Source organism: Diadema setosum, chromosome 17 (genome assembly GCF_964275005.1).
Source record: "Diadema setosum chromosome 17, eeDiaSeto1, whole genome shotgun sequence".
Lineage (NCBI taxonomy): Eukaryota > Metazoa > Echinodermata > Echinoidea > Diadematoida > Diadematidae > Diadema > Diadema setosum.
Window position 1 is genome coordinate 29429217 of NC_092701.1, and position 114112 is coordinate 29543328.

The 114112-nt window shown below is 39.2% G+C and overlaps 2 protein-coding genes across 2 annotated transcripts; one reads left to right on the forward strand and one right to left on the reverse strand.

The window, feature by feature from the left end:
* Nucleotides 1-16929: 16929 nt before the first annotated feature.
* Nucleotides 16930-79229, reverse strand: LOC140240580 (large proline-rich protein BAG6-like). Its single transcript, XM_072320340.1, has 25 exons — nucleotides 79089-79229; nucleotides 75324-75456; nucleotides 73859-73900; nucleotides 73088-73336; nucleotides 72555-72626; nucleotides 71481-71621; nucleotides 70537-70961; nucleotides 69577-69697; nucleotides 68383-68556; nucleotides 67753-67903; nucleotides 66741-67046; nucleotides 66044-66111; nucleotides 65905-65959; nucleotides 65138-65523; nucleotides 64695-64761; nucleotides 63763-64023; nucleotides 63048-63217; nucleotides 61433-61486; nucleotides 60312-60411; nucleotides 59626-59750; nucleotides 56778-56940; nucleotides 55607-55770; nucleotides 49796-50020; nucleotides 45710-45817; nucleotides 16930-17841 (listed from the first exon to the last, which is right to left on the reverse strand). The coding sequence occupies exons 2-25, from the start codon at nucleotides 75384-75386 to the stop codon at nucleotides 17581-17583; spliced, it is 3951 nt and encodes a 1316-aa protein (XP_072176441.1). The 5' UTR covers nucleotides 75387-75456; nucleotides 79089-79229; the 3' UTR covers nucleotides 16930-17580.
* Nucleotides 79230-79539: 310 nt separating this feature from the next.
* On the forward strand, nucleotides 79540-105163 carry LOC140240436 (actin-related protein 5-like). Its single transcript, XM_072320203.1, has 16 exons — nucleotides 79540-79554; nucleotides 80412-80525; nucleotides 82031-82336; nucleotides 83462-83560; nucleotides 84168-84361; nucleotides 84965-85081; nucleotides 86155-86247; nucleotides 94671-94748; nucleotides 95309-95431; nucleotides 96329-96580; nucleotides 98072-98171; nucleotides 98807-98868; nucleotides 100228-100322; nucleotides 100999-101200; nucleotides 101694-101805; nucleotides 103091-105163. Exons 1-16 carry the CDS (start codon nucleotides 79545-79547, stop codon nucleotides 103267-103269), a joined length of 2136 nt encoding a protein of 711 aa, XP_072176304.1. The 5' UTR covers nucleotides 79540-79544; the 3' UTR covers nucleotides 103270-105163.
* The last annotated feature ends 8949 nt before the right edge of the window (nucleotides 105164-114112 follow it).

Here is a 114112-nt window from a genome sequence, read left to right on the forward strand (position 1 = left end):
ATCTTGTTAGTGCACATGTTTATCTTAAAAAATAAAATCGTTTGCTTCGTCACATCTTTCAAAACTAAATGCTTGCAGCCTACTAGAAATCTTATATACTATGATGGTAAAGATTAAACACTGGCACACACAAACGCAGATGACATCAAAGGAAATAAACCCTGCATTGCAAATATATCTTGTTAGTGCACATGTTTATCTTAAAAAATAAAAGCGTTTGCTTCGTCACATCTTTCAAAACTAAATGCTTGCCGCTCACGTTGTTTTCCATCCAAGTTCATCTACAGTTTCAAGTTTTCAGATTGGTGGCTATAGCAACAGTCATTACATTCAAGGGGCTTCTTCTTCTTCTTCTTCTTCTCTCTCTCTCTCTTATATATATATATATATATATATATATATATATATATATATATATATGAGTTATTCTTCTGTTCAGAACATTCATTTTGGAAAAGAAATATGTTGTAAAATTGCATTACATAGGTTGCATGAAATACTAGTAGATTTGGCTCTGTACTGTAAAGACGAGAACGTGTGTGTGTGTGTGTGTGTGTGTGTGTGTGTGCATGTCTGCATGTCTGTCTCTCTTTTTAAGATACATTACTTATGTATGTATTTTCGTGTGTATTATTTACAATCAAGTGAGACAGTCAGGATACATTCGTAATCAGAGGCACAGTAGTAATGCCTGTTTAAACAAATACCCACTTAGTTTTGATTTTAATACCATGTCATGGACACGACAATATCCAGGGTTCCGTTTCCATCTTCCTCCTCCACCCCCCTCCCTCCCCCTCCCCCCCCCCCCCCCCCCGCTCCCGCTTACTTCATGCGTCTAAAATAGATCACTCGGTCTACTGTGCCACAGCCACATAATGACTGTACAGCTTTCCATAATTATCATCGCAACCCGAATGGGTGCTTCACCGCGAGCGTCAGTTTACATGATAGTAAATTACCGAGGACTTTAGTCGAAGATTTAAAATTTTGTTTCGATCGGGGAAATGATGGGCTATGTAATGGTATCATTCAGATCCATGCGTTGCAGAGTCTACAAATTGGCTCCTAATTAGTCACGTAAACGCTTTTCGCACACTCACGTGTCGATTGAGCTATGATTAGATTATTACAGAGCGGCTTGTCAGCCGCACTTTCATGATAATTTATGAATTATGCTTTATTCCTACCAGATAGGGTGGGAAAAGGAAACGAAACAAGCATCCGGCTTCATGATTGCTCACTTACAAGCATTCGTTGCTTCCTTAGCTGCCACAAAAAAAGAACAATAAATAAAAATAAAGAAAATCAAGATTCAAGATTTCGGCATCTGCATGCAGTTGCAGATAGGAATTCCCTAGCCTGCAACCAGTTCGTAATAAAACAATGAATGGTAAAAGCAAAAACAACAAAGATGTAGGTCTACTGCATAGATACCTATACGGCTGGGATTTGTTTTAATTATTATTATTATTTATTTATTTATTTTTTTAGAGAGAGACAAGACATTTCAACTCGAACCACTAAGACCAAACCGGCTGAGTGATGTCTGTAAGCAAGAATTTTCAGGATTGAACTTGAAAGAGGTAGATTGGCATGAAGAAGAAGAAGAAGAAGAAGGAGAAGAAGAAGAAGAAGAAGAAGAAGAAGAAGAAGAAGAAGAAGAAGGAGAAGAAGAAGAAGAAAAAGACCACTACGTCTTCACGCGCACCCTTACCACTTACCGACTTCTCGAAAGTCTTTCAAAAGCCAATCTCACTGAAGTATACTCGAATATCTAAGCGTCTGGGCACTCGGCCATTAAAGAACAACTTGATGATGGAGATGGGCAGATGATTAGCGTTGTAATGACTATTATGAGTTTTTAGCAGGTTGGAGACCAAAACACTGAAACTTTTGAGTGTGTGTTAAGTTTGACCAGACATTCATATACTGAAATATTTAGCTATAGTTTTGTGAGTAGTATATCGAAAATTAACCATCGGAATCTGAGGGCACAGCCGCAAGAACATAAGATTTTGACTATCGGCCATAAGTATGTCAGGTGCTAGTATGAAGTGCCCAGAAATGCGTTCTGCATGTGCCGTTGAATTGCTTTGTTTGTGTATTGCTGAGTGATTTTTTTTAAATTCTATATGACAACCTTCTTCTCTTCTCTTCCCTCTACTTTTCCTATTTGGTACCCCCTCATTCTATTTCTCGTTTCTGTCCTGTTACATCCACCTTGGGCGTGTGTTGTCCTCTTCGGTCCTATGATATTGAAAATATTTGAAAATATTTGAAAATTTCACGATTTTCATTCTGTGTGTGTGTTCTGTTCCTTCAGTTAAAAGAGAGAGAGTATTGTTACAAGTCAAAATGTCTAGAGCTCGTTGTCCAAGTCAAGCGTTTGCTTATCGATAAGAGGTCTCCTCCACCTGTATGTATGATTGAATAATATATACCATCTGGAATGAGATATAATGTACATGTTATTCACATAATTATGTATTTGTAATGATAACTCTTGCTTATATTTTCATGACTTGTGAATATTTTTGATTTTGTTATACTGATTTTTTGTTATACATGTTGAGAAATAAAACTGAAACAACCAAGAGTAAACAAGCAGTTTCTAATCGACGGACCTGAGAAGGATTCACATACAAAGTTGGCTCAAGGTATAGGATTTGATAGACAGAAAGATCCGTCTGTCCGGAGGAGTCTTATATATATATATATATATATATATATATATATATATATATATATATATATATATATATATATATATCTTTCTTTTTTTTTTTTACGTTATCGCTCTCCTCCGTAGACAGACGCAGTCTCCGCGGAACATATCCTCGACAACCAGATACAGCCAGATCTTTCGGTCAAAGGATTGGAGAGCTTAGCGGATTAGCAGCTAAAATTTAAACATCAATAACTGAAATATAACGCGATGGAAAGTTTTCTTGTCCAGAAATGGATTCTGAATTTTGTTGAGTTGAAATTTAATACTCGGTTTGCGTGGTGTTGGGTGAATGTTCTCAATAATCATAGGCATATGATAATGACAACCGAAACCAAATGCACTCCTATGTAGTATAAATACTGTATAGCAGGATGATTCACAAACATATACCTTATACAAAAGGCATAAAGGATCAGAGAGCATTTACTGATTAAGATTTATAAACAAAAAAACTGACATATAAAGGAGATGAAGTTTGCTGATTATGATATGTATGTATAGAGAAAGAAATACTTAAGCATGCTTCAATCATCGGTACTCAACAACGGTTATGATTATATCTTTTAGAAAACTCTTAAGAAACTTAATTAACATAAAGGCATGTATCCGCTGGGTAGCTTTCATGCATGCATGTGCACACTATAAAGGAAGAAACTTCTCAACCTTAAGAAGTAGAAAAAAAAATGATGGTGATGATAGAATGGAGAAGAAAAACAAGTGAAGGAAGGAAAAGAGAAAAAAAGAACCACGATGAAAAGAGTATGTTAATAAGAAAAAACGGGATGAACAAGAAGAAGGAGAAGAAGAACTAATGTCTTGACAGTGGTAGAAGCGGTGATATAATACAAGTAGCGGTGGTATTAAACTAGAAGAGGTGTGGATAGAAGAAGTGGTGGTGGTAGTTAGTAACATAATCAGTGACCAGTTATCCAAGCCGCACATCAGTCCAAAATATACCACTGGCATATTCATGGAAATGTAGACCGTTACACTCACCATTCTGAGCTGTAGATTCGTCTCCGTGTTCCGTGAACTCCGAAGTTTTCTCGGAGTGCGTCTTGATAGTCCGTGGTAGGGTTCCGCTAGGACAGCGAAATATCCTGGAAGTTGCTGATCGAAAAGACAACAACCTGCTCTCCTGGAATCAAAAGCGAGTTGTGGATTAATATATCTAACACCTGACCATCGAATAACAACCTCTCACAGGCAAATCGGGACGCAATATGAGCTCATCAGATATATTACATACGTTTATATGAAACTGCTGGACGAGATCTATGTGTTTTTTGTTTTGTTTTTTCACCGGGCGTTCCAATGCTGATTGGTAGGGCGGAAACAATGTGGGATGTGGGACGAGCGATGCTGAAATGTGAACTTTTTATTCATTGGATGGGAGGAGCAACCGTAGCGGGTTGACAAAACATGCAGCTTCCGGTCCAATGCAGCGTGCATGAGCTTCTCGGATTGATCGAATCCATGTGGCTCTACGTCACAGCAGGGAAATAACTGCTGATCTACAGAGAGTGATTTGGAGGGGGGGGGGGGGTAATTGAGAGAGAGAGAGAGCGAGAAGAAGAGAGAGATATGATTGGAAGACGAAAGTGAACAAGAAATACTTTCGTATCTGCTTCTCTTTATATGTACAGTGGTTTAATGTGACACTTAAAGGAGAGGTCCTATTGATATTACCTTTTCGCAGTCACCCATCATGTGACTACGCCCAAACTTTACGTGATTTCTTTTTCTGTGTTTAGCATCGTGTTTGTTTGTTGTTGTTGTTGTTTTTGTGTCAAGTATATCATACGGTTGGAGTGAATATAAACATTACCCTTACGCTGTTAGCCGTATTACAAGCGAAGAAAAAAAATCAAAAGCTATCCTCCTCTTCAGCACACTTTGTAAACTCAATCTTAATTGAAGAGTGGAAGGAAATTAACTATGACAATGATTTCATATGCAGGTCACTCTTGTTCAAGTTGTAGATTCAGTAAATAAAGTAAAATACATAACATAAGATAATGGTCAAAGTGTCAATGAAATAGGATAAAGATTGTAAGAAAGTACGGTTTCAATAATCGTTGATGTCTAATAATGTAACTGAAGATTTATACAAGAAAATTATGTTCTTTCCCGGCTCCTAGACTACCATTGATACGTAATCTTCAGGAAGAAATTCTCTCTTTTGTTTGTTTTTTTTTTTTCTTAAAGAGGAAATCCATACTTGGAAAGAAAGAGAAACGTATTCCCTACAAAACGATACAAAGATGACAAAAATTTGATGAGAAAGTTATGAAAGAAAGATATGACATTTTGAAATTCATTTTTCCCCGGAAAACATTCATATTAACCAGTCCTTATGAATATTCATATCAGCAAGTTGACGATGTCATGCTCTCACAATACCTTCTTCATTTCACATACAGAAAATGACAAAATCTCATATTTCAGCTGTAACTTGTCTTAAAACCACCCAAAATAATAATAAAAAAACCCGAATGAATGTTAGCTATGATATATCTTGGTATGGGGAACATGCTCTTAGCCCACTTATACTAGGCGTTACAAAAAATATTTCCCACTTTTGATGCTTAATAGTTCAAAAACTATATTTATATCAGATAAAACTGTCATTGCTTTGAGTACTAGCTGAAAAGTGTACAATTTAGTTGGAGGTGATTTGAATATGAAAACCTATATCAGTTTCATGAAATCCATGATTAATTTCAAAGTTAGGTTCCAGATTTTGGTCAAATTTTAACCCTCTGTACAAAACCTGAACTTTACACAGGAACTTATGATGTGTATGTGAGTGTGTACTTACAATGACCCTGAACAATGGACATGGATACCACCTGTTCAGAGCTCTGCTCCAAGGCACATGAATGCTTTATTAGTTATTCATGATGAATTGCCCTGGGCACTGCTAGTCTGAATTCATGGCAAAGGGTGAAATGCATGCACATGTAAAAAAGTAAGCACATGTTTCCATGTATTTGCGTACACCACATTTCAGAATGAAAAATGACTATCTGTGAAAGTGGAATTGCTCATGAATAAATAATGAACACTGCAATCCTGGCCATTGTTCAGGACCATTGTCTGGGTGTCAACTACACACTCTCATACACACCAATTGACTTCTATGCAAAGTTAAAGTTTTGTACAGAGGGTTGAAAATAGAGCAAAATCCGAAACCTAACTGAAAAAATTAATGTTTAATTTAATGAAACTGAATTATGCTGTCATTGTAAAATTGCCTCCAACAAAATTGTACACTATTCAGCTATTGCTCATATCAATGTCAGTGTTATCTGATATATAGTTTTTGAACTATTAAGGATCAAAAGTGGGAAATGTTTTTTTTTTGTAACACCTAGTATTAGCTAAAAATAACAAATTTTCACAATTTTATTTATAACATAGGCCTACATGAAAAATTGTGAGGGTACGACATCATCAATTCGCTAATTTGAATATTCCTAAGGACTGCACGGTCAAGAAATGTTTTTTTAAAAATATGAAATTTGAAAATGTCATATCTTCCTTATTTCTTACCCAATTTTTGTCATTTTTGTATCATTATGTAGGGAATATTATCTCTTTCTTTTGAAGTGTATCTATTTTGGGGTGGATTTCTTCTTTAAGTTGACATGAAATGAAATTTTAATCAATCTAAATTTAATTTCATTCACATTAAATGAAATTGAAAAAAGCAGTCTTTCTCATCAGAGAGTCATTCTATTGTAATATCCATAATATTATTATGAATAATGAAAAATTCAGAGAGAAGGGAGTGTTCATCAATCAAGAAAAAAAAAAAACCACTCATTATAACTATATCAGACAGGGTTCGATATCAACCTTCTTTCTCTGGTGGCCTGTCGAGGCTACTATAGGGCCACTAAAATCTTTAAGTCTGAAATTTTAGTGGCCCGAAGAAGAAATATTGTAAACCCCCCCCCCCCCCCCCAAAAAAAAAAAAAAAAAAAAAAAAATCATAAACATCCATTTTAAATCTTAGTTGCCGACCGGGCCACAAAAAGATAAATTTGGTGGCCCAACATCAATTTTAGTGGCCCCCTAGCCACGGGGTCACCGCAGAGGTCGATCGAGCCGTGTATAAAATTAAAGTGCAAACCGACTTGAGTGTTGTGCGGTGACGACATCATTAACTTTTAAGTAAGTATAAATACCACGTGTCTGCATGTGACCAACAGCACCGTTAGTTCCATGAAAGCACATAAAATATTTTTAACTTCCGTGTCATGATCAATAGATAATATGGTGTTTTAATATTAGGTTTTCCCGGCCAATTTTATTGTTTTGTCATTTAATGTCATATCGGAAGCATTCATTTTCGTCCAGTTTGCTCAGCCATCAAAATACGGTCATTCAAAATCGATTTTCTTCCTCCAACGTTCAAATTGACTGATTTGGCAAACGATTTCGCATCTGCGCATTCTAATTCACCGAATGCGCATACATTTTCGGCAATGGTTATTCAACTTCTTCTCCATCTGTCGCCAGCTCTTTCCGAGAATTCAAATTCGGATATGTGCAAATAAGTTCATTAAAGGAGCATTTGAATTAAACCTGCATAATGTCAGTTGAAAAAGTACATTAATCATGTTAATTGTATTACTGCGTTTTAAACTGAATTTTAAAAACGTCTACATTTGGATCACACAATAGCATGAGGATGCAAATAAGTATGAGATAAAAATCAGAGAGCTGTACGACGATCAAAGATGTCAAATGAAGATTGTAAACACAGTATTGGCCCGAATTCACGAAGGTGGTACAAACGAAACCATGGTTTAAACCATGGACAAAAACTGTGGAGTGCCAAGTGTCGCACGGAATATTTCGTTACGAAATTGGTCATTTCGTCGACAAAATGACCGTTTCGTTAACGAAATTATCATTTCGTGGACGAAGTGTTCATTTAGTTACCAAACGTTGTCATTTCGTTACAAAATAATCATTTCATTGACGAAATGACTGATTTCGTAACGAAATATTCCATGCGACACTTGGCGCTCCATAGATTTTGTCCATGGTGTAAACCATGGTTTCCTTTGTACCACCTTCATGAATTCGGGCCAATATGATGATCTTAATGAAAATAAAAAGTAAATTGGAGATAAACACAGCCATGAGATGCAGACATGGCGAAATGAGGATTTTATATTGAAGTTTACATAACAGTTTTGCAAAAGAAACAATCTGGATGTTAAAAAAAAAACCATAACAAAGAAATGCTGATCATGCTGATGAAATGTAAGATAAAAAGCATAAGTCACATTCGATGACCAGCTGGACATAATCACTCTTGCCTATTCATAAGTATACGTGCATTACGAAATTGAATGCTCAATTGTGAAAATCGCTTTCTTGAAAAAGAAATTGAAAATGCTTTTCAGTGCTTACCGAGCCCATCGCACGAATTTGAATGCGCAAACTTAGAAATCCATGCTCAAACACGAAATTGAATGCTCACATCGGAATTTGAACTAATGTGACCACTAATCTGGGAGCCTAAAAACGAATTCAGAACAATGTGATGATAATGTCCCGACAAGAGCCGGGCGGGGTGGGGTTCTTTCGTTATTTTGCATGCTTCGCGGCTTCTTTTCTTTTTCTACTGTTTTACAGATCGGCATATCATGGCCAGCAATACGTGCATGTCTGGGAAGTTGCTCATGTATTCTCCTGTTGCAAGTCAATGTTGCTTTTATATATATATATATTATATATATATATATATATATATATATATACATTTATGCAATTTTACAATGTTTTACGATGAAATGTGATATTACTATCGGTCGGCAAGGACGCAGTGAATCATTGTATTCACTTTTAAGAAAAATAAAGCATGAGAAATGTGCACCAAAAGATAATATCAGAAGTAAGAGAAATATGAAATGTATATATTTCAAAATAGAGATTAAATGATCTCTGTTTGTGAATGAGTGTAATTTATGCCTATTTATACTGCTTTACCCAACGTCCAAGCCACTGATGTGCACGCTCAGGTTATAAAATGGACGCCTTTGAGATAATGTAATCTACTAGTATATTCAAACTATATATCTATACAGAGTTGTTTATTCAAAGCACACACACAGACAAAATGAAACATTGAATAAAAACGCAGTTTTAATTAACGGGTTAATAAATCGTCTCTTTTTTTTAACGCAAAGACATAAAGCCGCATTCACATGTACAAAATAGCGGGATGACGATCGCACTCCAAATCGCGAGACTTTTCGCAAGCGTTCACACGGTCAGAAATAGTGGGATGGGATGACGAACGCGCTTGAAACCTCGAAATTTTGATTTGCAAGCGTTCACACGGACGGAAATAGTAAGCTAATTGCCGATCGAGCGCAGCTTCCAGGAGACGATGAGGAAAGAATAATGAGGAGCAGTGCGGGACATTAATCTCCCAGTCGTGTCAGGAAACACGCTGAACAATTCTGATAAATATTCGAACCTGGCATTGTTGCTGTCATCCTGTTCTGTCAAAATTCAGCTGATGAAGCATTCTTAATTGCTGTCGTTCAATGCCACTGGATTTCCCTCCTTACGCTCTATTTAAGGATTACACACACACACACACACACACACACACACACACATATATATATATATATATATATATATATATATATATATATATATATAAAACATAGATATATACATAATCATATTTGACTCTTTCTCCAATATCCATTACGTATGTACACGTATATGTATACATACCCTAATGTATTATATCTATGCATCCCGCCATATTTTGAATAAACTTTTTTTTTTATTCATTCATTCGTGCACTTATGCTTCCACTATATAAAAAAGATGAAATGTCACTCCTCCAACATTTTGTAAAATGTTCAGCTTAAAGGCATAATTTGCCATTTTGAAGATGAAACAAAAACCCAGCATTAGTGCTTTAAAATACTTCTAAAATGTGAGTTGGGGATAGAAACAAGCACTGTAAAAATTTGAATCCGTATAATCGATGTTAAGTAATGTTAAATACACAAAATGTGAACACTTTAATAAAAATGTTTCCAGACTAAACCGTCTACAATTACGGTTTATCGGAAAAAACACTGATAATATCTCCTTATATTTTAGGTTTTATTACGGAAATTTTATGTGGTAGGACCGTTTTGTGATACAACAGACCTACACACTGCTCCCAAAGGTAAACAGGAACTTTAACATTCAGAATGTTGGATTTACACTTTCTGAAATGGCAATCCAACATCACGAGTTTCACGACTGTTATTTTTTTTTTTCAATGGGTGTTAATGTTAACATTTAACAAAAGGTTGGAGGATTGACATCTAAAATGCTGATTTACCACTTCATTTTTAGAGTGTCGGATATAAAAGGTATAGCTCTACTAATCTATGTAATTCTTCATTTCTTACAGAAATTGACTGCTATGCAACTGAACGGCTGAAAAACAGGAAAACATAGTCATTTATTGACTTTAATTTCGCTATTATCAAAATGCCATCAGGACCAGGAGAGGTCATGAAGGACGCCTATGGGTTAATGTTGCGCTCGTTGCTCAGACAAAGGAAATGAACCAAAATCAGCCGCTATTTTCATTTCCCTTTCTCATAAGTGAGTTATGGTCAAGTGCCAGCATTAATTTGACAATATGATAAACCGTAATACAATGTACTCGAGAAAATCCAGAAAATTCGAGAGCCCTATTTAAAAAAAGAAAAAGGAAAAAATGAATAAATAAATGAATGAATAAATAAACAAAAATAGACACCACAACACAAAACAAAACAAAAAGAAACACCCCCAAGAAAATCGAAACACAAACAAACAAACAAACAAATACACGAACAACATACTACTACATGCTACAAAGTGAAGATTCTAGAACTATTGTCACGACCAAACGCAGTCAACAGCACTTCCGATAAATTCTTCGTGAATTTAAGATTTGAACTAGATTTAGCATCTGAATCTTATTTAATATTTCTGTGATGAAGAATGTGGAATAGCCCGTTTCACAATTTTTCTAAACACTGACAGTCATTTTCTGTACATGACTTACGACAAGGGTGAAAATTTGTGAAGCATTTGTATTTAACAATGCAAGGGTATTATTCTTCATCAATGCTGAATCTACATTTTGCTCAGACTCTGGCGTATACTGGTTGCGTTCACATTGTACTGCTGTGCGTATGAATCAGTTACTATCTTATACATGGACGGGGAAACTTGTGCCTTGAAATTAATGATTTTAAAAAAAAAACATGTATGGAAGCCACTTTATCCATTGCACATAAAAGTTCGAACGCATACAAACGGTAAACATGCAATAAAACTCAGGCGTGAAAAACAGCAAGCTGATACCGACAAAAATTGAATATGAACAAATTTATTCTGCATTGAAAGAATAATAGAGTTATTATCTGCTTCGGTTGTGTGTACAGCAATCGACAAATCAAACTTAATGCCACTACACTGAAAATTACATCAAGCTCCTCCTCCTTCGATTTCCTTCAAGATTTGGAGCAAAGACTCACGAGAAGAAATCTCAAATATAATGATAGCGGAATAAAGTCTCAAGTAATGAGTTAATATCGACATTGATTGTTGGTATCGGAAACGACAGTCGGCCTGATGCCAGTGACTAGATAAAGAACATTACTCATACCTGCATGCCACCTGCTGCGTATTAACAATGCATTTCATACACTCTATATCATTTTTCTCTTTCACGCTATTCCTGCTCGCTGCAAAACATCGAGTCAAGCCAATCATTTCCTTCTTTAAATTCTTCAAGGCCTGTTTACAATGAAATGTAGTCCAGATCTGAAGCTGATACAGGAAGTATGTACTGCATTTTGTTTTTCCACACAAGCACCACCCTCATCAATTTATATTGAATCGATAAACACTGGACCACTTGAGTACGCCGAAGTCATTGCCCGCGTCAAGGAAACAGAAAAAACAAAAAATTGTTTGGTTGTCTTTATCAACACATGCGCAGCTCTTCCTACAGACATCTTGCAGTGCAACGCATCCAAACAATCGCCTGATCACGAAGAACTGGTGGGCAGAGTTTCTTTTCGCCTACATCTGCAGTGAAACCAAGCTGTAATTGTTGTGCTGTTGATACAGTCCTAACTATTAAATCGCTGGTTTGAAAAATAAGTCTTTAATTACGGGGGAAAATAATGCAAATCTCTCATAGTCCGAGAGAGATCATACGCAATAACGTTCTTCAAGAGCTCACACAGATACATGACGCGCGCGTACAAGAGAATGCATTTAACACATGGTCACCAGGGAATGGCCAGAATACAACATATTACAACACAATCATACTGACCTGCTCATTTTCAAAGCTGCGCTCAAGCACAGTTCCCACTTCAGAGCCTGTCTCTAAAGCACACGTACAATAATGATCTTGTGTACTGGGGTAAACCAGTAGGTCTATGCAGACATGAAGCCCAGGTCCCTTTTTCTAAATCTACAAGTCATGATCTCTGCCATCCCAATGAATTCTTTGTGTATAGGTGTAAACGATGTACAACAAACTGCATACTCTCTCCATGGAAAAGATCATAATTATAACTGTGAAAAGTACTGAATGTATTCATCCTTCTCTTGCCAGTCACATAGAAACTGAAATCCCCTCCAGAAAAAAAGCAACAACAATGCTTCGAAAGTGTTCTCTCCGGATCCACTGGCATGTTATCAAGTGAATTGGGCACATAACAGCTCGACTGGGTGTGGTGTGGTGGGGCACAAAACAGTTTCACTTCTTGTTTAAAACCCTTGCATCGTGTGCAACATGGATTTTGCATAGAGAATGAGGGCTGTTTAATAAAGGGTTCCATTTCATACATCAATAGCCTACTACTGTATCAGAGCATGATAAATATTCATAGTCATTTGAAATCTTAAGGAGAGAATCCACACGTGCACTAGGTTGTCCCACACATACCAGTGGTGGATTGGGGGGGGGGGGGGGGGGAGGGAGGGCATGCCAGGCGCACCCCCTTTATTTTTTGTTATAACAAAAGAAATTCAAAAAAATGGAGGGGAGCATGCACGTCCCCCTCCCCCCTTTATGGAATATCTGGATCCGCCCCTGCATACACATCCATGCTGGGGGGAAAAAAAAAAAAGCTACAGAGTACAGGCTCACTTACCAGTCCTTGTAGGTTTGCTTACCAGTTACAGGTGCATCTAAATCACATGACATACACATTGGCATCACATTTATGGATGGCAAATGCATAGAAGTTTTTCCCTATAATTTGACATTGTTGTGCCTTTCTGCATTGCAATTTCATCTTCTTGTTCTTTCCCCACCCTGCTCATTTACATAAAACATGTTGGTCCAGCTCTCAACCAATACCATTTCATTCAACAGAGTTTGATACAAAAGAGTGCAAAGACTGAGCCATGTGCATACCGGTAGTTAATTGAACGCATCACGTGGGAAACTTTAATTAATCTGAAAGTTTGCGGTAAACATCTGTGTATTGAAGAATTAAGAAAACAAAAAAGATGATGAAAACTTGCTCAGAGAATACTTTCAGTATTTAGCACTTTTACTTTTGAAATATGTTAAGTCCGTCATAGATGCATTCAAGTGAACTTAAGATCCTCTGTCACGATATTACTCTCTCTCATTGATCTGCAAATTATGTCTGGAAATTGAGGTCACATTCTGAAAGCATCACACCCACACACAGATGGTGTATCCAGTATCTATACCTCTATGGCTCAAAATAAAGGAGTGACCAACCCCCTGCAGAGTGGTCAATTGCATATTAATCATGTGACAAGCATAATCAGGTTTGAATGCATGCTATTCAAAGGGTGACTGCTGAGGCTCAAGTACCAAAAAAACATGGAAGATTTTTGGGTGTAGATAAGTTTGTGCTTTTCATGCTGCATGGAACTGGTACAAAGTGAAATAAATGAAATCATAATATCCATATTCTTTGCTCCCTTTTGTACAAGTGAAGTGTGCTAAGGCATTAACTAACATGTGAACTGATTTAAGCGTTGAAAACGAATCACTCAGAATGCAAAAATAAAATTTTAACAATGATTTTTTTTTTCCTTTTTTTTTTTCTTTTTACCAGACCATTGAGATGTCGATGTTATTCTCTGGGACCTGCTCATGGGCAGGTGGGATGGAAAATGTAGGATACTATCTACAATGTACCTCAAACACAAACCTGCTTGTTCAACAATTATTAGCAATTGTCCAGATCCTCATGTGAGACTAAGAGGCCAGAAACAACTGGATAAGAATGATGAACATGTAAAAAAAGAGAGTAGAAAAAGACTCTCTATGTTACACCACTCTAGCTTTATCTCACTGCATCCCATGATTAGAAATATGAGTAGATACCAGTATTATTCAGCATGCAGTATATCTTAATTAAGATATTCTCAGGATTCTGAGGTTTAGTACACTGAAGTCATCAGTTCTGTAGTTGCTCCGTAATATGTGCAATGTTAATATTCAGAGGGGCCTGCTCTTATGAAAGGAACACACTTTTAATGTCGTGCTCCCATCTTACTCCTAGATTTCTTCTTTTCCCTTGAGTGACCAAACACTACCTTTGAAATGACCATTTGTATCACTGTGCAGATCCTTTAACAAACTGTACTGTACTTACACAAATGTATCTTCATCTGAGGAGTATGGAAACGAAATAAAATGTTATAGAATGGGTAGCGAGAATCCTGTGATCTCATTGGTCCAGGGCTATGTGTTGATTTGTACTGGCCGCACGCGGAGTCACAGCGGTAAACATGTTATCACGCACTTGTAGCAAGAGTACGCGCACTTGTAACAAAGGTTCGCGCACTAAGCAAGCGTTCCTGCACTCAGTACGAGACGCCTATTGGCTACAACAATCATGCATCAGTTTTTACTGGATGCATGGTTCTGAAGAAAAACTAAGTGTCCAGTAAAAACTGATGCATGGTTTTCGGGCTCTCGTCTATGGCAAGCCAAAAGGAAATGCATCCAGTAAATTTGTCATCGGGTAACACGATAGAAAAATTGGGTTTTGGCAAGAAAATTACACATTCTATAAAACAGATGACGCACATGTCTTTTCGTGTGTCAGGCGGAATATAGTGTGCATGCGGTAACTATGGTATTTATCCTAAACCCACTGGGCTTCACCTCGTGGGCATATGGAAAGGTTTTTGGCCAAAAGTCTACTAAAATCATTCTACAGCTGAGCGTGCACGCTGCCCGCACACACAGAACGTCAAGGTGCACGCTTTGAATTATTCATGAGCCTACACGGTCTGCCACACACGTCGTGCACACAGCAGTGATACGGACTGGTCCATTGTCGAATATGGGTAAAATGCTGCAGAAACAACATAGGGGCAGCCATAAACATAGCATTATATGGGTTAAACCTACATTGACAACATGAATTACATGCTTTTCATGAAATTGTTTACATTATCTGCTTTTTAACTGACCACACACTCACACACACACACACATATACGCACACACTCACTGAGGTATCAATCATATATTGCTGACAGTCGCTTTCTGGTCATAATATTATGCAGCAACTTCAGTAAATTAATAGCAAAACCCAAGTACACTCTAAAAGATGCACAAATAGAAACTGAAAGCTGATGTATAGTGTAGATTCACAATCATGTTGGAATGTTGACCACTGCAAGTTCCACCGGCACTGCACTGCGCTTCATGCTCCACTCGCGGTTACCTGGGAACGTTCACCCCCACTACACAATGGTGCACTCTGCGTATATGTGCTTGCCGAGAAAGATATGATCATCGAACATCATCGAAGAAGAAAATTCCCGTTTTCTATATCTTCTCAGCAACATATAAAGTCATAACTGGTACAGTAGGTGGTCAGTTAATATAAGGGTTCACCGCTGACTTCAGGAAACTTAGAAATGAGAAATACATATCCAATTTACGTTATAACTCACGGTATATGAAATCATAACTCGTCCAAATGCAGCCACGAATAAACAATGACATCATGCTTCATATGATAATGAGCTTCTCTGTGTCGCTGATTGTGATTGGATTGAGGACGGAACCTTCTCAGTTTTTTGCCAATTCCGACAAGACCTACAATCCAATCACAATGAGTTTGACATATATGATAGAGATTTTTTTGGCGCGTAATATGGTAGAAGCCACAGCTTCATGTGCCATTCGGTTGCGGAGATACAGCCTTTCAAATAGGGAGGTATCACTGCATCACACGGCGAATACTTTAGGAAGTGTGTACAATCCTATGGGGCAGTTATTCTGAAGTGAACTCACAAAGCTGTTTTTGAGCAGCCAGTCCGACGTTATTAGAAGTCCATTTATCTTCTAATTTTAGTATTCTACAGACAAATGTCCTAAGACTAGAAAACCGCTAGCCACAAGTCCACGGACATTACTTACTTTATGATATTTTTCCATTAATGACAGTAAGTCGGGTTTTGCTTGTGCGTCTCCATAGGTTATAACACAGGGTGCGCGCGCGCGTGTTCTGTGTGTATTAAAAGAGACAACCTTTCCATATGTAAGCATTCCATAGTTACCTTATGCACACAATTCCGACTGACGCGCTCAGACCTGTGTGTCATTAGTATACTGTAGTGTACCACATAGCAACAGAAGCATATTTTTCATTTCCCACCATACTTCCTCAACCAGCAGGCTACCGTTTATTTATGTTTGTTTGTTTGTTTGTTAAGCTTCTTTATTCAACATAATTCAGAACCCAATCGGAGTATGCAGGTGATAATGGATTGCAAATGTGCATTCTTGTGAGTCTGTTTCCCACCAGAGTGCAAGTGTGAAACTGAAGGGGTTTTTCACTCATCGAGCAACTACAGGCCTCACTAATGTAGATAAAGTAAAAAAGCCCAAGCCCCATAACATTAAACCAAACTACATGTATACTGACAGATACATTCAGAAAACACAGGAAATTTTGGAGGGGTGAAGCCACTGTCTTTTTTTTCAGACCTTTGAGTGCAGTTTGAGTTAAAAGTCATTGAGCGAATTGTAGAATGGAAATGAAACAAATTGCTTTACACAGAAAGATCTATATCACACATGACAGACATATTGAATCCTTCATACATTTGACAGAATTTTTCAATTTCATGTTGTTGTTTTTTATCATGTGTCCCCATGGAGAATTATTGAACAGGTGTGACGCCAATATTGTGACTCAACTCTCTTTACTGGACACTCACTCTTGACTGCCATTCTTAACAACAACCACTAAGCATTGCACCTCGTTGGTGTCCTTTGCCTTTTAGACCATCAAAATGGTTATTTCATGTTGACCGTTTTGGCCATGGTCAAGTTTCTCCGCTTTGGGCCAATTTTGAGACCATTTGCTTGCTTGCGTTTGCGCTTGTTTGTGTCTTGGTGTGACGGAGAGGTGTATCTTCCATACAGGAGTCTCGGTAACGAGGAAAAAACTGATGAAAGTGATCACAAGAACATCCAATATCCCGAGGTAACTCTCATTTTCTTTTCTTGCTTTCAAATAAAACATTTAAAATCCGGGGGTAATTACTGTAGTGGTAACGTACATGTAGCTTGGTAGACTCCAGTCAACAGGGATAGCTATGGCTATGCAGCCACACAACAGGTGATTTCAAGTGTCCAAAGATTAATAACTTAGTAAATACATCTTATGATTTTTTGTCCCATTGTAAATATTTTACACCTCAAGCTACATACTGGCTCAATGAGGTCACAGATAATATCTGTTTATATGTTCAAAGTACTCCCATGTTGCATGGCCAGGGCACACTCATTGTTTCTGGAAGTACTTCTCCGTGTTGGGGAACTTCTGGGCGTCGTAGTCCGGATCATGGCGTAGCCGCTGCTTGATGGCGCTCTTCACCTGTTTGTCGCAGGCGTCGCCCAGCTCGCGGCTCGCCCGCACGTCGTTCATCAGCCGCTCCTCGCTGGTGACCGGCTGCGCCCTGGCGGACCGTATGGCCCGTTGGAGGAGGTTGGAGACGAAGGGGCGCGTGTCGGCACCGATGGCAGGCTTCCTATCCTGAGAGAGCTGAACGGATGAACAGAAAAAGACAGATTTTAGACAAAAGAAAATGAAGCTCACGTACTAACAGTCATCAAGTCATTGGTGGCTGTGTACTGCTACACAAGGAGATCAGGGGATAGAGTCCTGATTTGTGCATTCATCCCAGGACAAGATGTTCTCCCCATGATATCCCCCTCAACCAAACTGCCAAGAGAGGAGTACCTGGCCATGGTGAGATAATAATCATGTTGTACTAAGGCCGGGGAATGCTCCCAGAGTGTACCGTACCATATCATACCAAGACAGATATGATGTGCACCATTTCCCGATGTGCTCCAAAATTGTACCATCTCAAACCAGGTAGAAAGTTGGCATGGGTGAGAAGAATGTGTGTAACACGAACTACGTCATAATACAAAGAGTTGATTCTCATTGTTTGAGACACCTGAATGTAGCGCAGGCGTGCCAAGTGCATGATCCTGTTGCTACAAAAATGTGTAACCTCTCTGACTTGAGTCCAGAAAAAAGCTCATGATGTATGCTTTCTCCAGAGCACTTGCATACTCCCAATCTGGCATGGTATGGTATGGTATACATTAGTTTGCTTTGCTTTGCTTTGCTTCTGAGAAATTGAATGTAGCCAAAGTCAACTGTGTATCCTTCACCATTGATCACAGGGTTTTCTTACCAAAAAAAAAAGAAAAAAAAATCACAGAAAAAAAAAAACTCAAAAGGGTTAATAATCTCCTATCCCTACATCATTATATTAAAAAAAAAAAGGTTTTAACCAAACTGATATGTTGAAGGAAAAGACACTGCAATATGAAAAAAGTCCTAAGGAATCCAACTACACTGCAAATTAGATACAATCACATCAGCTGGTACATGTAGAGAATAAAGTTTACATCATTGCACCAAATGATGGATATCTGTAATGGATGTCGCGTGAGGATTAAACGAGTTATGACATCACAAATATTGTCACATTATGTGATGGATGTCGCCTGAAGACTAACCACATTCTGACATCACAGTCATCAGCCTGGTGCACTGAAACTACTAAATGTCCATCATTGCCTCCTCAACACTAGTCTTGCTTTCAGTCCTCGGGCTATCTTTTCCGCAGAAAAGACATTAGAGCATCACGGGTGAATTACGAACGAGCGTGTCCATATGAAACAAAGCCGGATTCCCCCCCACCACGTGTGCGCAAGGGTGTTCATATGGTTTCATTTTCAGCATGTGATCTTGAATGAGAGGATACCATAATGTGTAACATGCTCTAATGCAGGATCAAAGGGGAAGCCCAGACTATTTTTATAATTTCACATCATCTAGTTCATAAATCAACAGATCTGTGTTTTGATTTGTGTTGTTAATTGTGGTCATTAGCAGATAAACCAATACTCTGCAAAACGCAAAACAAATTACGCTGAACAAGGATGATCGATGACATAAGAGGCTCACATAACATGTTTTGGAAATGTAGCGATGTAACTCCATTACAATACTGATTGTGCAGAATTTATGCATGCTTTCTTCTTTAGTTCTGCTTCCTTGAGCTCTCCCACTCATGCATTGTTAAGATGAAGCTACCATGTCATCATCCTTGTTTATTGTAATTTGGAATAAATATCAAAAGAAAATCTTTTTCCTCATCCAAATCACTATAAATTCTGAAACTCTGTACCTATCAAAACCAATCTGTAATTGCTAAAATTCAAAAGTCTGATAATCATTAGGTCTCCTTTAATGACAGCGCTACACATGGTAGAGGCTAAATTGAGAAATTACCAAAACATTGCTGACTGAGAATTTACTCCATTCTTGTTGATTTGAGATATTTGCAATTAAAGCTGCTAAAAAGATTACAAAAATGATAAGAAAATGTGGGATACTTTCATCAAATACCTTCAAGAGTATTCCCTGCTACTTACATGTGAGGTACCACTGGAAAGGTTTTATTTGGCTCTGTCTGATGATGGACTTATTTTTGAATGTTTAACGATGGTGCTTACCCTGCTGTGAATTTTCAAATGCATAAAAAACCCACTCCAGCAGACAAAGGTCTTGAGAATTGTGTTGTCGCTAACAAGAGATCTTCGAACAAATATGTAGGCCTACTATCACGCTTAAATACCATTATACCCAAATGACCTTTTTCTATTACATGACTCTATCTTTGTGAAATACTTAGAATGGTGTAATCTGACCACTCACAGGCCTTCAATCTTTTGAAACATTATTTTCTTCCCTAATTATTTTCATTGCTTAAAAATCACCAAATTATCAGAGACTCCAGTAGCACACTGGACCACACAGCTCAGATTTTTCAAACTTGAAAAAAAGAAACACACAATAAAAACCAATGATCAAACTGTGCCTTTAAGCGTGGCTCATCATTAGTGCACAAGGAGAAATGACACATTTCTTAAGTCATTAAGAGCAAAGCCTTGTAGGCCCAATGACGATTTATTCCTCTTTACTGCTGCTCCCTTCATGCCTCACCACAAACAAAAATATGACATAAAATGCATTGTACAGGCTGGGTTCAATACCGCACATTACTCAAGTACAGGGTATCACATTTTTCTTTTCTGACACAAGCTGTCCCTGATAGTCTGGCACCCTTTCCCCCAAGACCTTGTATCTCAAATTTTTGGTGAAAATGACTTTTTTGGATTTAAACGGCCAGATAATCAGTTAAGTGATGTCCTGTCCAAATCCTATAGCTGCCTTACTCCAAAAATGAAGCCACCATGGCATGTCAGAGGAAATGCTCTCCCATTTGATGCAGTGCTTTGGCTGCCTTGTTTTTTGTTTGTTTTGTTTTTGCTCTCCTGAACATTTGATATTTTGTAGATACGAGGTCTTGTCGCCCAGTGACCATATGTTTTTTTTTTCTATACATATTCTCTGTTTTAGTGTTACTAGAAAACACGCCATTCAACAAGTAGATTGTTGTACAAGAGTTCTCCTTCATCCTCCAGCACAATCCCAGGTCACTTGTTCAGGAAATGATCCCAGAGAATACGTTTCCCCAGGGCACTATTTTTCTTTCATTTTCTACCATCCACTAGTAACGATCATCTGAATAAATAACATCGCTCTCCTTTGTTTTGTTCTTTTTTTGCTTTTTTCCTCTTCTCTCTGTCCTCCCAGTGTTTCTCCTTCTTGCCTTTCAAATGATTACACCGACTTTTATGTCTTGAATATCACCTTGACCCCAAAGAACACTAAAATGGTATGTTCCATCTGGTTGCCTAGTAGGACTTCTGTCATCCCTTTGGAGTGATGGCAGAGTGATGGGGGGGGGGGGGAACTATTCATGAAACGAGAGAGAATACCTGAGCCACTCACTGTCCTTCATCACCATTTTTTCCCTGTTATTTCTATCATTATTACCATAAAAAACGCTGGGGTTTTTGTAATTTTCTTTTTCCAGCGATTACAGGCAGGTTGGATTTTCAGCTATCACATGCACTTACTCCAGGGACAAGTTGTATTTTTATAACGGTGGGACATTCCATTCTACTCTTGACTCTCTGATATATTCTCTTCATTTGGCCAATACATGAGGAGAAAGAGTGTCATAAATTCTGATTATGGTTTAAATACGAACAGGTGGCCAGTCAAACAGGGCAGATTTCAGTTGCGAGTGTGGCCCATGGTAACACAGAGGGGCTTTCACACTTGCACAGAACTCGTCGGAAAAAACATGTCTACAGTTTATACCGAGTATTCGCGCATCGAAACTAGTCTCCTCATCGTCTGCTAAAGCCTCTCTTACAACCCGTCGTGCGTGTCTAGAGATTGTGCGGACTCGGAGTTCCTGTCAGGCGTGGAGTTGTCGCAGGGTGAAAATTAAATCGGAGGGGAAGTATGTAGTATGTACTTAATGAGTGGGTGTGTCTTGCTCAAAAAGTGAGGCCCGCAAGTGGTCTGTACGCCTTTTTGGAAGTAGGAAGAAGAAAGGAGCACGTAAGATCTCTACTTCTGTCGCACACAATGAGTGGGATAATTGTACGTGAATTGCAAGTGAAGCGTATGTTTCCAGAAATCGTACTTACGAAGTAAGAGAAACGTAAGGAGCACGGAAGCGTTAAGCAAGACAATCGTGCATCAAATTGGAAGAACGCACGGATAATCAAAATGATATAAAAGGGTGCACTGAGTCTCTCCATCATTCACTCTAAAAAATCAAAAGTTCCGTCATGTACAAGGAGAATATCCCCTTTTAATCAACCCTTTCCTCTCTCGGTTTCATTTTTTCTTTTGATACTTTCCCAAATATTCCATCAAATATTTGTATATGAGATATCTCAATTTCAACTTTAAAAAGGCAAAAGCTCCCTTGTACGGGATCGCTTTCAATTTCAAAAACTCAAAAGCTCCATCGAGTGGGAGGGGGCATCCCCCTCCCACACCTTCCACCTCTACCTCATTAGACTTTGTATACACACAGGTGATGCACATTTGGAATAAGAGCTAAATGCCGTGATTTTGCTTTTAACACTTCCCTGAAAAAAGCCATAATTATTTCAATTATTTATTTATTCTTTTTTTTTTTTGGGGGGGGGGAGAAAAAAATCCAAGTATTGCATCAAAAGTTTGCACCAGATCGCTGAATTTCATGCAGGTCTGAAAATGTAGAATCAGATAAGATCACATGTACACCCTCGTGTGCATGCCTTTTCTGTTTGATTGCTTTATAACAGACAGCGTTCATGAAATTCATTGTAATAATAAAATACAAGATGTTTATTCAAATGCTACCACTTTATAGGCAAGTTGTTCAATAATAATCCACATCAAAATATCCTGCTACCTTAAAGAAGTGGGGCCGTTTCAAGTCCATAAAACACGTAAAAACATGCATCAAATTGCGCCATTTACAACATCAAAATGCAAAAAGTTCTCACCCTAGGAGGGTGACACGTCCCCCTCCCAGGGTGAGCGAAGCGACCGAGCTCGGGCTCGGTCGCTTTGCTCTTGCATGGTTAAGTACGCCTTCATGGGAGAATTGTTGCATGTTTTGCCTGCGTTACACGCACGCCTATCGAACTTACTCAGTACTTTTGCCTTGCGTACTCCGAGCGTGCCCCACACGTGCTATTTGTCGCAGCCAGGTCGTAGCGAAAAACTGGCCGGCCAGTTTTCAGGCTGCGTGCTATGCGTTGTGTTTGCGACCACCAAAAAAAGTACTTTCCACTTGCGTGCATCTCACTACTTGGCTCATTTTCGGCACGCAAAACACTCGTAGTAGCACGCACGACTGGTTGTAAGAGAGCCTTAACTTCTTGCGTACGACAGATCATACAACACCATGATCTGCCAATTGTATATGCAACAATTGATACTCTTTCCTCCAAGAGTGAACAATATCGTGGCAGCGGCGAATGCAAAGCCAAGTTTAGCTCCGTCTCCTGAACCAGTGCTTTAGACTAGATGATAAATCTCTCAGACTGCAAATACCCACCAAAAACCTTGCAAAGGGTGAGTTAAAAACACCTCTGGAGCATGAGAGCCCACTTGTGATTTTGTGAGAGGTGTTCAGGGAGGAGCCTGCTTAAAATTTCCTTTTTCAGACTGTCAGATTAAAAAAAAAAAAATCAAATAATACTTCATAGCATGAAACATGTTCTAAACATGTTTACTAACAAGCTTCCTGCCAGTTTGAAAGAGTTTTACAGTCACTTGGAATCAGTGCCATCCTAAATCATTCATGTCATGCTATTAACCTGAGAACCTACTTAATAATATACTGGTTATCATGGCACACAAGACTTATATTGCATTTCATATTTTATCAAAGCCTCATTTTTTGCACCATTTTGACTGATGCTTTCTACTGTTCTTCTTGGAACTTAGAGCCTTCAAGCCGAGAAACACTTGGTTAGGCCACCATAAACATCCTGTTGATTTTTGCCGATCTGCTACATTCTCGCTAACCCGTCCTCATCGCACTGCATCAAGTTTGTATTTCTAGGGCCATTTATGCTCCCCGTGAAACATCATATCTCTATGAGAATTGCAACATCTAGCTCTAACGTGGCAAGGGCAACTGTTACAGATACTTTCTGAAATATCACCAAGAAAAAAAAAATGTGAAGACTGTCATACGAATGCTCTGAACTCTGCATGTGGGTTTGCTGAATTGTTTTGTTCATGAGAATGCTTTCATACAAAAAGAAAAATAATGATATTAAAGGACAAGTTCACCTTCATAAACATAAGGATTGAGAGAATGCAGCAATATTAGTAGAACAAATTAGTGAAAGTTTGAGGAAAATTGGACAATCGATGCAAAAGTTATGAATTTTTAAAATTTTTGAGTTAGAACCGCTGGATAAGGAGACTACTAAGGCTCGTGATGTCATATGAGTACAACAGTATAAAGAAAATGTAAAGAAAATTCAACATATTTTCACTTTTTTTTTTTGCATAATAAAAGAGCACTTGACTTGCCTCTTTCTAAAGGCAATGGGATTAATATTACCCATAACATATGTCAGTAACGAGTCAAGGGAATGTGTACTTTTTTTCAAAAGATGAAATTTTGTGAAATTCTCTTTATATTTTCCTTATATTGTTGTACGCATGTGACATCATACACTGCAGTAGTCTTCTCATCCAGCGGTGACTGCACAAAAACTTCAAAAATTCATAACTTTTGAACGGACTGCCCGATTTTCCTAAAACTCTGAACGATGTGTTCTACTAATATTGCTGCATCCACTCAACCCACATGTCTATGAAGGTGAACTTGTCCTTTAATAACAAAATTGCTATATTCTTCACATGACTCCTACTCAATGTTTGGATTCCTTCCCGTGGCAACATGCACAAACACAATAATGTGCCCAGCTAGCTGCTCAGGCTACTCGCAAACTAAAAGTGGTCATCCAATTCCAGTGGACTATCAAGCCGAGTAGATAATTGCATTACATCCGCAAAACCCTACAGATATTTTTAAACTTCCTGATCTGCTTTAATTGTGGTGTGCATGTAAAGCACAAATATGAGGCTATTCTTTATCTTTTGTTGGTGATATTTTGCAGTGAGAATACGCCACCTGACATAGTATATTCATACTATTCAATATACAATTTCTTATGCAGAGTGGGAAATTAAGTTTAACTGCATTGAATACAGTGCAGATAAAATAAATTTGATGCTATGATTGCAAAATTGAGTACATGTGCATTAATTTTATTGCGATACTTTCTTCTGATAGTGTGGGACCATTCTTCTTTAAAAAAAAAAAAAAATTGAATTAAATCAATCAAATCTCTATCGCCTCACACTGTAATTTGTCCATGTGACCTTATACATGGAAATAAGCATACAACAATATAATGTAAACTGATATCTGCAGGCCAATACAAAGAAGGGCTAGGGGTGCAAGTCCAAACTGTAATTCTGGCATTGATAAAGCATCTTGAAAGATCTAACATGCAAAAACTTACAAAGCAGAGGACATTATTTCCAGTGCAACCATTAATGCACACTGTAAAATCCTATTTTCATATGGGCAAGATATCAGTAGAACAAAACTCCAGAGGCTCTCCTTCAGCTCTTCCTCATCTAAGGACAAATAGCTAGAAACGATGTCATTTAGAGGCTACCTATAAGGATGTGAGCTACATGTGTGGGGGTATTTTTAGAAAGCATTGCTTCACTTCAAAGAAAAACTTCTAGCCACTTGAAGATGAATACCTGAATATGTAATCTTTGTCCACCATTGAATTCAATCTTTGTGTAACCCAATGCCAACTGGAGAAGATGTTTGCGAAGTAATCTGAAACGGCAATGATCTTTTTCCTGCCGCTGAAATAATCATCAAAACTTGGCAATGCATTTTGTTTATCACAACCACCGACGATGGTAAGGCAGGCAAAAAGAAATGCCTGTAATAGTTAATGACAGCATTATCATACATGTCCGAGGCATGAGGTCATAAACTAACATTTGTTCTGAGCAAGATGAGTGAGACTGGTAAAATTGTAAATCAAACACCACTTCTAATGCCTATTATCGGTAAAGGAAAGTGTTTAAAGGGAAACAACACTCCATATTCAAGTTGAGTTATTAAATGAAAAATACTAGAATCAAGCAAACAATATTATTGAAGTTTTATTAATCAGTCAGGAAAGAACAAGAGAGTTAAGGGATTCTATTGTTGGGAAAGTTTCTCATATTCATCATGAAACAGCGACATTCTTTGTAAGCACAAATGTGACATCATCATCTCATTGAATATGCATGAATCATTTGCATATTCAATAATTATATTCAATGGTGATGTCACAGTCTTATAAGTCTCCCATTGACTTACAGACAAATCTTGGCAAGATTTCCTTCCTTTTTTTTTTCAAATTAAAAATGGAGATATTTAGAGTATACAATATGTACCTTGTAAGGATAGTTTCGCATGTTTTAAATTCCGTGGAATCAAGACATCACGCACAGGAACATATGACAAGCAAAAATATTCACGTGCTTTTATTTTCGTGCTAGTTTTTGGTTGCGCGAAATGCGCGAAAGTTTCAACACCACAAAAATTTCCACTTTTAAAGTAATCACTGCACTTTTGGAAGAACCTTGCCATGATCAAGGGGGCACAGTTGGAGTTGCTGAAAGTAATGACCCCAAAATAGATTTCCACGTTTGTTTTCTCTGTACATGCCTTTGGGAGTATTGGACTGTGATCACTTTGTTTTTTCTACATCTGACTACTTGCATATCTCTGGTTGTGACTAACAATATTTCCTTTATTCTTTGTGAAAACATGCAAAACTTTTAATCCCATAGTGGCTATATTTACACACAGTATTTAGTTATCCCTTTTGCATTGCTATCAAGTGAAAACTATCATTTTTTTTTCTTTGCCACTGTTCGCACATACCCCCCCCCCAAAAAAAAAAAAAGAATAACTCGGCTACAAATGAAGCACTTTGAATCTCCAGACTGTGCATGCTTAAACAACGACCAGTACATTACTTTAAGGACTGGGCGTGCGAGACCTTACTTATGTAGTGTGGCGAGTGGCATAATGGCATTTAACAAATCTATGGTTTCTTTGTGTACCGTTTACAAATGCCACAAAGGGCAAATTATTGTGCAAATTAAAACAACAACAAACTGGGTCCTGTTGCATAAAAGCTGAAATTAAATAGGCCTATAAGTCAGAAAATCAGTTTGCAAACTGGCCAAACAATGCTTGACCACTGCCGACTCTCTGCAGAATGTTTGCTGCGGACTCCCCAAACAGAAACCTCTCAAAGGAGATGTTGATTTTTACAATGGATAGTGGTCTCATATAAGAGCATTATAGGCCTACATGTATGCATGGTATGTTCACTATCACAAACATCCGACCCTTTTGAAAGTAATTTCACCCTCTTGATAGTGAACTTACAACTTGACTGAAACACTTTGTCTCAAATTTCATTTTGGTCTTTAGCCAAAGCCAGAGACAATGGCCATGTGGACACAGTTACTTTGTCGATCGATCGTACGATGTTGCTCTGTAACTGTGAGCGTGTTCACGTGGTGCTCATCAGCAATGAGAAGTCTTGAAGTTTTTTTTTATCAATAGGCACCACTCCATGATAGAATCTGGCAGTGTAGTGAAAATTTTGAAGTGGAGGAGGGGGTTGGGTTAACTGTTATTGTCAAATATCACTGAGTTTACCTCAAGAAATCTTGTCACATGGAGTGTGGATGATAATTCAAAGTTGGTTACCTATGAGACCATTCATGCAGTCCCCACTTTGGGGTTGAACTCTGATTTGACTTTGGTATCATTGAAGATAGCTAACTTCAAGTTGAAGCCAGGTCAGCTCAGTTTAAGAACTATAATGATTCTACTTTCAGACATGATTCAAAATTCTTCGAAGTTGAAATTCTTTCTCAGTCACTTTCTCTCTCTTTTCTTGCCCTTTCTCCTTGCCACCAGCTGTCAAAAGTCTGTTTGGATGATTTTATGGGGCAAATGGCATGTCAAGCATAAAACAAAGTGTCTAGAGAATTTCAGATGTTGCATTGCACAGTAACCTGCATTGCACAGTAACCCAGGTACCAGTAACAGAGATCTCTATAAACAGACATGTAAATAAGTAAGAGTACGAAGGCAAAATATATCTCTATATCATATCGTAACCAATCTCAGTTGGGCTGCAGCGATCTTATTACACAGGTGGCATAAAGCCTACTGTCTGAATGACTAACGCAGCAAGAAGAATATGGGCCAAAGCCCCAAAGAAGACTTTTTGTTTGTCCTTAAAATGGGAATTCCCCCCAAAGGCACATTGGTGAATTCAGTGTTTGCAAAAATGATAGAGCACATCCTTGGTGAATTCGAGGAAAATTAGACAATCTGTTCAAAAGTTTATAAGTTATGACAAGGTTATGACTTGTCAGAAGTTTTGATTAAATCCATGTCATGTGCCACCGTACAATGCAACTTGATAAGAAAGCTTCACAATTCGTTACTAGGTCACTGCAGTAGTACCACGTAAATTAAAATATAAGGAGGATTCCATAAAACTTAATCTCTACACATTCCCTTGACCTATTTACCTGATTTTATAAGCCTACATTGAATGTTCAGGATAATACTATTCCCACTGCCTTCTAAAAGAGGCAAGTCATGTATTCTTCCATTATGCTAGGAAAATGAAAATCATTACTGCATGGGAAGGCAAGGACAATTTGAGATGTCCCAGCAGGAGTGATAAAAAGAAAATAACAAAGTATTCCTAACACATTTTTGTTTTACTACTGTAGCATAATGAAAAGGCACTTGACTTTGGTCTCTTTAGGTTTGTTATACAGCATTTCATCAGAAGTCAGGGGAAATAATATTACCACATGTCAGTCACAAGTCAAGGAAATGTTAACTTTTCATTCGATTAGCAAATTTTTATGACTTCTCTTTACATGTAAATGTTACATACTGCATCTTTACATCATTCTACCATGGACCAGGTCCATGGTTCCACTAACGACACATCACACATTACAGTGGCCTGCTTATCCAGGGATGAAATGATTCATAACCTAAAACTGCAAAACTTTTATAACGTCTGTACGGATTGTCCACTTTTTCCTCACACTTCACACTGATGTGTTCTACACTAACATTGTCTGCATTCACAGTATCCACCTGATGTGCTTGAAGTAAGTTTCCCTTTAACCCTACACAGTGTGTACCACTCTGGAACCTCTGGAGGAGGAATAGAAAAAAAAAAGACAACAACAACAAAAGGGTAAAACCCCCTTTCTGGGGACCAAGCCTGTCCACCTGTTCCTCTCCTCCAAGGCTTCTCCACATCACAACAGGGAGGAGAGAATTCACAGAGCATTCCTCCTGTCACCTCCAAACTCTCCACTTATCCCAATCCTCAACAGAAGAGACACACAGGCCTAGCCTGGCTTTCCGCCCACTAATATCCTATTTAAAGGTATTGTTTACCATTGGGAAGAGTTATTTAGAAATGTTCGAGTTATCACATTTCATGCATGTGTGTAGGTCAGTTGTATCACAAAACATCCTACCATATAAAATTTTTGCAATAAGGCCTAAAATATAAAGGAGATATCCCTATTTTTCTCAGTAGATCATAACTATAGACAAATTATTCAAGAAACAATTTTACTACTATAATTGTTCACATTTTGTATATTCAACAATACTTAACATTGATTATACCGATAAGCATTTTTTCATTTGTTGTTTCTATCAGTGACTCACATTTTAGAACTATTTTGAAACACTACTAAAAGCTGGGTTTTTGTTTCATCTGCAGATGGTAAATAATACCTCTAACCTGCAGGCAGGTTTCAGAGCCTCTTCAAGAAGGCAACTACCAGCTATTCTGGAAGTTGATAACTGCTGATACACAGTCAGTCAAGTAATAATTATAAAGACTGAGCATGTGTTTATATAAAGAGTAGAACAGCTCAGAAGAAGAAAGGGGTGAGGGTGGGGTGGAGAATGAAGAGGTAGAGACAGAATTGATGTTAACATAAAGAGTACAGAAAATGACAACTCAAGAGTTCAATGAAAGTAACTTGAAATGTTCTGAGAAGTCTGTTCTGAAAAGATGTTCTGAGCAGGCATAATCATGAACTATTCAGGTACAAATATAATGAAATTTTACTGATGAAAACAAAGAAATTAACTTTATCATTTATCTAGATTTCTTTCAAGAAAACTTTTCAATTCATGGTTCATGCTTTAAAACAGAAATACATGGTAGAAATATCTCAGCACTGAGACAGTGACACTGATCATTCACTCAAAAAAAGAGAGAATAAACAAAAGATAGGTATTCATCTACCCTTTGTCTTGTATTTTCTCTATCATGGAACAAAACTGTCTGAAAAAGACCCACAGAGTTTTGACAGACTAAATTTGGCCATTAGCCGCATTTACACCTATTAAAATCGCGATTTTTAAAATCGCGATATTTTGGTTCCACCGTTTACACTTGCGCAAAAGCATGCGAAGTTTGAGCTTCACGAAACATCGCGATTTTTGGGTCGGTAGTATGCATGTGTAATTGACCTCTTTTCAACACGGTAGCTGAGTGGAAGCGCGTGCGTTTTCACTGCAGTGCAGTATATTTTGTTCACAGCTAGCTGGTTGGAATGTTGAGCCAGGGCTTTTTATCACTACAATGCACACATAAATTTGTGTTTACTTACGGTTTACTTACGGTAAAACACATACGTATCACATACGTAGTAGGCGTGTAAAACTTCATCTAAGTATGGAAAAGTTGATAAAAGCAGTATTCAGGAGGATCAAGAAATTTCGCCGATATGACGAAAGTGAGAAGTATACTATAGGACTTGAAAGTTAGGACTGGTATTTTATCAGGCGACAGCAAGAACTCGCCATTGTTTAACCGACACTTGTTACGTACTCCTGTATTCACAAACAACGTATACTGAGAGCAGTATGGGTACTCCCACAATCAGCGCATTTCTGGGAGAACATTATTTTGTAAGTCGTCATGGGGTGATGATACGTGGTTGGAAAACTTCAGGTTTGCTACTAGTTTTCACATACTAGTTTCATCAGGGAGAGGGAGGTGAGAGTATGAGCCGATCGAGGATCGGCCGTTTAGTGTACACTGTAGCGAGTACTATATAGTACTCTGGCCAGTGACTGACGTACTCTCTACACGTTCCAAATAGGGATCGGGAGCGCGCGTAAACTCCCGGTGCAATCCGATACCGAAAGTCATGTGATGAAAAATCATGATATTTCTGCAGCTTGGGTTTACACTCGCTAACTTCGCCTCAAACATCGCGATGTTTCAAAAAAATCGCACTCCGGCTGGTGATTTTTCTGGCGATGTTTCGAGGGCGTTTGGGTGTAGTTGCTTAGCAACTTGCACCCAAATGTCGCAATTTTAAAAAAAATCACGATTTTACCAAGCAAGTGCAAATGGGCCTTTTTTGGGAGAAGTGAAAATAGCCTTGGATGATTACTACGAGGCACCAGAGAGAAATTCCTTCACATTGCACTGTGGGTGTCTGGCTGAGAAATATGTAATGACGTCACAACATGGAGGTTATTATTCTTTATGACTCCCTGGAAAGCTTCATTGGTACAAAGCACAACAAGTTTTGTGAACTGATAACCTTTTTGCCTACCCCGGAAGAGAAGAGACAAACAAAAATTAGAATGAAATGGAAATCATGAAATCCGAGAGAGTAGAATCCATAGGGCTGTGTAGATATCCACACCTGTTAATAATATAAGCGAAAATGCTGTATTTCTGCGAGCACCACCCGAGCGTGATATGACAATGCTCACAAGAGGAAATCAAAAACAAAAACAAAGCAAGCAGTGCCCTCCTCAGTGGATAAGTTTTGCCTGTACCCAAATATTTGAGGAAAAGTGTAACTACACGTATGCCTACAGTTAAGTGAAATTATTGTGTCTAAAACAAATGGAAAAGTGCTTAACACCTGTATGTAGATAAACTGACAGTTGCCTATTTCTCCAACTCTCTGCACTGTTACAATTCGTTACTTTTAAACGTGTCTAACTTTTTTCTTCAAAATTTTCACTGATTTACTTTTCAGACTTTTATGTTTTTCATACAAAGCAGCAGCATATCAGGATGCAATTCTCCTTGATGATATCATAAGAACACACTTTTATTTGTGAGCTGTGCACATTTTCTACAGAATGTCTAAATTGGCACTGATTTTCAAATTAATTATCCATGACTATGTCAATTCTTTTTTTTTTTTTAGCTACAATCATCCACAGAGTACCCAAGTAACTATTAAGAAATGCCAACATTTCATTCACTGAATTAATAAGATAAATCAGTCGTCTCACAAAGTGAGGTGTGAAATGAAAATGACAAAAAAGTTTGTTATTTTGTAGGTTTGTTTTACCTCACTTCATGTGACAAATGATTCATCTAATTCCTTCACCATCTGCCAGGATGATGAACATTTGTCCTATTATTCATTACATTCATTGGAAGTGTTTATTTTCATACAAAGTCCTGCCATATTGACAAGAGTGTTGCCGTGAAATTGAACTCCCATTATGAAGAGACTACTCTATCAAACACACATCCCTGGTTAAAAATTATTTACATCAATCTTTTAATAGAATGTTTATAAGTTTAGAGACAACTGTATCACAAATGGTCGAGAGCTGTGCAAATCTACATTTAGCTGGTGCATACTTTTATCATGATTTCAACACACACATCGAGCAGGTGCACCTGTGGGAATATCTTGAAACACTGCACTTGGGCATATTGACATTTTCTTTTTTAATATCGGAGATTCTGCAGACTTCTTTTTTCACTTTGTTTTTTTTTTGGGGGGGGGGGGGTGAGAATTGGTTCATAAGACTGCAACACTAAGAACTGGGTGACTTGCTTGAGTTTTCATGTTGATTAAAAGTAAGAGTTCACAGTCCTGCTACACCATGCTAAAGATGGCGCTTCTAACTTAATGAAAAGTACAATTTGTGATGTGTTTCCGCAAAACATGGCTTCATGTCCTCTTGAAGGGCAAAGGAAAACAATGTGCGAAGCATGAGAACAAACAACTGTGGTAAGCGATTGTTTGTCAGAGCCAAGAGGTACTCGAGATTCCTCTTCTCATTTCCGATTCCAACATCACCCCACAACGATCTCCCCACACAGAGACTGGTGTCCGATTAGTTCTTTACCCCTGACTTGGTTGAAGACTTTTGAGTCTGGGACCCCCTACACGCCGTGTATGTCAACAGCAATACATCAACATTCACCACACAGAAAACAGCTGGGGATTTTTCAGATGGTGTTTGAAGGATTCAACTCCTCAGGCAAATCAAATCTTTTTTAACTTTGAAAAGTTCATGCTGTGTGCTCTGATGGGGACGCACATGTATGTGAATTTGAAATTATCAGGGGCAGATTGAATTTTTTTTTTTTTTCAACATTTTTTTTTTCTTTCAATTCTAGGGTAAGAAGAGAGGCACATTCATTTTGAAACAACTACTCAGTGCTGTTATTCCCAAACTCTTTTTTTTTTCAGGTGTGTGTATACTAATCTTTTAACAGTATTTCCAGGGCTGCAAACATTTACAACATCAAGATGACGCCGATTCCAAATTGGCAATCAAGGAGACACATGTGCATTATGTGCATCTCGATACCTGAAATGTTTCCAATATCCAGGAGTATTCTTTAAGTAAACGTTATTTGCATGTCCTGACATGAAAAGATGTCAAAGTGTTCAGATAGCCTCTCCAAAATTCAGGGAGACTGGGTATAGTGGCCCCTTTATATTTTTCCTTCTGTTTGCCTGATACATGACTTATAAAGGTGATCTTACATTAACAACTTGAAATGCCTATACAATTCTTAATATTGATAATACTACTTCTCGTAGAATTCCTATGGATTCCATCGCTCCTCTCCCTTTCTCCTTCTTACTTCATTCTTATTCATTCTTTAAGTCATTCATTCATTTATCCTGCCATCATGCATTTATCCATCATTTCTTCATTCCTTTATTCATAATAAGGTCTTACATATCCAGGGTAGCCTCTTCAGTGTTGCCACTGCTCTACCAGAGGACCCTGCCATTATTATTACCCTAGCGTTGCCAGGAACCCATTTGTACGCCTGGGTGGAGAGGGACATGGTGGGGAAAAACATCTTGTCCGAAGACGCAGGCACTGGGTGGAAATCGAGTTTGGGTCCTCCGACTGGGAGTCAGGAGTTTTATCCACTATGCCACAGTGCCCCCACCGATTTATTTATTTTGCAAATGTTCAATATTATAGCAGTGATATAATGGTTGTCAAGCTTGACAATTATTATTATTTATTTTTATTTTATTATTATTATTTATTTTTTTTTGGTGCGAGTGTCTTTTTTTTTAGATTTGATTAGCTTTCAGTGGCAGATTTTGGTAAACTTTGGTTAAGCAGGCAAATATGGTTGTGGGGGCTTTCTATCATGATTTCAACTATTTCAACAAGTTACACCACAGGAATATATTAAGGACTGCAGCGCAGTCCTTCCAATGACAATACATGGCAATTAAAAGTACGATTTTCAACATTAAACAGCATTGATAGAAATTCAGTTATTCTAAAAGAGAGAGAGAGTGACAGAATGCCATGCAAGCTATAGACCCTTCATGGAACAAGGGTTCACTGGGACAAGTACATAGGGCCTATTAGTAGCTATGCATCGCAGCTTGCCACATGTTATGGAGGATGCTACGCAGCGTGGGGCGATCGATCCTCACATCGCACACGCAACTCTCACCGACTGAACTTTCCAATTACTGGGACTGCGGAGCTAAGATATTGGCCCCCTGGGTGGGTTCGGTCGCCCCCTGTATACCGGTACACATGCCCCTCTGGACGATTACATCAGCCCCCTAAAGCTATATGACGCGAGCAAAAGTATGAACTGTGGTCCCAAAAAAGTGGGACACCAAAGCCCTGAAAACATCGAGCCTTGCTTGAGTTCCCATCACAGGTCCATCCAGCACTGCTGAATTAAAGGGATGGTATAGTTTGGGTCGAGATGGGGGATTCAGATTTAAACTTTGCGAGACAATTAGAAACCACTTGTTGAATATTAAAGAGGATGCAATTCCAAGAGGACTTCCAAGTTTGTTTGATGAAAATTGATTTTGAAATGGCTAAAGATATCGAAAACAAAATATCAAAAACAAAGTGGTCCTACTAAAAGGTGGGTCAAACCGTTAATTAAAACCTCTTAATAGTTTTTAGATACTCTAAAACATATTCTAGTGGCATGAAATTTTTGCGAATTGCAGCAACAGCCTTTTGACAGTATGACATTTTCGTGAAGTGCCTCTGGAATTCAATGCACATAGTGTAGACAGCAGCCTTCGCGTGCATTTTAATTTCACGCATCTTGGCTCTCGCAAACTTCGTGAAATTAAAATGCACACAGACATTCGTTTCACAGTATCTCAGCCATTTCAAAACCAATTTTCATCAACTAAACTTGGAATTCCTCTTTTCATAGAATTGTATGCTCTTTCATATTTCATAAGAGGTTTCTCATTATTTCACACACAAAAAGGTTGGAAACCTGAAGCCCCATATCAACCAAAACTATACCATCCCTTTAAAACTGTGATTTTCTCTAGGCCCTGCCATAAGGCAATATCAAAAATACTGAAATTAAGTAAGAAAAAAAAAATCATGAGAAAATGAGATATAGCAGCCAGATACAAACCCAATATGTTGAGTGAATTTCTCTGAAAACCTCATCCCTCGCGTGCGGGTTGGATACACAGTGTAGTTTCTCTTCAAATGAGTGGAGGCTATATTTGTTCTGGCATAGCTTCACACACCATTTGCGGAGGCATGGGAGGAAAAATTTCGTCTTTCAGCCAAGTTTTCTGCAAAGCTCCTTGATAGGTGAACTATTAATAGAATTGACTACTATTCCAATACATGACATCTTACATTAAAAATCAATACGTGTATGTACAAGTGGCTGCAAAAGAATGATGACTTCGTCTTCTTTGAGGCCTGGCTGTATGCCATTTATTTATTTATTTATTTATTTATTTATTTATTTATTTATTAATGGACAGATTAAAGGGGGGTGGTTGTGAGAGAGAACTGAAAGTCTACTTGTGAATCTACATCATCAGCTCTGGATTGCATAATAGTGGATTTGTAGAACAGGAATAGTCCTTACTCAAGTCTGATTGCAATTAGGCGAGATACTTCTATCATTTATTAATAGGTATGTTGTTGTTGTTGTTTTGAGGCACGTCATTCACATTTGAATACGCGCACCTTCATCTGCGCAATATCAATACTTTGCATAAAATTAATTTCTCAGAAAATAAACAAAATGCTTCACAATTATATTTTGTATGCGCGGGGACCTGTCTGCTGCCATACAGATAGGGCAGATAGGTCCTGGTGCATACTGATGACTTCAGAGGAAATAGCCTTCACTCAAGCCTGGTAAGCTCATTTTCTTTTTATGCAGGTTCAAAAGGGACCTCGCTGCCAAAGGTGTGAACACCTAGTCTCTTTCACCTTCAAGAGCATTTTTTTTGTGACACCTTCGGGAGTAATGGGGGCAATGCACTGTCTTTAATGGCAGGTCAAATCTTTCCGCTGGCTTCAGCCAACCAACAGCTGCAGATCAGAGGTCCTAAACTTTGGTTCTCACCAGGATTTTATCAGCAGCAGTACGCATTCCTGGCTGTACATACCTTCTTCGACCACCCTACTGTTTGGGAGTCAACCAACACTACCACCATCCATGCATTAACATCACATTTGACACTATCACCACCTTTTATACTACTGAAAATGATCGCAGTATTAGTAATGATATTGATAACAATGGTAAGACAATAAACATAATCAAAATATTGATGTGGATTAGAACACTAAAAAGCCTAAACAAACAGAAAACAAATGAAAAACATATGAACACAAAATATAGGAGTCAACAACTTAAAAGACATGTAAGTTTGTGACAACTCTAAATGGGAATGAGTATTGAAATCAGAACAATGTACAAGAAAATTTTGAAATCCTCTCAATTTGAGCACAGACATGTTGATTATTACTATGACTTTGCTATGGCTAGTGAAGAGCTTTACCACAATTACTACCGATTGACACAAGATCATAGGGAGAAACAGTAAGCTCATTCCAGATGTGTTAGTTCTTTCTCTTTCAGTAATGGTAGCAGAGCTAGAATGTGTGTGTGTGTGTTTGTGTGGGTGTTTACACCATCGAGTCCTTCATGAGGAGAACATAAAATCATATTTTCCTCGCATAAAGATGTGGAAATACATAGGGGGGGGGCAGGGAAATCAGCCTCAATACCATACTGTTGGTCCTGAGGCATGTACATCGCACCACTACATAGGTGTCTACAAAACATTTACATGTATATCACATTTTGTTAAAAGTAATGCTATTGTCACTTACACACTTTTGTCTTTCAATCTGATTAAATTCTTCTGTCGAGTTGTTTTTATTGCAACTTTCACTAACAATTACACAAATTACATTTGTCTTTGGTAGTAATTGTAAAGTGGCTCATCCAGCATACATGTAGGCCCTACCGTTAATCTCTGTGCATAACATTTTAATGTCTTCATTAATTGCTTTGCATTCAATGGATGTGAGTATGACAAATCTAAATCTGAATTGTACAACTATAGGCCTAAACTACTTCAAATTGGATCATAACTGGGTTTTAGAAAATCCCAGCTATGACTCTAATATTGTCACTTTGATTAAACTCAAAGTTACCATGCACTTTCAGGTCATGCGATCCATGGCCTCGATTCGCTTTGTTCTTTTGTTTTGTGTACTTTTTTCTCCCTCAGACTCGTTAAAAAGTGACAACTTTTTCTGTTTGTCTTTCTCTTTGCCACATGCTGGAAAACAGTTGAATCTGCACTCTTTGTTTCCGATTGAGTCCCGGGCTTAGGAGAGCTGAACAAGCAAATCCACCTTGTAAAACATCCCTCACCTCGATTCTCTATCATGCCTAACCCAAACCCTAAACAGAGACCCACTCCCCATACACACACACACAAACACTCACCACTTTTTATTTCACATACACTGTACACCCACAATGCTATTTATATAGTATTGCTACCTTTGTATCAAAATGCTAATTGATAATGATTTGATTTCCTTGAAAGCATCCTTGTCCATATAACCTGTCTAGACCGGCTGCTGTTGGAAGTTAAAGGAAAAACATAGTTCTCATATGCCTGTAGAACAGTCAATTTTTGCTCTAAAATGTAAACTTATGCATAAGAAATGTGTGAAAGAATGCCATAATATCACAATTTCATTGTATTTGTACAGACTACAGAGGGAAACAAAAATTGAAGAAAACTCAAGCCCCATATCTTCACCCCTCTGCTTAATAATCTCTTGCTTTCAACACATGAAAATGTAAAATATTCAACAAAAAGGTTTCAAGGAAAAACTATATAGGCCTACAGTCTCAGAGCATACCTGATTGTGGTTGCTACATAATTTTTTTTTTTTTATGGTCAGTTGTGGATAAAGGACAAATTGGGCCACAGCAGTATCTATCTGTCTTTCATGCTACAGTGAATCCCATACAGCTTGTGGGAAAATATGATTGATAGGGCATGATCAATCATCACGTACACATTCTACCTAGCCACTACTGAATGGGGAGGGTGCTTCAGGAATAAAAGTTGAATGTACACGAGCAAATTTATTTCACACTTACGATCTCAAAATACTAAAAAACGGCTCTTTACCCACACAAATCGCACCAGCCAGACAAGTGTCTTGGTAGACCCTTTCGATTTATGAATTCCAAATGGTGAAAGATGAATTTTTAGCCCTTCTGAAAAAAATATGTTTTGGTTTTAAACAAGATGAAACAGAATGCATGACACCAAATCTACAGGTGCTAGTGTAAGAGCTGAGAATGCTTCCCCAGCCCCCTCCCCCCCCCCCCCAATTCTATGGCAGACTTTAGCAAATATATCAGCCACAGTCTAATTATGATTTTGTGTCAATGCCACGGCGATATTAGCCTTTTGTCAAGGCCCTCTTGCTGTATGGTGAAGAGAGCCCAGCTGAGTGAGGTAGCGCGAGGGCATTTTGAGATCTGCTTTGCATCCTTTTGTTAGCCCTTTGAATTACCGACTTTTCCTCCCCGATTTTGGGAGCAAAAGTCGACCAGTCAGCGTGTCTGTCTGCCCGAGCCCGATTTGCATACGGCAAATGCTTGCCGCAGACCTCCATGGATGGTCAGTGATGCATGCAAACAGGCATGACACTGGTCGACCGGAACCCATTAATATGAATATTCAGTAGGGTTCATGTGTCACGAATATCAATGTGTGAAGCAGATCTCAAAAGGCCCTCGAGCTGTCGCGCTCAGCTGGTTACATCGAGAGGGCCTTGACAAAAGGCTACAGTGATATTTGTCTCCCTTTTCACCATCTAGCTTTAACCCTAACTAGGCCGGGGGGGGGGGGGGGGGGGCCTCCGAGGCCCCCCCCTCAACGTTCCGCGCGATGTATCGCTAACGCGAAAAGCTATCGCCACGACGTTTCATGACTTTTTTCTTTCAAGTCTCCCGCATCTTTTGACACCAAATTTGCGATGCCCGGGCGCGCGGTTTCGAAGTTGCGCATAAATATGTATGTGCATGTCAGACCAAAAATTGCTCAAAAACGTGAATTTGTGTACAATTTCAAGGCAAACTGTGCTTACAGGCAAATTTCACAAAAGCATGATTATTTGGGGGTTTTATTGATTAAAATCAATTATTAATATATTTTCTTGTTCGGAACAATGTCGCAAACAAGTTTCATCGAAAAAACAATGAAAAACATAAAGTCGAAAAAACAAAGAAATACATAAGAAATTCAAAAAACAATAAAATACTTAAGAAATATTTTCTGATGGCACAATTTTTTTCTCTTATATTTGCTCAGGACACTAAAAAGAATATTTACACAAAAAATGTGCCCATTTTGAGCTTTATTTAGTGATTTATACCAAATTGTCTGATTTCATGCATCATCACGCATAAATTAGCATAATTTAGCATAAATGATTATTTTTTTTTTAATTTAACTTCATGGTACTTTAGATTACATCATAGGCAATGTGTGTGCCAATTTTCGTCGCGATCGCGCGGTCGACGGCCGAGATCTGGAGGGGGGGCCTGGGAGGCCCCCCCCCCCCCCGGCTCTATGATCTTCCTAAATAGCCCGGCCTAGTTAGGGTTAATAATGGGAAGCTTGGAGGAGAGGAGAACTGGGGTAAGGCTAAGTTATATGATGCACTGGGGAGCCATGGAAGACTCACCACAATCCCTACCTTGTAAGGATGCTGTAAATCCAGTGTTCACCACAACAGGTGTCTTAACTGGATAACTAGTGACAGATACGGTCACTGCATCCCTGAGGTGTGCGGGGGAAAACTGAAGAAAGTTGTTCCCCTAGTAACCTCTATCAAAGGCATCTTTGTTGGGACAGGGTTGTTGTTTTTTTCCACTTTGTTCGAAGATTGACAGGGTGTTCAGACACACACACACTAAATTTATACTACAACGGTATTGCTATACCAAAACGGTATAGCTATACGATGAATTTATACGTCTGAACGCTAACGAAATGACGTATAACGAAACGACGTATAGTGGAACGACGGTCAGAGCATCGCTTCGAACTAGAACTCGATAATGAATCAGCATTCCATCATGTCCATTATGCGTCTGAATGTATGGCGACCATAGAACGATGTAACTGGGCGGAGCTCAATGGGAGTGCGCACGAAAGGTGACCCCATAGCTGTCACTCATGACCAGAACAGCATGCACAGTGAGAAACTGCACATCTATATGACGTTTTACAGAACGGTCGAGATTAGCGTCTGAATGGTGTGTCGGCTATACGATAATTCTTTATACGTTGTTTCTTTATCAAGTTCTGGTATAAACTGGCTTATGTCTGAACAGTTGGTAGCCACAGTATTCTCCTATGACAACATATGTCTGGTGTTTTGTATGAGTAAGTCTAATTTTCATTTCACTGTCACTCTGGTTGTGGAGGTGTCGTGGCTGAGTGGATAAGAGCACTTGTCTCTGAATGACATGAGCGTGGTATAGTTCATGGTTCAAGTCCATGCCAAGCCCCAACACGTTTGGCCTTCAGCAATGCATTTTGTCCACATTGCTGCTCTCCCCACAGGAGTATAAATGGGTACCTGGTAGGATGAAGAATGTTTATGTTGGTCGATCAGCACGTGCGCGCCTGTAAAATGGCTGTGACAGGCTTGAATTCTCCCTACGGAGTGGAGAGTGAGCACTGTCAGTGTTGGTTGTGTCATTTCTTATCGCCGTTTTGTGTCTACGTGTCGTAGAACACGTGTACTTGTTGCTGTGGTTATTGGCGGGTTTGATTAAGTGTGCATGGTTTAGTGTAATGCCCACATGCTGGGCTTCATGTTGTGTGCTTTGCACAGGCCAATATCAGCCACTGCTTAAGCGGAAGCACCGCTTTAACAGGAGAAAAACCTGTCCCCCGACCCCTCCCGATTAAGTGGTGAGCACTGTATTTACATGTAACAAGTGTGAAATGTGATATGAAAAACTAGTTAGTGTTTATCATTATGCATTGTTTTTCTGCTTCATGGCTGTTTTCTATTCTCCATTCCTCCCCCCTGTGCTGCATGTCTGTAATGTCGCTCATCTTTCCTGTTATTGTTCTATATAAAGTCCCTGTCAATGTCATGTCCTGTTGTACATCTCCGTCCTCATCTCCGTCTCCGTCTCTGTCCCTTTCTTTGTTCCTGTCTCTTCATCTCTCATAACTATGAATATTAAAGAATGTTATATTCACTGATGCCAAGGGCACACTCCCAAAGGCCCGAATTCACGAAGGTGGTACAAATGAAACCATAGTTTAAACCATGGACAAAAACCATGGAGCGCCAAGTGTCGCATGGAATATATTTCATTACGAAATTGGTCATTTCGTCGATGAAATGATTATTTTGTAACGAAATGACACCATTCTGTAACTAAATGAACATTTCGTCCACGAAATGATAATTTCGTTCACGAAACGGTCATTTTGTTGACGAAATGACCAATTTCGTAACGAAATATTCCGTGCGACACTTGGCGTTCCATGGTTTTTGTCCATGGTTTAAACCATGGTTTCTTTTGTACCACCTTCGTGAATTTGGGCCAATAAGTTTGTTTGTTTGCTTGTTTTTGTTTTTCTCTACATTTACAGATGTGTCCCCCAACGTGTTCAAAACTATTGCATTGTTATGCTTACAGATGTTAATTGTTTGCTGGAAACACATGTCATTGAACCTGAACCCGCACGAAAAGTGACTAAGCGTATAGACCACAGACCTCCACACATTCTGATTGAGGAATGGATCTCAGTCACTGTGAATACACCACCACGCATTTCGCAAACTGGGACTTGAGAGACAAATTTGTCGTCGCGAGAACCGCAATGATAGGGGAATGACAAAAGATATAATTATGGCTTTTCAGAAGACACTGAACGATTTTCCTGTTTGGAGACAACATACAGTGCATTTGTGTCATATGAGGTGATATTTCTGGTAGTCGATGATTCAATTCAATTCAATTCAATCCAATTCAATTCAATTCCTTCAATTCAATTCAATTCAATTCAATTACATGACTTATCAGTTGACTGGCAAAATTCATGTAAACAAACACAAAATATGTTCCTACTCCTCCTCTCCCCCCCCCCAAAAAAAAAACCAAACAAACAAGGAAAAGTAGAAATTACGTGGTGCGTAATATATGTCCCCGCCAGAAGTAGCATTTTGTTGCAAAATGTACAATATAGGTCAAAAATCAAGGTCAAAGGTCAAAGAAGTCAAAGGTCAAAATTCTGTGTAGAAGTTTTGAAGCCCTCACCTAGTACCATCACATAAAGCAAACGGAATTGAAATCGGGTTAGAAATGGCGATGGAGTAGCATTTTGTAGCAAAATGTACAATATAGGTCAAAGGTCAAGGTCAAAAGTCACAACTGAAATTCTGTGTAGAAGTTTCAAAGCTCCCATGTAGTGCTATCATATAAAGCAAACAGAATCAAAATTGGCTCATAAATGACAGAGAAGTAGCAAATTGAACATTTTGATCACACACGGACACACACACATCCACACATACACATGGACACACACACGGACACACACAGTTACGGAGCCCGTTTCATAGTCCCCTGCTCGAAGTTGTTCGGCGGGGACAAAAACAGAGGAAAAGGTGTCTTCTCAAAAACTGAACATTTCTTATATTTCTCTAATACAACTTGATAGCAGAACTGCATACAGCAGGACGGAAAACATAATCCCTCTTTTTGGGGGTGAGGACTTGAAGTAATACTTGAACACTTTTCCCCTTCTGAGGCAAATATATCAACCACAGTCATTCCACACTTAAAACAGAAGGAATCCAACACACAACAAAACACCCCATCTATGGTGGTTGTGAAGTCAACAAATCACTGACATGCACAGGTGCATTTCATATTGTGGATACACCATCAACGGTAGCTCATGTTAACAAACCAAACCACCAAATATACCACATACACAGAAATCTCTTAAGGACAAATGTCTCTACTATTTATATTCCCCTTCAATCAAATCACATCCCCCCCCCCCCTACTCATGTCTCCCCCACCCCTCTGATACCCCCTCCTTCAAATTCCACACCTCCCCCCCCCCAAAAAAAAAAAAAAAAGTAATAATAATATGCGTACTACACTGAGCAAAGCCCACGCACAGATTGCAACAATGTCATTTGAAATCATACATTGTCTATTGATGTTTCTGTGAAATCAATTCCAGGAATATTCAACACATTTTGGTAATAATGTAAGATCTGTCATGTGCCATTAACAGATGTTCTGGTAATTTCTGGTGCATTTCCTTAAAAACAAACACACACAAAGAAAAAAAAAAGGGCAACTTATGCTAACTAAGTTTCCCATCACAATGTTACCTCAGTACTTCTCTCAGTGGATCACTTTGTTCTTTTTAAAGGCATAATTTACCATTTGCAGATGAAACAAAAACCTAGCATTAGTGCTTTAAAATAGTTCTAAAATATGAGTTAGGGATAGAAACAACCACTGCAAAAATTTGAATCCCTATGATCGATGTTAAGTTTGTTAAATACACATAATGTGAACAATAGTTATAATAAGAATGTTTCCAGACTAAACCGTCTACAGTTACAGTTTATTGAGAAAAACACTGATATCTCCTTATATTTTAGGCTTTATTGCGAAAATTTCATATGGTAGGATGCTTTGTGACGCAACAGACCTACACATATGCATCAAATGTGATATCTTATACATTTTTTAAATCGCTGCTCCCAAAGGTAAACTGGACCTTTAAGCCAGAGCATTACAAGACAACATGTAACCCTTGATTCATTTTAATCTTGTATCATGCAGCTCATTACAGTTCACTGCAAGTTTGATTAAAGGTCGACTGAGTTCAGTTACGTCATCACTGATATTTTGAGATAAATATCTCACACACAAAGTGCAAACCCACTTGCAAACTGATAGAAGTCTGATATGAACAAACAGATAAACAGATTGGACGTACATCAATGGTCAGAATGGACCCAAATGGTAACAGAGATAAGCAATGCTGCTGTTTTAGTGTTGTTTTTTTTTTAACATCATGTTTGAACATAGGAGTCAATGACTTCAACACAAACATGTACATAAGCACATACATAAACATTAACACATACACACATACAAAAATACACAAGCATGCAAATACATGCACAAACACATACACACACAAACCCAAATATCCTTTTGATGCTGCACTGTCGACTAAGATACAGTACATGGCTATTCACCCAAGATAACCTTGCTAGTGGAAGTACAGTTCACTCAGAGGGTGCTATCAGTAATACTACCTTATACATTTCACAGATACCCAGCAATACAATACAAAGTTGTACACCTTGATCAAGGGGGATCATGTGAGGATTAATACATTGTTTGAGAAGGATGTATGCTTCAGGCAGGACTTGAACCCCAGGCCCCTAGTTTAGGAGTCAAGAGCCATATCCACGATGCCCCACAGTTCTCCATGCATACGAACTCTGTCACAAGAGGGTGACAATTTTCTCTGCAGTTTTAACTACTGGTATCAAGATATAGGTTTCCATGGCAGAGCAACTACAAAATGAGACAATTTTCGGGTAAAGCAGAACTTCCAAATGCCTGCAGAAACTGTTAAGTTTTGCATGTGTGAAATAACCTTGTGAAGAAATTATTTCAGTTGGGTAATGATGAAACTGCAAAATATTTAAGAGTCAAGAAGGTATGCCAACAATATCGCAGTATGAAAACACATCAGCTCATGGTTGTTATGTAATGTTTTATGATCAATTACCAATAACATACACATCGGGCCACGGCAATATTCATTGATCTTCTACACAAGAGTGAATTGCAGGCAGCTTGTTGGGAAATATTGCTGCTAGGGCATGATCGATCATTGCAAAATAGGGAGGGCACTTCAGGAATAAAGGCAGAGTACTACGATTTAAATCTTTTTACACTTTTGATTTCTTAAACAACTCTCTATTTTGTCAAATTACTTCAGCTGGACCTGTTTTGTTGTTGTTGCTGTTGTTTTTCAAATGGTGGAAGATGAATTTTGAGCCATTCTGAGAATTATGTTTTACCTTTAAAACAAATAATCAATTTCCCCCCCCCCCCCAAAAAAAAAAAAAAGGAAATGAAAAAAAAAAAGAAGAATGAAACATGCGAAGGACAGGTCTTACCTTGAGTCTCTTGGGAGGCATGCCAGTAAGGTAGGCATCGCTGAGGGCTCCCTGGGACGTCTGGTGTCTCTGGCGGGCGATGTCCTGGGTGATCACAGGAATCCAGTCCTACAGCAGACAGGGTAACCAACAAACATCAATTCCTCTACCTTGTTTAACCCATCCACGTCTCATCCCACAAAAAACGTGGGAAGCATTATTTATGACCAAAAGAGGGCATCCTCAGACCTCAGGCTTGGCCAGGAGCTGTAGAATAATTTTAGCCAATCACAGAGATCCTTACTGGGACTCAGAAAAATAATTTATGCAAAGAAACCTATTTTAGAATGTCTCTTATTGGCCAAAACACCTGCCAGGGGTTCGAGCCTGCTGAGAAACTAATCAATATTCATGTTTACAGCGCGCATGCATCTTTGTTGCCCCAGCAACTGCAGTGATTCCTTACGCGCGGTATCGTGATATCGATCTCCTCATAGAGTGCTTGACGATATCTGATTACACGAGCTCTTGATCCTTGTGTGTACGGTGTGTACGTACGTGTGTGTGTGTGTTGAATTCCATTTACGTTAGTGAGTGTGGGTAACTTCTCAAGGTTTCCCATCCATTTCTCTCTCTTTTCTCTCTTTTGCTTTCGTATCATTCTATATCTTTTATTCTCAGAGTACAATCGTACTTCTGAGAGTGTTTTGTTCATTTTTCTCAGTGACTATCTCGTTTGCAACAATTTAGAGGTGAGTTTTTGTCCTAGTGTTTGTTGAGTTTTTGGATTGAACACGATGTAGCTTATCTACGTGTGTGAGAGAACATCGTAGTTTGTGTGGTACCCACTCGTTTGTTTCCGTGTAAGCATTTTTACCGTAAAGTGTCTTCATCGTTCGTCTTCCAAGCATCGTGTTTTCACCCTAGTTTTCCTCATCGTAGTTTTTTACCTCGATTTTTTTTGCGGTGCAAGATGTTCTGTGTATTTTTTCTACGGTAAAATGCCATCGTTGATGATCTTCGTGTATTCATTACTAGTTTTTCACCTCCGTTTCATTTTTATGTCTAACGTAGCGTAGTTACAACTATGTTTAGAGCTAGTTAGCTAGGTCTGCGATGTCTGTATCGTTTGCTGATGTGTTTTGTGAGCTGAGAGTGACTATGATGGGAGTGATATTCACGGTTTTGCTGTGGTGGAGGTGATGGAAAGATGCAATTTACTTCGTGTAACCATGCATGACGTTGATGATGGCGAGTAAAACTACGACACGAGTAGCCTAGCCTAGGCCAATGACGAGAGCGACACTGAAGTCAAGAAACGGGGTTGATGCTCGCTCGTGCACGGGAGTGGTCTAGAGACCTGCATTATTTATAATTTTTTTTTTCTTATTCACTCGGGTATCTAGTGTTACAAACCCAAAATTCGTGTCTCTGAAGAAACTCAACCAAAAGCTTGACAACAAGTTTGCATCAGGTCTATTCTGTAGTAAATATTAGATCTAGATTCTAGGCCTAAATGGCAATGCTAATTTAGTTTCCATTTAGAACTCGACGAAATCCATTTTCTTTGCTCATTTTTCAACTGATAAATTATTTAGAACTGTACTAAAATTCTGATGTACTGCATTCACCATTGTAATAAAGAACCTGCTGATCAGGTGTTTTATTCTATCCTTTTCATTTCCTCCCTATCCTTTTGGTTTCCTTCCTGTCACTTTCTTCATTGACCCTGGATGGAAAAAAAAAAATCCCATCTTGCCATGTAAAGACAGAACACATACCATCATGAAATATCATGACATTGAAATAATAATGAAAAATATATAAGTGACCAAAATACTTGTTTGTGAAAATAAATAACAAATAAAAGGTGATTTCTTATGGAGTAGTTCTTTCAAATGTCAAACAGCTTCGATAATGAAGCAAGTGGAATCTGAAAACTATCCTGGCAACAAGTTGATATTGATAGGGAATTCTAACGAAAATTGTCACACCATTTGATGTTTGAATTTGTCTTTTTTATTGGATGAGGTTATAAAACTATAAATGCCACCGATAAAATAACAATCCTCTCAACTTGAACAAGAGCAGTAGGGTGGTACACTGGTACGACTCCGTAAACAACTGATTATATATGCATCGTATCCATGGGCAACTGCGGGATAACTGCAAGAAGGCGCAGGAAATTAGACTTGAGTCAAGAACGATTATTTATTATTATTTTTTTATTCAAACTATTAATTTTTTTTCTTGGACTGGAAAAAAGCCAAAATATTTCATATTACGCTTCTAAAATATATATGAATATCTGAAGTCTTTTTATCGTGATTTTATGAAGAATTAGAATTATTTTTAAAAATATAAATACTAGACGGGCTGAACAAGGAAGTCTAATTTCACCCCAAGAATTTGCAGCACACCGCATCTAGCTCGGGTGCATTCCTAGCGTTCTTGCCGCACTCTCACCTAAGCTGCCATGTGCGAGCCAGTCACAGTGCATGTTCACCTCGCACAGTACACACGTTGTAGCCAGTTCATCGATCTCATTCCTGATCTCGTGCGTGTAGAAAATTCTCCCAAAACTAAGCCAGACATGATTTTGGAACATATATTACAGTGTCAAGACCTTTTCAGTGGACTTTGAATTCGCTATTTGTCTGTTTTAGCTCTTGAATGTACGACTTCGAACGTCCGATTTGTTTTTTATCATACCACGTGGAGCTAGCTGCGTGTTTTTTCAGCCCCATGCTTCTCCACACACACACGTCATCACATATACACACAAGCCATCGCGATCGAAGTTTGAGCGATAGCGATAACATGTGCGGAGCAGACATGCGGATTTCAGCACAGGGTAAATGAGTAGTTGAACGTATCACGATTGTAAAACAAATCTTTTTCTATGTCTCTGCAAATTTGAATTAGGTTATCTCAGCATAGATAGATTATGATACATTACAAAATAGATTAGCCATAGCAAGAACTTGCGTACATGAGCGTTATTAAATAACGTTGCAAAATAAAAACCCCATCATTGAATGGAATGTTCCAGAGCTATCTCTGGGGGCTCGAGGACACTATGGACACGTCTATTCGCAAGTGGGTAAGATGTGATTACAGATGGCTTGAAATGAAGAGGATTTATGAATGAAATACAAAGAAACAATTTTTTTTTTTCATAATTCCTGCACAGTTTATTATTTCTTTTCATAAAATCCACATAAACTAGTGCTGCATTGAGTCAAGTAAGTGCATATTAGCACGAGTGTACACGCATCATCCCTCCTGCCTAGTGGGAATGACACAGGCAGTTTTTCAATGACGTATGAATACTCTTCGCGTGTAGATCGCGCCGTAGGGAAGATCGCGCCCAAGTTCATGGCCAACTTACTAGGCAGGCACGATTTTACAGATTACACAGAGGCCCGTACGTGGATGGGTTAACCCTTTCTGCACCACCAGCTCAAAAAGCTCATAACTTTATGCACAATGATGCTGTCATCAGTAGCGCTAGGGTTTGTGAGGATTCAAATCAAGACAATATTAATTTGATATCACTTACCCTTGAGGAACATCTTCATCATCAGTATTGTCAATGATCTGCTAGAGGGAGTTCTGCACTGATCACTAAGCCAACATTGCCCAGTAATTTTTGCATTCACTTCATTGTTTTATCTTTATATCCACTTTCACATGCTTGCACAAAAATATGCACATGCCTTTGTAATAAATTTGCATTCTTTGGATATAGAAAATAAATGAAATGGTAATGAAATGAAAACTGCCCAGTACTCACTACTACACAACAGTGAAGGTGGACATTGTATGTAGACATTGTTTCCATATGTCCAAATATGTATAAAATGGGCAGAAGCACATATCTTTCAATCTCCTATTCCACGGATCAGAGCTTTTAATATTTACTGTACCGTGCTGTTTGTATCAACTCCCAACTCTTTTGATTTGGGTTTGGTATGTGAGAAAGTGCAAATCTGTGACTATGTGGCTCACATACCTTTGCAGAAAAAATGAAGATATCACAGAAAACATTCAAAGATGGTAAAAAAGAATGCTTAAAAGAAGAAAAAGGAACAAGAAAAGGCTCACTGGTTCTACAGCTCTCTGCCAGTCATCGGTATCCATGGCGATGGCCCCAGCGGGGCTCCCTCGCCTGGTGGCCAGTCTTGGCTCATCGCGGCCTGCAGGTTTGGCAGTAGCCCCATGCATAGGGATTCCTGTTAGGATGGGCAGATCCTGTACCGCACGTCTGGACCCCACCGCTGGAGCTGGATCGGGTTCCTGGATGTCGACTGCATCTTCAAATACCATTGTCTATTGTCGTTCCAAAGAAGGGGGAAACAAGATGATACAGGGTTAAAGTTTTGGAGACTAAAGTAGCAGACACCCACAAACATTATAATTCACAAGACATATTTCAATGGTTCAGAGCCCACAGAAAAGTCGTAAGGAGAATTATCATAGAAGATACTGTAGTTGTTAAGTGGTGGCATCTTTTGTGATTCTGTAACATTGAAACCTGTACTACAGGAATGTACAGTGTATATTTCCACTTGAATGTGTGCCAAATAAATGGTTTAAAAAAACATGAGACTATAAATCTTCCTGTATATCATACAGCACTACAGTGAAACCCCGTTATAACGAGTTCGGCTATAATGAGGAACCGCTTATAACGAGGCGATCGCGTCGGTCCCGTTTTCCTTTGCGTGTAAACCTATGGCAGAACGAATCGGTTATAACGAGCTCGGTTATAACGAGATTCCGGTTATAACGAGGACATTTTCGGTGCATCATAATAAAGAAAAACATAAGCAATTTGATCGGATACAACGAGGTTCCATTTCTTGACCTGACGCTTTCAAACACGCGACAAACGAAACATTGAAAAGCGAATTCATGCTATCCTCATTTTACAGAGTCTGTGCTGAATGCAGTAACACACTCACAAGTGCCTGTCCCGTCTCGATCTCTATATGTACTACCGCGGTAGCTGAAGCGGGAAGACTCGGAAACAAACATGTTTCAGTCCCGCCGTTATCCTTCTTCATCGCCCACTATCAGTGACGAATAACCGAGTACTGTTCCTTCCATATTTCTTCTAAACCACATAACATAATCATAATCATTCCATTTTCTTTTTCGTTCCGTTTCTTGACTTGCCGCTTTCAAATACGCGACAAATGAAACATTGAAAACCGAATTCACGCTATCCATGTCTCTTTCCCGTTTTGCGTAGTTGGGTCAATCCACGTCAAATCATCCAATTTTCAGAAAAGTTGTCACCCGACCCCCTCCGATTTTCTTTAAAATCGCACCAAATGTTCCCCAAAGTGTCTGACGGAAAATCCCAAAATATTTTGCCCCAAGGTCAATTGGTTGCTAAGATACAGCCTCACATAGCAACCGGTGCGCATTCCAAAATATTAGTTAAAAGAAAATTAGGCATTTTTGATTGACTGTTTTAGCATGGATATTAATGCAAAAATGTTCATTATCTGGAAATTGAGAGAACTTTATAGTCTTTGCAAGAAAAACTTACTGTGACGCGAAATTGACTTTTCGTTAACGTGCACGAGGTCACCGAAAATGGTGTTAAATGTTAATTTTGAAAATTTTAATGCATATTTAGAGGCTAATATCTTCCACATTTCATCACCTTAGGTTCTAAAATATTATGCTGTTGAAGGCTTTGATTTGCTCAGTAATTTTGAAAAAAATCAGCGCATTCATGCGCACCGTTTTTACGGAGAGCGCCCTCAAAGTTGACAAAAATGAAAAATGTGCCAAATTCAAGGTCACGGATCACCCTTCGTCCCACCTAGGAATGGCATCAATTTCTGTGTATTGATAGACATTTACCTATATTATCTTGGGTTACCAAAGAAATTTTGCTACCGAAATGTTCAATGGCAAATTTACCCCACCGAAAATGGTCGTAAACGGCCAAATTTCCATGTAATATCACATATTGGGTTTAGAGGACATTTCAAATGTCCACACTTTCAAGATGAAAAGCACAAACCCTGTGATATTTGCAGTAGACATAGTCTGTTATACATATTTCAGTAATATATACCACAAAACACTTGTATAACTTAGTAATGACCTTGAAATTTAATCCAAAATTTGATAAAAACAATAAATTGCTCCATTTTCGTCATTGCACTGCATATAAATATGTGTTTTGAAAGACATTTCACAGAGTAATATTTCAAGAATTATGAAAGCTGAAAGCCTACCTTATTAAGGTTCTAAAATATTTGTGCTCTTCTTTCAGATTTAGTGTCAATTTGATCATGAATGTTTTACCCTTGACCTTGAAGCCCTTCTAAAAATAGCTGTAAATTTGTTAACTACAAATTACACACACGACAGGTGTATTATGGCATGATATACTTGTGATTCTTTCACAAACACAAAAGCTTTTTATGGTATAAATGTATATACTGGAATTAATCTACACTCATGCTTGCAAGATATGTTACAATTAATAACTTTGTTCTGACAATGACCCTCAATTTCAATCAAAAAAGGGGACAGTAACATTTTGTGATTTTGTGTGCATTTCCTATGGAAAACAGTGCTTTGTTTGGAAACTCATAAAAACTTGACCATTTTTACTATCTATCACTTTGATTGATTAATTTTATTCTGGTTATGGTAGAAAAGTGGCCCGTGACAATTTCCAATAAAAGAAAACACAGTTATGCTTTAGAAAATGAAAAACAAAGAAATACATAAGAAATTCCAAAAACAAGAAAATACATAAGAATTGAAATGATTTTGGAAGTTTCCATAAGGTACAGAACAAATCCCCCGAAAAAAAAGACTCTCATTCCTTTTAATGTGCGTTTCACAGGCTAGAATAAGAATCTATATTATGTTGGGCGCAACGTCAATATTATCAACTATTATTCAGTACATAATACAGGTCTTTATGGAGAGGAATAGGCATTTCTCATGATTTTGAAGGTCATAAATTGAGGGTCATTGTCAGAACAAAGTTATTAATTGTAACATATCTTGCAAGCATGAGTGTAGATTAATTCCAGCATATACATTTATACCATAAAAAGCTTTTGTGTTTGTGAAAGAATCACAAGTATATCATGCCATAATACACCTGTCGTGTGTGTAATTTGTAGTTAACAAATTTACAGCTATTTTTAGAAGGGCTTCAAGGTCAAGGGTAAAACATTCATGATCAAATTGACACTAAATCTGAAAGAAGAGCACAAATACTTTAGAACCTTAATAAGGTAGGCTTTCAGCTTTCATAATTCTTGAAATATTACTCTGTGAAATGTCTTTCAAAACACGTATTTATATGCAGTGCAATGAGGAAAATGGAGCAATTTATTGTTTTTATCAAATTTTGGATTAAATTTCAAGGTCATTACTAAGTAATACAAGTGTTTTGTGGTATATATTACTGAAATATGTATAACAGACTATGTCTACTGCAAATATCACAGGGCTAGTGCTTTTCATCTTGAAAGTGTGGACATTTGAAATGTCCTCCAAACCCAATATGTGATATTACATGGAAATTTGGCCGTTTACGACCATTTTCGGTGGGGTAAATTTGCCATTGAACATTTCGGTAGCAAAATTTCTTTGGTAACCCAAGATAATATAGGTAAATGTCTATCAATACACAAAAATTGATGCCATTCCTAGGTGGGACGAAGGGTGATCTGTGACCTTGAATTTGGCACATTTTTCATTTTTGTCAACTTTGAGGGCGCTCTCCGTAAAAACGGTGCGTATGAATGCGCTGATTTTTTTCAAAATTACTGAGCAAGTCAAAGCCTTCAACAGCATAATATTTTAGAACCTAAGGTGATGAAATGTGGAAGATATTAGCCTCTAAATATGCATTAAAATTTTCAAAATTAACATTTAACACCATTTTCGGTGACCTCGTGCACGTTAACGAAAAGTCAATTTCTCGTCACAGTAAGTTTTTCTTGCAAAGACTATAAAGTTCTCTCAATTTCCAGATAATGAACATTTTTGCATTAATATCCATGCTAAAACAGTCAATCAAAAATGCCTAATTTTCTTTTAACTAATATTTTGGAATGCGCACCGGTTGCTATGTGAGGCTGTATCTTAGCAACCAATTGACCTTGGGGCAAAATATTTTGGGATTTTCCGTCAGACACTCTGGGGAACATTTGGTGCGATTTTTAAGAAAATCGGAGGGGGTCGGGTGACAAGCACTGGATGATTTGACATGGATTGACCCAGTTCATGTTTTCTTCTAAACCACGCAATAAGACACAGAAATACTTTCCGATGTTACTACTACTGTAAGTTATTGAATAAAATCATTCGATTTTCTTTTTCGCGAAATACGCGTGCGTGATATTAGGTCATACCACACCGCAACGAGAGAAAGAGAAAAATAAAACGCATTCAAAAAATTTTCCTGTATATAGCGACACTCGTGGCCAAAATGGACAATAATATTGGAATGCGTGTGCAACTCATCATTATCTCCTTTCTATTTTTACTTCCGACTTCCAGTTGTTTTGCTGGTTAGTGAATATGAGTGTATATGATTAAATCGAAATAATTAATGAAATCCGGGTGACAGTAGCGTAAAAATAGTTGAATAACGCATGTTAATCTATCTAATTGAGTTGGTGTTCAGAAAAAGAAACAAACACATTTAACAATTTGAATAGATCTAGAATTGTTCATTATCATGTAACAAGTGATAAATAAATGAGTGTGTATGATTAAAGTCAAAATAATTCATGAAATCATCGCGATCCCACCGGGTGACAGTAGCGTAAAAATAGTTGAATAGCGCATGTTAATCTATCTAATTGAGTTGGTGCAGAAAAAGAAATAAATGCATTTTAACAGTTTGAATAGATCTAGGTTTGTTCATTATCATTTAACACTGCAATGAAGATTTTTCTTTCTTTCAGAATGGTCTATGAGGTACAGATTTGCGTAAAAAGGGTCACAACCTTCCAAATTCCACCCTGTCGCATATTTTTCAAGAACGGGTGTACAAAACGCGAAGAGATTTTCAGAAGAAAATAAAGAACGCATTTTTTTAATCCCTTCGGGCGCAACGATCATAATACATTCAATTTGTATAGGATTACAGCCACAATGATTCATGAAATCATCGCATTCCCGCTGGACACCAACAGCGTAACATACCTCGCAAGTTACGATAAACAACGCATGTATTCTACTCTATTTGCGCTGGTGTTTAGAAAAACTTAACAAATGCATTTTATACAATCTGATTTTGTTCATTGTCATGAATCACAAATATGATCCTGCCAAGTAGGCCTTCTTCTCAAGAACATAGTGTTCAACTATTATGCGAAGAGATTTTTGGAAGAAAAATAAAGAAATAACGCAATTCAACCCCTATTTTTTTCCATCTTTTGTATCAATTCACAAATAATTTTCCTTTATTGTCTCAATAATAACGATCAATAATTGTGTAATAACAACGCAAAGGATGTTCTTAAGTTTGATTGATGGGTGTATGACGTCGTGCTTATGTTTTTCTTTGTTTTGATGCGTACGGTTATAACGAGGTACCGGTTATAACGAGGTAATATCACCGGTCCCACAGACCTCGTTATAACGGGATTTCACTGTATTCATTTTAATTGTATGGAGCTACTACTGATTGCACTTACTGAAAAGAAAAAAATAAAGGAAGAAATGGAAATACTGCCAGTGCTTGTGGCAACAAAAAGTCAATAAAGTGGCAAAAATTGGACCATTGATAAAGCGAAAATTCCTCTGAACCTGACAGAACAAAACGATTATTGTCAATGTATCACATTTAAAAAAACAAACAAACTATCAAGTAAGCGAACACGAAAAACAACAAAATTCAGACAATGCGTGACCAACCTCATCACTACTTTCTGATTTCTGGTCCTCCTCAACAAGCTGTTTTGCAGCTGGTCCTTTACTCCCATCCACCTGGGGTCTGGCTACGGGTGGCTCCGTGGACCCAGCTGGGGATGAGGTCGCTGCTTTAGGCTTGGCCTCCTCGGGCTTAGCTGGTTGAGGTTCTGCACGAGGTGAAAATTGGGGACGATTCAATGACCTTTGGATTTGATCAAAATTTGTGTCACAGGACGCACAATTATCATGAGTTGTTGCTAAATATCATTAAATCATGAAAAAGATTGCTAGAAATAAAAATGGTGTGAAATACACCGCATGTACAGTATTTTAGTACATTTTAGACAGGTACACGCATCTTCACACTATCCAAGAAGCACACTCACATCACCCCTATTTTGAGATCACTTCATTGGTTACCAGTCAAAGATCACATTATTTTTAAGATTTTACTTTTGACTTTTCATTGCATTCAGGGCGCTGCTCCTCAGTATAACATTGACTTACTCCATAATTGCATCCCTGCTAGATCTTTACGCTCATCCAACTCCGGTTCTCTGATAATTCCAAGATTCACTACAATATGGGGCACACGTGCCTTTGGCCATGCTGCTCCCACCTTATGGAATAACTTACCTCCAGCCGTAAGAAATTGTTCTTCATCAGACTCCTTTAAAAGCAGTCTAAAAACTCACTTGTTTAAAGCCTCAATTTGACTACTTATTACATGTACTTGATATTTGTATGTCCTTTATCTCCTTCACTTTCTCTTCCTTCCGCGCCTAGAGCACTCTGCAGAGTGGATTTGGCGCTATATAAATCATATCAATTATTATTATTACAAATTGGGAGTTGCCATAACCGCACTATCAGGCTAAGTGCATGGATTTAACTGCTTTTGTTTCACTGATTCAGAGTTATAACTTTTTTGGGGGGTTTTCATGGAACATACCAATAGGCATCTTTACGGAATATTACAGCATTATTATTGATATCTTTATCAGGTTTATCATTATTATCATTATTACCTACTATTATCACCACATTTGTTATGTAGATTGTTTATCGCTCTAACATCAATGTCACTTCACACGCAGCAAGACAAAAATGAATAAACGCGGATGTATGTCAATCATGAATGAAGGCCTGCGTGAGCTAAGGCTTGTCAACTCACCAGTGGTTGCCGTAGCAGCAGGCTGTGCGGTGTGTCTGACGATGTACGGCATCACGTCCTGCTCGGTCAGCGTCCGTGTGCTCATGAAGTTCTGGACGTTGGTCAAGATCATCGGCATCCCCAAGGCGGTGAGCTCAGGGCTGTCCTGCGACAGGAACGTCGTCTGCAGAAGTGCAGCAGACACAGCAGAAATGTCTCATTCTGTGCCAACTTTTTGCTCGCAAACAAATACAATAACTGGACGTCCCAGTCAAGCTTTTCATAGCTTATGACGATCCACACAAAATGTAAAATAACATGTTTCATGTACAAACTATGTGCATATTTGTGACTAATGTATGTATATGCATTTTGTGAATGAATTAAATCAAATCAAACACCGCTTTACCCCAACAATGCTACTCATCTACAATTGTTAGTCAGAGACAGAATGTTTATACCCCCCTTCATGCATGCAATCACATTCATCACTCTTAACACAATATCAAACCAAACTCTCGATTTTCATTGCGCAACTTTCAGAGTTGACCCTATATTTGGTGGGCCCTTTCTATCATTTCACGGCCCTGCTTTATGAAGAGTTAAAACTAACTATAAAGTTGATTTCTATGATAAGTCTATGTTAAGGAAATTCAAAACTGATTTTATCTTTAGATAAAACCAGGCCCAGAGCTCAATTTCATAAAATTGTGCTATGTTAGCAACGCATGCTACAATGGCAAGCGTCATGGTGATGACAAGAATACTGCATTCTGATTGGCTGTTGCTGCAGGAAATTGCCATTCCAGCAAGAATTGCTATCTCCAAATATCTTATACGATGAGATCCTCCTGTGGATGACCTGTCACGTGGTCACAAGGTGAGAGCTTTCACAAATAAGAAGAGTTGAAGATAGGCAAGCCTAGTCCATCCCTACCATCTTGTCAAAAATGAAGAATAATGCACCAGTCGCATATAAACACAGATGCTCAAGAATCTACATGGTGATCCGGGGAGATCCGGGGAGATCCGGTATAGTTTTGACCTCGATGGAGTGTCGACAAGCGTTGGTATGACTGTACGCACAGTATCAACATGGCAGGTACACGTGTAAGGCCAGAAGAGCGCGGCGTCTACACGGACAAACACAGCATCTACTTGGACTCAGTTACACAGTAGCCACACGAACCACCCCGGATTGCTCTGCCAACATGGCAATCCCCGGATGACGCCGAATGGTCTTTACCTCCAAAAGTTGCCGTGTTGGCCTCCCGGATGTCCCCGGATTTACATGGATATCCAAGGATGTCCAAGGCGTCAACACAGATCTCTCCCCGGATCATCCCGGATCCTGTCCGGGATGTCCATGTGACTGGGGCATAAGATATCAGGTTATTACATAACGCCTGAAGAGATCCTTGTCATTTGATTGGTCGTTTGACATTGATCATTCGGCCCATTTTACTATGACGTCATCATCCGTGCAATTGTGGCTCCATTTACCGTGCAATTTTGGATCCATACGATTTGCTCCACTGCACGCTCACTGAGAGCCCAGCACACTACGCGTATACGCTTGCGTTTTGCAGTGTATGTATGCGACAGCGCGCTACCTAGCATAAAGCGCTCAGTGAGCACTCTCGCGATCTCAGATTCTCTCTTGTTTCTAAATTAGGCCAAAAAAAAAAAATTGTTGCATTGGCGTAACCCGCCCGACCCTAAAAATTCCGCCGACCCCATGTTTTTTTATTATTTATTTTTTGGTATCGATATCAAATATCTTGTTGATTGCGATCGCGATCGCACAAACGCGGAAGTGGAAACGGCTCTGGGGATATCGGATGTACGAGGGAGAGATCTAGCGCCTCGCATAAGCCTTCCTTGATCAGTACGTCATCTGTTTCCAACACGGACACGTACTCTAACAAGATTTATTCAGTGTATACGTATAGCATTCAGACTGCGATGTATTGTGCACAGTTTTGCCATAGGTTTCTTGTGTGGAGAACTTACACGAATCTGTATATGTGGGACTGTAATAGAGATCGCCGTGTGCGATGAAAAGATTGTATATATGGGTCAATTTGCATCTATCTTATCTAAGTCAAAATAGTAAAATATGAAGTGAAAACATTCAGGATAGGGATTTCAACATCTTTAAATTCTGTGAAGGGGTATAATTCCAGTAATATCGGCCTCATAAAAGATTTGTAGAATAGATGAACACAGCACATTCGGTGCAGCAGTTGTAACTGTTTACTGAGCTGAGCACGAGTTTTACACGTAAAATGCAGGTAGCAAGAAAAAAAAAAAAAAAAAAATCCGCCCGACCGACCCTATTTGAAAATCTCATGTTACGCCAATGCAACAATTTTTTTTTTTTGGCCTTAATAAAGGACAAGGATCTCTTATAGGCGTTATATAAAACAAATAATAAATGTTTTTCATTTGTGCAGTGGACAGAATATTTCATTCGGTGTAATATAAAATGTGTGATCCATTCAACCTCGGCTGCGCGCCGTTGAATGGATCATTTCATCTTTCACCTCATGAAATATTCTGTCCATTGCACTCATAAACATTCATCATTTGTATACTATTCTACCTGATGAAAGAAGAGACCGTTCTTCTTATATTCAAACACAAACACACACACACACAAACAAAAGCTTTGGGACTTTTGTAAATAAAGTAACAAACTAAGGTATGGTGCACGGGACATTGAAATGGTTGCAGCTTTCACATTATGGACCCAACATCTCTACCAACTTTTTCACATGATCTGTTGCTTCCAGAAAATGATGCCATCACCCTAGGCCAGCTGGATCTCAGGGTCAACTATTCACTGAAAGACCTTCTTTCCACTCACCATTCTCTGCTGGAAGTAGTCTATCGCTGCCTGTACACTGCCGCGAATGTAGACCAGAGCCGCCGCCATGCGCTGTGTGGAGGTGCTTACGATTTGCCTGACCTCGTTGGGATAGTCCACCATGGCTGCAGGACAAGAACAAAGAGATATGACCTGCAACATGATTTTTGAGCCAGTCTCACTTTAAAGCTCCTTTTCTTTTTGTTTGTTTTTTTCTCTATTTTTTTTTTGGGGGGGGGGGGGAGGGGGGAATCATTTCCTTTATCCATGATGAGCATCAACTTCTCCCAATAACCGCAATAAGAAACAAAGGCCTATGTAAGTTACGCCACCCTCAGCAATACCTTACTAACTTTTGTATTGGTTGGCAAATTGCACTGAAGAATGCATTCACATCCCCATACTGGAAAAGTAGACATTTACGCAAAAGATTTGTGGCTCTTCAGAAATGACATGCTAGAGCGAATACAGCTTGGAATACAAAAGAGAGAGAGAGAGACAAAGACAGACAGAAAGACAGAAATACAGACAGACAGACAGACAGACAAGCAGACAGACAGACAGACATACAGGCAGACAGACAAACAGACAGACAGACAGACAGACAAGCAGACAGACAGACAGATATACAGACAGACAGACATACAGACAGGCAGAGAGACAGACAGACAGACAGAGATGCATACTGTTATCCAGAGCTGCAGAGATGAAATTCTTCCCCATCTCAGAGATAATCGCCACGAACGTTGCCACGATGTCCACATCTCGCTCAGTGGGCGTGTCTCTCTGAAAAACAGAAGTGTCATAACATTGTTGTTAGAAAAAAAAAAAAATTCAGCCAAGATGTGGCGAAATGAAAGACAATTTATAGTAACAGCTGTTATTTTAATGTATTGATATTTTTTTTGCGAATGACGAGGTCATAATCAGTTTTGCATGATGTTGCTTTTGCGATTTGACATACGTAGAGGCTATCGTAAGTGCGCTAATGACTGTCCATTGCGATATTTTTACACATTTTTCAAGTAGTGGTCCAACAGTGGTTTGCAAAATTCATGAAGATTAAACCCTCACGAAAATATCGGCTTTTACAGTATCTTTCATACAAACCATACAAAGGGTGCATGTGTATGCATGCTCTACGTTGGATCACTCATGGCAAATGTACAGGGGCTAGTTATGCATTTACAGTGCAAGAAGTCGAAAACAGTCAACATGTACTCCACAGCGTGCACTGCTTGTAATAGTACACAAAGCATATTTATCAAATTAATCCCCTCTAACCGAATCATGGTTATCATGGACAGTCATGCAGAGCTATATGCACAAATTACACAAAACAACAAATGGAGTGTGATGCCAACTTAACTCTTTCAACGGGTCAAAATTCTGCTTTAGAAATGCATCATACTAACTGTACCAGTATCACACTAGTTACTTAATTTCTAATTCATACTCTTCAGAATTAAACTTTTGGCTTTGGAAAGAAAGAATGATAACACAACAACAAGCAATTACTTCAAGCCACATACTATATAATGAGTTAAATGGATTCCTTTTTTACTTTCTTGTTGGCTATGCTGGGAATCAAAGTCACGTAAAAAGTGTATCTTTCACAAACAATCCATTCTCTTTGCTACTCTGACAATGCATGCTCGGAGCGGAAGTTATAAAAATCCCTCCAAATCATATGATGATCACCACAAACATGAATGGTAACTCATATCACACACTTATATCAAACCATCACTCCAGAAAACATTTGAAGTTAGTCTTTCACCCGTAAACCGGTCAATTCCAAACTCACCGTGAATTCCTCCAGCACTGGCTGTATTTCAGATATCATCCTTTCCACTGCAGCCTAAAATTGAAATATGTGAGCATAAAAGTATCATTATGAGAACTGGTAAAGTGAGGGAAGGGAGATATAAAGAAGTACAGTTGAACCTCTATTATCCGGCCTCCCTTTATCCGGATCTCTCTATTATACGGACGCAATCTCGCCGTGATTTTTTTTTTTTTTTTTTATTGATTACGGGAGGAAAGGGGGATTCCCAACTCCTTGAGAACTCCTACACAAACACACATGAATTACATATTACTTCCAACATTAACATACACCTCTATTTTGGGGTCTGTTACTGAGTGTAACAATGAAAAGGTCGCAGTATACACATTACAACATGTGGTACTACAATGGGCTACATCAGTACATGTGTATGTATATGTACATGTATAAAGCATCGAGTCTCCCATATCCGGCCGAATCCCTTATCCGGATGAGCCCCGGTGCTGACTTCTCCGGATACGAGAGGTTCAACTGTACTGCAAAAGCGGAAACATGGGAATTTTTTGCACTCGCCAGGTAAGGTGAATTTCATATGCTTTTAATTCTGTGGAGTCAAACTATGAACTAGTATCACATATAGGAAGCAAAATTTTTTGTGTGCTTTCATTTTCATGCTATTTGCAAGTCTTGCAAAATGCGGATAAATTTTCCCCACTGTGAAATTTCCACTTTTACAGTTGGTGTAGTAGTAGTTGTGGTTCAGTAGTAGTTGTAATGATAATAATGATAATTATTATTATAATAATCATCATCATCATCATAACAACAAAAGTTGTACTAGATTTAGTAATAGTTCTAGTAGCGGTAGTAATGGTAGAAGCAGTAATAGTAATAATAACAGATGCACTGTTGCCACTACCAAAAGTAATGATTTCATGCTCTTATTGCCATTATGTCAAGAGAGACAATGCACGGTAAGCTGCTGATCCCTAATTCACATTTCTATTTCCACATCGCGTGTCACTCTACCACACAACTCTGGGACATCCACTGAATTCTAATCTGAGGTTCGCCAGGGACACACTTTGAGTGAGAAGTATGAACAGAGGAGCCATCGTGACTCGGTGGACAGACTCACTGACTCTTAAATGTAAGGTCCCTGGTTCAAGTCCCCCTAGCACCAGTAGTTGTACCACCTAGACAAGGCATTTTATCCTCATTGCCTAATCCTTTGCAGGGGAATTAAAGTCAATGATACAGTGGTAGCTTGCCCCTGAGCATTTTAGTCCTTCTTTAGTGGCCACATCAAAAACTTTTAAACACAAATTTGAACACATTAACATGAAATCTGGTCATTCAGTACTCCATTTCGGCCAAACCTCAAATAGACAAATGGAATGACTGTTTCTAATGGCCATTTCAATGTGCTATTTTGTTTTATTTTGTTTTTGTTTGGTTCACTAAAAAATATGCTTGATTTTGAAATATGCTTGATTTTCTGCACATCCCAGAAAGAGTCAAACCTCAACCTAGTACCTGACTTCACTTAAACAAGAGGTATCAATTGAAAATCAAAACTGCCAAGCCGGACCACGTAAGAATGACCCTCCCCCCCACCCCTTGATGCACTCACCCTGATGTTGTCAGGTGTTGGCGCTTGACCGTCGAGGGTGCGCGTGCGGATGTGCTCAGCCAGCTGCGGCCGGATGCGTCCCATGGGCGACATGTTTCCCATGAAGAGGAGGACCATGTCGGACATGGTCAGGCTGCGCTGCAGGACGTTGAACAGGTTGCCCACCATTCCTAGGGCGTGGTCGAAAGAAGGAGAAAGAAGAAGATGAAAAAGCTGGGTGTGGCAGGAAGGACAGGCAGATATCTTTTCTCATTCCTTGCAGACACTGTTCAACACTGTTTTGTTGACATTTACAAGTTGTCATTCTCAAGTGAGCAGTACACTGTATCTATTACAAGTACCATGGATGTCTGTTTCAGTCATATGATCTAAGAATTAGTTCAGGACTACATTGTAGTGCTGGTAATTCGAAACGCTTTTTTCCTAAGTTTATAGCATTCTTGTTTTCAATGCGAGCTGGTTAATTTTGTTTTCTGATAATAACTGAATGCAATGCTGCACACTGGCACTGATCTGACGATCCCTGACCAGTAAAATCACTGTCAGACCAGGAACTTTTTCAGGAATGGACCAGTAAAAGATAGAAAAACTGGGTACCTACTGGTCCGACAGACATGTCAGACCAGTAGAACAAATAGATTCGCTAAATATATGGCACATGCAGCATGTTACACACAACAGTCTCCAATGAGGTCAAAGGCAACAAGCGACTCACCATCCCCAAAAGAGTGTTCCAGGGACAAATTGGTCAGAAACTGCTCCACGGTGGGGCTACTGGTCCCGGGCATGACGCTGGCCTGGGTGGCCATCATGATGGCCGAGTAGAGCTGCTGGGCTGAAAGGTTGACCCCGCCACCGCCACCACCGGCCCTAGGTACCTGTCTGGCCACTTGGGGCCCCGTGCGTGGCTGACCCCCTGCCTGGCCGCTTCCGACATTGACGACCTCAGGACCTCGCACGTGGGCTTGGACCAGCACTGAAAAGGGAAGTGATAAGGTGGTACATCACAGTTTATATAACACCTAAAAAGTATTTATCCGACTGGTCGATTGCTCATCGCGTGACATGCTGTCAAAAGTTGCACGATGTTGCTGTATGTCAACGATGCAATTTTGTTTGAGCAAAAATGGATATCACACAGCTGACATCACCAATTTCCATAGCCTCCCGTGTTATATTCAAAGAAAGAGAAAAGGAAAGAACAAGGGAAAGAGAAATGGAGATAGACGGTGGCAGGGACACAGAAAGAGTAACTGGGAGAGGAAACAAGAGAACATTGTGGAATGGCACTCAACTGAGTATGGAAAATTCACTTTCCATGTATTCTTCCAGACTACTACCTACAAACATAGCAAACAGCTCACTTGAGCCTTTGGCTCAGGTGAGCTAAAAAAGCAAAAGGACAGAAGGTAAAGAGAGAGAGCCACAGAAGGAGTACTCCAGCTGGAGTTAAAGGGTTAAGAGTTACAAACCCAAATAAAGCATATGTGAGTATCCTTCTCAATGGGATTTACCCTTTGAAGAAGTTGTACGGAGGCAAAATTTGGAGTGCGAGAACTCTGATAGACACATCGCTAATCAAAACAATACGAAAGAGCCGGGGAAAAGAAATCCATTCCTGGGTGCAGGAGCCTTTTCTTCTCTTACCTGGTGCATTAGGTTGGCTGCTGAGAGCACTCACAAGACCACCTACAATGTCATGGAAGGCCTGTTCCTGAAAATGAACGAAATTAGAAAAGAAAGAAACATGAAATGATTATTTCATTCTTATTGAATTATCAAAAACAAAATGGAGGAATTGCAAATGTACATAATACTAATGCTGGCAATGTATCATGCAAGACCTGCAATGAGTAACATGAGACGTAACCTTTGCACGAAAGCAACAATGATATGGAGGAGTTTCTCAGTGCGTTTCTTTTTTTGTGTATTTGGTTTGTTTTTTTGTGCATTTGGTGTTTTTTTTTTCTGTGCATCAAAGACGCACAGGTGGCCTTTATCATACTAAAGTGAAATATGAATGTATGAGTTAGGATAATTCAGTAAAAGATAAGACAACAACCAGAGCTGGTTTCACAGGGAGCACACACCTCCATGGCATCATCTGGGTGGACATCGGGAGCAGTTGAGGGTTGCTCTTGCGCCCCGTCCTGCGCTCCTGTCCCTGCCCGTGGCTGCTGCTCCTGACGCTGCTGTGATTGTTGCTGCTGTGGCGTCTGCTGCTGGGGATGCTGCTGGCCCTGCCGCCGTTGGTTACCGGCAGTCATCAGGGGCGTGCCTCGGTGCCGGGAGTTGCAGGGGAGGTGCGGGTCCCACTGCAGCAACGTCCAAGGGTTGAAGGTGTGGAAGGGCTGCCCGGCGTTGCCCCCAGGGGGTGTTGTTGAGGTGTGGACTCCCCCTGTAGACCGCTCACTGGTTGGAGCTGAGGCTGAAGAAGAGGTTGACGTTGTGTTTGTTGTAGCACTGCCAGATGGAACTAAAGAAAAAAAATAAGAATAGATGGTTGGTAAAATCTTAGTCAGAAACACTACAGGCACTACAATCTAGGCCAATATTACTCAGTCATAAAATGATCAGCAATACATTGCTTGATGATGATGATGATGATGATGATGATGATGATGATTATGATAATGATAATGCAATTATAATAATGTTGATAAAAACAATAATGATTAAATAAACAATATCACTAATAATAACAATGATGACGTAAAACAACATAATGGTAATGACAACTGTCTACGTATCAGCAGTAACTACATTGCCCCTATATGATTCTGTACACTTGGACAATGTTTCTGCTAACTTGGAAGATCTGCAGTGGCATCAAATCTCTGACTGTTTGAGTAGGTACCTGGTTGTGATGGTGATCTCATAGACTGCTGGGGTTGAGATCTTGGCTGCTGTTGCTGTTGCTGTTGCGGCTGCTGCTGCTGTTGCTGTTGTTGTTGCTGTTGTTGCTGTTGTTGCTGCTGCTGCCGCGCTCCATTCACGGCCGCCTGAATCTGCTGGCTGATGATCTGGGCAAAGCCCTGCATCACGTTCGAAGGCAGGCCACCAGCTGCAGTGGAAAAAGAAACGTGGGTCAAAATCATGATCAAGAGACACATTTCCTCCTCTTGTGAAAGAGTGATTTATACAAACACTGCTTGGACAAGTCTGTCACCTTGGCAGATAGAGATTTTAAAAGCACCACATACAACATATATGTGAATGGGAGGGCAATGTGTAACCAGTGTACTAAGTATCACATGTGAGATGGCTCAGCCACTTTCTGTCATCAACAGACTATAATTTCATAGCAACCCAGCTTTCAAACAAAGGAAGCAAAAAATTTTTAGTGTAAAGAGTAACAACATCTGGGATTACCTCTTTGACATACTCATGATGTCGCATGAAAGAGAAACAATATTATAATCAGATCACATTGTAATATATCATACCCAGCAGACGTAATTAGCAGCACAACCCAGTGCACAAAATCTCTCAAAATCTTGTGCTGCATGGACAACTAGCTTTTAGACACAGTTAAGAAAATACGATCAAATTCAGCTATGCACTGTTTCAATGTACACTATGTACCCCAACTTTCGGCTTCGGTTCTGCTTTTTATAGGGGTATGGTTAAGTAAATGTGGCACACACAGAGTGTTATTATAGAATTTTTCATCTTTTGCATGGTGACACCCACCCGTGGTGGTTCTGGTCTGCTGTATGGTGATACCGGAAGGCAGGGGCATGCCGGGAGCCAGGCCTGGTATCAGACCAGGGGGAAACATACTGGCTGGGAAGGGGGCAAATCCAGGCCTGGGGGGCCCCTGTTGTGGCGGTGGCGGCGTCGGGCCAGACTGGCCGGATCCTGGGGCCGAAGAGGGCGTGGAGGACGTCGACTGGGAGGTGGATGTGGAGGAGGTGGTCGTCGATGACGAGGAGGAAGGAGTGGTAGAGGTGTTGGACCGTGCTTCCCCTTGATTGTTGTTATTGCCTCCATTGGAACCTACACCAGAAAGTAAACGCACACTTGAATCATCAATGTCAAGCGTCAGTACCATGACAGTGTTAGTGTTAGTGTCAGTACTATGACAGTGTGAGAATCGGTACCATAAAAGTGTCAGAGTCAGAATCAGGACAGAATTGGTGTCAGTAAAACAACAGTGTTAGTGTCAGTACAATGACAGTGTAGTTTCAGTACCATGATAGGTGTACTTACAGGCAAGTTGGTTTTTAAATTCACAGAGATAAGCATCTGTGATAAAAAGACTATTCATGTAATCCTTATGACTGGCGTTTGCCAGCACATCCACTTGATAGCAACAAAGTGTTCATTAAAGCCTAGTATTTGGCAATATTAACAGAAAAAAGTTTGTAAATGCATTTAATGCAAAACAATGAAATGGATGCTTTCTCAAGTGTTCAATAATGTGCTATTCTGGCTACCTGGTCTATGCCCATATTTTCTTTGGTTGAGCATGAATTCAACAAATTGTTACATTAGGCAAGCTTAGGCAGCATCATGTCACTGCAAAGTGCCTCACCAACTGGGGGAAAGAAATAAAGGCTATTTGTACAAATGTGCACAACCTAATTAAATATTGGCTTATACTTTTTTTCATACAGGCACATAACACGAACATGCATACAGAACTAGCCAACAACATAAAAATGAGGACATCCCAAATGGAGGATACCTCATGGCTTCTCACCAGAAGTGACAGTGACAAAAGCCTGGGTGCCCCCTTGTGTCTGCGCCCCTCCCGACGTGGAGAAGGGTGGAGGAGGAGGAGGGGGAGGAGCAGCCGACGCTCTGTTGCCTGGGAGACCAACCGTCACCTGATTGGGATTGACCCCACCAATCTACGTGTACCATCAGAAAATTTGAAGAGCGACACAGTGTGGGAAAAAATTGACGTGATAAATGTCCATCAAGATGGATTCAAAGTACAAAAATTAAACAGATGAATGCACTTCAAGAAGAATATTGGGGGTTTCATATTTCTCATTATTGTTCAAAAACAATGAAAATTTCGACATGCACAATTATTCTTGACATTTGTCCTTCAAGCTACTTACATACACACAAAATACTGGTAGTTTGTATATCATTTCTGTTTTAAATTGCATAATAAATACAAAGGGAGAAATTGAACAGCCCTTTTTTGACACTTCTGTTGTGCGTCTGTTGTATTTATGACAATGCTGGAGTATTCACAATAACAGCAGGGCCATCCAGGAGAACATTGCTTACACTAAACAGGCTACCCTGGGTAAGTGAAACCATATCATCACTTTTATCTATGTTACCATGATTTCTAATATTGGAAGTGCTTGCTTACACGGAGTGGAATGCGTGGGACTGTGGATGGAGGGGCCGGTGCACGGATGGTGCGGGGTGGCTGTGCAGACAGGTCCACCATGAACTCTGAGAAGGCGTGGTTCATGTGGCCCAGTGTGTGTAGGACCTGGTTGCACAGGTTGACGGTGCTCTGGGCGTCCCGGCGGTCTTGCGCCTAGGAAGGGTTGATTTAGACAGGGTAAAAAATGGTAAACAAATAATGCTCTTGTCAAATGTGACATCATGTACAAGGACGCAACAGTATTCTTGTCACACTTCAATAAAGTTGGTGTGGTATACCTGTACAAGAACACAACAATATTCTTGTCACATTTCAATAAAGTTGGTGTGATATATTGTAGTTCTGATGCAGGGCAACCCTTAAAAAAATCCCATTACTCCTTGCATATTGAACAGAACAGCTTTCCAATTCATTTAAGACAAGCACTACAAAAGGGCAATGCTTAACTATTAATATTTCCACTTTGAAAAGCCTTAACTGCATAGTCCTACAAACTCAGAGTCTTTGTCACTGTGTATATCATAAGAAACTGCTTAATTAAAAAAGGTAAAAATTTGTGAGCAACAGAATTACCATATTTATGTCCCACAGAAAGTAGCATTTGAATTAACCGTCCAGTAAAATGTTTTCTGGCATGGTGATATTTCTTCATAGCTCTCTTGATAGTGTCAGCATAATTCTCAAAAGTTTGGCAGGCTGGACTGTTTTTCTCTACTTTTGAACATCACCACACAGCTCAGTGAGCAAAGTTTGACAATCCACCACCACAAGTTCGAATGGTGCCTTTTACTTACTAGTTGAGATAACGCATTACACATAAGGAATGGAATCCACAAAGGAAGTTTAAATCTCTTTCACGCAAATTTCAATCGCGTAGTTGTGCATGACACATCACATATGCCAACAGTCTTCCAAAAATTAATACATAGCAATACGCACCTACGCAAGTTACGGCTATTTCACACATGTTTTGGTCCATGGTGAACTCAATCTAGACCATGGATGTACTTTCAAAAACCACCTTTGTGAATTTGGGCAAAGGTGTTTCCAACCTCCAGTGCTTTCTTGCCAACATAACACGCACGCCTAAACTTCCACCCTGCTGGTATAAAGTGTTCACACAGTGCTTTCACACCATCACCCCACCTAAGTCCATCAGGTTTTGAGACTCACTGCAGAGAAGGTGGGGTCTGTCCTGAGGATCTCCTGGTAGCGTTGGAGGTGCGGATTGAATCGCCGCCACAGGCGCTGCAGCTCTTCCAGGCCACCCACCAACGTTGTCACTCTGGGGTACCTAGGTGGCAACGATCAAATCTGATTGTAGGTACAGTATCAGAGTCTTGTGGTGTGTTCGAGCTCTCAAAAGCAAACCGAACCAAAGCGAACCATACCGTGCTGCGCTACATTTGGAGTGTTCAAGCGCTCCGTTGAGAAAGCGTACCTAGTGAGTTGTTTTTAGAGGAGGTCACGCATTTTGTAGCGACAGGGCCATTCACCTCGCGCACTTAAGCTACTTACAGATGTCCTGAATAAAGAGAATGAACTCTTTACATTATGACGTATGTGCATGTTATGTGCATTCTTCACATGCGAACTTTTGGTACGCTTTTGGTACCCTTTTGGAGCACATCAGGTAGTGGTCCTCTTTTGGCTCGGTTCAGTTTGGTACAGTACACTTTAGGAACGTTATAGTGTTCTTCTGGCACGGGTTTGGTACGGTTCACTTTGCTTTAGATCTACCCACAGAATGCGTATGTATGTGAAGTACTGGTCTTGGATCCAGACAGTTGGCAGGCAAAAATTGGTTGGACTTTGTTTTCATGCCTCCATACTTAGTATACTTAGTATAGATTATAATTGCCAGAAGGTTGCTTCTTTGAAAAGTAGACAGACTCCATTATATAAGTTTACAGAGATCTTCAAAAAAATATGGACCATTTGAACCTATGTCGACTCATTACTTACGCATACAAAGTTTAGCGTGTATTTGTGCAAGCATGTAGGTATGCTGTCAAGATAAAATACAAGTTAATAACAACAACAACACAGAAGCATAGCACACAAACACGAAGGACTGAACCAGATTATGCATAGGAGTAATGTATATACCACCAATTATCATCAAACAATCACCTGGAACTCGCTGGAGCAGGGTTAGTCTGGGTTCCTGTGGACTGGGCATTGGTACTACCACCACCACTACCCGTGCTGGCACTTCCACTGTCGCTTTCACTGGTTGGTCTCTGATCCGCAGCACTGGAGCTTGGGGCTGATGGGGCGGTAGTAGTGGTGTTGGTGGAGGAGGAGGGTGCAGTCGTCGTGGTAGCAGGCTGGCTCTCTGTTGCACTGGTGTCCATGGGCTCCTCGGGCTCCATGGGCGACCAAGAGCTGGAGGTGGGTGTGGATGCCGTAGATGTTGACGTTGAGGTCGAAGTCGATGTCGACGTCGAAGTGGTAGATGCTGTCTGAGTGCTAGTGGTAGCAGACTGTCCGGATGTTGTGTTCTGTGGATCACATGCTGGTCTGTTTTCAGCACCTTCTTGGGTGGGGTGAATTGCCTGTACAAGACAAAAGGGAAGATCTCAGTTTACATGAAACTCTGATTTCAGAATGTTGCCAATAATGAGATAAAATAGCCTTTCCTCTCTCAAGTGAAGTTAGCAGAAACATTTTCTCTACAATATTTATCACATCACACCTTGATGAACACTTACTTGATATATTAGCCAAATATTTCAATACAGTAAGCAACAAGGATGGGACACAAATACATGCAAAATTATCTTGACCTTGCCCATGATGACAGGCATGGAATCATGTGTAGAATGCAGATATGATGAATGCCTCATCATGGGTATGAACTATAAACATGGCTCATGAAGGGTGAATTCATGTGATATGTCCAAAATCTAAACAATATTTGTGAACACTTACATGTACAAACTGAACCACAGCAGTAGGCCCTCAATGCAGCACCATAATTAGCCAACAAATCACAACATGGGCACACTAGACTACCAATAATACCAGTGCACCCTTCTCTTTTCTTCCTTTTTTTAATATTTTTTAAAGCTTACCTCCAGTCTGTTGATAAGGTTGTCCGCATGGTGTATCATGGAGAGGATGTTGAACATCAGCATGTGGGATTCGCTCTGGAGAGCCAGTGCCGGTAGGACAGGACCAAGGTTGATGTGAACGTCTACTGAAGTCCCATCTCTCTGCAAATTTGAAGAAAAGAAAATGATAGTACTTATAAAAAATAGGAGAATTCTCTCCCTCTATACATGCAAAATAATACTTGCTTTTCTCCATTGCCTATTGCTGTTTGAAATGTTGGATCTGATCATACTGGACATCATATTGGATCCCATCAACAACAACAACAATGATACAAGATGAGAATACTTTCACTCTGTACTAGAGAGTTGATTGCTTTTCAATTATATGTTATTGCTGTTTGAATTGCCCATTCAACAGCATAGTGAATCCACTCATCATTCCATGCCTGAAAACAGGCAGCACAATTCTGTGCTCTTTGCATTTTTTTTTTTTTTTAATCAGCATACTTCCGATCCTGTGGAGCACTATTCTGAGGTAGAAAGGACTTGTTCTTTCTTTTTTTTTTCCCGCATTTGATGTGTTAAACCCACGATCACGTTATGTTACATTCCTCTATGTGAATACAAAGTTAGAAGAGAATTCATCTCAAGAAAAGAATTACTGGGATGAATGCGATAAAACAGACTCACACATGGAGCAGAGGTCTGGAATTACAAAGCCAACAATCCAGTTCTTACCATTGGAGTGTCAGTAAGTTGTTGTTTGTTTTACTTCAATCTTCTCCATACACCACATTTTCAATCACTTTTTTGACAAAATCTCTTAGATACAAGAAGTTAATTTTGTCAAACAAGTATGCAAGGTCTGTTTGTCTTTGTACTACACAAATGTGAAGATCCACGCAAGTAACAGACCACCCTGTGACAATAACAAACTTCTTTGAAGCTAGAATACGGTATGATGCCACGTTAGATGATTTACCGAGAGTCAGTTGGTCGTTTTATACTTTCTTCACTTTCATGACTTTAAAACAAAATCCTTAATCTTGTGTAATTCAGATCAAAGAGTGCTAACGAGGGATGGAAGCTTACTGATGATTGTGATGTCACTCTTGCATTCCGGCCAAGATCACCCATAGCACCGAGAATGTGCTGCACAATGTTCTAGAAACGCAAAGAAAAACAGAATGTTTGATCACTTGCCAAGCTTATTGTTATTTGAATGAGCCCTTGTGAATATCATCTAGAAAAAGCTGCAATCATATTCTGTAAGCCTGCTCATCAGAATGATGAGGATGATAGCAATGCTTCACTATGCATTATCACTTCCATCACTAAATCAAATATGGGCTGAAAATGTGCTTACTCCACTCCGTGGGGGTAGGGGTGACATTCCAGCTACAAAGCCAGCTCAGATGCACAAATCTAAATCCAACCATTTCCATCATGAAACTTACTTGGCACCAAGTAACACACCAAGGCAGAGGGCAGCTTTATGAATCATTTGTCTTGCTCAAGGACATACGTAAGTGTAAAGACAGAACACAAACCCCCTGTTCTTCTACTTGAAAGTGCAGATGAGACGGAACACTACACCATGGAACAATTTGCACATGTCCACTCACTTGGACTTCATTTGAGTTGGCCAGACCAGGCTGCTGGGGTGGGGTGGTGCTCGTCGACGAGGACCCAGCCCTACCGGACTGCGAGGTCCCGCTGCCCTGTGACCCTCTGGCCGTGGAAGCCGCCGGGCGCGGTGGCGCCTTCTCCACCAGGTGCATGGTCTTTCCATGAAGGTCATAATCCTTGAGCTTCTTCTCATCCTTCAGGACCTGTCCGCAGAAGATGAGACGCTGTGTGGTGGCGGAGATTCCCTGTTGGCGGAGGAAACGGTATAATTTGAGAGTAACTCCACGCTACACCCCAAGGGCCGCACCCACAAGGGGGTCTAAATGATTCATTGACTTTCAAATAGGCTATAGCTTGAAATAAAGGCAGGTTTTGGCAGGTTCCCCACTTCAAAGTTCTGCAAAATTGTTGCCTCTGTTTCACTCCTTAAGATAATCACTGCCCTCCCGTCCCTTTTCAGACAAATTCATCCATGCAACAATCGCACAAATACTTTTGTATTTAAAAGTTAAAAACAATTCTTACACTAAATGATGATCTTTTTCTTACCGTCGTGACGGATTGTAAAGTTATCACCAGAATCTTCAAGTGACCCTGTAGACCAGTATTCAGATACATTGGCATATCAACGGCTAATCATGTGAATCAGCATTCCTCACTGAGATTATTGAGTAGGCACAGATTGTGAAGGGTACTTCTTTGGTTTTGTAAATGTCATTTTTTTTTTTTAGACATAAATATTCAATTGCTATGCCAAGCACACTTACCACAGACCCTGCAATTCTCTCTTTGAACTCTTTGACAGTCAGCTGTGTGAGGGATAAAAGAGAAGGAAAGCGTGTCTCAAATAATGGGAGCGGAGTAGGGGGAGGGGAGGGGAGGAAGTAATCTCAGGGTGCTACATAAGTGCTTGCCCGATTGCCTGACGCAAGTGAAAATGAAGTCGGGCAATTGTATTGAAATAATGAGAAAAAAATGTTTGCCCGAATTGGGCAAGCAAAAAGATTCGAAGCCACCTCTTTTCACCACCCCCCTTTCAAACCCATGAATACAACCATGCAGATCACTAGAAGCCCAGAGATAATGACTTTTAAGTGATTCTACGCACTTCAATTTCATTTCAGCAACTTTCCAACACTTACTGTATGTGAAGAAGTCTCTATGTAATTCAACACCAATACTCAATCGCATTACAGCACAAGTTTGTTAATCAAATGTGTTTAAACATGCAAGCCAACATGTGCTGTTTATGCAAATGATTGCATTTTATTAAGCTCTTGACTTACTGGTGATTTCATCACTGCCTCATATCTTTAGACTTTCTTTTTAGGGCAAGTAAAATTCATGTTCACGCAAGTGTTCTGCAACCATTAGAAAATCCGCTTGCCCAAACCAGCAAGTGGTTTAAAAAATATAAAAAAAAAAACAACTTATGTAGCACCCTGCAATCTGCAGCAATCCTATGCTGTAGTTCATAGATCACAGTTAGCAACAGCTGACAGCAAGTACCATAGCTGAGCAGAGAATCTATGAATTCAATTCCTGTAGAAGAGTATTCCAACAAATTGGCATACCAACGGCTAATTATGTGATTCATCATTCCCCACTGAGATACGGTAACTGGTCAGGCATAAATTGTGAAGGGTATTCCTCAGGTTTTGATCAGTCGTTGAATTGAACAATCAATAAACATACGCAAACAAACACGTAAAAGCGTTTACATACCTGAGATGTTCAAGGTGTTTCTCACATCAGCTGAAGTATGCATTATCATTACATTGTAGTTCAAGCCAATGAACATTTCTTCATTGTACAATGTAGGATTTTTTTTTTTATTAAACCGAAGAAAGTAAGTACATGTAGGTACACATGGTGCCTTCATGCATTAGGTCATTGCTAAAGTTTTATAACTGACATTGATAGTAGATATATTGTACATAGGCCTACTTTTGTGACACTTCTTGAATTTACAACAGCTACATCTGTATGTTGATTGGAACATGATACAGGGCATTAGGCACTGGAATGAGAGGAATTAAAACGAGAAAGAGCTGTAGGTTCTAGTCACCTGGCGCAAGAATTATAGTTTACCTTTATTAAATAGTCTGCTGTGATGTTATTATCTTCAACACTTGCTGTTATCATTGCAAATTGTTACCAAATGAGAGTGTTGTTTTGACAGAGCAATCATCATGTTCATCAGTGTCAATGAACATTACATGGTTGTCTTACTTCTTCAGGAACTGAGAACTGCCTCGTCTTGGAGTCCAGGGTTTTGATGGTGATGTCAATCATGGTTGGTGTGCCAAAGCCACCCAGAACTGAACTTGTAGCCTCTCCACCGATTTCAGAAAGGAATCAACAACTGAAACACAACATGCAGAGTCAAACAAACAAAAATTTTACTGCATGAGCATCACAGAAATTATCATTGATTACTGATCATGTTCTCAATTCAAATCACATTTTTATTCTATCAATATGCTTTAAGCCTACTACAAGGACATATCTGATCTTTAATACCTACATGTCTGCATTTTACAAAACACGAACAGGCGCGGTGGAGCACCCCAATTTGCATCTCATTATCGCCCCGTTCTATTTGAATTTCCAACGGGCATCCACGACTGCCCGAAACTGTGTGCATGAAAAAGTTAAATCTTTACCTTCTCCTTGTGCCGCTATGCGTGCCGCTAGTAAACTCAAACTTCCCACACTATCTAAGTTTTTAAAAACCTTCCTTTTGATGAAAAAATTATGAAATTTGCTGCACTAGAACTTGAGATATTAAAGCGTTTTGAAAATCACCTCTCGCAAAACATGCTCTCTGTTTTTTTCCGACTGGACTATGGCCGGGCTCCAATGTGTCCAAAATTGGCAACATAAGTTTATCAGGCCTCAATCCATATATGGTGAAAGTTTTCGCTTGGTTCCACCTGTACTTTTTGAGAAATCAACTTGTTTCTACAGGGTTTGGAATAGAAAATTGTAGTCAGCGGAACTGGAGGTGTCGTGGCTGAGTGGATAAGAGCGCTCGTCTGTGAACGACATGAGCGTGGTATGGTTCGTGGGTTCGAGCCCATGCCAAGCCCGACACGTTTGCCCTTCAGCAAGGCACTTTATCCACATTGCTGCTCTCCACCCAGGAGTATAAATGGGTACCCGGTAGGATGAGAAAGCTTATGTTGGTTGATAAGCATGTGCGCGCCTGTAAAAATGGCTGCGACTGGCTGGAATGCTCCCCAGGGAGTGGAGAATGAGCACTGTTAGTGCTGGTTGATAATGTATCCAGTGACCGGGGTAATAATAGTCTGTAAAGCGCATTGAAACCCTGAAGTGTGTGAAATGCGCTATATAAAAACCAGCTATTATTATTATTATTATTATTAACAATTGAAAATGACGTCATTTCTTTTCCCGTATTATTGGGCATGCGTGGTACGTGAGATTCAGGATTTCGTGCTCACTGTTGGTTTGCATGTGACGCAGTCAATTTTGCTGAGTGTCGCACGGCGGTGACTGCTGAGCTGCTGCCGCGCACGCTGCATGCAGCAAAGCGTTGTGTGTGCTGTACAGTGACATGCAACGCTACAGTCACGCCATTATGGGACCGACCTGTACGCTTTGCGTTCGTGTCATTTTTGACATCACCTTCTGTTTTTTTCCGACACAACCATGGCCGGGAATATTACGGTATGACATTTAAAATGCAAGCAGATAAATAAATTTAGGTGTACTTTGTTCGAATGGCGCTTTGGTTCCGCAATCACACTTTGTGAATTTTAGGATGATTTTCGAGGCATATTTTTGGTAATTTTGCTTGCCAGGTTTTCGCTAAAATTTCACATTTTATCATTGTCAAATCCTTTAATATGTTATATGTGCATATTCGGACATGTTTTCAAATTCAAACTAACTCAATTTTAATCCGAAAATAGGTTTCCTTAAATTGTTATTAGCTTGAGAAGTTGTTTACTTTTTCTCAACTACGCGAGTACATGTTGTTTACTTTATGCAAATGAGGCTCGGCTGCCGATAGATTTATGCGAGATAATTGGGGTGCTCCACCGCGCCTGCGAAAGGAAGGCACAGAACTCTACTATCATGTTTTCAAATGTGAAAAATGCTGAAACAGAATAATCATTGCAATGGCTGCCGACATCATAAAGTTGAACACTAAATTGACTAATAAGTTACATTGTACATGTAGACTCCTCAAATAGAACAGTTTGTCCACATGGCAAATATCGTTCACAAGTATCAACTTAAAATACCTTCACCAAGGTTCCATCTCCCGTGCCAAAATTTGACCAAAATTTGAAAAACCCTTATGTGGCCGCAAACCGCCACTTTTACTCTAGGGCTAACTTTTTCATCCAACCTATCCTGGCAAAGTCACATCAACAACATCACATCCCGGGCTAATCGGATGCTAGGACTAGTCAGCAGAAACCTATGAAAGACCTCGCAAAGGGTCTGCCAACAAGCCTACTTCTCCCTTGTGAGACCACACCTAGAATACTGCAGCTCAGTCTGGAACCCACATACAAACAAACACATTTCTCAAATAGAAGCCATTCAAAGGCGAGCAACAAGATTCACCCTCCAGAGGTATCACCTTCCAGACAGTGTCTCTGCCATGATTGAACAGCTTAAATGGGAAAGTTGATTAAAACTCGATTGTTGTAAAAAAAAACAGACAGAATTTTTTCTTCTTTTCATCATGGATAGTGGACATGTGTGTGTAACAAAAAGACACTGTGCAAAGTTGCGACAATTTATATGTCAGATGTGAGATGAATAAAAAGTGAACAGGGAGCTTCATAGGTCTCTCTCCCCAGGAGCGTCATGAGGCTCTCCGGAGGCCTGGTGAGGCGGAGGAGTGCTCCGTCACCCCGCTTAAAATTGTTTTAAGCACACTAAACAAAAATTTATGCCCGGGACTGTGTTCAATACGCTTGAAACTTGGCAGGGCTACCACAACCAAGCAAATTTTGGTGAAAACCAAACAGTTTTTCGCAAAAATCTGAAATTTTAATCGGAATGGGACCCTACATGTTTAAGTATCACCACTGTCCCCGCACGCATCTTTTACGTGTATGTCATGGGAGCATCATACGGTCACCCGCACACGTCTTTTACGTGCTTTGTCTACGGGAGCGCGGGTGACGAGTTGCGGGCCCCTTCCTTAGCGTGCAACTTTTTCGCATCGTTCACGTTTGACTACGATAGCTGCAAATTTTCGATATCGATCAGTGAGTTTGTGATTCCATTGGAATTTTCAGCATTTTTCCATGTTAATGTGAGCTGAATTTCAAAGAATTTCTGTGGCGAAATGTGATTCAAATATGCGCAAACATTAACTATGACGAGGTGCGGGTCACCCAAGTATACGTATACTACACATCACCCATAACGCACGACGGTAGGCCTACATGTACCATCCAAACAAGTTGCTGGCAATTCCTACCCGGACCCAACTCTAGTATCGGAACTCATTTTTTTCCGCCCACACAGTAACTGCTTGGAATGGGCTTCCTAAAAACGCCCTTCCGATGAAGCCACTTCATTCATAATCATGCGTCAGGCCTTGAAGGGAGCTCTTCCACTCGGCATCTAGAAATCTAGCGCAGTAACGGGTCAGTAGACCTAGTCTAGTAAATTTAAGTTAGAGTAGACGACTGAGGAACTGGATTTTTACTTGCAATTTTTAATGCACCAACATTCAACAAGCATGCACTGCAAATGAGCACCTAAGTTCAATTCCTTAGCACTACATCCTGACATATGGATCCTGCTGAGTATCTTCGTAACTTGTTAGAAGTAGAAGTAGAAGTACATTTTAACGTTAGACGTAGCATCACTGTCATATCACATTCATGGACATGCATGATGCCAGGCCCATGGTCATGAGAATGGATGATAATGGAACATCGGAAGCTCTTCGCTTTCGTTTCGACTCTCGACATCTTGTTTTCTTTTGGCTAAATTACTCACCTTCAATCCCATTTACGACAAAGGAATCATTGGAGAAAACCTAAAATAAATGCTCCAGCAATCTAAACTTTCTATTAAGTACAAGTTTACAAGTCTTCGGTGAAAGAATTTCACATTCAGTCAGCCCAGAATTCTGTGTACAGCGCTACTGCGCTAGCGATTGTGAATTTCGGGAGTGCCGTGCGTGTAGTCTACCACTGCACTAGCTACATCCTACTGCATGTGTTTTATTGCAAGTGCGTCGATTCGTGTATGGATGGATATGGGTGGACCATTGAGCGTATGGCGTTCCATACCTTTATGCATGCACACGTAGTCTAGTACTAGTATTCACCGCACCATTTTGTGATATGGTGATGCACACGTACCGTAGACGTACTGTAGCGTTGGACGCAACTGCTTTGCTTTACATTCGCTTGCCATACTTTCGCTTAAAGAAAAAGTACGTCGGTCATCATGAATGTTGGTAAGTAAGAAAATGTGGAAGTAATTCTTGTAGGATATTTTCTCTTTAAACTTTTGTGCTGTGAACAAATCTGTAGCAAACAAGCCTGGGCTATGACCTTCAGTATGTTTCTGCCTGAAGTCATATTATCACTCAAAGTCCACAAGTTGTTGGCACTCGTCTTCGTGGGGACCGCTTCGGAATTGTAGTCCCACATGTTTATTATTTCGTAGGTATTGTAAAGGGATTGTGATGATGGAGATGAGCATTGGGGTTTTATTAACCTTTTGTGAGATACCGGTAAGTTTACCAAGAAACCACTTATGAAATAGAAGAATAGTACAGAGCATACTATTTTAAGAGGAATTCAAAGTTTATTAGAATCTAGATGAAAATCAGTATTGGAATTGCTGAGACATCCAAAAACAAAGTAAATTAAACTTTTAGGCTTCTATAAACAAAGCGATCGATCCTATTTAATTTACAATGTGATTATTTTAGATCCCCAGTAGGCCTATTACTAAATAAAAAGGTGGCCGGTGGGTCCCGCGATTTTTTAATATTAAACCGTTAAGCTTTTTATTAGAAATGCTCTTTTTGGGGGATATCTCAGCCATGTTCTAAAACCAATTTTAATCAAATAAACGTTGAATCCCTCTCTTGGAATTACATGCTCTTTCATATTTCATGAGATCGAGGTTTCTCATTATCTCACCAAAAAATATTCATAGAAACCGGAACCTGAAGTTAGGTCTCAACCAAAACTATAACTTAAGGTGATGCACAAAATATGATTGTGATCATGATCATATGATCATATGATCGTAAATACTCTTGCCTTTGCATTTTCATCACTGTTTTTTTTTTCCCCATCTTAGGGGCCGACAACATATTTCCCTTCAAGGATAACTATCTGAAGTTGACTCCTGATTCTGCACACAGCTACAGTCAAGACTTGAAATCCAAGGGTCTTCCTCTCATTATTGATAATGGTAAAATTTATGTCATGTGCTTTTTTCCTTGCCCTTGCTTGTCCATAGCATAATAGTGTGGGCAACTAGTAATGTGAAGCCTAACCCCGAGACGCTCCGTGTACACAGTTACACACTGTGGGAGCGTCCTGAGTCAATAGAGTGCTATATCGGTAAGCTTGAAAAACATACACAGTCTGTCACAGATTTTCGCGCCTCCGTAAGTTTCGAATTTCACTAGAAAAAAACTTACTTTTATACTATGTAGTATACATAAGATTCTTATCTAATTCCTACCATACGTTCACCTTGTTCTTGTTCACACTGGTCCAATGATCTTGAAAAAACGTTTTTTTTACAGGTCCATCTCCTAGCTCCCCATCCCATTCACCATTTTCGAAATCAGTATGCAGTACACACTGCGCACGTAAATATTCATGTGCTGGGCGGAGTCGCAATGCTTTTAGCCTTCTGACAAGGCCTGCGCGCACGTACCCACCCAGAAAGCAACGCAATATACAGCGAGAGGGTTTGCCACAACAGTATGATACGGCCTTGCCATAAAGCTACAGCTGTACAGATGAATTGACGGCCAGCGCATGCGCACAAGTTTCAAATCCATTGACTGTATAAGATGTCGTTCTCCCAAGTTCCTTTCGACCGAGTCGTATTTAACTCATCAATTCGAGCAGAAATGGAATATTTGCAGGACCAAAAGTTGAACGCAGTCAGTCTTCAACATTATAACTTCACCTGTAAGTCTTCATATTACAGAATTTTTGCCATTTCATATTGATATTTAGGCGCTATACTTCGCCTGTCATGATCATATCTGCTACAATCTGCGTGTTGGGGCTGGTCGCAGTTATGTGAAGCCTAACTATTCAGTCATAATGTAGTAATACTTTTATGCTGATCACCAGAATATCTTCAGAGTATTGTCTTTAGGTAGAAATGTGCCCCAGAGTTGCAAGCAAACTTCCCAAACTACTTTCAAGTTTTGCAATAATGAGAAGGAAAAATAATTCATCTTGATTTTCCTTTTTCCTTTCTGCTCTTTCTTCTCCACCTTCTTAATAATTTGCCTTTAATGCTAGAAGTTTTTTGTTTATTCGGCTTAAAGTCAAAACATGTCATTTTTTAGTGTTGTGGTGAAAAGAAATTATGAATTGCGGACATTTTCTTTTACACGTTATTAAAGCACTTACATGTATCTGCATATAAAAACCATATAGAGGGTCTATACAAATGGTCAGGTCTAAATAGGCCTTGAATGGCGATTGAACTCTGTTGATGGAACTCATGACCTAACTTTTTATGAAAAGGAAAAGAGTCTTTGTGGTGTATAGATTTATATGTAAATATATTTGGGTCTCTAGTATGATGAGTACCAACAGAAAAGATAATGCTACATCGTATCTTGTAACCAAAGATAATTTGTTCTTTAAAAAAAATAGTTTTTAACCTTTGCGAATCTAAATTCTATCTTTCTCTCTCTCTTTCTCTCTTTTTCTTTTTTCCTCGAGGATCCTGTTTCAGCCGAGCTGGATGGGCCTGCGAATCTAGTCCTCGACTTTCATTCCGCAACGTGATTGCTCGTCAGCGCGGCAAGAAGGACTCAGAGGCGCAGATCGGCAATGACATTCCCAACATTGAAACGGTGCGGTGGCTGCTAAAGACGCAGTTTGACCGCGACGTGGTGACTCACTATGACGCGCAAGAACAGATCCTGGACCACACATTCCAGCGTCTTGGGATAGATTCTGAGGGCGCTGTTCAGCATCCAGTCGTCATGACGGAGGCTCCTTGCAATCCAAACATTTGCCGACAGAGTGGGTGCACATTGAAACGTATTCATATTGGTTGGAAACAATATGTTTAAATGTCAATTTGTGTGTATCTTCTGTTCTACTCACAGAGATTGTTTTCTGTCAAGGCATAAGCTCTGGTTGAATTAATTGAACACTCATTGAAAAAACAAAAACAAATACCTTAATTCAATCTCAAATAACAGTGCCATTCCACACTATTTTTATGATCTATATTGATGCCTTTAATAGATCTAGTAGAATGGTGGAGGTTTTATTAAAAAAATGTTAAAGAATTGTACATTTTCTTGATTTTCACAAAATGTGCAAATTGGATAAAGAAATTTCATCTCTCATGGACCTCTAACACAAAATCTTCGCTACATTTCCTTTTCTGACAAAATGAAAATGACAGCATTTCTTTTTCCATCACATAAGAGTTTTGTTGTGTTCCAGTGACCTTACAGTTATATATATAAGGGGGAAATAGATGGACACATAGAAGCTACTTTATTGAACAAAAACATGATTTTTATCATGTGTTTGCTTATTCACACACAAGAGGGAGTTTTGTGAGTTGATGACACGACAGTTTCAGCCATTTGCAGAGAATATTCTAGCAAGATCATCAATTTGTAGTCTACAGTTGGTACAGCAGTGCAAAGAGATTGACAGCTCTTAATATTCTCAGTATCTTTTGTACTTAGTATTTTGTCTAAGTAACAAAGATACTGCTGACCAATTACACGGTTCCTGTATCCCACTTTCACTTCCCTTATGAACAGAAATTTGAAAAATCTATCTAGGGACTGTGAGAGAGAGAGAAAAAAATGAATTCACAAAGCTTAGAAGATACTACATACTTCCATGCTTCAGAACTTTGATCTGAAATAGGAAATCGGATACATCTTTCAGAGAAGACTAAAAATTCCAATTCAGCCAAGATAACCAAAAGTGCATATTTTCAAGGATATAGGAAGGTCAACCTATGTGACTTTTTTGTGGGTTTTGTGATGTACAAGTAGGTCATTACATGAACCATTTGCATCCAGGGTATAGCAGTAGTTCCCTGTAGAGTTAGTGCATGGCATGCCCAGCTCCTGTCAGCAGATGCATAATTTTTTTTTTTTTTTTATTTCTGCCATCCAGCCATGTCAGAACTGCTCTTTGAGTGCTACCAAATCCCGAGCTTGGCGTATGGGATCGACAGTCTCTTCAGCCTCTACTACAACTGTCCAGAGAAATCTGGTAAGATGCCCTGGTACAATTTTAATCACATTTCTTATCATGTTTCCTTCTTTTTCATCTTTTTTTCCCCTTGCATTATGCTACATCTTATCCTTTCAAATAAACTGTGTCAGATGAGTGTAAAGCTTGGTGAAAAAAAGAAAGAATAAGGAACATCTCTACATAACAAAGGTTTTAGACAATTAGTGAAACAAATTCTTACTTTTCGTTTATTCTAACATTTTATGTGTTCAAGGTTGTACACTTTGAATGATTAGATGAAGGAATTACTTTGTTAGCACACATATTTGTTTAGCTTGGTAACTTTTGTTTGTGATAGCTAGTATGCAAGTTGCTAAGCTGTCCCAGTAATTTGCTGAATTTCAAATAGAGTTCTTTTTTAACTGTAATGACCACCCCTAAGATATTTTGAAATTATATATTTTAGATTGCAAAATAAGTTAAAATGTATTTTAAAAACATACATACAAACTCTCTACTCATATGAGTAATGATAAAATGTGTATCTTAAAAGTGCTGCAATATTGCATTGAGATGAACAAAATTATTCATCAAGTCCCTAGCACCTTTGATGACATAGTTTCTTGCTTTGTCAATATCTTTACAGCGAGCTCATGCAGTCTCATTCTGTCATCTGGGTTCCAAACGACCCATGTCCTACCGGTCATCAACGGTCAGCTGGACGCCGCAAACTGCAGGCGGTTGAACATCGGTGGCAGTCACCTGACCAGCTACCTGCTGCGACTGCTTCAACTCAAGTATCCGGCGCACCAGTCACATCTCAACCTCAGCCGCGCAGAGGTTAGTGCTCTGGATTGGTGGCACCAACTGCTCTGGGTTGATCGCACTATCTGCTCTTTTGCACCCACATTACGTACATTACACTGTATGTCGTATATTTAGCCATGTATTCTTCCCCCCACACCCCCCCCCCCCCCCCCTTTCTTCCATGTACCAACTCAAACAAAATTGGTGCAAAGTGTAATCTAGTTATGACTGGAAATGCTCCCATTATGTCATCACTGAAGAATGAAGCAGAGGGCAAACTGGGGATTGGAACAGTGAGCACAGAAAATGATGATAAAAAGTATGATAACTGCACAGATGGCAATAAAAATGCGTAGAAAATTTACCATGAATACAATAATAATTGGTATCTAATGATGATGATGTTAGAAGTCATTACACTATGGCTGTCATTACTGGGGATATTTCCTTCTGTTTGAGCACTGCTCTGTTGTTGAAATGCCGTTGAACTATTCAGTAAGAATACAAATCAAAGACACATGCCTTTGCCCTGAATGAGCATTGGCCATTGGCTATGTTTCTACATGTACATGTACAATGTATGTGTATCTGTATCTGTGTTGTTGTTTTTAAATATAATTGCTTCTCTTTCCATAGGAGCTGCTGATGGAACATTCCTACACAGCTGTTGACCCATGGTCAGAGTTTGAGGACTGGAAATCCCAGGACTACTTTGACAAGCACGCTCACAGAATGCAGTTGCCATACACACCAGTAAGGACAGTGTTAATTGCCCAGACGTATAAACAATTGTTGAATTGTTTTTTTGTTTGTTTGTTTGATGTTTTTTGTGAACATTAAATGATTTACAAAATGCTCCTCAAGTGACACACACCTGATGACCCACTGAAGCAGAAGAAATGTTGTCAGTGATAATATCAATGATGAGGATGATGGTGATGACAGTTATGATAATGATGATGGTGACGATGATGATAGTGATGATGGTGATGATGATGATGGTGATGATGATGATGATGGTGGTAATGATGATGGTGACAATGGTGATGATGATGTATATGATGGTGATGATGATGATGATGATGATGATGGTGATGATGATGATGATGGTGGTAATGATGATGATGGTGACGATGGTGATGATGATGATGATGATGATGATGATGGTGATGATGATGATGATGGTAATGATGATGATGGTGACGATGGTGATGATGATGTATATGATGGTGATGATGATGATGATGATGGTGATGATGATGGTGATGATGATGCTGTATGGTCTTCTTTATCCAGGGTAGTCTCTACAGTGTTCCCACTGTTCTACCAGAGGGCACCACCATCATTATTACCCTAGCATTGCCAGGTACCCTATTCAAACACCTGGGTCTAGAGGGACGTGGTGGATAAATGCATCTTGTCTAAGGATACAGGCACTTTTGATGAAATTTGAATGTGTCACCTCTGATGAAGCCAAGAGTCTGTGATATCCACAGTGTCTCCATGTAAATGTTGATGATGATAGTAATGCTGACGATGACAGTGATTATCATTCCTAACTATTATGATACTCTGATTAAAAATGACAGTCACAGCCAAGAGCTGAATTACAATGAAAAGCTTGTTACTTAAAAACTTGTAACATGGCTATCAAACATTTGGCACTACTTAACAAAAATCAACAAGTAACATAAAAATATAACAGTAATGTAATAGGTATATCATGTCTTTTCGACCTGATGTGGGTTTTTACCACTGCAAGTATTTCTAGGGTGGTGTAGTTCTCTCACTCTCTCATTCACAACATCTCAATGTTTGTGCAACAGTTACCTGGCTGGTCTGTTGGCAACACGAAGGAGAGGAGACGGCAATGTATCAGTAGGCTTCAGGATCTGAATAAGAAGTGGAGACAAGAAAAGGTAAGAGGGTGTGTGTGTTGTGTTTGAGTTTGCTTATTTCTTTACTTTTGATTTATTTTGTTTTGTGTTCATTTTCTGTTGTGCTGTTGTAGTTTTTATGCCTCCGCCACGAAGTGGTGCCGGAGGCATTATGTTTTCGGGTTGTCCGTCCGTCCGTCCGTCCGTCATGAATTTTGTGGACAAGGTAACTATATCAAAACCTTTTGAGGTATCCTAATGAAACTTGGCATGTATGTGTATTAGGGGGTGAAGTTGTGACTATCAACTGTTGGGTGCACATGCTCAAGGTCAAAGGTCAAAAGGTCAAGGTCAAATACATAAGATTTTACTATTTCCATCATATCTATGCAATGCCCAAAGATATTTTCTTGAAACGTAGTGTATACATGTATTACTCAATTAAGATTCTCTGGTGAAAGTTTGAGTCATGAGGTCAAAGGTCAAAAGGTCAAGTAAAAATATTAAAACTTCACCTTTTTTCTCTGTACCTTGGAAATTATTCAAGGTCTCTTCATGGAACATACATGTACTGACTGGCAGTGATTATCTAGAGAATTTATGGTTCATGGGGTCAAAGGTCAGGGGTCAAAGATCATGGGCAACACTTCAAAATTTTACTGAATATTTCCCTCATGTTTATGCAATACCAGCAGGATTTTTTTTTTTTACACTAGGTGTATGCATGTTTAACCTAATAGAGATTCTCTGGGAAGTTTTTTTTTTTCTTTTGTTTTTGCCTCAAAGGTCAAAAAGTCAAAGATCAAGTGAAAGTGCTGAACTAAGTTTTTCCTCCATATCTCGGAAGTGGCTCAAGTTATCTTGAAATGTACTACATATTTATGCATCTTCTGCCTGCCTGCTTTATGCATCTTCTGCCTGCTTCTGCTTTTTAGCATTCCTCCCCATTTCCAATATTTTCGTATACTTACTAAGTTTTCTGTAAACTTATCCTTTACTTTGTATAATGAAATTTATGTAAGTACACGTACTGTATTAAATTTGTGTAATATATTTATATATGTTTTTGTTGGAAATGAAAAATAAATGAATGAAAAAAAATGAAAATGACAGTGATTAGCTTATGAATTTTAGGGTCAAAGGCCAGATGAAAATGGTAACAATTTACTATTCAATACAGAAATTGCACTTTTTCTCCATACCTTGAAAATTTCTCAATGCATAAATGTATGAATGGGTCAAAGTCAAGTTAAAGTCCGTAAATCCCAAATACATGCTCTCCTATTTATCCAATTAAACCTAGGTCAAGGAAGGTGAGCATTCATCACATTTGTGACAAACTTGTCATTTTAACATTTTGCCAATTTTGTGAAAATGTAATCACACATTGTCCACATGTACTATTTAGACCTATTAGGAGAATCATGCATTATGGCGGAGGCATACCAGTCGCCATAGCGACATTTCTAGTTGCACACTTAGTCTTTGATTTCAAGTGTGACTATGTCTTGATAAAGGTATAGAGACATTAAACCCCAGAAAAGGCAAATGAAGGTGGTCTGGATGACAATAAAACTAATCTCATATCCATTCAAAAATCAAGTAAGTTTTATAATTATGTTAAATGCTACTGTCCTGAATGTCAAGTCCAAGAATATGTTGAAATCAACACTTGCATTTTTTTTAAAGAAGCATGTTATCATGGTGACTTACATTGGCCTATTACATTCAATTACTCAATATCCTGCATGTTTGATTGTATGTAAACCTCAAAGCTAATTTTCTGGAAATTGTGTTTATATGTTTGTTAGCATAGGTATCATTTTCGTGGCAGATTTTGATCCCAATGTGTTGTGACAAATTATGTATCATTGGATGGTTTCCATGGAGTCTAACAGATCTAATGATATCAAAACCTGTATGTATCAATTTTCAGCAACTGTATTGAGGTGTTCATGGTGGGAAGCAGTGTTATAATTGGGGTTAGAATGTAGTCTTAGGTTAAGGCTAAGTCTAGCCTCATGTACCACGAATTAATGTATTACCGAAGATGCACATTAGTTGAGGAAGTGGCAATTCAGCTGAATATCAGGCTACTTTGAAGTGTATGTAAGGAAAGTGTTTGATGGCAATGTGTGTATATGTATGTGCATGTGTGCATGCATGTGTGTGTGTGCATTTGTGTCTGTGTCTCTGTCAGTGTCTGTGTCTGTGTCTGTGTTTGTGTTTGCGCCTGATTTTCTGCAATGTCTGTGTTTAAGATTTTTTTTTTGATATTATCATTGTGGGAAAGTTGCCAGTAATCAACATGTCTACAAGTTGTATAAAACCAACCAAAAATTTTTTTTTTTCAACTTTCACATAATGATGTTTGTGATGGTTTTTCTGGATCAGTGGTGATGGATGTTTACTAATGTAATGTATTCCACAGTAATATGTTAAATTCAATGTGAGGATTTTGACCAGGTGATCTCTTATGAATTGTAGAACCATGCCAGCTCTTTACACCTCTGATGTTTTCCCTGAAAGTATTACTTTTGTTAGATAAACAAGATAGAATGTTACAACATGAATAACATTGGGTGAAGATTGAACTGTTCTTTTGTATTCATTTGTATTCATCTGATCCATCTGATCCAGCACCTTACAATGCAGCACATCTATATGAAGGTCTTGGTTTCACTTTATTCAGACTTCGGGAATTTGTGATGATGCATGCAAAGGAAACAAGCCAAATAGCTCTATCACACACACACATGCACACACACACACACACACACAAATCCAACTCAATAAATTGTTGATGGTTTTGCAAGCTCTGTTTGATAGCCAACTGTATGTTTTCCATCTGAAGAGGGCTGCATACCTCTACAGAGTTCATAATAACAAGCATTGAGTTATTGAACTGTACATGTCTTTCAAGTATTGTTCAATGGTGTGATCTTTCTCCATTGGCTGGTTCAATCAAGTAGCATACTGTACACATGAAGCTGTACACATGCATAAAATTTGCTATATATGAATGACTGCAGATCTGACACTGTAACAGAATGGCTGATCTCATTTATATATTCATATATAATAATATATATTCACATACATTGTATATATTCATATATTCATATAATCATATATTCATATAATCATATATTCATATATTCATATAGTCCTATATGTAGTATGGACCTGTTGATCATTTGTGATTATTTGTAATTATTTGTAATTATACAGTTACAGACAAGCCTGATTTCACATAGACCATGTACAAAGTACAGCCGGGCCAAAGGCGGGGCCTAAGGCCGGACCCAAGGCCACGGGCCTTAGCCCGGAACCAGGGGCCCAGAGCCCAAGTGGGCCCAGGCCCAGTGGCCTAGGGGGCCCCGGTGGCCCAGGGGCCCAAGGGCTCATGGGGCTCAGGGCTCAGGCCCAGGGGCTCACGGGACCCAAGGCCGGGCTGAGGCCAGGAGCCTGAGTGCTGGCCCAAGGCAGGGGTCCCAGCCAGGGGCCACCAGACTGAGACCACTAAGAGTACCAGTCATGACTTACTATGATAATGATGTGACAGGCCTGTGCGTACACATATTATGTAAATACTGTACGAGCTGAAATTTTCGCATACAGATATTTTCGCGAATTGCTACTTGGAGAACATTTTCGCGTGTTGTTAATTTCACGGTTGCGAGGGTCTAACTGAACTTAGTTATTCGCACATTGTTATTTCCGCGGTTCAAAGGCGATTCGCGAAATTCACGAAAATAAAACCACCGCGATAATTTCAGCTCGTACAGTACACTGTACAGGGCTGTGCATATTATGTAAATACACTGTACACTAACTATACACAGTCATGACTTGCTGTTGTAATGATGTGACAGGCCTGTGCATACACATACATTGTATTATGTAAATACACTGTACACTAACTATGCACAGCCCAGTCGCTGTATAAATCGCGACAGGGCTGTACCTGAGCAGCCCACAACACAGAGCAAACACAAAGCAAATTTTACGATTGCATTTAGTTTTGATACTTGACATCATTTTTTGTCACCTCAAATGCATCAAAGACAATCTTTATTAATGAGACTTCATACCGTAACTGTTTTCCTGGGGTTATTTGTGGGAATTCTGGTTCTGGGTACTATTCGCAAATCTAACAACATGTGAAAATATCAACTCCTGATCATGTAACGTGCATGTGTACATTTCTGTGTTCACTGCTGTATTCCATGAACATGAATTCAACAACTACTGTTATATCCTGTAATATGAGCTGCCAGGACAAAACTCACATATGCTCTGATTCTGTATAGCAATCACTTTCAAAGCAATGTATTGATACATTTCTGCCAGCTAAAAATTCTTAAATGTTGGTTCACCCATGTGAACGGGTACAGAAACTGAAGCCTAGGTAGTGGGTTAAGCAGAATTGCTGCTGTCCTTGCAGTCCACTCATATGTTTTCATGTTAGTCTAAGGGTGCGTTCGAGCGCTCTAAAGCGAACCAAAGCGAACTGAACTAAAGCGTACCGTACCGTACTGGGCCAGTTTGGGAGCGTTCGAAAGCTCTGTGGAGAAAGCGTACCTCTCGAGTTATTTTTAGAAAAGGTCACGCTTGTTTGTAGCGAGAAGGTCATTCACCTTGCGCTTGACCTACTTACAGCTGCCCCGAACAAAGAGAATGATGTTTTTGCATTGTGACGTATGCGCATGATACGCTCATGCTTTACAACGAACTTTTGGTACGCTTTGGTACGCTTTTGGAGCACATCGGGAAGTGATCCACTTTTGGCTCGGTACAGTACGGTACGGTACACTTTAGGAGCGTTCGAACGCTCCTCTAGCGCGGTACGGTACGGTACAGTTCACTTTAGGAGAGCGCTCGAACGCGCCCTAATGCTAGTTTGTGGCAATAAGAGAGTATGCCAAGCAGTTTGCCAAGCAGGGATTCAGCTGGATGTCGAAAGTGATTAGCCATTCTGATACTTGAATTTAACAATACCATTTAACAATTCCATACCACCTAAAACCCCAACCCTATCAAATTCTTTAGAATTTCTGCTATCAAAACAATGATTGGATAATCTGCAGACAAAGTAGATTTTTTCTGTCACAAATCTGCTGTTACTGTGTTATTACCTCCGCCAAGGGGGAAGGTTATGTTTTCGTGACCGTTGGTTTGTTTGTTTGTTTGCTTGTTTGTTTGTTTGTTTGTTAGTTAGTTAGTTTGTCTGTGTGCAAAATAACTCAAAAAGTAGGTAACGAATTTGCAGGAAAGGTTTAGATTGATGCAAGTAACAGATGATCAAATTTTGGTTGTGATCTGAGAATTTTGGAGGAATTTATGAAGGATTTTTGATATTTTGGCAGGTAGGGTCAATAAACTTGGGAGTTCAGGCTGCGCGTATTTGAGGTTTGCATGCGCGCACTAAAGTGCGTGCTCTAGTTTCTGCCAGGGCGAGGCGCGCTGTGCAGCTGAGGGTTTATGACGTAGCAAAGGCTTCTACAGTATATTGGGAAATTGGGCGACTTTCAGCACACAATGCTATAACTATATATGGGTGGAAATCACTTCTATGGAAGAACAAGATCAGTGGTGGAAATGAGCTGCATGCTTGGTGGAGGTCTGCGCTCTCAGAGTGCTTCTGTAGTTTTGAATGTCTTCCTCTGTGAAAAATGTGAAATCAATGAAAGGAAAAAATATGGTACCTGGTAAATATTAATAGCTGTGCACATTATTCACACATGTACTATACAATGTATGACAGTAGCATATATTCACTCACAAAAAACACTGATACATGTAAAGGAGTTAAAGAATCAGCAGACATAGTTTTACAAGATGTATTGCAGAGTTCAATTAGTATTAGTAGTAGTAGTAGTATTAGTATTAGTAGTAATAATAGTAGTAGTAGTAGTAGTAATAGTAGTAGAAGTAGCAATGATAATAATAATGATAATAGTGGCTACTTGTATAGCGCACAGGTCCGCTTTTTAGTGCTCATGACGCTTCATAAATGAAAAGATAGATATAACACATGTTCAAACATGACAACAGAGAAGAAAATGGCAAACAACAACAAACACATACCAGATAAAGAATACAATTGTTCCGAACATCATAGACTGCAATTATAGTCCTCAGTGTGAGAGGAATAGGTAAAGTTTTGAAGTTTGGATTTGAATGTTTCTGTAGATGACAATTATAGCTGTACACACAGAGAAAATGTTCCAGTTAAAGAGGAACGTAGTCATACAAAGTGTATGTATTTCACATTTTGCAGTATTTTCAATCTTTCATATCCCTATGCAATGGGCATAATGGCCTCATTTGCATATCATTTGCATAGTATGCTATCATGGGGTGTGAAAGTATGCTGAGTGTTGACATATAGGTCATCCACTCATTGTATCCCCCGAACATAGTTCGGAGGAAACTATGGATTTGGCCTCGTTGCGCCGCGTCCGCCGCAGAGATTTTCTTGTGAGCACTCTACTGGCTGCAGTTCTTCTTAGATCATCTTCAAATTTGGCATGAAGGTGTGTTATGGTAAAACGAAGACGCCTATTGTTTTTGGTGATGGTGCCCTCGCTTGTTCCGTCTTTATACATGAAAAAGTAAATTTAACAGGGTTTGTTTGTGTGTGCGATGCTGGCCTTGCTTCGTGACCAATTTTTTTTATGCCTCCGCCAACGAAGTGGCCGGAGGCATTATGTTTTCGGGTCGTCCGTCCGTCCGTACGTATGTCAGTCCCATTTTGTTTTTGTCGATATCTCAAGAACCGTGTCGTGGTTTTACATCAAACTTGGTATGAGGGTATATCCTGGGGGGATAATACTTTATTTGGATTTTAGGGTTACGGGGTCGAAGGTCAAAGGTCACAGGTTATTTTGTGAAAAAAAAGGTTGAAAATTCATGTTTTTCTCCATATCTCGCAAATGGTTCAAGGTATCTTCATGGAACTTAGTATATGATATGCTTGTTTCAATGGGCAGTGATTATCTAGGGAAGTTGGGGGTCATGGTTCAAAGGTCAGGGGGTCAAAAGTCAAGGTCAACTCCTCAAAATATCACTACTTTCCTTATATTTATGCAATGCCTGAAGGTTTTTCTTTTTTTTTAACTTGATGTATGCATGTATTACCCGATATATATTCTGTGGGAAGTTTCTTGCCAAAAGGTCAAAGGTCAAAAGGTCAAGTGAAAGTGTTGAATTGCACTTTTTCCTCCATATCTCAAAAGTAACTCAAGGTATCATCATGAAACTTACATATTTATGCATGTTCAACCTAACAGTGATTCTCTTTGGAACTGTGAGGTCAAAGGTCAAAGGCCAGGTTTAGATAATGCTATTTTCCCATTTGATACTGAAATTATACTTTTTCTCAATACCTTTAAAATTACTCAATGCATAAACTTATAAAAGGGTCAAAAGTCAAGTAAAAATCATCAGTTCCCCAAATACCTGCACTCTGACATTTTTAATCATTCATCCAATTGAACCTAGTTCTAAGAAAGTGAACATTCAGCACATTTGTGGCAAACCTGTCATTTTGATATTTTGCCAATTGTGTGAAACTGTCATCACACGTTGTCAAGACATTGTACTATAGACCTATTAGGAGAACCATGCATTATGGCGGAGGCATACACCAGTCGCCGTAGCGACATTTCTAGTTACCTCTTATTGTTTGTCACCACCATGACGGTAAGAGTCCCCAAGATACATAGTACAGTTTTTGTTTACTTATTATTTCTCATTGCTTCTCATTTCATTTGTTGTTGTGGTTGTATGTATAATATCTAATGGCTTTCTCTGACTTCTCATTAATATCCTCATAGATATGGTCATGCAACTATATAATTTTCTTGTTATTTGGATGATTATTTTTCTAATCTATGTATGTTTACAAACTCAAGAACACCCTGTGGCCTTGAAAAAATGTACTAGAATATTTCTACTGCATAAAATCGAAATGATTCATCAATATAGATGCCCTGTGCCTGTGAACACAATGGTTCTGCATCTGAAAATCTTCAACTCTGTATTGAAGTAGAGAAAGAGATAAAGATAGCTGATAGGTAAAAACATATATTACATGTACATGTATTGCCTTAACCCTAACTAGGCCGCCCCCCCCCCAACATTCCATGTGATATGTAGCCATCGCGAAAAGCTGTTGCCGCAATGTTTGGTGACTTTTTTTCTTTTGAGTCTCCTGCATGAATGCCTGTATGAATTCTTCCCAAAATGCCATCTGCAGGGCAGTGTGCTCATTCTCAGATCATTTTTTTTTTCTGTCTAGACAGAAATCTAGTCAAGATTAATGGAACGACTGTTGAAAACAGTGTATGTTAGGGAAAGATTTACATGTATTCATATTGGAAGTAGTAAAACATTACTTGATGTAGAACAGGAATGTTCTCAGCTTTCTGCATAACTCTCCACTAATCTTATGTCACCAGCTAACGGGGGCAGAGGAGAAGCTGCGCTCCCTGGTCAACATTCAAAACACAGCAGAAGACAGCAACGACACACAGAAGGTTAGTGCAGGTACATTCAAACCTACAGCGGCCACCCAAGGGAGGTAAAAAAAACAGTGGACTTATAGACAGGTGGCCACTATAGATAGGTTGGCAGCCATTCGTGATTTTGCTGCATGTAATAGACATGTGCATATTCATAAATGCATGTGTATATGGGTCTGTGTAATCATGCATTGATGAATTTTCATTAACAGGCACTACTTTCAGTTAATCTAAGTCCAAAGAGTATGTTTTTGTTTTGTTTTTGTTTGTTTTTTTGTCGGATCTTGTGACAGAAAGGCTAAACTGTCGAACAATACACCAGACTAATGATTTTGGTTATAAGATATTGGAGAACTAGAACGGCTAGATGCACATTAGTAGTTTTCATGTGGACAGTAATTTCATTGAATGTATTGAGAGAAATACTGAATAGAAATAATATGTATGCATGTTTTCCTTTTAAGTGTTAGAGTGTTAGTAGATGAATACTTCCACTGTTTAAATATCAATGTGATGAAATTTAAAATGAAAGAACAAATTGATGAAGCACCAGTGTTCGCCCTTCTTCCTTGCAGAAAATGCTGAGGACCTTAGGTCTCAACTCTCTTGACGACCTGAAGGGCTATATAGGCATGCTCAATGCTTCCATCCAGAGGGCAAAGGTCAGCCTTGGTGGCAGGGAAAGCATCGTGGATCAGGTATTTTGGTGCCTTGTTCATTTCATTGGATTAGAGGGATTTAGTCCAAGTGTTATAACTCAAGGGTGGTATTCTGAAAATCTTCCTATTAAAGTTTCTTCCTAAGTTTCTTCCTAAGTCAGAAAGTTAGGAAGTGCCAAGGAAAGACAAAATTGGTATTCTGAAATTTCTTCCGAGGCATTTCTTAGTGCAAATCAGACCATCCTTATCGATCTTGTTTCAAGAAGAAAATTAACAATTTCCACCATGGAGATCACATACATTGCATGATCTTTTTTCTTTTTATTTTTTCTTTTTTTTAAAGAAGTAGATAATCTATTAAATATCAGCTGACTAGTGATATCTGCACAAAATAAAAACACAGCAAAATATTATATAGAATTAAAAATATGATGTTGGTGATTAAGAAAATCAATCAACTGTATAAGCCAGTTGTGGGTTCCACTTTGCACATGAGCAGAAAAGTGTCATTTGTACCAACAGGGCATGTTGGTTTGTAAACTCACTTGAGGTAATCATCTGTGATGTTATGATTATTCAAATACCCAGTAATCCACATAAATGGTGCTAGCACATTCACCTGACAGCAAAGGTGATATTTGCCAGTATGAATTTAGAAAAGGATTGTTCATACATTCATTGCAAAGTAATAAATGGATGCTTTTCCAAGTGCTAATTAACAGACCAGTGTGGTCACCTGGTCTACATAAGTTCATCCTTAGATGACCATGATTGTTGAATTCCATGAATTGTTACCAGACAAGCCTATTGTATGCATTATGTTGGTTTGAAAATGTGTGAAGTGCCTAACCAATAGAGAAAGAAATGAAACGTCATTCATAGCCAAGAGCACATAAGCTAACTCTGAACTGGTTTTAATATCAAATGTCTTCCCAGCCGACGTCAGTCAACGTGTGGCCCAGCCTTGACCTCCTTGGATCCGACCAGGAGCTCCTCAGCCAGGCGGAGCGCAACGCCGTACGGAGGCAAGAGCTCGTGGAGGCCTTCCACCAGAACAGCCTGCGGGCCCGCTGGGTCCAGCAGGAGATCGACGGGCTCCTGCAGGAAGGCACCAGGCTGGTGGGCCAGGGTAGCCCCAAGGAGGGCGGACTGAAGAGATGGACGGAGCAGCTGAAGGAGCAGAAAGAGGTAAGGGGAATGGGGAGGGGGAAGGGGGAGGGAGGGGGTTGCCCATCAACCCAGAAACCCACAAACAAACTGACAGCATCCCTAGGACACTGACCACCCATCAACAGTTTTGGTGCTTTATGCTGAGTACAGTAAGTGATAATGATAATAAAAATGACACTAGCCATCATCATCCACATTATCACCATCATTCATAATCATAAGTATTTGCGTGTACAGCCAGTTCACCATTGTAGGCGCCATCATTTTTTGTGTTGTTATTGCAGTTTTTCTACATCCTTGAAGTCCCTTTGCAGCTGTTGTATTCCACAATCACTTAATGCTACATGCTGTAGACCAAGATGCTGTAAACACACAAACTTTCGTGATGCATTCATTTTCATGCATTTTGCCCTTCTTTTGGCTGGCACAAATTCTAAAACCCGCAAGAATATCTTCACAATTTTCTCTGCACACTTTAGATGGATTGACAATTGTGCAGTGTGAATTCAAGAGCCCGCAAATGCGTTTTTTAGCTGCACAGTGCAAAAAATTAATTGCGCAAAGATATGGATGATTGCCGTAATTAGCATTTTGTTGTTATTGGTTTGTTTGTTTTTTTCAATGTTATGAAAGTGCAGTTCTGTGCATTTGCTCATGGTCACCATGACAATTAGGTCTCTCTGATTGTCAGGGTGGCAGGTGGTTGTGTCTCTGGCATCATCTTGTTAAAAGTCTGTTAACAGACAGGATCATATTGATGAAGATGACCTAATATAAAAAGAGGATACATCAGGAAGGGGCATGGGAATGGATGGATAATGAGGTCAAGATGGACAAATACCATTCTCACACAATGAAGATTAGCATTTTAGTGGTATACCCCTGCATTGCCAAGTACTGGTATCCATTTTGTTCCCCCCCCCCCCACCCCCAACCTGGTGAAGAGGGTCCTCTTTGGGAAAAACATCTTGTCAAATGAGTTCCCACCAGCTAAGATTCGGACATAAACATCCTCCATACGACTTTAGATTCGCTTTTTTTTTTTTCACACTCATGTTTTTAAATGATGTCATGAATATCTTTTTAATTGTGATAATTGTCTATTGTTGTTTTAAAGCAGTAGGAATTTAAATGAAACATCTATCTCTGATAAGGTTTTACTTTGAATGTAAGAGAGATTTAACACGATCTGTTTGATTTGGATGTGGATTGCTGACTGCATACAAATACCCATGTACTTTGAAAGCAGTTTTAGAACATTTCACAACCTTTATGAAGTCCATAGATAGTGAAAAAAAAGCAAATTTGTGGAATAAAAGCTACATATTTCTGTATGTGCGCCCCTTTAAATCTCTTTTTCCCTTCTACTACTTTTCTCTCCCCCCCCCCCCCCTTTTTACTGATGTCTGTGTCTTTGATATATCTGTCTGATTTTTCTTTCTCTCTTTCCCCTCTCCTTGTCTGTTTTTCTGTTTGGTATATCTTTCTTTGTCTCTTTCTGTCCCGTAGGAGCTTGGGACATGCCACGCCCAGTGGCAGCATATCAAGGAGAGCCTCCTTGGCCTGCAGGAGCCCAAGGATGCGGATACCATGGATACGGACCAGGAAGGTAGGATGGCCATGGTAGTCTGTGTTGCCTGACACACAGCTTTCCAATCAGACGTCTTGAGTTACTTATGGTTATGTGGACTATCGATGAAGAATTGAGAGAAATTCAGATTTGAAAATTTTCGAGTTAAAAAACAGATCTATATTGAATGTTGAATCTAAATGGCATAAATATACATAAAAGTCTCAATTCATTTCAAGTGATTTTGTAAAGTCAAACTGATTATCTTTTAAATAGTAAAGATAATGTACTCTGTTTTCATGATGCCATGTTTAAACAATTCTTTGTTATTCCCTGAGTTTTAAGGCCCCCACCCAAAAAAAAAAAAGCAAAGAGAAAGGAAGAAAATCTATCAAGATGGCACTTCCAATGCAATGACACTCATCAAATATATAATTAAAATTTGCAATCTAGATATTTGACTAATCCTTCAGTTACATATTCAGTTGTCCATATAGTTGTTGTTGTTGTTGTTGTTGTTTGTGTGTGTACAAATTACAGATATCATGTTCTTTGATAATCAACACCTTCAATCGTGATGAACCTGGTATTTGACTAAACCTCCCACAGTGCTTTGTGAGTATTAGAGGTCATGACCTTCCACGGGCTGTTTACTTTCATCCTTTCCCTCACAGGGGACAACGATGAAACTACAGCTGGCGATCAGGGCTCCGAGTGGGCGTACATTCAAGCCATGGTTGGTCTTCCTGTCTTGCTGCTTCTATTTTGTGCAATGAATTTCACATTTTGTGCAACCAGAATCCAGTGCTTATTGTTTTATTTTGTCTCTTTAATCATTCCCACCCCATTCCCATCATCTCTGGAGCATTGTATTTCACCTCATTGCTCTTAACCCATTGAGAATGAGCTGATTTTGCAACAACATGCTTTTCTCATAAATGACTGTTCGAGTATACTCAGGACTAGTCTTCGACTGGTTGAAGGGAAGGTAAACCCAAAAAGCAATGTGGATGGAGTGAAAGCAGCAACATTAGTAGAACACATCAGTGAAAGTTTGAGGAAAATCGGACAATCGATGCAAAAGTTATGAATTTTTAAAGTTTTGGTGTTGAAACCTCTGGATGAGGAGACTACTAGAGGATATGACGTATGATTGGACAACAATACAAAGAAAATATAAAGGAAATTCAACAAAAAATTCACTTTTCTAGAATTATGAAAGAGCAATGGACCAACCTCTTTCAGAAAGCAGGGGGAATAATTGCTACCCCTAACGTATGTCAATATCAAGTTGATGGAATTTGTAATTTTCATGAAAAATGGATTTTTGTAGAATTTTCTTTATATTTTCTTGGTATTGTTGTCCACTCATACGTCATAACCTCTAGTAGTCTCCTCGTCCGGCGGTTCCAACACCAAAACTTTAAAAATTCATAACTTTTGCATCGATTGTCCGATTTTCTTCAAACTTTCACTGATGTGTTCTACTAATGTTGCTGCTTTCACTCAATCCACATTGCTCTTGGGGTTTATCTTCCCTTTAAAGTCCCTAAGCATCACTACTGTATGCTGAAGTCAGACACCCCAATTATGGGATCAACTTGAACAGAGTCAAAGTTAACAAAGCTATATCTTTATATCTTTTTGCAAACCTTCAAGCAAAACAGGAAAACATTTTGAATTCTATGTGAGCAGAGATTTTAGACAGTTACACCTCAAAGGGGATGTTTTTTCTAGTAACAAAAAAACAAAGAAAGACAACAGAAGACTATGCAATTTTACTCAAATTTTTGTTTGGGTTCTGCAGACTGGTGATTTCAGTGTTGTTGCATTTGTATCCATGCTTTGATTCTGTGGAAACCTTCACTTGTCATTTTATTTTAACTCTTTGAAGATAAATCCCTGGGGTCAGAGACTAGACTGTTGAATATTATGCTTTTATAGAATGTAGCAAAATATAGCATATATACATAGTGTTCAAGTTTGTGATCTATGTCATGGATGATGGAATCGAGATAACAGATTTCTGTAAATGAATAAAAAGACTTTTTGACAGGAGAGTTTGATGTGTGTTTTACTTACATCTTCCTGACAGGAGGATGACGCAGAGGGATTCAGTTTTGAGGCCGAGCAGGAAAATCTGTCGGAACTGGACAAAATCTTATCTGTCTTCGACCAGGAAGTGAATAAGTATGTTTTACTCATGACCCGATTTGGTGTATCAAATTTGACATAGACATAAGACATTATCTTTGATGTAGGCATAATCATTGGCCATTTGTGATAGCTGATGGAGCAATAAGCCATTTGTATTGCTACTCTATATTATGTATTCAAAGAATGCATTGCTGTATTAAGTTAGTTCTTTTTCACTTGATGTGATATATACTTTTACATGTATAGTCTTTGTGTAGTGCAGGGAAACAAACCAGAAGCGTATTGCTATTGTTTCCCTGTACTGTTTGCAGTGGCTTTTAAGAAGGATTAATATAACATGCGTGAAAAAGTAACATTTTGTCAAATCACTTCAGGACGAAATATGTTCATAATTAAGTATAATTAAAAGCATAATTAAAAAGATTGAAATCACTGTTCAGATGTGAAAGAGTTGGGCTATTGAATGGATGCTCAGTTTCCACTTACCTATATCTGTCTTAGCTTTTGGAGTTCATGAAAACAGCAGTGAAGATGAAACTTCTACCTATTGAGGTAGATATGCCATAACACACCATATGAGCATCCAAACCTTGGATTGTATGTGGTCCATTCGTTCCTAGATATTAAAATGCCATGGAATCAGTTCTGCCTGAAGTCTATAAGTATCCAGTGACAATTACCCCCTCCCCCATCTCTTCCAACACTGCAGAGAGAATCGGTCGCCGGTTGGCCAGCGCATGACCTTTGACCTGGCAGAGTACTACCAAGTGGTGCTGGGCGTGGAGAGGATCCGGGGGCCAGAGATCCTGTTCCAGCCGAGCATCATGGGGCTGGAGCAGGGTGGACTCGGGGAGACCATGGAGCATGTCCTGAGGCTGTACGAACCGGAAGTCCAGAACAAACTGGTTCAGGTAATGGCATGAATCGATGATGCATGAGCAGGCTGGGTCAAAAGTTGCATTGTGCGTAAAAATAGAATCCAAGTACTGTAAAACGAGGAACGTTCGCATGCAGTTTGATTTCGCAAATTTTGATCCAACTACACCCCCCGTACTGTCCCCCTTGATCCAACTTCACCCCCCGTACTGTCCCCAGCCCCTCTTGCACATGCATTCAAGCTTGGGTTTTTGTTTTGTTTTGTTTTGTTTTTCTGTTAACCCCTGTGACCTCATCAAACGTTCTGATATAGACAAGACAATTGTATTCCTCAGCATAAGTATATGACAAGCCCATATTATATCATACTAATTTGTTTCACAAATTCAAAGTGTACCCTCCTCGGTATCATATGTTTTGTAATACGTAGTTCCTTTGTTAAATTTTGCTGATGAAATACATGTAGTTGAGTAACTGATAAATGAAATGGAATTAAGTAAAACTGCACATTTTCTGTTTGTGATGCAGAATGTGTTTCTCACCGGGGGCAACCTGAACTTTCCCAACATGGTGGAGAGAATAGAGACAGAGCTTCGTGCCATGAGGCCTTTCCAGTCCTCTTTCAAGGTCCGACGAGCAGGTGCGTCTAAAATTCACCGTCCACCTCGTTGCCTCCTCCTGTCATTGTCTTTCGTCTTCATATCCCTTCAGCTTACTTGTCACATTTGCGGCAAGTTGGAGTTTTATCATGTCAAGTTTTGCAGTATTGTGATTGTGATCAACTGATTACCTCTGTGCTTTTTAAGAATTAAATGAGGGTCGGAATGAAAATGAAATAAAGAGGGCTGGGGAGCATGCACACCAGTAGATGTGCTGTCTGTAGCACTGAGAAACTTTATCAGTTCATTGTGCAATATATATAAGCCAGTCAGAGTTCATGAACACATTTGTACGAATAACCTTCTTTTTTTTTTCCTCAGTTAGTTCCAATCTCCACTTCATGCAGTTGACACATAATTCTCGGCATCACCAATACCTGGGTGCTGTGAGGTGGGCATCGCTTTAGATGCATTATTAAATAGCTCAAGTGACAAACTTGCAATTGGTTTTGGCGGCATGTGCACTCGGGTCACATTCGGTATTTATCCAGAGGTATTTTTTGTTGAAGATTTCTTCGCTTTCCATCATGTGACCAGCACACTGAAGCCTTGCAGTAGTGAACCATGTCTCTAGTGACCGTAAATCAGTAAAATTTAGAAGTTTTAAACTCTTTTTTTTTTTAAGCTTCATTCTAACCAAAGAACAAAGCAGCAATGAAAGAAAAGCAGACAAAAATTGTGTTGAAATGCATGGGAACTGAGACAAGCGCAAACCAACCAGAAGTGACAATGCTCCCAAGGAATCCCACAGTGTATCTGTGACAGGGCTCTGCAGCGTGCGCAGAAGTGTTTTTGCGCATTGGCAATACCAAGAATTAAACACTTCTATCGACTCTATTTCATGGAAAATCATGTGGTATTTTAGAGATAATGTCTGATGTGAGAGGAAACATACAAATCGATCCATTCACAGGGTTTAAAATGCTACGGAGGGAGGTTGTGATCTAGAGACATTATGCCAAATTATTGTATTTTACTCATTATTTTTTTCTGTAAAATGTTATGACAGGTTGTTGGTTTACGTGTCTGTTTTTTTTTTTTTTGGGGGGGGGGGGAGGGCCAAGGCAAAGTTGTTTTATTGTGAGTAGTTCAACTTCATTCAAGCTGTGTTCTGTCCGTTGGTTTTGTGAAATCATTTTTTGGAATGATAAAGGGATGCAATTTCTCTGAGGTGCAATGACCAAGATGACTAGATTTGTGCCAGAGACATTTGACAACAGTAACTGCATCATCTTATTATTATTATCTTGTGCAACATCTAATCAGGAAATCCATCCCTTGATGCCTGGCTTGGGGCGGCAAAATGGGCGACCGACCCGGCTAACCAGTCGCTGTTCATCTCGCGGGCGGAGTACGAGGAGAAGGGCGGCGACTACCTGAAGGAGCACCACGCCTCCAACAGGTCGTTCTCCGCCCCCGGCATCGTTCTGGGCAGCAGGAGGTGACCGATACCCCACCCTGCTCACTGAGTGACCTGTTGCTAAAGTTTGTACAGGAAGACTTGGAGGCTGTTATCTTGTGCCTGTTTTCTTCTTCTTCTATTTTTGTTCACACAAACAATCGACTGCTGGAGTATGACATCATCAGGATTTGGACTCTTTGCTAGATCCAGATATTCAAGCAACTCTGTGCAGAACAGGAAGCGCATCAGTGCAAGCAAATCACAGGCAAGGACGTTGGTACAATGTATGTGGTTGTCCTCATTCGCAAGGCATTATGGGAGTCCCATTATGGAAGGATATTCACTCATTCAACCTGTCGAGGATGAGATCATTTTGCTTTATAAACTGTTTATATGGATCCTAATCAAATGATTGGTTGAGAGCAATCATGTGACAGGTCTTTAATTTTGCCTAACATGCCCAGTGGGCATTAGTTTTTACCATCGACTGCCTACTAATGACCGGTACTAACAACCGCTCAGAGATATGCATATGACTATGGCTTACCGTAGTCACGCTCAAAACGACATCACAATTGCGTACTTTTTCATCGTCACCCAACTGAAATCATGTTATCACAGCATTATTTCACAAATTTCTTATGCATATGTGTCCATTATAGAGCAAATATTTACAGTTTTTGCAGGCGTAAAGAAACTGTTTTTTACCTTTAAGCCATGGCACGCCCAGTTCAGATACATGTATGTAGTGCCTCGAGTGGAACTGTGAGTTCAGCTGTGTTTGTTTCTTGATGTTTGTTCCCTGAATGCAAGCACAATGTGTGTATTCCAAATGCACTTGTGTAGCAGAACACAAATATAGTCAGTGCCAGTGTGGAGATGTGTGTGTGCCATATCATTATGCATGGGTTCATACACTGTTGAGTTTGAATCTAATTGACCTGGCAAATATAGGAGCCGTATCAGAGCAATTACCTCAGGGTTAGAGTTTGGTTTAAGGTTAGGATTAGGTTCAGGATTAGGATTAGGGTTAGGGTCAGGGGAAGGGTTGGGGTAATTGTCCAGGGGGGTAATCGCCCCAGACCCATAGGAGCAAATAAAACTAAGTTGTTGACCGATATTTGCAATTTGCCACAGGATCTATAACGCCCAGTACTATCTGAAGGGCAGGCGATGAGGATAGATTACCGAGTCTGCAGTCCCATCCAAGGAGTCACAACAGCTTCATTCAATTGAGATGCTTTTGAGATTTTCAGTTGTTGTGCATCGTTACGATTGCTGTTACTACTGCAGTGGCAACAACGCAGATACTCACACCTGAATCTACCGCATCAGCCTGCAATTTTACTGCAAAAGTCACACAGCATTGCAAATCTATGAATCAAGCTCCATGAAAGGTGGACTAGACTTTTAGTTGAAGAAAATGAGGAAGAATGTCTGCCTATCAGTAGGATAATCAAGTCTGCCCTTAATTCACTTCAGGGTCAACTTCTTTTAGTGGGTTCTCTTGACAATTGGGCACAGTATTGGGAAATCAAAGAAGCCATTGTCACGTGTAAGTGTGATTTATTGCAGAGTACTGTACGAGCTGAAATTTTCGCAGTGGTTTTATTTTCGCGAATTTCGCGAATCGCCTTTGAACCAAGAAAATAACAACAAGCGAAAATAACAACGTGCGAATAGATAAGTACAGTTAGACCTCGCAACTGCGAAATTAACAGCACATGAAAATGTCCTCCTAGTAGCAATTCGCGAAAATATCTGTACGCAAAAATTTCAGCTCGTACAGTACTCCTACCTTTCATTCAGTCATTTTGTGAAGTTTGATTTTAGAGACAACATGTTAGGTACTGCATTCTGGAACTCTTTTCCTTACTTCCTTGCATGTCAATGTATGTATATATAAATGTACAATAAAAAACATTTGTATAAAGCAACTCTATTCCTATTCAGAGTCATTATTTTTCATATTCTTCTTTACATTCAATAGATAGTCATTTAACATACACGTCAAAATTCATGTGGCTGCGGTGATATGAAACAGAAAGCCACAACTATAAAGCAACTCTATTCCCATTCCGAGTCATTATTTTTCATATTCTTCTTTACATTCAATAGTCATTCAACATACACTGCTAACTTCATGTGGCTGCAGTGATATGAAACAGAAAGCCACAACTTGTAGACTACAAACCTAAGAATTTATTGAAAACTTGATAAGACAAGCATATATTTATTGTGTGTGTGTGTGTGTGTGTATGTGTGTGTGCGTAAACAGGAAGTTTGCACCTCCTTGGTGCAAATATAGATTGTAGAAGAATAGGACATATTCAAAGTCTAGTAGTTTCAGTCCTACATACCCATTTCCATGTTTGTGATTTAGATAACGTACTACAGTATTCAGCTCTACCTATAATCACACTATTCCGTGTTCGTGCAGGAAAGCACTGGAAATACAGTGTACAAGGGAATCCATATATTTCATTAGTCAGTTCAAAATCGGCTCATTAGTGCATGTTTTGAACAGATGACCTTTCTTTTTTCTCAGCTGACTAGACACTTCACTCGTTTTCTAAGCAGCATAATGCAGAAGCTTGCCCAACATAGAATTTGTGGAATTCATGTTCAAAGAATGAACTTGTGTAAATATAGACATGACCAGAATGGCCCATCACTGAACACAATATGGGGAAGCAGCCTTTTTATTGTTTTGCATGAATGCATTTACAAACTTGTTTTTGTTAATATTGCCAATTAATGGAACACTCTTTTTTTGTTGCTGTCAGGTGGATGTGCTGGCAAGCACCATTTATCATGAATAATCACATCATAGATGCTTATCTTACTGAATTTAAAGAAAACCAAAACCCAAAGAGAAGTGTGAATTGAGTGAAAGCAGCAACATTAGTAGAACACAACAGTGAAAGTTTGAAGAAAATCAGACAATCGATGCAAAAGTTATGAATTTTTAAAGTTTTGGTGTTGGAACTGCTGGATGAGGAGACTACTTGAGGTTACTGTAAAAGTGGATATTTTCGCACGACAGGTAAGAAGAGTTTCGCGTGTTTTTAATTCCGCGGAATCAAGACATCAGCTACTGGAACATATGGCACGCAAAAATATTCGCTTGTTTTTATTTTTGCGCTAGCTACTGGTTGCGCGAAATGCGCGAAAATTTCCACTCTTACAGTATGACACGTGTGATACACGCCATTAAAACTGCATTGGAACTGCTGGATGAGGAGACTACTAGAGGTTATGACATACTGTATGTGTGATACACGCCATTAAAACCAAAACAACAACAATATGTGTGGACAACAATGTAAAGAAAATAAAGGGAATTTATTATTTTTTTTTAAATCACTTTTCCAGCATATTGAAAGAGTACTTGACTAACCGCTTTCAGAAAGCAAGGGGAATAATTGCTGCCCTTAATATACATGTATATGTCTGTATCAAGCTGATGGAATGTGTAATTTTCATGAAAAATTAATTTTTTTTATATATTTTCTTCATATTGTTGTTCACATGATATCATAACCTCTAGTAGTCTCCTCATCCAGCGGTTCCAACACCAAAACTTTAAAAATTAATAACTTTTGCATCGATTGTCCGATTTTCCTCAAACTTTAACTGGTGTGTTCTACTAATGTTGCTGCTTTCACTCAATCCACATTTCATTTTGGGTTTTGAGGGTTTTGGTTTCCTTAAAGAACCAATACGCCTGTTAGTCCAAATTATGTATTTCTGCCCATGTGTAGAGGGAAACTACAAACTGGCTTATTCTACACATAATTCAGCCACTGACTTTCATCTCATATTTTTACTCTGTCCTTTAATCAAAGAATCACATCTACACGCAACAGCTTCATTTTGTGCCTCTCTGGGGCATTTATTACAAGATAACATTATGAACGAAGGCTCCTTGTACATGTATCCAAGTTGTGAGTGTCTTTTTTTTTTTTCCATATCATTTTTTTTTTTTGTATTAATAGAAACATGATAGCTTGAATAGTATTCAGCAAATACAAGTCATTGTCTTTACAGTATGGAGAAACGAGAGAATAGCATAAAAGTGGAATCAACACAATGCAAGAATGCCTGACGTGAAGTACACATTCTGACTCGCAGAAAATGTCTGCACTCGGTAATTCTGAGGAAAGCAAAATACGCAAACAAAAGAATGCAAAATCACGATGCGAGTTAACACCTGTTTGTAGTAGTCTGCCGCAACAAATTCTGACTGAATAGAGAAATATTTGCAACATGTCTCGCTCTAGATTCATTGTCTGTTGCATACAGCTGTGTGGTACCAGTGTGTCAACTGTACGGTACAGCAGAACACACAAAGTAAGCTGCACATAGTGGTGGATTCAATTTTTACATAACTTGCAAAATTAAAACTTGTGTCCTTCACATGGACGTTTAAGCTATCGATACAACTAATACTTTAATCATATTCAAGTTCCACTACACATCTATTAGCACAAACACGGTTCATACACATGCAAGGAAAGTTCAATTACATTGAATCTACCTAACGAATACATGCATTATATTCAAAATGCCCCATATCCTCGAAGCAATAGCATGAACATATTTCAGACAATAAAAGAAATAATTATCATGTAAAAAATCAATTTTCTACACAGAGCACTGACCTTAAAAAAACATAAGAAGTGGTCAGTACATCCATCATATCTTACACAAGCCTCTCTCAAAAAAACAAACTTTAAAGGCCGATGTGGTAACCATGGTTATGCTTCTGTAACAGGATGTCAACAGCATGTACAGTCATAATAGCAAACTGCATGTTCGTCTGGTCCAGTATCCCTGAAATTCATGTCGGTGTGATCAGGTTCCTAATAATGATGGCGATTAGCTTGTTGTGATCATACTTTGTCCTAGCCTACATGTATCCCTTTACAACTTCCACAAATTGGCACAATGTAGGTTCTACAAGAAGTATTCCAGGTCCTTGTTACTGTCGTACAAGCATACTTGCACAATTATCAGAAACTTCTGCATGTGCTGCACACTTTTAACAAATGGTTCAAAGATACCCAAAATACTCTGCAAAGATTCCCTGAAATCCACTGTAAAGATAGAAGCAACCCCAACTGTAACTTGGACAAAAATCTTGCAAGACGTCTGGAAGTTAAGTCTCTACGATCCAATTGTAATACTTAATGACATTCACATTTATAATACTGCTCATTTACAATTCAGTTCTGTTCTTCATGCTGATTCGCATTTCTTGTGGAAATAAAAATGTGACTGTAAAACCTGAAATTCTTACCCTGATGATTACACTCACAAAATCGTCACAAATCAACAACTGTCAGCGTCATGCAGATAGGGAGCACAAATACAAATTATGTATATAAAGCAAAATATCATTTCCTACATTTTCTTTGTCATAAACACAACTATTCTGCTCCTAAGATCTACAAATATTTACACAAGTAAACTTCTCTAATGCTCTGCTTCAAAATGAGAATGTTCATTTTTTTTTTTCAAGGTGTGCTGGATTTTATCTGCTCCATGATTATATTCTCCTGTTCACCAGATAGAAAAGAGACATTCGCAGTCTCAATGTCTGTAATGAAGAGTTCTTTGTGTTCCTTGATATTCCTGCAATTAATTCATCTCTCTCTTAATCTCTCTCTCTCCCTCCCTCCCTCCCCCCCCCCCCCCCCTCTCTCTGGCAAAACTTGAGATGAAAACTAGGGGAAGCATCAAAGGCAAAAAGCTGGATCCCACACAAGCACAAGAGGAAGTGGTTCGTAGTTAGCTGCAGCCTCCTCGAGTTGCTTCAGCATTTCATATTTGACTTGCATCACGACCCTGTTGCAAAAACCATTCTCTCCTGTAATTTCTTCTGTAAACTGTATACAATTTTTCTACATGACTCGCATCATAACGAACATGGGTCCATCATTCCATCCCTTTTCCTTTTGCTTCCCCCCCCCCCCCCCCAAAAAAAAAACCAACAAAACAAAACAAAAGAGAAGGAAAATGGATGCAACCAGCAATAAATTCTAAATACTGGCGTGGCATTGGACTGGCTCCTCCCCTTAATGAATGCAAATAAATTCAATCTTCATAATAAGGCAGATGAATATTCATTGCTACATGCAAATGAATCCAAGTACGGTGTGGGGTGGTGTAGCAATAAATATCAAGAGGTACATTCTGACGTTCAACCTTGCGTGCACACACGAATCAGTTTTGATGAGAACATTTTTTTTTTTTTTTCGAACACACCATCAATACACACACACACACACACACACACACACACACAGGCAATGAGTTTGAAGGAGAAATCTGTGTGAAAGGAATGAAATTTTACAAGTAAACAAGGAATATATATGAGGAGATAGGTTACCCTTCAAACACGCAATACACACGAGCACACACACATATGCACATTTCTCCCTACAACCAATGGTAGAATCAAACTTTTGTGGCACATGGCCGCTGCAGTACAAGATGGGGGTTTCCCATGACAGTAGGTATAATATGGGAATATCAATCAGCCATGTATTGCGCAACTACATGTATCAGCACTGTCAACATGTCATGTGACTAAACTTTCATGTTAAACATACCCAATAGAAAAGACAACTCAAATGCAAAGATGATGCAAGTGTCCTATAAAATGTTATAAATGTGAAAGAATAGGGACCTGGGGTAATTTTCAACAAAAGTCATTAGAAACGGAAAAAAAAATCATATTAAGACAGCAAATACAATCACACAGTTCTTTTTTCTCTCCGCCTCCCCATTACCCCAGTATTCACCCCCCCTTTTTTTTTTTTTAATTTAATTCAATTTAATCTTTTGGATTTGCAATATATTGACAAGTTTTAACAAGAAACTTGTCTGGCTGACACAGTTTGCTAGGATAATGAGTTGTTTTTGAATATTTTGAGATCAAACTTGTGTCAAATAATCTCAATCGTAGTACAAGACTATCATTCCTAATGCGACTGGAACATGCCCTGGCAGTAATACTGAATAGCATGCAGTTAATATGTTGTGCATGTGATTCACTCTCACACAATGGATACTGCTATGGCTTGAAATATGCAACTGATGTAATTGATTATAAAACACCATACAGCCACCACAATCAGATATGCTCCAAGATAACGATACTTTAGCATACTTTTGGGGGGTAATATTTCACATTTTTGTTGTCATCCAACAGAAATTGTGTTATCATAATGTTATTTTACACATTTCCATTATCCAACAGAAATTGTGTTATCATAGTGTTATTTTACACATTTCTTACATGTACTGTATGTCTCCATTTTGGAGCAAAAATCAACAGGTTATGAAGTCATATGGAAACTACGTCTTATATTCAAAAAATAAAAGTCACCATAAGAAAAGAGGAGTGCTTATCCTACATGAAAATTATGTTTTGTGTCAAAAGACACTTGGCAATCACACTGAAAAACAAATGATGTCATATTGTGTTCACACTGATAAACAACACTTGGTGTTTATACCTAAATACAAATGATGACACTTTTGTGTTCACACTGGAAAAGTAATGATGGCACTTTTAGTGTCCACACTGGAAAAGAAAATAATGACATTTGTAATCCACACTGAAAGAAAATAATGGCTTATTCTAGAAAATAACCCTGCAAAATGGGGGAGTTTACCAATTACCAAGATACATTTTGTGCACACATGCATGGAATCCTTGGAGTACATTTCTTGTCCATGTATACAGCAACCCTTTTTCTGCATACCAAAACAAGTAAATGAATCAGTGGAAAATAATCAGTCTTTCAGTAATACAGTGCCTGGAAAAAAAATACATCATTGGCAGCTCCTGACCGCTTTTTGGTCTGAAATGTTTGTTACTCTGTACACGTAACAAATAGTCTGTTTTCCTTCACACTATTTAAACAAAAGGAACATTGAATGTTTTTGATACTTGATCTTGTCACATCAGAAAAGAAAAAAGCTGCACTATACCACAAAAATTTCTAAATCACTGGGAAATTGACTATTTCCTCTTTCATATCACAGTACTATGAGAAGGGAAAGAAAATATTGGCACATTCCTGATTGTTCTGACTGTATGTTAATTTAAATACAACTCGTCTTGGGACTCGCTGTGAACCACAAGCCTGGTTCGAGTAAGATCACCACTTTTCAACACCTGCTTCGATGCGATAAAATCAGCACACACACACACACACACACACACAAAACTGGGGGACCCGAGACGCAGCAAATTCCTGAATGCCGACAAGACAAAAACTACTCACTATTAAACACAAGGAGCTACTCAAAAGTGGCTACAAATTGACTTAAAAATCAGGATTGTGCGTTGGAGTATTGTAATTTGATTGTAAAACGAAAAGTGTTTGACTGCTGCGCTTTCTGCTTCTAAGCCCAGACATTGTACATCAGCATGAGTAAATTATGTTTAAGTAGCTTTCTCTACTTAGTGTCATTTACCCTTAACCAACATCTTCTGCGGGCATAGCAAAATACATGTACAGAAAACAGATTCGTACTTTCATTGAACCCTTTTCATGCCAAAGTCTTTGGACAGTGTGTGTGGTGCTCTGGGGTATTTCTGTACCAATTGCCACTCCAAGCACACAAAGCTACTTAATTCAACCCTCACTTCGTCAGAATCATGAAAGCGAATTGCGGCCTGTGATGAGTATGGAAATCGCAAGTCAATGAGTTAGAAAAAACGACAAAATCATGGCATCCATGAAAATACAGTTCCCACAAAAATACAAATGATTTTTTTTCCCACTTACATCAAAATGTGTCTGCTGACCAGCATATGGAAATAAATACACACTGCAGTATTCGGTTGTACATACTGGAGGAAATTTTCTTTAAACCGCAATTAAAAAAGCACTCACTCCTACTGTATCTGCAAAAATCATAAGGCGGCTCTAAGTTCTCCTTAAGGCCTCAAAGAAGAGGGACGATCCCACATTACAGTCGACAGAGGCTTCTTTTAAATTAACGTGCTACACGCTAATCTCGATCAAAACGGGAAAACATGATACATAATACTTCTTTCATTCTTAACCCTAACTAGGCCGGGGGGGGGGGGGGGGGGCCTCGGAGGCCCCCCCCCCTTTGACATTCCGCGCGATGTATCGCTAACGCGAAAAGCTATCGCCGCGACATTTCATGACTTTTTTCTTTTGAGTCTCCCGCATCTTTTGACACAAAATTTGCGATGTCCGGGCACGCGGTTCCGAAGTTGCGCATAAATATGTACGTGCATGTCAGACAAAAAATTGCTCAAAAACGTGAATTCATGTACAATTTCAATGCAAACTGTGCTTACAGGCAAATTTTATAAAAGTATGATTATTTAGGGGTTTTATTGATTAAAATCAATTAATAACATATTTTCTTGATCGGAACAATGTCGCGGACAAGTCTCATCGAAAAAACAATGAAAAATATAAAGTCCAAAAAGCAGAGAAATAAATAAGAAATTCAAAAAAACAATAAAATAAATTTTTTCTGATGGCACAATTTCTTTCACTTATATTTGCTCAGGACACTAAAAAGAACATTTACACAAAAAATGTGTCCATTTTGAGCTTTATTTAGTGATTTATACCAAATTGTCTGATTTCATGCATCATTATGAATAAATTAGCATAATTTAACATAAATGATAATTTCTTTAAAATTTAACTTCATGGTACTTTAGATTACATCATAGGCAATGTGTGTGCCAATTTTCGTCGCGATCACGCGGTCGACGGCCGAGATCTGGAGGGGGGGAGGCCCCCCCCCCCCTGGCTCTATGATCTGCCTAAATAGCCCGGCCTAGTTAGGGTTAAGATAACCAATAACATGCTATTTCATGTTCACTCATCCCTAACTGGATGCTACATTCATACATTTTACATAACAAAAGTGGCAGAAGAATCCCTGCACTCTGATTGGTCAATTACCTTCAAATCATTTGTCAGGAACATCGATCTGACATTCGCCCCATCAAAAATCGAAATCGAGGATACCCTGTTTGTATATACAATGTCTGTGGTGTGCACCGTGGCAACCCATACCGAATTTTAACATTTCAACCTCCGCCTGACGAGACATTGAGTAAATCACTGGAAGATTCAGGCAGCAATAGCACCAAAAAATCATTCAAATTCTCACTTTCTACTTTCGAAAGGTTTGCAAAGTAGACACATGTCAATCTAAAGGATATTTCCAAAGCTGACTTAAAAAAACAAACATAAAAAGAACCTTCAGTCAAAGTTCTATGTTTTTAATAGTGCACGCCTGACAACAGACAAAGTGTAACCTTATTTACTGTAAAACCAAATGTTTTAGCATTCATTTTGATTTTGCAAGAGCCAAGATTTGCAAAATTAAAATGCATGGGAAAGTTCTTGTCTACAATATATGCATTGAATGCCATCAGCAATCTGTAAAAATCTAATGCCGTGAAAATGGTTGTCAGCTCCAATTCGCGAAAATTCGTGCAATGAAAATATCTCACTTTAAACAGTATGTTCTTTGGGGCCGTTTTATAGAGCAAATGACACATAAGTTCACTTCATTTTGATTAAGCAGGATTTGTGCATACAGAGTGTATTTCTGTATTCTGCCTGGACCCCATTTGGCTTAGGCCCCATGGTTACGGACAACTCATACGTACCATGCATACACAATTCCTAACTGTACCTACCCTGTTTAAACTTGCACATCACTTTGAAACTAGCACAAAGCCTGATTGCCATGTGAATGTGATTACACCATCAAGTAAGTTATTCTTGTTTGCACATCCGTTGTTCTTGGCACGTGACCGGTCGAATTGTTAAGGGAGCCCCAACCACCCCCCCCCCCCACCCACC

Excerpts from the sequence above, each read along its gene's own strand:
- LOC140240580 (XM_072320340.1), bottom strand. The coding sequence starts at position 75,386 with ATGATTGACATCACCATCAAAACCCTGGACTCCAAGACGAGGCAGTTC. Across the intron at positions 71,622-72,554 it reads GAGTGACATCACAATCATCA|AGAGATGGGACTTCAGTAGA; the intron begins GTAAGCTTCCAT and ends TCAAATTTGCAG. Across the intron at positions 69,698-70,536 it reads CCTGCTCCAGCGAGTTCCAG|GTACCCCAGAGTGACAACGT; the intron begins GTGATTGTTTGA and ends GTTGCCACCTAG.
- LOC140240436 (XM_072320203.1), top strand. Across the intron at positions 84,362-84,964 it reads TCAACCTCAGCCGCGCAGAG|GAGCTGCTGATGGAACATTC; the intron begins GTTAGTGCTCTG and ends CTCTTTCCATAG. Across the intron at positions 98,172-98,806 it reads CATGGATACGGACCAGGAAG|GGGACAACGATGAAACTACA; the intron begins GTAGGATGGCCA and ends TTTCCCTCACAG.